The sequence below is a fragment of the Mytilus galloprovincialis genome, chromosome 11, assembly GCF_965363235.1.
Source record: "Mytilus galloprovincialis chromosome 11, xbMytGall1.hap1.1, whole genome shotgun sequence".
In the NCBI taxonomy this organism is placed as follows: Eukaryota; Metazoa; Mollusca; class Bivalvia; order Mytilida; family Mytilidae; genus Mytilus; species Mytilus galloprovincialis.
The window spans coordinates 6,782,067-6,912,802 of NC_134848.1; the positions used below are offsets into that span (position 1 = coordinate 6,782,067).

Consider the following 130,736-nt stretch of genomic DNA (forward strand, 5'->3'; position numbering starts at 1 on the left):
TCGAAAAGAAAAGCCAATGTCCATTAAAATATATATTTAATGCAATAATTTTGTATCAATGGTTCTGATTCGATGACAATAAGCGTTAAATTCTCTATATCCCTGTCTGTGACTAATGAAGCTGAGATTTTAAATACCAGAATGTATTGGCAAGTAATTTCACCAATATGAAGTAAAAAAAAATTAAATAATGACTAAAATTGATTGATTTGTTTATTTTGCATTAGTATAGTGATAACTGTACTGTATTTGAAGCTTTACGGACGTCCATCAGCAGTTTTATTGTCGCACATATCCGTTTACCTGTCTCCGATAGGCGTTGTCAAGTAAACTAAATTTGCTACAGTAAAACTACAGACGGATATCCGCCAAGCTTCAAATATAATAGTTATCTCTAAAGTATAAAGACTACCTATTAATAGATAATCGTTTGAATATATTCTGGAAGGCATTTCTTACATTTGCTTATGGTTTGATCGATGATTTAAATTATCGTAAAATGTGGTGCAGTTTGAGAGATGTCAATACACTTAAACACGAGTAATTGTCTGAAAACTAGAAAAATGCTTGTTTTAGACCCTTTTTGGCCCCAAATTCCTGAACGGTTTGGGTAATCAGAGCAATCAAAATACTTATACACAAGTTATTGTACTGAAACTAGAAAAATGCTTGTTTTGGGCCCCTTTTTAGCCCCTTATTTCTAAACAGTTCAGACCATCACCCTAAAAACAATCCATACCTTCCTTTTGTGGTATTTAAACTTTTGCTTAAATTTCAAAGATATCCATTCACTGAAACTTAAGATATTGTCCGGAAACTAAATGTCTTCTGACGACGCCGACGCAGACATGATAGCATTTTACGATTCCAAAATGTTTTTGCGGGCGTAAAATGAATAAGAACAAGAACATGTATTTAGTTTTGTTTTTACCTTCAAGGAAGGTAGACTGCATTAATAGTTTATACATATATACAAGTAGAAGAAACAACTAAAACACAAATAGTGCTACAATAACCACATCAACAATAAACACAACGGTTTCATAACATATTTAATTTGTAAATTACAAAGTCACTAGGTATTACACAGTTGTGCTAATCCGAACAGTTTGAAGGCAAAATGTATAAGCATTGAAAAAGGTTGGAAATTATAACAAATCAGGCTTAAGATTTTTTTATACACGTATGGAGTGATTCAGTACAAGGACAAAATTATCAAGCATGAAATCGGACTATGATTGTTGCGAAATAATTTCTGACAAAATATAATCAATATTAAATATTATAGAATATATAAACATGTTCACATAAAATCAATGGAAATAGTTAATAATGGAATAAAGGAATAAGTTGAAGACAAACTATGAAACACTGTTCCAGGTTGAGGGCTCATAAATATGTTAAACCCCGCCAGATTATGTATGTGGCTGTCCCAAGTCAGGAGTCTGTAGTTCAGTGGTTGTCGTTGGTTTAAGTCTGTCATGTTTGTTTTTCATAAATTGTTTTGTCATAAATTAGGTTGTAAGTTTTCTCAATTGAATTGTTTCATATTTGTCATGTTGGGGCCTTTTATAGCCGACTTTACGGTATGGGTTTTTCTCATACAGCCCATACAGTTGCCTATACTTGCTTACCTCCACTTTATTTGAACTTTGGTGGATATATATAGTTGTCTCATTTGCAATCATATCCTATCTCCTTATTTTTATATACAAATTTTGATATTGGCGATGAAAGGAAAAGGGGGTTAAAATGAATATTGAAATTCAAATTTTACACACTCGACTCCTTCAAATTAGTAACAGACGTACAACAAAAAAAAAATCATAAAAGATTCCAGGCTTATCATTGTGAGCGTCATTGTATTTTTTGTTTACAAAACAGTAAAATATCAGAAATTCAAGGAAGATTCAAAACGAAAAATTCCCTTATCAAATGGCAAAATCAAAATCTCAAACACATCAAACGAATATGAAATCATATTCCTGAATTGTTTCAGGCATTTCCTTATGCAGAAAATGGTGAAGTAAACCTGGTTTTATAGCTAGCCTAACCTCTCACTTATATGACAGTCGCATAAAATTCCATTATATTGACACAATGTGTGAACAAAACAAACAGAAAAAAAATTAAATGTCAAACATAGAGGTATAGCAGTCAACATTGTGTTATAATCTTAATCTCTATAAAAAAAGACAAATATGTCAACAAGGAAAAACAAAATGACATATAGACCAAAGCACATAGGCAAAAATATACAAGAATACAATAATGACCATAGCACAATAACACAATGGCGGGATGTTTAAGTACTGAGCCACACCAAAAGATCCCAAAAGGGTATTACCAAAAAGAGCTAAACAGTAAAAGTAATTTACAAAGAGAAATAAAAGAACACCACAACACGTAATTAGGGTGATAAACAACGTCAGTGACTAAACTCTATACTTCCAGACCATCATGTATTATTTGTGAAGTTGAATATGTATCAACAAGGTCTTGGTATCTTCTGAAGAACTTTAGCAAAAGACTCATCAGTGACGATAAAAAATATGTTAAAAAGGCAAATCAAGCAGAAAGTTGTATAGCATTGCGCTAAAACACCACCAAACAACACATGGTGCAGATAGCCTGACTTGAAAGAGGCCAAACATTTGCTTGGTAGTAGGTTTTCAAATGTTTTTTGACATTTGATATGTCATGTATGTTCTCAACTATTTGAAAATATAATATAACCAAACAATTATCACTGATCTGTTTGGATTTAAAATCGTTTTTTTCTGATGGATGAAAGATAAGTTCATTTGACAGAACAGATGTCAAAAACTTTCGTTGTGAAATACCATGTTATGTTAGCAACAACTATATTTACATAATAAGAGCATATCGTTGTGAAATACAATGTTATGTTAGCAACAACTATATTTACATAATAAGAGCATATCGTTGTGAAATACCATGTTATGTTAGCAACAACTATATTTACATAATAAGAACATATCGTTGTGAAATACAATGTTGTGTTAGCAAAAACTATATTTACATAATAAGAGCATATCGTTGTGAAATACCATGTTATGTTAGCAACAACTATATTTACATAATGAAAACATATCGTTGTGAAATACCATGTTATGTTAGCAACAACTATATTTACATAATAAGAACATATCGTTGTGAAATACAATGTTGTGTTAGCAAAAACTATATTTACATAATAAGAGCATATCGTTGTGAAATACCATGTTATGTTAGCAACAACTATATTTACATAATAAGAACATATCGTTGTGAAATACAATGTTGTGTTAGCAAAAACTATATTTACATAATAAGAGCATATCGTTGTGAAATACCATGTTATGTTAGCAACAACTATATTTACATAATAAAAACATATCGTTGTGAAATAGCATGTTATGTTAGCAACAACTATATTTACATAATAAGAACATATCGTTGTGAAAAACAATGTTGTGTTAGCAAAAACTATATTTACATAATAAGAGCATATCGTTGTGAAATACCATGTTATGTTAGCAACAACTATATTTACATAATAAGAACATATCGTTGTGAAATACAATGTTGTGTTAGCAAAAACTATATTTACATAATAAGAGCATATCGTTGTGAAATACCATGTTATGTTAGCAACAACTATATTTACATAATAAGAGCATATCGTTGTGTAATACCATGTTATGTTAGCAACAACTATATTTACATTATAAGAGCATATCGTTGTGAAATACTATGTTATTTTAGCAACAACTATATTTACATAATAAGAGCATATCGTTACATTTTTTTCAAAACTATATTTATGAAGAGGCATTTTATTTACAAATGTACATATAAAAGTAGCTGTTTTATAAACACAATATACAACAAGTCAAAAAATTCAGAAACACCTTAAGGACAAGATTCAGTCACTGAATTAGTTATTTCATATGTGCATACTTGACTATTCATTAGACTTATTATGTAGACCTAAATTGACTATTAAGGTAACCTTTAACAGCTTTAAGAGATTAACATACACAATTATGACTGAAATGAAATTTATATAACCTAATTGCAGCTATGTAGGTTATTCAAAATTTATCAAAATAGTACATATAGTATATTGTATCAAGTTATGTCATTTCTTTTAGGTTGCACTTTGTAAATACAGCTGTTTCACAAACCACGCCTCTTTCGGGATATATACTAGTGATATATGTTTTGTTAACCTACTGGTTGCTAGATATGATACTATGTTGCATCTCAAAGAGACACATCTTGGGAACTTTACCAGAATGAACCCACATGGATAGCAGCCAAATTAAATTCTGAGAAGGACCAAATGTTAAATGAGAGGAAATACATAATTTCAGTATACATGTAGGTTTAAATTATTGGAAGTTTGAGGCATATAAATGTTGAAAATATGCAGTGCAGCCATATGTTTTGACCTTTGAAAAAACAGTAGTGCATATGAACTTTCCAATTACTGGTTCCAAATTATTATATTAAAAAACATTAAAATTATGTTATATGAATACAGAATATGTCATGACTGCTTCATAATTATCATATCAGTTATAGAACGAACACTCGTAGATAGCTTTTTCCTTGCCAAGCATGACACTCACACATGACATATGTATAATATTAAAGATTGTTATCAAATATATATTGTGATTCATTCACATTGATGGTTTAAGTGACCAAATCATTGAACATTGGTTTGACAATACCTCCTTGTATTCATTGTCTACAGATTTTTGTCCTAGGTGTCTTTACCTTCACGTGAAAGGTTTTTTCTGAAAGAAATTACATTTATTTTATTTCAAGCATTTACGAAGGATTGATATATCTGTGCTCGTAACTAATGTCTTTTCTATTTGATCTGCTAGATCTGCATAAACATGGTCTTTACGTAGAGCTTTTAGAAATTCAATAAATCCCTGTTCCTTTTTACGTAAAAGCATGTCAATTAACGTCCTATTCTTCTCCTGTGGTGTTTTACCAGATTCTATCTTTTTCCCATCGTCATTTGACATCACTTGTTTTGATATAAGATGATCTACTATGCTTTCAGGTTGTATATCAGTGATGATCTTGAGATAATTCTTCTGTATACGAACTTTCCAGTCTGATAAGCCTACAAAATATGAGGAACTTGTTTTTCTTAAGTGTTATTGACCTTTCGTGATAAAAAACATAAACATTATTAAGTTTTGGGAATATATTACATAGTGTCAAATATCTCGTCCTTTTTCTAAAAAAAAGTTCATCAAAAGATACTAAGACCTTGTTGATAAATATTCCGTATCAACTTCACAAACAATACATGATGGTCTTGATGTAAGGTTCTAGGTACTGAAGTTGTTTATCATCTTAATACGTGTTATAGTTTTTTTTTTGTCTTTGTAAATTATTAACGTTTACTGTTTGGTCCATTTTTGGTAATATCTTTAGGAGTGACTGTACTTGTACATCCAGGGATTTTGTTGTTGTGCTGTGCTGTGTTTGGTAGTATCTTTAGGAGTGACTGTACTTGTACATCCAGGGATTTTGTTGTTGTGCTGTGCTGTGTTTGGTAGTATCTTTAGGAGTGACTGTACTTGTACATCCAGGGATTGTGTTGTTGTGCTGTGTTTGGTAGTATCTTTAGGAGTGACTGTACTTGTACATCCAGGGATTGTGTTGTTGTGCTGTGTTTGGTAGTATATTTAGTTGTGACTGTACTTGTACATCCAGGCATTGTGTTGTTGTGCTGTGTTTGGTAGTATCTTTAGGAGTGACTGTACTTGTACATCCAGGGACTGTGTTGTTGTGCTGTGTTTGGTAGTATCTTTAGGAGTGACTGTACTTGTACATCCAGGGACTGTGTTGTTGTGCTGTGTTTGGTAGTATCTTTAGGAGTGACTGTACTTGTACATCCAGGCATTGTGTTGTTGTGATGTGGTAATTTTTTGTATTCTTGTGTTTCCTATTTTATGTGCTTTATCTATATGTTTTTTTTTACTTTCTTGACATCTTTGTTTGTTTTTATATTGATTGAAATTATATCACAAAGTTGACTGTTGTACCCCCATTTTCTACATTTGTATCTATTATGTCTTGTTTGTTTCGTTTACACATTGTTTTTAGTGTAAACATTTTTATTTATAGTGGATTGGGAAACAGCAACTTATATTAATTCCTTTCCACTTTGCGGGTGCAAGTGCTGCCTTGTAGCGGAATTAGCCTGCTCTTTTTTCGAAATCTACAAGGGTGTCTTTAACGTGAAATATGGCTCTCTCTTAACACGGGTCAGCCATTTATCGTCCCCTTCCGACGGACTATCATCCTTTCATCAAGACCATACTCGCAAATGGTGTAAAGGGAGAGCCGAAAATTCAGTCCCTGAAATTTTCATACCAGACGGGAATCGAACCAGGAACCTTTGTGTTAGTAGTCTGATGCACTAACCACTACACCATGGCTCTTTTATGTGACTGTCATACAAGTGAGAGGTTTAGCTAGCTTTAGAACAAGGTTTAATCCACCATTTTCGGTATAAGGAAATGTCTGTATCAAGTCAGGAATAACACAAATTGTACATATTGCATAATGTAGATTTATAATAAAATTAAGAATGGAAATGGTGAATTTGTCAAAAAGACAACAACATTATAAGTCTGCTTTGAAATTATCAAACACATAACATTTTTAGAGAGATTGTAATCATACATAGACATGAGATTGGAAATGGAGAATGTGCGAAAGAGACAACAACCCGACAAAGAGCAGAAAACAGCTTTATGCTACCAATGGGTTTTCAACAAAAAGATAAAAAAACTAGTTCAGCAAAATCAAAGCCACACTAAAATTCGAAAAACATGAATGCATGAATGAACCAAAATTAGAAAATACACACGACTAGAGGTTCATGACTTAGCACATGTGCATAAATGAGGCAGGGTAACACATTTTTTTGTGATATCTCAACCCTCTCCCTAAACATCTAGCTAACGTGGAATAAACACAGTAAAACTTAGTTTAAATGAAGTCCGAGCCGATCGATCATGGGCTTTTAAATGTGTGGATTTGAACATTCCTGATGAAGAAAAATGCGTCAGTTGCACAAGAGGAATAAAGTGTATTTTCATTACAAAATGAAATAAAAAATATTGAAGAGTATTCTAAAATTGATCATACAAACTTCAAAAATAAAATTGAACAATCTGACCTTTATCAAACTGTTCCCTGAAAGCTGATGAAGGAAAAAATCAAAGCAGACGTAAAGAAAGACACAAGATACTATGGCAAACAGAAATTCAAAATACTTTTAGAAGGCAATGATCAGATAACCAATACCAACTAAAGGAAAACAGTTTAAAGTGATCTCATTTGGACCTTTATACTGGGCCATGAAATTTCTTGACTCTCTTTTTTATGACCACAGATCTGAGTAAGGTAAAACAAATCCATATCAGTTAGGTTCAAATCATATGTGTCGTTTTCTATCAATCATTGGTATACTAGTTTTGTGACTCGCCAAAATAGAAGCGTGGTATCTTTGATGAGCATAACGGTACCAGACAAATACCAGCCAATGTTAGGTACCTATGATCTCAGCCATTGTGACCTCAAATCAATGGAAATTTATCCCTTGTTATATATGACCCCACATCCATGTAAGTTCAGCCAGAAACCACTTTACTATATTTTTAAGTCTAATTATTTTACACACAAATTAATCATGTTAATAGGAATAAAATTGAGAATGGAAATGGGGAATGTGTCAAAGAGACAACAACCCCACCATAGAGCAGACAACAGCAGAAGGTCACCAACAGGTCTTCAATGCAGCGAGAAATTCCCGCACCCGGTGGCGTCCTTCAGCTGGCCCCTAAACAAATATATATACTAGTTCAGTGATAAGGAGTCTTACTTTAATTAGCCGAAATAATGTATCCACGTTTAATTGCAATCCCATATTGAGCAGTTGATTCTTGATAAAGAATGAGCTTCTTTGAAGCACGAGACAAAAAAGAAAGAGAAAAAAACAGTCAACAATACTCCACCCTTAGCACTAGCTTCAACAAAAACTGTATGATGTCTGATATGACAAGGAATATGTTCTAACCAACTTGTTGTGTCAAATGTATCTATGATATCGTAAAAGAGGAATGAAACGGAATTGAAGCTTACAACAGTTGGAACAAATCCTTGGTTACTGATACTTCATTGAAAACAACCAAATTAAAATGATGACTAAAAAGCTCCCTAAGAGATTGTGAATTGCTTCTGGCTCAGTAAACTATATGAATCAAGAACAAAACATTTTAAACATTTGTAACAGTAGAGATGCGGTTTGAGTTTGCCAATTAAACAACTCTCAACCAGAGACCAAATGTCTTAGAAGGTTAACAAGTTGTATTTAAGTTAAATAATATGGCTTTGTTGTTACAAGGCTTTACGACAATAGAGATTATTTCAGCTTCCCAATTGGGAACTTTCCATTTCAATGTAACAACATTCCAGCAGTGTCTGCATATATAAGGAGTATATATCTCCCAGTTAATACGATATTCCAGAGCTTCTGTTTCCTATCATTCTTTCCTTGAAAGAGGGTTGTTGCTCATAAAGAAGCTATTACATCAAGAGTTCCAAATGATGAAGTTGAAATCATGATACTGTCGTAAATTATACGGACACCACCAGATATGCTTTTTGAACTAGATGTCGTGAAGATGTGTTTACCTTAATGTGAAAACAATTCTTATCATGCAGTGATCAGTGGTGATATTTGATATACACATGCTTCAAACAATATAAAAACCAAAAAAAATCCCAAACCAGCTGGGGAACTGTTGCACACCTCTATTTTGAATGACTAAGTTAAAAGAGCATCCAGTTATACCAAAGTATTATAATTTCAGTATCAACATATTTGCTTGTGTTTAATATAAACCCTTCAGCCATACCTTCATTTTCAGCAGATACTAATGTTGTACTTGGACTCGTTTCCTGTAAATCACATTTCAAATCATTAGCGATATCTTCGTATCCATAATTACGTAATCCATCAACAAAAACACTGTAAGCAGGTTCTCTCCGTTTAATCACAATATCCAGCAATGCTTTGTTCTGATCATCTTGATCATCAAAGTTTTCGGCTTTGTATCAATCTGATGTCTATAATTTGTACTTATGTTGTACTGTTCAACTCATATGTGAAACTATTTTCTATTTGATGTATCGTTACAGTTTAGCTATAGCTACCAACCTAAACAGAAATATGAAGCCTTGTTTCTATATCCTCTTGTTTTACGACCATTCTAACATATATTCATGTTATCTGCCTTTCATAGACGCTTTAATCCCAATTGTATATGTATTAAAGAATTCATAGCTCCAGATATCAAATCCTAATGAAGGAGATAGTTTATCACTAAATGTAATTGCTATATAATTATACGATTGTCTACAATACTGTTTTTCCATTACTGTGATCGCCTAGTACAAGTGATTCAAGTGCCATGATATGAGATGCATATCAGGAGACGTTATCATTCCGTCTTTGTCTGAAATTGCTCTGAGGACTGGAGGGCCCTTGGGCATGCCTGTGGTACCGCAGCATTAGCAAGTCCCAAAATAGTTGGCAGATGTCAGTATAAAAATAAGATATAGTATGATTGCCAATGAGACAATTTTCCAGCAAAGTCCAAATGATGAAGAAGTAGCAACAACAGGTCACCGTTCATACTTCAACAATGAGAAAAGTCCATAATGAATAACAAGCTATAAAAGGCAACGACTTGAAAATTTTAAATTAAATTCAAAACCTTTAATCTTATTTTCTATGCTTTACACTACTATTCACATTCATAATTTAAAGAACCACACTGATTCCCACAACAAAAATACCGAAGATAATATTAAAATGCTTGAGTTTTTTATCGACATCATATTTATTGAATTTTTGGTGGATTGATAGTTTAGCATACCGTTGGTATTCCAATGGGTACTAAATGTGCACCACTACTAGCAAACTTGTACTCATATGAAGCAGATCTATACAGAACCATCTTAAAGATAAAACAGTTCTTAAATTTCACTTTAAGATATAAAGATGATATTCTGTCACTCAATAACCCAAATTTCAATGAATGCGGGACAACTCACTTTTGTATGCCCCCGTCATTACAAGCTTTACCCTTGTCCGACTGTACGTCCGTCCGTACGTACGTCCTAAAATTGGTTTCCGCTGTTCAACTTCAGTTTGCCTTTACCAAATGTTATGACACTTATACACAATGCTTATAACCACAAAACACAGATCGAGATTGAATTTTGGTGGCGTCACTTTCACCGTTCTACAGTTATGCCCCTTTACAAATGGAAAAAATGCTGAAGTTTTCGTTTCCGTTCTCTTACTTTAGTTTGCCTCAAACAAATGTTATGAAACTTATACACAATGCCTATTACCACAAAACACAGATAGAGTTTGAATTTAAGTGGCATCACTTTTATTGTTCGAGAGCTATGTACCTTTTCAAAAGGAAAAATTGCTGAATTTTTCGTTTCCGTTCTCTAACTGTAGTTTGCTTTGACCAAATGTTAAGAAACTTATCCACAATGTTTATTACCACAAAACACAGATCAAGTTTGAATTTTGGTGGTGTCACTTTCACCGTTTTAAAGTTATGCCCCTTTTCAAATCTCAAAATTGCTGAAATAATCTGGAAAGCATTTTGTACGTTTGCTTATGTTTTGTTCGATGATTTAAAACATCTGCTATCTGGGCAATTGTTTGATCAGGGACTTGTAAAAAAAACAATGATATTTTGTTGCCGCAAATGAACCTTTATTTTCATCAGGTCTTCATCTTTGAATGAATGTTTGTACTGATAAACTTCGGGTAGCCAAAGTATATTCCTTCCATTGTTTGAAAAAGATCTTCCAGCTACCGGTTTTAAGTGGGCTTTGTGCTGCTCAGTCTAGTTTTTTATGTTGCATTTTGTAAACTGTTGTTTGTTTCTTGGTCGCATAATTTTTTGCCATAGTTGTCAGCTTATGAGTTTGAATATGCCTTTGGTATCTTTCACCTCTGTTCAGATTTTGTGAATGGTTGGACTGTCAGACTCACTGTGTTGATGCTGCTTTGATTTTATTGCACAATGAGTAAGAACAAGAACATGTATGTAATTTTGTTTTTACCTTTAAGTGTATACGTAGTAGATTTTTTTTTATACATATATACAAGTAGAAGATACAACTAAAACACACATAGCGCTACAATAATCACATCAACAACAAACACAACGGTTTCATAACATATTTAATTTGTAAATTACAAAGTCACTAGGTATTTAAAATAAAACAGTTGTGCTAATGCAAACAGTTTGAAGGCAAAATGTATAAGCATTGAAAAAGGTTGACAATTATGACAAATTAGGCTTAGGATTTGCTTATACACTTATGGAGTGATTGAGTACAAGGAGAAAATTATCAAGCATGAAATCGGACTATGATTGTTGCAAAATAATATCTGACAAAATCTAATCAATATTAAATATTATAGAATATATAAACATGTTCACATAAAATCAATAGAAATAGTTAATAATGGAATAAAGGAATAAGTTAAAGACAATAAATTAACTATGAAACACTGTTCCAGGTTAGGGGAGGGTTGAGGGCTCACAAATATTTTTAACCCCGCCACATTCTGTATGTGCCTGTCCCAAGTCAGGATCCTGTAGTTCAGTGGTTGTCGTTGGTTCAAGTCTGTCATATTTGTTTTTCATAAATGTTTATGTCATAAATAAGGCCGTTAGTTTTCTCAATTGAATTGTTTCATATTTGTCATGTTGGGGCCTTTTATAGCCGACTATACGGTATGGGTTTTTCTCATTGTTGAAGCCTGTACAGTTGCCTATAATTGCTTACCTCCTCTTCATTTGAACTTTGGTGGATAGTTATTTAATTGACAATCATGTCATATCTCCTTATTTTTATATACAAATTTTGATATTGGCAATGAAAGGAAAAGGGGTTAAATTTTGTAAAACTGACAATGGATATTGAAATTTTAATTTTACACACTCGACTCCTTCAAATTACTAACAGACGTACAACATAAATAAAAACTCATTAAAGATTCCAGGCTTATCATTTTGAGCGTCATTGTATTTTTCGTTTACAAAAAAGAAAAATATCAGAAATACAAGGAAAATTCAAAACGAAAAATTCCCTTATCAAATGGCAAAATCAAAAGGTCAAACACATCAAACGAATGGGAAGTCATATTCCCGACTTGGTTCAGGCATTTCCTTATGTAGAAAATGGTGAAGTAAACCTGGTTTTATAGCTAGCTTAACCTCTCACTTGTATGACAGTCGCATAAAATTCCATTATATTGACAACAATGTGTGAACAAAACAAACAGACATGATAGATAAAATATTTAAATTTAAAAAATAGGGGTACAGCAGTCAACATTGTGTTATAATCTTAATCACTATAAAAAAAGACAAATATGTCAACAAAGAAAATAAAATGGCATAAAGACCAAAGCGCATAGGCAAAAATATACAAGAATACAAAAATGACCATAGCAAAATAACACAATGGCGGGATGTTTAAGTACTGAGCCACACCAAAAAATCCCAAAAGGGTATTACAAAAAAGGGCTAAACAGTAAAAGTAATTTATGAAGACAAAAAAAGGAACACTACAACACGTAATTAGGATGATAAACAAAACGTCATTGACTAAGATTTATACTTCAAGACCATCATGTATTATTTGTGCAGTCGAATATGTATCAACAAGGTCTTGGTATTTCTGAAGAACTTAAGCAAAAGACTCATCATTGACGATTGAAAAACAAAATGTTAAAAAGGCAAGCAGGAAGTTGTAAAGCATTGCGCTAAAACACCACCAAACAACATATGGTGTAGATAGCTTGACTTGAAAGAGGCCAAACAATTGCTTAGTAGTAGGTTTTCAAATGTTTTTTGACATTTGAAATGTTCTCAACTATTTGAAAATTTAATCATGTTAATATGTTAATATAACCGAACAATTATCACTGATATGTTTGGATTTAAAATCCTTTTTTCTAATGGATAAAAGATCAGTTCATTTGACAGAAAAGTTATGTCAAAAACATTTGTTGTGAAATACCATATTATGTTAGTAATAACTATATTTACATAATAAGAGCATATTGTTGCATTTTTATTTAAAACTATATTGATGAAGAGGCATTTTTATTTACAAATGTACATATAAAAGTAGCTGTTTGATAACACAATATACAACAAGTTAATGTCAAAAATTCTGAAACATCCTTAGGACAAGATTCGGTCACTGAATTAGTTATTTCATATGTACATACTTTATTATTCATTAGACTTTAAATTTATACCTAAATTGACTATAAAGGTAACATTTAACAGCTTAAAGAGATTAACATACACAATTATGACTGAAATGAAATTTAAATAACCTAATGCAGCTATGTAAGTTATTCAAAATTTATCAAAATAGTATATATAGTATATTGTATCAAGTAATGACATTTCCTTTAGGTTGCACTTTGTAAATACAGCTCTTTAACAAACAACGCCTCTTTTGGGATATATACTAGTGATAGATGTTTTGTTTACCTACTGGTTGCTAGATATGATACTATGTTGCATCTCAAAGAGACACATCTTGGGAACTTTACCAGTATGAATTCACATGGATAGCGGCAAAATTAAATTCTGAGAAGGACCAAATGTTAAGTGAGAGGAAATACATAATTTCAGTATACATGTAGGTTTAAATTATTGGAAGTGTGAGGCATATAAATGTTGAAAATATGCCGCACAGCCATATGTTTTGACCTTTGAAAAAACGGTAGTGCATATGAACTTTCCAATTACTGGTTCCAAATAATTATATTAAGATACATTAAAATTATTTTATATGAATATAGAATATGTCATGACTGTTTCATAATTATCATATCTGTTATGGAATGAACACTCGTAGGGGATTTGTATTTAGAAATGAATACTCGGAAAAAGGGGTACATATTTTAGCCTTTTCCTTTCCATTCATGACACTCACACATGACATATGTTTAATATAAAAGATTGTTATCAATAATATATTGTTATTCATTTACATTGATGGTTTAAGTGACCAAATCATTGAACATTAGATTGACAATACCTTGTATTCATTGTTCACAAGTGTTTGTCTTAGTTGTCTTTTACTTGTTGTGTAAAGTTTTTCTTTTGAAAGTAATTACATTTATTTTATTTCAAGCATTTATAAAGGGTTGCCATATCTGTGCTAGTAACTTCTGTCTTTTCTATTTGATCTGCTAGATCTGCATAAATTGAGTCTTTCTGTAGGGCTTTGAGAAATTCATTAAATCCCTGTTCATTTTTACGCAACAGCATGTCCATTAACATCCTGTTCTTTTCCTGTGGGGTTTTACCAGATTCTATCTTCTTCCCATCATCAACCGAAACTACATCTCTTGTTATAAGATGATCTACTATGCTGTCATGTTGTATATCAGTGATGACCTTGAGGTAATTCTTCTGTAGACGAACTTTATACAATGGAACATTCCAGTCTGATAAGCCTACAAAATACAAAAAGTTTCTTTTCTTAAGATAGTGCTATTGACCTTTTACGACTAAAGATGAGGTTAAATCTAGAAAAGCCATTTGGACCACATGAAATTTATAACGTGTTTTCATTTTTTTTACATCACTTGGTCGATACCTCTACTGGTGGATTATACGTCCCCCAGAGTATCATTAGCTCAGTATTCAGTACTCTGCTGGTGGATTATACGTCCCCTAGAGTATCATTAGCTCAGTATTCAGTACTCTGCTGGTGGATTATACGTCCCCTAGAGTATCATTAGCTCAGTATTTAGTACATTGCTACTCACATGATTTAAAACAAACCTTTCTTAAATTTACAGTTTATAAATTTTAAAATTATGCAGAAACTAAGGTTTCAACTCATTTGGGCAAAGTTGGCATTAGATGGATTAAGCCATTTTTTAGTACTTTTCAGGTGTGTAGCCCTTCTACTGTTTTGGTTTTATTCTCTCTTTCCTAAAAACTAATGTCTCATGAATAAGTTGAATACCCACATAAAATGTTGTATCTATAGATCTTATATTTCTTCAAACAAATTGAGATGTATGCTCTGAATTTATCAAACATATATGATAAGCGTTTGACAATTTAAAGAGAGCTGGTAAACATACATATTCACAATTTATAGTTAATTGCCAATTTGTTTGTTATTCTATTTTCTCTCACTTTGATTTTTTATACAGTTGACCAAAACTAATGCTTTTGCATTATATATGTTCACTATTCTTTTCTACAGTTGGATCTAAGAAGCGAAATTCATCTGAGGTCATATTTGCCTGATTCTTAAAAGGTACTTAATGAATTGTGACTTCATTATAACTGTAGAAAAGAATCTTGATCTCAATGTCTGAGATCATAATTACTCAATGTCACAATGTCTAAGATCATAGTTACTTAACATAAACTAAAATTAGTCCTGAAAAATTCATCATATATACCAGTGACCTACTTTGGTATGTAAGAAAAGTAGTATACTTATGATAAATTAAATATGACGCAATGAATCTGGTAGATAGTCTTTAGAATCAAATACACTATATTAATTTTGAATGAATGTATAACAAGATTTAAAAATGATTTCAGTAAAAATCCTTCTTTATTTGTGTTTATAATAAACCCTTCAGACATACCTTTAGTTTCAGCAGATACTGGACTTGGACTGAAATCGCATTTCAAATCATTAGCGATATCTTCGTATCCATAATTACGTAATCCATCAACAAACACACTGTAAGCAGGTTCTCTCATTTTAATCACAATATCCAGCAATGCTTTGTTCTGATCATCTTGTCCAGCATGTTGTTCAATACGGCGTCTGTCATCTACTGATATCACCAAGTTTGTCATCATATGGTCTAAAATTTGGCTGGTTTGTATGTCCTGTATGATTCTGTTTTCGTTTTCTCTGATTCTATCTGTAAATGAGCAGATCGGTTTATTAACCAAAATGAAGTTTAAAGGATCATCAAATTAAAAAAAGCTTACAATTATCTTACATTGTTTTTGTTTATAGTTGCCAAAAACATATTATTTTATATAAGAAAACTGCCATGAAATGTATACAAAGATTAAATCAATTTGAATTTAATTCGAAATTTAAAGTAATTAGGTATATATATGTTACAGTAAATAGGTGAAATTAGGAATTACTCGTAATTACTTAAATTTAGGAATTACATGTAATTACTGATGCACTTAGTAAATACAAGTAATTCCTGAAACTGTCCAGTTATTACCAGTAATCACTAAATTTCAAATGAATTTTTACATTTATTTACTAACTGTTAAAACAATATTGTAGTATGAAAAAGTGACCATTCTATAATATACGTTGATGTGAAACTGTATTAAACATATTTGTTATAAATGGTAGATGAAAAAAACGTATTTACAGAAGAGTTGTTTGTACAATGACAAATGTGAGTGAGTCTTAAAGCCAAAGGAGATGCTGAACATTATAATCAGCAGATTGAGCGTTTTGATTGAAAATAAAAAAAAAGAAAAAAAAAGACAAGAGATGATTATCATTATAATCAAATCTCTGAAAAAGAAGCCTCATTCTAATGCAATTATTTTGTAACAAGTGTTCTGATTGGATGACAGCAAGCGTAAAATTCTCTATCTCCTTGTCTATAACTAAGAAAGCCCACATTTTGAATTTCGGAATGTATTGACATGTTATTTCTACAATAATAAAAAAATAACTCACTTGTTGCGCCTTAAAATCTTCTTTTTATCAAATTTTATTACATTCTGAAGCGGCACAGAAGCCAGAAAACGCCCGGTGTTTATGTTTGACACCGGAGCATACCTATGACGTCACGTAGTGTAGGGACCAAAGAAGATAACATTTTTTCGCGCAATTTTCTTTAATGAAGATTTTACAGTGAAATTATGATTGAAATTTAATTATGAACTTGTTTTGCATTAGAATAGAGATAACTGTATTGTATTTGAAGCTTTGCTCCGCGTCGCCAGGTAAACTAAATTTGCGACAGTAAAACTACCGATGGACGTCCTCAAATACAATACAGTTATCTCTTCATTAGATGAGAACTTGATATACCACAAGCTCAAAGTTACTCCGTATAAGATCACTATCCATATGAGTTTCATAGCTTACATTATGAACACGAAATGTTTTGTATATAATCAGACAGACTCAACATTACAGTTCTGTTGTGACATTTGTATCCGTTCAGAATGCATCAACAGGGATATCATGCAAGTGCCTCAAACTTAACAAAGAAAGCGGAAAAGATGCTTGTCCGGAGCATTAAAATTTTGCGCCCTATTAATGTCAGGAATAACGTAACTTTTTTAGTATTGATAGAGAACGTGGGGATCCAAGAAGTCTTTTCTGTAAATGTCTGTTTAGTTTTGGAACATGAAGAGACAAATGAACTATTTAAGCTTTGCTCAAACGATGGAATTTTAAATGGATCTCTCTCTATGAATTTATTCACGTTCTCAGCAATAGTTTGATTTGCAAGATGAAAATACCCAGGTCGAGTTAAAAGTAAGGATAGCAGCTCATCTATAGTCAGTCGGAGATTGGCGGAGATTTGTGACATGTGCATGCAAAACAGGTGGTGTACGAAAGACATACAAATGTGTCAAGTCTAATGTTTTGTGTAACTCAAGATGTCATGGCCATAAGAAATTTGCAATCATTGTGTAATTAAATGCAACAGTAGTATACTGCTGTTCAAAAATCATAAACGATTAAGCAAATCTGGGGAAAAAACTAAAACCGAGGGAAACACATCAACTAAACAACGAAACAACAGAAACACTGAACTACAACAAAAACAAACGCCAACATACATAAAAGAAAGAGTTCCAATGTCCCCTAAATTACACTTATCTAATATTTCCAAGGGACATAACTCTATTAAAAAAGTTGATGGTCCATCATTTTAGAACTTGTCCGAGGTATTACTGATATTAACCTATAGTATAAGTTTTATAAAATCCGGCAAGAATTGTACCAGTGAGAGCGTTCACAAGACTTGACAGATGGACGGATGCCTGGTATTGCCATGTCCCCTGCAACGTGTTCCTTAACCATAAAGTGAGCTCTACAATCCCTTCCCCTTTTTTCATTTTGTTTCTTGAATTAAGTCTAACATTTTAAAACAAATATTGAATACTTATTGACTGGACAGTAGTGGAATAATTGGTTTATTGTCCCCCAAGTGCAACTATTGTCCTGAGGCGTAGCCAAGGTCAATAGTTTTATCCAAGGAGACAATAAACTTACTATTCCACGAATATCAAGTCAGTCAGGGTTTTATTATACCGAAGGAGACAACAGACAATAAATGTTGGGGCTAAATCAATTATCATAACATAAAAGCAGAAACACAACCATACTGTTTCGCGTTGACTTCATATATATTCTGACTTCTATGGCTAAGTCCAGCACTGACTCCAACCCTATATACAATAGGTAAAACGCGAAGTCATAATTCCGGCAGTATTTCTCAACATCATCCAATTCCGTAGATGCATTTAAAATTATAATATAAAAAATATAATGACGGCTGCGGTCAAATAGTTTCACTGAGGTCCAATAGTTGGAAACTATTGACCGGTCCAATAGTTCAATGCCTGTAATTTGAAAAGTAGTGAAAATATTGTGTATCTATTTTGTATAGAAAATGAAAACTGAGGTATAATAAATCATAGAAAATAGCTGTAGAAATGACAAAAAAAATCCACAATCAGTAAATACATGTAATTACTAAATTGATTGATTAGTAATTACAGGTATTTACTGAATTGTTTAGTAATTACGTGTAATTCCTAATTTTACCTATTTACTGTAACATATATAAATAAGACATTGCATCATTGAAAGTCACATGGTAATTAACTGTTTACCTCTTAACCAATACTTTTGTATAATAATAGGCAAAACTATTTTAGCACTGACTTTTTATATTTCTGTTATAAACCTAGGATATACATATTTCCTCTATTGAATAACTTATTTACATAATACCTTATAGTGTTTTTTTTTATTTACTCACACCCTTCATATAGTATTACCTGTAACAATTTCTACTGCTTTAAGTGTATTGGGATCAACGTCCTTTAAAACCTCCTTTAAACACCTTGCTCCTTTACCAATATTTACAAAAGCTTGCTCAAGTATCCGTATTGTAGGTTTCACTGTTCTATCTTTCCTCCATGTAAATAACACTTCCTTATTCTGTGCTGTCAAATCACGATCCCATTTCTCTTTAATTCTCTCTATCTCTTCTACAGAAAGTCCCAGTTCTATTCCTAGTTGAAGAACTATCTTGCCAACCAGCGGTGCTAATCTATCTAAAATTTCGTCTGAGGGAATACAGTCTAGAATATCGTCAAGAATACCTATATAGAAGAAGAAATAGAATATATCTATCAAAACTAATAAAACACTTACATTTCAAAGGTATTTTGAAAACTTTTTAAAACATTGGAATATTTGTTATCCTCAAAAGATAAATGTGTATGAGAACTGAGGGTTAAACTTTGCATTTATTTTCAACCTGGTACTAACAATCAAATATGGTATTGTATTTAGCATTTGAATGTAATGCATGCTCTCTGGAAATAAAGACCATAGTTGAAACTGAAAGCGGACCTTTTTATTCCTTCATCACTATTCAAGGGCATGTTTGTCTATATTCCCTTTTGTATTCTCATTCTGTATATTTGACTGCCAACTTTTCATTATTTATCATCCAAATTCTCTAGATGGTCTCATAGATAATTATTGAAAGATAATTTACGGCATTTAAAGAGCATCACAGATCGATGGTTATAAGTGTTATTTCATTCACTTGCTGGTTAAAATTGGAAATGAAATTTAAACAATTAACTCGCACAATCATCCAACATATACATTTCAGGATACTAGTATTAGGGAAAAGAATCAAATCACCAAAACTTTTACCAAGAAATCCTGAAAATAGGATTAGGAGCAGACAACTTAACTTAGGATTTATTTGTAAGATCTGTGATATTGACTTCACCAGGAAAACTCATCTTTTATCTTATAAGCATGCACATGAGGCAAGGGTCAGACGAATCAAGCCAGAGTGATATTTGTATTGTTGCAATAATCTTATACACTAGATATAGTTGATGTATGTCTAATAGTATCTTAAAAAATGCCCAATCATAAAAAATAGCATTGCCAATTTAAATGAACAATGAAAACGAGGTTATGTTCAGGCAGACATGTAGACGCTACATTCCTTCCACTCAACAAATGTAGTTGACTTGTTGCTTATAGTAAGTATAGTATTAGAGATACGAACTTGACCATGTTAATATAACCTTGATCATTGATTCATGAATAAAGGTCAAGGTCAGGTGAATCTTGTCCGATTGACAAATAGACATTCAAAGGAACCAGCTATATATCATATTACCCATCATAAGAGAGAAATTCACATTGCTGAAAAATGCAAGTTTTGTTTTTCAGAGATCCGTTGAACCCTGAAAATGAGGCCAAACAGAATGGACATATATATAATATAAACTGCATAACGTAAGGAATCTGCATACAAGGTATAATTAAAGCATCCAAGTCTTCTACCTTCTGAAATCTAAAGCTTCATAAAATAGTTTAACGCCACCAGATTGTCTCACATTTTGCAACTTTTGCCATAAGCGAGATAAAAATGACAAAAGACAAACAACAGAATGCAGAACACAAAAGAAAAACAACAGTATGCAAAACGAAATGTAGAAAAATAGATTGTATGATTCATTGAATTCACAATTCCAAAGTTTATATGTTTGTGTTAAATTTTTTTTTTATAAGCTTTTGATTTCAAATATTTTGGCCACGAGCATCACTGAAGAGACATGCATTGTTGGAATGCGCATCTGGTGCAAGAAAATTGGTACCGTTAATTTTATTATAGTTTTTTCTATCTACCATTATTTAATAAGGCTTTTAGACAAAAGAAATCAGTGTAACCCTAAGAACAACATTTATGCTGCAAACTCTAAAGAATATTCACTCTAAGTTTTGTTGAAACTGGTTCAATAGTTTCTGACGAGGTGAAGATCTTGATAAAAGTAGACGACTGACAAAGTATTTAGTCAATAAACTATTGACACAGATAAAGTAGACGACAGACAAAGTACTTAGTCAATGAACTATTGACACAGATAAAGTAGACGACAGACAAAGTAGTTAGTCAATGAACTATTGACACAGATAAAGTAGACGACTGACAAAAGTGTCAATGAACTAAAAACACAAAAGTGTTTGCGGTTGATCTAAAAGTTTATGTTCACGTTGTTTGGTTTCGACTGTAAAAGAAGATTCTGAAGAAGAGGTAAAACTAGAGGCTCTAAAGAGCCTGAGTCGCTCACCTTGGTCTATGTGAATAATGAACAAAAGAAGCAGATGGATTAATAACAAAATTGTGTTTTGGTGATGGTGATGTGTTTGTACATCTTACTTTACTGAACAGTCTTGCTGCTTACAATTATCTCTATCTATAATGAACTTGGCCCAGTAGTTTCAGTGAAAAATGTTAGTTAAAATTTACAAATTTTATGAAAATTGTTAAAAAATGACTATAAAGGACAATAACTCCTTAGGGGTCAATTGACCATTTCCGTCATGTTGACTTATTTGTAAATTTTACTTTGCTTCTCATTATTGATGTTTACAGTTTATCTCTATCTATAATAATATTCAAGATAATAACCAAAAACAGCAAAATTTCCTTAAAATTACCAATTCAGGGAGAGCAACCCAACAACGGGTTGTCAGATTCATCTGAAAATTTTCCGGCAGATAGATCTTGACCTGATAAACAATTTTACCCCATGTCAGATTTTATCTAAAGGCTGCGGCTTCAGAGTTATAAGCAAAAATCTACATTTCACCCCTATGTTCTATTTTTAGCCATGGCGGCAATCTTGGTTGGTTGGCCGGTCACCGGACACAATTTTTAAACTAGATACCCTAATGATGATTGTGGCCAAGTTTAGTTTAATTTGGCCCAGTAGTTTCAGAGGAGAAGATTTTTGTAAAAGATAACTAGGATTTACGAAAAATGGTTAAAAATTGACTATAAAGGGCAATAACTCCTAAAGGGATCAACAGACCATTTTGGTCTTGTTGACTTATTTGTAGATCTTACTTTGCTTAACATTTTTGCTGTTTACAGTTTATCTCTATCTATAATAATATTCAAGATAATAACCAAAAAAAGCAAAATTTCCTTAAAATTACCATTTCAGGGGCAGGAACCTATCAAGTGGTTGTCCAATTCATCTCAAAATTTCAGGGCAGATAGGTCTTGACCTGATTAACAATTTTATCCCATGTCAGATTTGCTCTAAATGCTTTGGTTTTTGAGTGATAAGCAAAAAACTGCATTTTACCCCTATGTTCTATTTTTAGCCATGGCGGCCATCTTGGCTGGTTGGCCGGGTCACCGGACACAATATTTAAACTAGATAATAATGATTTTGGTCATGTTTAGTTAAATTTGGCCCAGCAGTTTCAGAGGAGAAGATTTTTGTAAAAGTTAACGACGACGAACGACAAAGGAAGCCAAGTGATGAGAAAAGCTCACTTGGCCCTTCGGGCCAGGTGAGCTAAAAAGGAGGGGACTACAAAAGAAAGGTATTTAATTATTGCACTTAGTGCCCTTCTCAAAGTTGGAATATACTAATTGGAATAAATTCAGGGAGGCAGTCATAACTTTTCAATTGTAAACCAAATCATGTATGTAGGGTAAACATCTGTAAAGAAAGTGATTAAATTTTGAAAGAATGCTATAATACTGCTTTGTTATTACACAAACAGCAAAACATATCCAAAGGGATTGATTATAATTTGGAGGTATGTGCTTACTGCTTTGTAATCGTACAAGATACATCAAAATATGATAAATGTCCTTTACCAAGTCAGGAATATGGGAGTTCTGATCTAATAGTTCGTTTCTGTGTATGTTGTTTTGTTGTTTTCCAGTTATAGTTGATGTGTTTCCCTCGGTTTTAGTTTGTAACCCGGATTTGTTTTCTCTCAATCAATTTATGACTTTTGAACAGCGTTATACTACTGTTGCCTTTATTTTTAAAGATAATAACATTATGATTACTGGTCAATCCCATGAAATGTAAAAAATCCAAGTTGCACAGTTATGTAAAAAGAAATCAAGATGACAAATTGTTAAATAATCTACCCTTAATCAGATATTGTACCAAGGTAAGCATAACATTTATGATTTATTTGATACGGAGGCCGTACTTTAACCTATAATGGTTTACTTTTTAAATTGTTATTTGTATGGAGAGTTGTCTCATTGGCACTCACACCACATCTTCCTATATCTATTAAGACACAGGCCTTTTTTATTATGTCATATAAAGGCCTTTAGATATCAAAATACTTACCAGATTTCACTTGTTTTCTCCGACGTACCTGAAAATATAATAATTGTTAGCATCAATTCATTTCAAAGATGTGAGTTAAACCTATCATTGATCCATGTTATCTGAAAACAAGCTCATACAGTTATTACAGAAGTAAAGGGCTCAGACCAGATTCAAAAGAAATGTTCAAAGTATTCATTGTTAAGGGCATTAGCTATGATCAATACCCACATTCAATACTTTAAACTAATTGCTAATTGAATGGTTACACATGTATTAGACGTGTTCAGCTTAAAAAAGAAAAAAAAAGTGGAGAATGTGTCCCCATGGACACAGATGATGCCCCAGCTTGCATACAACATTATAAAGGGACATAACTAAAGAACAAAAAGTGATGCTACCCAAATGTGTACTTTATCTGAGTTTTATGATAATACGTATTGTGTAAAGGTTTCATAATGTTTGGTTGGAGCAAACTTAAGTTAAAAAGCATTGTGTATAAGTTTCAAAACATTTGGTTGAGGCAAACTTTAGTTAGAGAATGGAAACTTAAAATTTGTCATTTTTCCATTGATAAAGGGGCATAACTCTAGAACGGTTAGAGCGACGCTATCAAAGTAAACTTGATCTGTATTTTGTGGTAATAAGCATTGTGTATAAGTTTCATGATATTTGGTTGAGACAAGCTTAAGTTAAATAACAGAAACTAAAAAATTTGCATTTTTTCATTTATAAAGGGGCATAACTCTAGAATGGTTAAAGTGACGCCACTAAAATTCAACCTTGATCTGGTTTGTGGTAATAAGCATTGTGTATAAGTTTCATAACATTTGGTTGAGGCAAACTCAAGTAAGAGAACAGAAACCAATGTGGGACGTACGGACATACGTACAGACGGACAAGGGTAAAAATTAATGCCCCCTAAAAATTGTAAACATTGGAAATGAAACAAGGGTGAACCATTTGGATTGGATCCATAACAAAACATTGTTATACCGTTAATATTTTATAACATTTTTTTTTAAACCTATAATTTGAAATTAAGCAGACCTACAAAAATCCAATTGCACATGGTCAATATCTATTTATATTAATACATAGATATGAAAAGATGTGGTATGAGGGCCAAAGAGACAACTCTCCATCCAAATTTGTAAAAGTAAACAATTATAGGTTAAACTACGGCCTTCAAAGAGGAGCTTTGGCTGACACCCAACAGCAAGCTATAAAGGGCCCCAAAAATGACTAGTGTAAAACCAATCTTATAGGAAAACCAATGGTCTAATCTATATAAAAACGAGAACTGAGAAACAATAATGAACCAAATCAACAAACGACAACCACTGAACATCAGGTTTCTAACTTCGGACAGGTGTAATTAAATGCAGCGGGTTTAAACATTTTAATAGGCACCAACCTTCACCCTAACCTGAAACAATAGTGTAACATCACAACATTGACACACTATAAAATATCAGTTGAAATGGCTTAACCCAATCAAAAGACATCATTAACAAAAACAAGTGAACATACACTGAACGAATATAATCTTTGACACAATGAAATTACACAAAATTAATGTTAGATGTAAAACTATATCAGAAAGACAACAATAACCTTGGACAAAATGCTGCCAAATTAAATAACGTATACAGGTAAATAAAAACAATTTTTTGTTGTAAGGTAAACATGGAGTGACGAAAATATTTTTACAAAATAAATAATTGTATTGTTCATACATTCGTATGTTTATATCTGGTTATATGACCGTCAGCAGTCTTAAGAGGTCATCTCAATAGTTAATTAGACTAGAATATACATGAAAAGCTAATACATATTGTCAAGTCTATGCATTGTTAATTGTTTATTATAAAGAATTTGAGTCAAACTGGTGAACATAAATTTGACAGCTAATGTCCATTTAAAAACTTAACCATCTCATCCTTTCCAAGCATAGTACAACACGCTGAAATGTCTCGCCTGCTTTACTTATCTTGATTGCATTTATGTTGACCATGTTGTGAGTCTGTAATTTGAAAGTTTTCCTCAAAGATTGATATCATATAAGCTTAACCTTATCAAAGATCAATGTAGAAAAGTACCATACTCAAAGACAAATTAAATAAACAGCTCGTTGTCTTGTGTGCGAAGTATTATGTAATAATAATAATAGTTTCTGAGATATGGGGCGACATGTGAAAACCCCCCTTTTTTTTACAAAACTCATTCACTCTAAAATAAAATTTTGAATCATCACCAGAATGTATAAAGATCTTTAGATTAATATAACTAAGAAGTGTGTAAAGTGTTAAGCAATAATCATTAATGGTTTTTGAGATACGGTGCGACATGGATAAACCTCCTATTTTTAACCAAAAAGTATACTGATCGTTTGACCATCATAAGACACAACTATGTTAAGTTTCATGAAATTTGGATATGTGGTTCTCAAGTTACAGTGCAACATGTGGAATCTTGACGGGCGTATAAAAACGGGACGTTCATCAAAATTGACAAATTTAAACAATATCAATCAACTGAAAAAGTGAAAAACAGCGGCCACATTCATGACTCATGTACAGGCAATTTTTCCGAAGACGAATTTGTTATACCATGTATACCCGGTGTATAGCCAGTTAAGTTGATCAAAAGTAGGAAGTTAAATAGAAGTATTTTTGTAGCGTTAAACCAAATTAATGACTAGGAAACATAGAGTGCTTGCGTCGACAAACTTAATTTTTGTGTCAGATATGTAAGATGCCGTAAAAAAGAGTAAGCTAAAATATTTTATTTTCGACGCCTACGATCTTATCCATTTTCAATGAGTTTTTGTCGAAAATCAAAACCATTGCTATTTGTGACGTCATGAACAGAGCGCAAGTACGTTAATTAAAGTAAAAGTTATATTTTCGATATTGTCATTGTATAAGTTATGATTTATTTTTGTATTTGGCAATTAGTCCTGATTTTAAATTTTAGCAAGAAATAGGGGCCATTTAAGGACCTTATCAATTTGCTCTTGATACAATATTTTGGCGTCTGTCCAAATTTAATAAAATTCCAAGAAGATTTTAAAAAGTCTAATGAAACTACAGACTCAACCCAAATGTTGACGCAGCCGACGCCAACACCGGAATTTATGATCGCTATGTTTCGCTTTTGGAGGATCGACAAAAACCTGATGGTAGTATGAAATTATAGAGAATCATATCAAAACTCATAAGATCATAAGAAGCAAATAAAGTGAAAACTGAAGTAAAATTGAAAGATTCACAACTTCAAAACAAACTAGAATCTTTAACCTAATATGATATTGCATATATGTCTCTATTAAGTCTTGGTACTTTCCGATGATATTTTAGGTCAAGGTCAGACGGACACTACAAAACAGACAAGTTCACAATAAAACCACACTCTATGCCAGTTAAAGAAATATATGAAAAGATAAATACAATTGCATCAGTCCATTGCAGTAGTTACTTACCACACATAATTTATGTGTTGTTATTTCCATTTCTCTCAATCCGTTGTCCAATTCTGCGAAACTGATTTCATAATTCTCTTTCAAATGAATAAGTGTCAAAAATTTGACCATCTGTGTATTTGTTGGGTAATTCTCTACCATATCACTCCATACCATATCTTCCATTCCAAGATGGAGAGCCAATTCATGTAGCATATGTGGCTCACAATGATTAGACAGACGAAGCAACTCTGTGTTACTTGGGATCTGAGATAATGCATCTTTACTCAAACCTTAAATGAATTTAAAAACACATACATGTATGATTTGTAAAGAAAGTACGTTAATATACTGAGATAAGATGAGATAACTATTCAACATTGGAAGTTATTGGGTACACAATATTATCAACATATGCAGTAATCTAATTATAATTTCTTCGAACCTATGTTCACAAAATACACCTAAATGTATTATCTTAAATATAGCACATATTTTTATCTGTTGACAGCAATCGTAGACAATTTACTCATAAGACATATAGGATATATTTTAGTAATTTACAGCAATCAATCTTAACCAAAATTGCAAATCATATATTTTAAATTGAAAGTTTCTAATACATATATCTTTTTGTAATTGTATAAGCACAGATGGTTAAAATCCATTACTTGTCCAAAGAAGTTTCAATCTGTAATATGTGAAATATCATTGTATTGTTTGAATCGGCACAAAATTAAAGCACATTAGTAGCATGGTTTATGTCATGAGATTGGAATTAAATTGGATATTTTAATAAGTTAAATGTTAACTCTGGTCAATAAAATGGAAGTGCAGAGAGATTAATGATACATTTACCTTGACACTTAGCATCACACTGCTTTTGTTCCTGTAAAATAGAAAATAACTCTACAATTCCAGTATTTGTATAATTCCATGTAAACAACCTACTTGCTTGTCGGTCCACAAAAAACATTTCATTTTGTAAAATGTGTGAAACTAATGACAAAAGCACACATAGTAAACAAAGACAATATTGACAAATGCTGATAGTTACTACAAGTCATGTAAATATTATAAATGTTAATCCACTCCTCTACCTTACAAAAAAAAACAAGGTTTAAACAAAGAAGTGTCATAGAAAAGTTATCATCCTTTGTCCCTCTGTCTGATACATTCGTCTATTGCTCTTTACTATCATGCCAACATAAAAAGTTTGTACAGATATAAATTTGTCTCTGAATGTATAAACATTTTTATGTAACGACTTTAAGTGATTGATATGTAACATATATTTGACTCATTGTTGAAGATCTTACGGCGACCTAAAGGTTTCTGAATTTCACGTCATTTGGTTTATGGTGGGGAGTTGTCGCGTTGACAATCATATACCATATCTTTTTTTCTTACATAATGTTGAAAGATTGAATGTCTAACATATAATGCAAATAAAGTAACTATCTTATCCAGTAAGGTAACTTGGCCACATATGCGCAGGCTTAGAAATCCTTTCTTAATTTATCTCAATGATGTACCTATAAAAGTTTTACATATACCTTTTTCTTGTTCCAAGTACGCCAGTTATTTTTAATGTTTTCTCCGTGTTTACAAAGACATTCCTCAGTCTCAGAGACCAACTTATTTTCTGAAGTGAAACAGTTTAATTTCGAGCAGGAATACTCGGTGAGGAAGGGTAACTTGTTGCTGGCTTTACAATGGATGGAGGACTGATAAAATTCGGAAATTCTTTCTAAAGTAACAAACAAGCAATCCCGGACACTGGTGGCTATATCAGGTATTATCAAACCCTTGGAGCGCTTGTGGACTAGGTACAGTAAGATCTTGTTGCCTTCTACACAGACAACAATATCATGCTCTTTATCAAATGATAACCCAACAAACCCAGAAAACATAAGTTTCCGTCCTTGGTATTCTTTTAATGTCCACATACTCAGACATGCACATATTAGACGGTTTGGTAAGGCTGGAGGTATGATGGTTCCTTTGAAAACAAAGGCCAAACTTAGAGTCCTCTCTGGTGTACATTCTTGTGTCAAGTAATCTGTATTATTTCTTTGTGTAAGCATACAGGGTACAAAGAAGTTTTCTATTGGTAGACGGCTTCCTGTTTTTGTATCATATCTCCGTTGTTCGGATACGATATCTAGATGTATCAGCATATCAAATATGTACTCTTTAAATGGTAAAATCTGACGGAATTCTTCTTGTTCCCAAATCTGGTAGAGGTCTACTTTTTGTATCATTCCATTTTCAGACATCTTTTTGAAGGTTTTCCTTGTTTTATCTTCTTTGGGCCAAAATGCAACATCTATAAAAATGAAATAAAGAATATGTTATCAGACTTAATATATAGTTTATATTATGAGGTAATACCGGTCTATAAAAGCTACATGATCAAACAATGTGTATCGCTCACTTAGATCATCACTTCAAAAAACAATTTATCCTAAAAACAAAAAGTAAAATCACAAAAATACTGAAATGTATCCTAATAATTCGATTAAATGTCTTTTATATCAGAACACATTATTTTTTTGTTTAGTCATATCAGGATTTGATGATCAAAGTTGAATCATTTCCCATTTGGAAGAAAATAATCTGAAACAAGGCTTGCATGTGCTGTGGGAAAACTGTTAGTTTTCAAATGTTTGCATGATTTCTACATGTTTTCTGTAGAAGAAACACTAAGAATGATGTATGGCAGTCATCCATGATGACATCTTGTCAGTCAATTACTGTCGTTCATATTTTTATTTTCCAGCTTTTAGCACAAAAAGTTTACTCCTCAGTTACTATTTATTCTAAGTACATGAAGTAAACAAATATTTTGAATGTTTATTACCTTGATTACCTTGATTAAATACATTCCTTTTGGGTGGGTAATTTATTAGTTTTGAGGTTAGTTCCCAAGCTGTGATCCTTTTCGGTGGGTAATTTATTAGTTTTGAGGTAAGTTCCCAAGCTGTGATCCTTTTCGATGGGTATTTTACTAGTTTTGAGGTAAGTTCCCAAGCTGTGATCCTTTTGGGTGGGTAATTTATTAGTTTTGAGGTAAGTTCCCAAGCTGTGATCCTTTTCGGTGGGTTATTTACTAGTTTTGAGGTAAGTTTCCAAGCTGTGATCCTTTGGGGTGGGTAATTTATTAGTTTTGAGGTAAGCTCCCAAGCTGTGATCCTTTTTGGTGGGTAATTTATTAGTTTTGAGGTAAGTTCCCAAGCTGTGATCCTTTTCGGCGGGTAATTTATTAGTTTTGAGGTCAGTTCCAAAGCTGTGATCCTTTTGGGTGGGTAATTTATTAGTTTTGAGGTAAGCTCCCAAGCTGTGATCCTTTTGGGTGGGTAATTTATTAGTTTTGAGGTAAGTTCCCAAGCTGTGATCCTTTTCGGTGGGTTATTTACTAGTTTTGAGGTAAGTTTCCAAGCTGTGATCCTTTGGGGTGGGTAATTTATTAGTTTTGAGGTAAGTTCCCAAGCTGTGATCCTTTTCGGTGGGTAATTTATTAATTTTGAGGTAAGCTCCCAAGCTGTGATCCTTTTCGGTGGGTAATTTATTAGTTTTGAGGTACGTTCCCAAGCTGTGATCGTATATATAAAGAAGACTTTGATGTTAAACACACTGAATGTGATTATTTTTCCTTGACAAATACATGAAATATGATATTTATAAAATAGGGGCGAAATATACCAGAGGGACATTCAAACTCATAAACTGACATAGCCAAGGCTAAAAAAGAAAAGACAAACAGACAAATATGATATTATAAAATAGGGGCCAAATATAACAGAGGGACATTCATACTCATAAACTGACATCGCCATGGCTAAAAAAGAAAAGACAAACAGACAAATATGATATTATAAAATAGGAGCGAAATATACTAGAGGGACATTCAAACTCAAAAAACTGACATCGCCATGGCTAAAAAAGAAAAAGACAAACAGACAAATATGATATTATAAAACAGGAGCGAAATATACCACAGGGACATTGAAACTCATAAACTGACATCGCCATGGCTAAAAAAGAAAAAGACAAATATAATATTATAAAATAGGGGCGAAATATACCAGAGGGACATTGAAACTCATAAACTGACATCGCCATGGCTAAAAAAGAAAAAGACAAATATAATATTATAAAATAGGGGCGAAATATACCAGAGGGACATTGAAACTCATAAACTGACATCGCCATGGCTTAAAAAGAAAAAGACAAACAGACAAATATGATATCATAAAATAGGGCAAAATATACTAGAGGAACATTAAAACTCATAAACAGACATCTCCAAGGCTAAAAAAAAAAAAAGACAAACAGACAAATATAATATTATAAAATAGGGGCGAGATATACCAGAGGGACATTAAACTCATAAACTGACATCTCCAAGGCTGAAAAAGAAAAAGACAAACAGACAAATATGATATTATAAAATAGGGGCGAGATATACCAGAGGGACATTAAACTCATAAACTGACATCTCCAAGGCTGAAAAAGAAAAAGACAAACAGACAAATATGATATTATAAAATAGGGGCGAGATATACCAGAGGGACATTAAACTCATAAACTGACATCTCCAAGGCTGAAAAAGAAAAAGACAAACAGACAAATATAATATTATAAAATAGGGGCGAGATATACCAGAGGGACATTAAACTCATAAACTGGCATCTCCAAGGCTGAAAAAGAAAAAGACAAACAGACAAATATGATATTATAAAACAGGAGCGAAATATACCAGAGGGACATTGAAACTCATAAACTGACATTGCCATAGATACGACATAATCCGTTATCATCTGTGAAATTTCATAACAGTCAACCAACTCGTGATGGTGTCCGTAAAAATTACTGTCAACTTCACCGTTTGGAACTATTGGTTTAATTTAGCAGGGATGTCTGCTCTATTGGTGAGGTTCAGATTTCCGGATGAAATTTGTTCCCTAATATCAATAGAAAGTGACGCAGTTACAACATGATGGGAGAACTAAGTATGAATAGTTGATATTTCATGATTATGAAGAATAAATGTCTGTAGACTTTCAGACAAGTGATTAATCCAGGATATCTTCCATCAAAATACAAGTTTCATTTAAATCTGTGTATAAAACTTGTTGTATCTTTTGACAAATATTTCAAAAATGGGAACCAATGAATAATTTGTAACACTAGGCATCAATATGGGCACTTATACCATTTTGCAATTGTGTGCCATTTGTGGTCAAAATGTATTGATCCTGCAACAAAATTGAAAATAAAAACATGGAATGCGCTAAAGAGACAACTACCTGACCAAAATGCAGAAAACAGTCAAAGGCCACCAACACATCGAAAAAATCTCGCAACCCTAGGGGTGCATCAGCTGGGCCCTAAACAATAATGTATATTAGTTTAGTGAAACTTAATGTCACACTAACCACGTCTACCATGTGTTCACCTTCTATAACCAGGTGCTCCGCAGGGCGCAGCTTTATACGACCGCAGAGGTCGAACCCTGAACAGTTGGGGCAAGTATGGACAAAACATTCAAGCATGATACAGCTCTGAATTTGGATTGTGATCAAATTTTTGACATTACATGGTTTTTTTTTACACAAAACAAATGCCAAGATTTTACAAATCAATTAAAGATTTCTTCTTCAAACTTTTTAAATCTAAAATTAAATAGTTGACACAGCATAGGTTTCTGACACAGAATGAATGTGGTCTAATGAACTTAAAAGGTTTTTTTTGCCTTTGAGCAAATCACTATGCTGTTGAATATTAATCCTCTCAAAAAAATGTTTGAAGAAATTTTCTTTTTATTTATGAAATCTGAAATGAGAAAAATTTAACCCCCCCCCCCTTTTTTTCACATCCCCGTTTCCCTTTTTCAAAACTGATATCAATTCAAATTTCTAATGGAGTTTGCAACAATAACTACTCATTTAAATACATCATAAAATATTAAGATGTAAAAAAACTGCTTGTTATCACTGAATGGTAAAGATTATTTAAATTTATCAGTTGGTAGTAAAAAGTGTATATACATTGTATATTGTATATAACAAAGATTTAAGTTGATTCTGGACAAAGAAAGATAACTCCAATTAAAAAAAATTCTTGCTATTGCACAAATAGGATATTTCTTGCTTACTATTCTGGACAAAGAAAGATAACTCTAATTAAAAAAAAATTTGCTATTTCACAATATTGTGCAATTAGATATTTCTTGCCATTGCACAATACTGTGCAATTGAAAAGACTTGCTATTGCACAATACTTAATATAATAATTTTAGATCCTGATTTGGACCAACTTGAAAACTGGGCCCATAATCAAAAATCTAAGTACATGTTTAGATTCAGCATATCAAAGAGGCCCAAGAATTCAATTTTTGTTAAAATCAAACTTAGTTTAATTTTGGACCCTTTGGACTTTAATGTAGAATTTGAAATTTGAAAACAGGACCAAAAATGAAGAATCTACATACACAGTTAGATTTGGCATATCAAAGAACCCCAAGGATTCAATTTTTGATGAAATCAAACAAAGTTTAATTTTGGACCCTTTGGACCTTAATGTAGACCAATTTGAAAACTGGACCAAAAAAACTTCAATAATCAAGAATCTAAGTACATTTTTAGATTCAACATATCAAAGAACCCAACCGATTCATTTTTTGTCAAAATCAAACTAAGTTTAATTTTGGACCCTTTGGACCTTAATGTAGACCAATTTGAAAACGGGACCAAAAGTTGAGAATCTACATATACAGTTAGATTCGGCATATCAAAGAACCCCAATTATTCAATTTTGATGAAATCAAACAAAGTTTAATTTTGGACCCTTTGGGCCCCTTTTTCCTAAACTGTTGGGACCAAAACTCCCAAAATCAATACCAACCTTCCTTTTATGGTCATAAGCCTTGTGTTTAAATTTCATAGATTTGTATTTACTTATACTAACATTATAGTGAGAAAACCAAGAAAAATGCTTATTTGGGTCCCTTTTTGGCCCCTAATTCCTAATCTGTTGGGTCCTAAACTCCCAAAATAAATACCAACCTTCCTTTTGTGGTCATAAACATTGTGTTTAAATTTCATAGATTTCCATTTACTTAACCTAAGGTTATTGTGCAAAAACCAAGAAAAATGCTTATTTGGGCCCTTTATTGGCCCCTTATTCCTAAACTATTGAAACCAAAACTCCCAAAATCAATCCCAATCTTTCTTTTGTGGTCATAAACCTTGTGTCAAAATTTCATAGATTTCTATTAACTTAAACTAAAGTTATGGTGCGAAAACCAAGAAAATGCTTATTTGGGCCCTTTTTGGCCCCTTATTCCTAAAATGTTGGGACCAAAACTCCCAAAATCAATACCAACCTTTCTCTTATGGTCATAAACCTTGTGTTAAAATTTCATAGATTTCTATTCACTTTTACTAAAGTTAGAGTGCGAAAACTAAAAGTATTCGGACGCCGGACGACGACGACAACGACGACGACGACGACGCCAACGTGATAGCAATATACGACGAAAATTTTTTCAAAATTTGCGGTCGTATAAAAAGCCTAGTATAAGACATTCAGTTTAAATATATAAAACTACACATTGTCTCAAAACATAAATGTGTTGGAAATCAACTCATAACGGATAGAACTACTTGCATTCTCAAAGTTTTTTAGCATTGTTCAAATATATCTAATATTTTGAAACCATTTAGTTCTATAGTTATACCGATACCTTAATACTAAATAAATATCAGTTTCAGTTTGAATTGAAAAAAAATATATTATATTTAAGTTTCATAAAATTTTGATGAAGTAAACTTAAGAAAGAGAACAGAAACGAAAAATTCTGCATTGTTTCCATTTCTAAGAAGCATAACTCTAGAATGGTAAAAGGGAAGGCACCACAATTCAAACTTGATTTTTGTTTAGTGGTAATAAGCATTTTGTATAGAATTCATAAAGTTTGGTTGAGGCAGGGACTTTCTATACTAACGGGACTAGTCACTTATAACGATATCTATACACATTATCAGACTGATCTCGGCTGTAGCTGATGTCACTTGACTTTATAGCAAATCATTTCACATTTACAAAGTATTTTACATGACTACAAATAAACTATATATACAGATTTCTTGTCTTTTAAATATTGATCTTTAAACTTTGAGGAATTTGTTCGTTGAATTTTCAGTGGCTGCCATCTTGTGTGATATGGTAACCATTTTACACAACTGGGGTGTTCTTCAAAACGATACGTCTCAGTTAAATATTTCATCATTCTTTCAAAATCTTATATTTTTTGTCATCTTAAATCGCTATAAATAAGATTTTATATATACAACTAATAATAATTATACAATTACAATGTACTGTGAAGTACGCAAATATATACCATGTATACTAGCATTGTATATCAGAACTAAGTTTATTGTTGGGTGGTAGCTTTAAACAGGAGGCTGAGTAATCAGTTAAAATCAATAAAGACGAGTCCCGTTAGTATAGAAAGTCTCTGGTTGAGGCAAACTTAAGTAAGAAAATGGAAACAAAATATTCAGCAATTTTCCCATTTATAAATTAAAGGGACATAACTCTAGTATAATAAAAGTGACGCCACACAATTCAAATTTGATCTAAGTATCTAAGTAAACTCCTCGGTTGCCTGCTGCCGTACATCACCAATTAAAAAACAACATTTTCATTCAGAAATCTGTTAAAAAATTGCATGCATTTCACAATTTTTAACACTGTGGATAAAAAAAGATTAATCTTTTTACTAATCATATGACATAAAAGTTCTCACATACCAACATAAATATTAGTATAGGATATTATAAACAGTCTGTCACGCTCTAATAAAAGGTAGGTAAACACTTTTTGGATATTGGAAAATTTTTACCTGCAATATCTATATTCACTACACAATGAAAATACATACACACCTGTGATAAAAGATCTCATAACTTCCACCATAAGAAGAGGGTTGATCATTACATTATCTCTCAGCTGGGGGGTATCGAAATAAACAATCTTCCCCAGGGAATGATGAAAATGTAGGAAATCAGTCAACTGCTCAGGGGACAGGACAGACACCTCGCTGATAGCATTTAATTCTTTAACTTCAGCCAATGACATTATTTGTTTTCCTTCTGCCACTAGTTCAGCGATCTCTAGCTCTAGTGGAACACAAGCATTGGGCATTCTTTCACCCCAGCATGGGTGGTCGAATGTAAGTTCTGTTATTGTTTTCTTCAGAACTTCTATTTCTGGGTCGGCTTGATCTTTGGCAGTGACAAATATTAGAGGTCTAAGGACTAGATGATGTTTTCCCTCGTGGTCTTCAAACAACTCCTCAATTCCTCTGTAAAGCTCTTCACGTCTGGTCTCAATATTCTCCTGTTAAACATAAAAAATTGACAGAATAATACACTGTAAAGATACTGTATCGCACACCTGGTGATTTAAATGCATCTTCAATGGTGGAATAACAACAACAACAATACTTTAAGAGAGTTCTTTGTCTAATACGTTCTCCTATTTATTTGTATTGTAGTCCTGTAATATTATGTTGTCATTTCAATGTTATATTTAACATTGCCATTAAAGTGCGAGGTTTGGCATGCCACAAAACCAGGTTCAACCCACCATTTTTTCCTTTAAAAATGTCCTGTACCAAGTCAGGAATATGGCCATTGTTATATTATAGTTCGTTTCTGTGTGTGTTACAATTTAACGTTGCGTCGTTTGTTTTCTCTTATTTTTGAGTGTAAATTGACATTGCGATAAGACGTGTCACGGTACTTGTCTATCCCAAATTCTTGTATTTGGTTTTGATGTTATATTTGTTATTTTCGTGGGATTTTGTCTGATGCTTGGTCCGTTTCTGTTTGTGTTATATTGTAGTGTTGTGTCGTTGTTCTCCTCTTATATTTATGTGTTTCCCTCAGTTTTAGTTTGTTACCCCGATTTTGTTTTTTGTCCATGGATTTATGAGTTTGAACAGCGATATACTACTGTTGCCTTTATTTACACAATTAGCTAATCTTCCCTGAGGTCCTCATCATGAAAAATCAAACAAAATGCAAACATATACATTGCATACATTAGTATAAAAAGTCAAGTATGATAATAATGTTCAATACAACTTGATAAAATGTGATGAAAAAATAAACATGATGACATAATCAGTTTTTAATATTATTTATACAGCTAGGTTGATTTCAATAAATGATCTGTTATAAATGTTGTATTTGAAAGAATTAACATTTGTAATATTTCTTCACGGTATTGGCAAAGTATTCCACATGAACGGTCTAGAATACATAACATATTTTTTTAACAATTCTGTTTTTGGTTTAGGGAGTATGAGGTTTCCTTGAACAGCATTTCTCAAGGGGTATGTATTTCTGTCTGAAACATAATGATACTTGTCAGTAAGTTATGATGGGGCATCATTTTTAATGCACTTAAATGTCATCACAAACTTGTGATATTTTATTCTCTGTTCAACTGTCAACCAGTTTAAGTGTTTGAATAAGGGCGAAGAAGGAGCGAAAGGGTCGGTTTCTAGTATTAATCTAGCAGCTCTCTTTTGTAATTTTAATATCCTTTGTAAATCCTCACTGCTACAACTACTCCACACTAAACAACAATAATCAATTAGTGGCAAGATAAAACCATTATAGAATATTTTTCTGCATTTTAGATTTAGAAATTTTTTAATCTTTAATAGTAGATATAGTCTAGAGGATATTTTTGAGCAGATCACATCAATTTGGTTTGTCCATGTGAGGGAAGGGTCAATTTTAATGCCTAAAAGACTTTCGCATGTGGAAGATTGTATCACTTGATTGTTAATAGTTAAACAACTCTCATTGTAATGTGGCATTGCTCTTTGCTTCATTCCAATAATCATATATTTTGTTTTATTTTTATTGATGAACATATTGTCATCATTGCACCATTCCTCTACACCATGTAAATCTTTTTGTACCTTTGACTGTAGAGTTTGATAACAATTACCAGACAGATGTAAAGTTGAATCATCGGCATATAACAGTGAAACAATTTTCCATATAAAAAGGAAGGTCGTTTATATGTAATATAAACAGAAGGGGGCCTAATATGGAGCCTTGGGGGACACCATACTTGATATAAAGTTTTTCAGAATGAGCATTACCAATTTGTACTTGTTGAGTTCTTTCATTCAAATATGATTTTAAAAAAAAAACAGCAGTATCATCAAATCCATAAATTTCAAATTTTTTACAGAGAATATCATGATCTACTACATCAAAAGCTTTCTTAAAATCCGACAGGACTGTTAAGTTGACATCACCATCATTCATAACTCGTTCTACAATTAGATTTATCTCAAATTTTCAAGTGACATACATCTTCTCTCAAAGGTCAATTTCACACTTTTAACCTAGATCTTATACTTTCAAAGATAACAGATTGAAACTGTTATCAGTTGTTAAATCTTACATTCCAAAGGGGAATACAATGAAAAGGGTATTTTGAAAGAAAAACTTGCTACTGATATTTTTGTTTGGTAATTCACTTTACCTACCTAGTAAAGAAACACAAGTAAACAAAATAAGACACAATTAATAAGTTGGCAATAAATCTAAAACAGCTCAAGAGGGTATTTGCATGAACATAAGGATATTGTTTAATTTCAATTTTTTGTTGATAAAAATTGAACTTATTTTAAAACAAATCATGAATCGTCCTCATGCATTCCCTGTCACAATCTTTTATTTCACAAACTCATCAACATTTGTATTAGGTTTTGGAATTTCAAATAGTTTGGCCTCTAACATCACTTAAGAGACATTTATTGTTAAGATGTGCATATGGTGCAGTACCACTAAATTCTAAACTTTCATATTGTCAACATGTTTGTTGAAATAAAACTGACTTAAAAAGAAAATACAAACTTTAACATGTTTAACATTTAAACTGAGCAACTGTTTAAACTCAATAGACCATGCCCGAGAGTGACACTGCAAAGAAAATACAAACTTTTACATTTAAACTGAGCAACTGTTTAAACTCAATAGACCATGACCGAGAGTGACACGGCAAAGAAAATACAAACTTTTACATTTAAACTGAGCAACTGTTTAAACTCAAAAGACCATGACCGAGAGTGACACGGCAAAGAAAATACAAACTTTTACATTTAAACTGAGCAACTGTTTAAACTCAATAGACCATGACCAAGAGTGACACGGCAAAGAAAATACAAACTTTTACATTTAAACTGAGCAACTGTTTAAACTCAATAGACAATGACCGAGAGTGACACGGCAAAGAATCTCCATGACAATGAGATATATCAAATTGAATATTAATACAAATGCTAACCAATATCATACCGAGAGTGTAGCTTTATACGAAGTTTGGTCAAGTTAAGACATATGGGCATATTATCATTATGTAAGCAGTTTTTACACATTTTTCAAGTGTTTCAAATGGCAATAACTTACTACTATATTTCTAACATAAGATCACTCACCATTGGTACTTTGTCCTTGTGAGTGGCAACAAACAAGATTTTTGGTATGCCTGCATATACAACCTTACAATAGGTCAGGATGGAATTGACCCAATATTGCAAGAATACTACAAAATAAAATCAAAATCTGTCATAAAAAAAGTATAAACTAGAGGCTCTAAAGAGCCTGTGTCTCTCACCTTGGTCTATGTGAATATTAAACAAAGGAAGCAGATGGAATACAAATTCATGACCAAATTTAACAAGTAATTCCATTCCCCTACTTACTTTTTTAGGCATAACATATAAGAAAATAAATCTGGATGGTGTATGAAGAAAAAATTCATCAAAACTATAATTTTTAGTCTTTGGGTATATATTTTGAGAAATCAGTATGTAAACATTCTAACATTAAATATGTTTTTTGGTTTACTCATTATAAAACAATCTGACTTTCTATAGGAAAACATTTTTTTAACATTGCTTAATGACTAGGCCATGAATTTGACAATACATTGATTATCTTACTTTTACAACAAATAAACATATTTTGACACAAGTAAGGATAACATTTGTTTTGCTGCTATTTAACACAAAGTTTTAACAAAAATAGAATTAAGGAATAACAACAATAGTGCACACACTGAAATTTCTCGCCTTCTTTACTAACCATTTATATTATGTTGATAGTTCTAAATATAAAGTTTTACTACAACTATCACAAAAACTTAGCATGATCCAAGAAAATGAGGTCAAGGTCAGATAAACTATACAGAAATACATGTACTCCTAACAATCATTCAATTCACTAAATGTAGTTGACCAGTCTGTCTGCAAAGGACTCATCAGTGACGCTTGAATCCAAAAAAGTTAAAAAGGCCAAATAAAGTACGAGGTTGAAGAGCATTGAGGACCAAAATTCCTGAAAGTTTTGCCAAATACATCCATGGTAATCTATTCCTGAGGTAGAAAAGCCTTAGTATTTCAAAAATTCAAAAGTTTTGGAAACAGTTTATTTATAGATATGACCAAGAAAACTTAACATTGACCAATGAACCATGAAAAGGAGGTCAAGGTCAGATGAACCATGCCAGGCAGACATGTACACCGTACAATCAATCTATGCATTAAATATAGTCGAACTATTGCTTATAGTATCTAAGAAACAAACTTAACCATGAAAACTTAACATTGATCAATGATCCATGAAAATAAGGTCAAGGTCAGATGATACATGGAGACTGACATGTACATCATAAAATATTATCATACACCAAATATAGTTGACCTATTACATATAGTATACTGACCGGCTTTAGAAACGCAACACTAGATTATTGTTATGTTGTTTTTGAATGAATGTGTCACCGTCAAAAGAGAAGACTGCCTGTTACAAACGCCAAAATGATTGTCAGAGAGGTCAACAAATACTGTCTGACACGTTTTAGGTTCTGTTTTACACCTTCTGATTTTGCATTTGTTCGACCCATTAATTGCTTTTGGCAATTATGCAGTTGGAACTTGACGGCTTTTAAGGTTTTCCTTCATTCGATTCTTTGGTAATTCAGTTTATGGGAAACATTTATGGCATGAATCTGTACTCAATGACACTCGGCAATTTGATTAGCAGTTGACGTTGCGGCCGTAAACATGTCTGGCAAATGACGTTGCGTATTCAAATTCTGTTGACGTTTCATTGTCACTACACGTTGATCTGTTCATTGATGGCTAGAAACAAATCTGGTCTACTTGTTTCGTTGTCGGAAGGACAGTAGGACGAGTTTCTGAAGTTATAACGTATGGTTGCAGCACGTTTATGTTTTCATGTTTGCAGTATTCTTAAGGGATAATTCAGTTATTTATTTCGCAGTCTTGGCAAAATGGGGATGCAACCTTTTAAACTGAATTAAGTGAGGCAAAGGATTTAAAGAACTGTTTGACAAAGCAAAAAAAAACTGAAACAATCTTTCATGGGTCCAAAATTTTGCTTTAAGAAATTCGTGCGACTTAAATATTCGGTATGTTCAATAACCACAGGTAAGTCAGATTTTGATTTTTTGTAAGAAAAAAGAAGTATGATAAGCATGGACAGAAGTTATAAGAGAATCAAACAAGATTTGGTAAAAACAAATCAACAAAACGAGTGTTGCGTTTCTAAAGCCGTTCAGTATATTAGAAAAATACTAAAACTCAATGAAATGAAAATGAGGTTAAGGTCAGATCACACCTACAATACTGTGCAATTGAAGATTTCTTGCTATTGTGCAATACTGTGCAATTGAAGATTTCTTGCTATAGCGCAATACTGTGCAATTGAAAATTTCTTGCTATTGCACAATACTTAATATAATAATTCACATATCCTGTTTGGTGTGTATCTCCTGCCATATCATTATTATTTGCTTTTATATATATATATATATATCAGAAATAAACAAATTAAAATAAAAAAAAAAAAAAAAAAAAAAAAAACAGAAAAAAAAATCCCCCCCCCCCCAATTTTTTTGAACCCCTTATGATTCATCACCCCAAACTCAATCCCAGCCTTCCCTTTGTGGTATAATACCTTGCAGTACAATTTCAGAGAGATCCATACACCTGAACACAAGTTATTGTCTGGAAACTAGAAAAAAAGCTTTTTTGTGTCCTTTTTTGGTCCCAAATTCCTAAACATTTAGGGCAACTGCCCCAAAACTCAAACCCAGCATTCCCTTTGTGATATGGAACCTTGTAGTATGATTTCAGAAAGATCCATACACTTACACAAAAGTTATTGTCCTGAAACTAGAAAAATGCATGTTTTTTTTTACCCTTTTTGGCCGCTAATTCCAAAAATTTTGAGGCAATTACCTTTAACATCAATCCCAGCATTTCCTTTGTGATATGGAACCTTGTGGTACAATGTCAGAGAGATCCATACACTAACACACAAGTTATTGTCTGGAAGTTACAAAAATGCTTATTTTTGGCCCCTATTTCCTTAAATGTTGGTACCATAACCCCCAAAATCAAACCCAACCTTCCTTTTGTGGTATTGAACCTTATGGTAATATTTCATAGAGATCCATTTCTTAAACTTAATTTATTGTGCAAAAACCAATATGTCTTCGGACGACGACAACGACGCCAACTTCATACCAATATATGACCGCAAAAATATAATGTTGTCTGTCAATAAATGCAACACTCTGTTCATGCTTATGATAAAATCATCAGCTCCTTTTTTGTGAGAATTTACTGATTCAAAAATCTAAAGCACTTTCCGACGTACAAAAATTCAAACCTGGTATCTTTGATAAATATTATTGTCTTACCTCATATCAATGTTTCAAAATGTGAGACATATTTTAAGGTTAATATTGTAGTTTGTGACAAGCTCAAAGTGGCAATGTAAACAAGTTACGTAAACATTTAGATTGGCTTAAATATTTAGACAATTTCAATTGTTTTTTTGAACTATCACCTTGCTGTCATAGAAATGTATCCTGTTTGCATTATCTGAGTGTAAATAACATGCACATTACCTGCTGGCGTTGGTGTCATGTGCTGCCCTGGAAAACACATCACATCAGGGACCTGTTCATGCAAATCTTTGCTCCCATCAAATACTACAAGAAACAATGCCCGGAACGTCATGAAGGTCTGATGTGTTGTTAGATAAACATATTGTCCACCAAAATCCCAGAAGATAAGACGTCCAACTTTCATCTTATATTTTCCACTTTTGAGGAACTTTTCCATTTTCTTTCTTATTTCTTCTTTTGTCATTCTTGTTCTCATTTTCTTTTCCATCTGTTTTACCGTGTGAGGCACATTGGAGGATTTCATAGATGGTAGAGATTGTGCTGCTGCAGACTGTTCTGAGGGCAAAGAGGAAAGTGTAGCTTTGGCATAACCAGTTGGGCTTGTATCTGAAGCTTTTTTGGTTAGTTCACTCTCCTCCTCTTCTTCCAGAGAGGTCATTAAAACCTTACTGTACACAACATCCAGGGCATTAAAAGAGTCTGAAATTATATTTAATACATCAGGCAAATCAAATCAAAATCGGCTGCAGGCTGTCAAAACGAAGTGAAGAATGTAAGAAAAATCAGTAATTAAGATTAGAATGAAATCCTATCAGGTGTAACATAATGCTATTAAGACATTTTAAAGAGTCATATTTTAACTGATTGATTGATGACATTATTGAATATGGAAAATAATGTTAATTCATTGAATAATTTTAACATTTAAATTCAATTTCAAAATATAAAACCTTAACATCTTTCTAATAAGATTAGTAAAATGTCAAGATTTTCATACACAAATCAGATTTGATATTGAATTAATATGGTGCGTGAATAGAAGGCACAAAAAAATGGCTACAATGAGAAACTATTTAAATCAGTACTATAACATGTCTGCTGATAGGGCAGTCCATGCAATAGATTTTTTTAATGTGGTCAGATATTCTACTTGTGCTCTTTCTCACCTGGATCAACAAGAATCCATTCTTTTGTCTGAACATCGAGGCCACAGCGACCTTCTACCAGAGAAATCCCATCAGTCGGGTGTCGACCATCAGGTATAATTTCTCCAGCTAACAGCTTCACAAGAGTCGATTTCCCAACAGAAAATTGGCCGGTTACCATACATCTCATATCAAATGATTCATAGCTGCCCTTCCCATATAAACGATTTAACATGGCAGACTGTTGACCTTTTCCGATGGAATCTAAAAAAAAAAAAAATGGAAAGTTTTGATGTGTTTCTGTTGTGAAAAAAAATGTATCCATACACAAACTCATAGATAATTTTTCCTCATTTGTTGGTTAATATGTTGATATGTCATCTTTTCGATATGACAAAGTGTTAAATATGTCAGAATGTCTTTATGGATATGTGTTGATGTATTAGCCTGTTTATGTATTGAATTATTGGTGTAATGATGTAGAAGTCTGTTAATGTGTTAAATTGTTAGTGTTTTAATATGTTAATGTGTTGAAATTTCAGTGTGTCAATATGTCTATGTGTCGATGTATGAATCTGCATGATAATGTGTTAAAATGTCAGTTTGTCGATATCTCTGTTTGGATGAATATATCTGTTAATGTGTTAATTTATAAGTGTGTTGATATGTCTACATGTTGATGTACGAGTCTGTTAATTTCTTGATCTGTTAGTGTGCCAATATGTCAAGATGTATGTATGAGTCTGAAATTTTAGTAAATATGTCAGTGTGTCAATACGTTTATGTGTCGATGTATGAGTGTTAATGTATTGATATATCAGTGTGTTAATGCGTTGATGTTAGAATCTGTTAATGGGTTGATTTGTCAGTATGTCGTTGTATTAATGTTTATGTTTTAGTATGTAAATGTGTTTATATGTTGATGTGTTGATATGTCATGTGTAGATTTATTAATCTGTTATAGTGTGCATCTGTCATTGTGTCAATATGCCAATGTGTTGCTGTTTGAGTCTGTTAATGTGTCGTAATGTCAACTTGTGGATGTTAGAGACTGTTAGTTAACGTGTTGATTTGTCAGTGTGTCAATATGTTAATGAGTTAATGTATGCGTTTTTCAATATGTTTGTGGTTCAATATGTGAAGAGTGTCTATATGCCTATGTATTGATGTATGATCCTGTCAATGTGTCAATATGTCGACGTGTGAATATTTTAGTCTGTTAATGTGTTGATTTGTCAGTGTGTAAATTTGTCGATATGCAAATGTTTCAGTCTGTTAATGTGTAGATCTGTCAATGTATGAGTCTGTAAATGTGTTCATCTGCCAATGTATTTATGTTCGATTCTGGTAAGATGTTGATACTCAGTGTGTCAATATGTCAATGTGTTGATGTTTGAGTCAGGGAATATGTTGATATGTCAGTGTGTCAATATGTCAATGTATTGATGTTATAGGCTGGTAAGATGATGATCTGTCAGTGTGTCAATGTGTTGATGTTTGAGTCTGGTAAGATGTTGATCTCTCAGTGTGTCAATATGTCAACGTGTTGATGTTTGAGTCTGGTAATATGTTGATATGTCAGTGTGTCAATATTCAATGGTTTGATGCTTGAGTCTGGTTATATGTTGATATGTTAGTGTGTCAATATGTCTATGTGTTGATGTTTGAGTCTGGTTATATGTTGATATGTTAGTGTGTCAATATGTCAATGTGTTGATGTTTGAATCTGGTAATATGTTGATATGTAAGTGTGTCAATAGGTCAATGTGTTGATGTATGAATCTGGTTTTATGTTGATACGTCAGTGTGTCAATATGTCAATGTGTTGATGTATGAATCTGGTTTTATGTTGATACGTCAGTGTGTCAATATGTCAATGTGTTGATGTTTGAGTCTGGTTATATGTTGATATGTTAGTATGTCAATATGTCAATGTGTTGATGTTTGAATCTGGTTATATGTTGATATGTAAGTGTGTCAATATGTCAATGTGTTGATGTTTGAGTCTGGTTATATGTTGATATGTAAGTGTGTCAATATGTCAATGTGTTGATGTATGAGTCTGGTTATATGTTGATATGTTAGTGTGTCAATATGTCAATGTGTTGATGTTTGAGTCTGGTTATATGTTGATATGTTAGTATGTCAATATGTCAATGTGTTGATGTTTGAATCTGGTTATATGTTGATATGTTAGTGTGTCAATATGTCAATGTGTTGATTTATGAGTCTGGTTATATGTTGATATGTAAGTGTGTCAATATGTCAATGTGTTGATGTTTGAGTCTGGTTATATGTTGATATGTAAGTGTGTCAATATGTCAATGTGTTGATGTTTGAGTCTGGTTATATGTTGATATGTTAGTATGTCAATATGTCAATGTGTTGATGTTTGAATCTGGTGATATGTTGATATGTAAGTGTGTCAATATGTCAATGTGTTGATGTATGAGTCTGGTTATATGTTGATATGTAAGTGTGTCAATATGTCAATGTGTTGATGTATGAATCTGGTTATATGCTGATATGTCAGTGTGTCATTATATCAATGTGTTGATGTATGAATCTGGTTATATGTTGATATGTCAGTGTGTCATTATATCAATGTGTTGATGTTTGAGTCTGGTTATATGCTGATATTTAAGTGTGTCAATATGTCAATGTGTTGATATATGAATCTGGTTATATGTTGATATATAAGTGTTTTAATATGTCAATGTGTTGATGTTTGAGTCTGGTAATATGTTGATATATAAGTGTGTCAATATGTCAATGTGTTGATGTTTGAGTCTGGTGATATGTTGATATGTAAGTATGTCAATATGTCAATGTGTTGATGTTTGAATCTGGTTATATGTTGATATGTAAGTGTGTCAATATGTCAATGTGCTGATGTTTGAGTCTGGTTTTATGTTGATATGTAAGTGTGTCAATATGTCAATGTGTTGATGTTTGAGTCTGGTTATATGTTGATATGTTAGTGTGTCAATATGTCAATGTGCTGATGTATGAGTCTGGTTATATGTTGATGTTAGTGTGTCAATATGTCAATGTGTTGATGTTTGAGTCTGGTTTTATGTTGATATGTTAGTGTGTCAATATGTCAATGTGTTGATGTTTGAGTCTGGTTATATGTTGATATGTTAGTGTGTCAATATGTCAATGTGCTGATGTTTGAGTCTGGTTATATGTTGATGTTAGTGTGTCAATATGTCAATGTGTTGATGTTTAAGTCTGGTTATATGTTGATATGTTAGTGTGTCATTATGTCAATGTGTTGATGTTTGAATCTGGTTATATGTTGATATGTAAGTGTGTCAATATGTCAATGTGTTGATGTTTGAGTCTGGTTATATGTTGATATGTAAGTGTGTCAATATGTCAATGTGTTGAAGTTTGAATCTGGTTATATGTTGATATGTAAGTGTGTCAATATGTCAATGTGCTGATGTTTGAGTCTGGTTATATGTTGATGTTAGTGTGTCAATATGTCAATGTGTTGATGTTTGAGTCTGGTTATATGTTGATATGTAAGTGTGTCAATATGTCAATGTGTTGATGTTTGAATCTGGTTATATGTTGATATGTAAGTGTGTCAATATGTCAATGTGTTGATGTTTGAGTCTGGTTATATGTTGATATGTCAGTGTGTCAATATGTCAATGTGTTGATGTTTGAGTCTGGTTATATGTTGATATGTAAGTGTGTCAATATGTCAATGTGTTGATGTTTGAATCTGGTTATATGTTGATATGTAAGTGTGTCAATATGTCAATATGCTGATGTATGAGTCTGGTTATATGTTGATATGTTAGTGTGTCAATATGTCAATGTGTTGATGTATGAGTCTGTTTATATGTTGATATATTAGTGTGTCAATATGTCATGTGTTGATGTTTGAGTCTGGTTATATGTTGATGTTAGTGTGTCAATATGTCAATGTGTTGATGTTTGAGTCTGGTTATATGTTGATATGTCAGTGTGTCAATATGTCAATGTGTTGATGTTTGAGTCTGGTTATATGTTGATATGTAAGTGTGTCAATATGTCAATGTGCTGATGTTTGAGTCTGGTTTTATGTTGATATGCAAGTGTGTCTGTATGTCAATGTGTTGATGTTTGAGTCTGGTTATATGTTGATATGTAAGTGTGTCAATATGTCAATGTGTTGATGTTTGAGTCTGGTTTTATGTTGATATGTAAGTGTGTCAATATGTCAATGTGTTGATGTTTGAGTCTGGTTATATGTTTATACGTCAGTGTGTCAATATGTCAATGTGTTGATGTATGAATCTGGTTTTATGTTGATACGTCTGTGTGTCAATATGTCAATGTGTTGATGTTTGAGTCTGGTTATATGTTGATATGTAAGTGTGTCAATATGTCAATGTGTTGATGTATAAGTCTGGTTATATGTTGATATGTAAGTGTGTCATTATATCAATGTGTTGATGTATGAATCTTGTTATATGTTGATATGTCAGTGTGTCATTATATCAATGTGTTGATGTATGAGTCTGGTTATATGTTGATATGTCAGTGTGTCATTATATCAATGTGTTGATGTATGAATCTGGTTATATGTTGATATGTCAGTGTGTCATTATATCAATGTGTTGATGTATGAATCTGGTTATATGTTGATATGTCAGTGTGTCATTATATCAATGTGTTGATGTTTGAGTCTGGTTATATGCTGATATTTAAGTGTGTCAATATGTCAATGTGTTGATGTATGAATCTGGTTATATGTTGATATATAAGTGTTTCAATATGTCAATGTGTTGATGTTTGAGTCTGGTAATATGTTGATATATAAGTGTGTCAATATGTTAATGTGTTGATGTTTGAGTCTGGTTATATGTTGATATGTAAGTTTGTCAATATGTCAATGTGTTGAAGTTTGAAACTAGTTATATGTTGATATATAAGTGTTTCAATATGTCAATGTGTTGATGTTTGAGTCTGGTAATATGTTGATATATAAGTGTGTCAATATGTCAATTTGTTGATGTTTGAGTCTGGTTATATGTTGATATGTTAGTGTGTCAATATGTCAATGTGTTGATGTATGAGTCTGGTTATATGTTGATATGTGAGTGTGTCAATATGTCAATGTGTTGATGTTTGAGTCTGGTTATATGTTGATATTTAAGTGTGTCAATATGTCAATGTGTTGCTGTTTGAGTCTGGTTATATGTTGATATGTCAGTGTCTGTATGTCAATGTGTTGATGTATGAGTCTGGTTATATGTTGATATTTAAGTGTGTCAATATGTCAATGTGTTGATGTATGAGTCTGGTTTTATGTTGATATGTAAGTGTGTCAATATGTCAATGTGTTGATGTTTGAGTCTGGTTATATGTTGATATGTAAGTGTGTCAATATGTCAATGTGTTGATGTTTGAGTCTGGTTATATGTTGATATGTCAATGTGTTGATGTTTGAGTCTGGTTATATGTTGATATGTCAATGTGTTGATGTTTGAGTCTGGTAATATGTTGATATATAAGTATGTCAATATGTCAATGTGTTGATGTTTGAGTCTGGTTATATGTTGTTATGTAAGTGTGTCAATATGTCAATGTGTTGATGTATGAATCTGGTTATATGTTGATATGTAAGTGTGTCAATATGTCAATGTGTTGATGTATGAGTCTGGTGATATGTTGATATGTAAGTGTGTCAAGAGGTCAATGTGTTGATGTATGAGTCTGGTTATATGTTGATATGTAAGTGTGTCAATATGTCAATGTGTTGATGTTTGAGTCTGGTTATATGTTGATGTTTGAGTCTCGTTATATGTTGATATGTAAGTGTGTCAAGATGTCAATGTGTTGATGTATGAGTCTGGTTATATGTTGATATGTAAGTGTGTCAATATGTTAATGTGTTGATGTATGAATCTGGTTATATGTTGATATGTAAGTGTGTCAATATGTCAATGTGTTGATGTTTGAGTCTGGTTATATGTTGACATGTAAGTGTGTCAATATGTCAATGTGTTGATGTTTGAGTCTGGTGATATGTTGATATGTTAGTGTGTCAATATGTCAATGTGTTGATGTATGAGTCTTGTTATATTTTGATATGTAAGTGTGTCAATATGTCGATGTGTTGATGTTTGAGTCTGGTGATATGTTGATATGTTAGTCTTCTTATTGTAACCATAGTATTCCAGTAGCACTTCAGGGTCATATGGATGCACCTGTGCCAAGCTATGATACTAAACAAAGGTTAGAAATAAGAAACTATACATCAATCCAGCCAGTATATATAAAAATTAACATTAGATGATTGCCTTGTGAGATGAACCAGTAGAAATGATAGAAACGTCATTTTAAGCACACATCGAGGTTTCCATATTTTAGAAACAAGTAATTAATTATTATTATTAGTATCTGAAAAATTATTATTAGATGATTACATCCAACTACTGGTGCTGCAGGTTCCTGTGATTGGGTGTCAGGAGTAACTTCTGGAGGTGTCTTTGACATGACAGTCTACAAAAGAAAAACATGTAATATGGTAATAAACTATCATGCCTCATGTGAAAACTTGTCAAAAAGCTTCATTGAAGGCCGTAGAGTGACCTATCATTGTTAATTTCTGTCTCTTTTGAAGAGTTGTTTCATTGGCAATCGATACCACATTTTCTTTTTTATCATACATATATTTTAAAGGCCCATTTTTGCCACTGAAAATAAATATTGTAAGAACAATTTCAAATTGGCCAATAATTTGCACATTATGTTTGGAAATGCTTATAAGATGAAGAAATACACACGTCAGACACATTATTCTGACAACCAGTCTTTATGGAAAAGGTAAGTTGTTGGTTCGACCAATCTGGTGATACAACCCACACTACCTGGCATTTGAGGCAGGCACCGTACTAAAAGACCACATACATGGTTGTGTTACGGGGATTGGGGTCATTAATCTGAATAACCAAAAACAGAGACGACAAATGAAATTTTACTAAAAGTTTCAAATGATCTGTCCCTTTTTAGATATTTTATATTTCTATTTTATTTTTTTGGTTTTTTTTCAGAAGCAGCTATCTTGGCTATTGCCAAGTTTAAAAACAGTGGTGTTATCAACCATAATCTGATAATGGAGAAAATGCATAATTTTTTAAAGTAGGTGTTACTATATTTGTTTTTATTTCTGCAATTGTTTAATTGCATGAAAAATGCAAAAATTCTGCTTTTTACTACCTGCCAAGTCTAATTCATGTTAAATATCTTGTAGTCAAATACCAACGGCCGAAGGTAAATACTAAACATAGCCCCTGGTTATTCAAGAATTCTTAAATGAATATAGTATGAATATAGTATGAAGGGCATTAATCCTCATTTTTTTTTAATGCAAACTCCATTGAACTCATGAACAAGTAAATTATGTCTAACAAAAATGTGTCCATAGTACATAGATGCCCCATTCCCACTATCATTTGACATGTTCAGTGGACCATGAAATTGGGGTCAATACTTTAATTTGGCATTATAATTATAATGATCATATCATAGGGAACATGTGTACTACTAGAGTTGATTGGACTTCATCAAAAACTACCTTGACCAACAACTTTAACATGAAGCAGGACAAACGAACAGACGAACAGACCAGAAAACATAATGCCCTTCTACTATCGTAGGTGGGGCTTACAAATGGTTTAAATATATTTCTTTTCACCAAAAGTTCCATTTCTGCAAATATTTTTGTTAGTTCATGTAGTTTAAGTAACAATGACATCAAAAGCACTATATACTTTTTAAGGGAAGGACTAGTTTAAACCTTTCACGGATTTGGCTATACTTTTTGGACCTTTTGGATTATATAGGTCTTGGTCTTTTATATAAGCTTTGGTTTTCAAATATTTTGGTCACGAGCATCACTGAAGAGACATGTATTGTCGAAATGCGCATCTGGTGCAAGAAAATTGGTACCGGCGCAGTGTTCTAGGATTCCCATTACCCGTTACCCGGGGTAAGTGGATTAGGACAACAGGTAAGTCATTTTTTAGCCTTTGTCACCCGGTGGTAAGTCAATTTTCAAGTTCGGGGAAGCCGAAAAACCTAGTCCTCTTCAATTTTCCCATATCTGCTTTTAATTTTTATTAAATCACGAGAAAAAACTTTGATAAAAGATCGAAGATTTTGTCGATGTCTATCGGCGCTTTTATTCAAGCACTCGTTTACTAGGTGTAATCAAGCGCAAAAGAGACCACATTCTTCTCCTATCATTCTTAAAGTCGGTCACGGTGTCTGTAAAATCGGAAAATCCGGATTGATAACTGGTGCTTAAATCGGGACATAAACGATTTTTTTTCTTGTCATCGGAGGAAAATAAACTTACAGTTGCATTTATTATAGCTCTTAATAAATGACATAGTAATAACTATAACATATTTGTCAAATTTAGTAAGAAATCGTTTTTTTTTTTAATTTTGTACAAAATTCAATCGTATCCGAATCCAGCTTTGTTCAGTAAATTACAATATTCAAAGTTATTATGGCGGAAAATTCAAACTGAATCTGTAGATCATGAGTTTGCATAAGTTTGGATTTACTTCAAAAAGGCTAAACGATATAAATCAAGCATCACCCCCACCAAAAAAGCCCAAACTTGACAAAAAGCAGAGAGACAAACTGTATGATGTTGAAAAAAGGACCAGGGGGTATGCTTTGCGCCGTCCACATTGGTTGGCGGATTTAACTTTTAGATGTGGGTAAGTAATTTTTTATTGATCTTACCCGTGGTAAGTCAAGGTGCCAAAAAAATCCTAGAACACTGTACCGTTAATTTTATTAATATAGAACTTTACATTCTAAATTGTACTGAATAAATTTGTAGTCTGACATCTTTACCACATGTTTAATCGCTACAGTAATTTTTTTTCCTTCCATGCCATATTGCACGTGAGTAAAATTAACAGCACACTGAATGATGATACAATTGATTTATTTTTGAGAATGGGGAATGTGCCAAAGAGACAACAACCTGACAATAGAGCAGACAACAGCACAAGGTCACCAATGTATGTATTTTAAAAAGGTTGTACAGGAAATTTAATGTTACTGAGTTTACTCATCTCATAGAGGTTTTATCTATGTAGGTTGCTTTGTCTACCCGCTACATACTGAAAGGTTTAAAATCTATACACAGGTTGACAGCATACTAAACATTTTGTAAAGATGTGATTTTTGTTTTAATATATGATTATTATATATTTGCATAAAGATGTAAATCAACTTCTCCGCACAGAGATACATATTATGTTTACATAAAAGATGGTTATGAGATGTATATACTAAGGAGACAGGAAGCTGGTGACACATAAGAGAAGGTGATGAGATGTATATACGAAGGAGACAGGAAGCTGATGACACATAAGCGAAGGTGATAAGATGTATATACTAAGGAGACAGGAAGCTAATGACAAACTAGAGGCTCTACAAAGCCTGTGTCGCTCACCTTGGTCTATGTGAATATTCAACAAAGGACACAGATGGATTCATGACAAAATTGTGTTTTGGTGATGGTGATGTGTTTGTAGATCTTACTTTACTGAACATTCTTGCTGCGTACAATTATCCCTATCTATAAGGATTGGCCCAGTGGAAAATGTTAGTAAAAATTTACAAATTTTATGAAAATTGTTATAAATTTACCATAAAGGGCAATAACTCCTTAGGGGTCAATTGACCATTTTGGTCATGTTGACTTATTTTTAGGTCTTACTTTGCTGTAAATTATTGCTGTTTACAGTTTATCTCTATCTATAATAATATTCAAGATAATAACAAACAAGAATGTGCCCAAAGTACACGGATGCCCCACTCGCACTATCATTTTCCATGTTCAATGGACCGTGAAATTGGGAAAATAATCTAATTTGGCATTAAAATTAGAAAGATCATGTCATAAGCAACATGTGTACTAAGTTTCAATTTGATTGGACTTCAGCTTCATCAAAAACTACTGTGACCAAAAACTTTAACCTGAAACTTCCACTTTCATTTTCTATGTTCCGTGGACCTCGAAATTGGGGTCAAAAGTCAAATTTGGTCTGAAAATCAGAAAGATCATAACATAAGCAACAAGTGTAGTAAGTTTCAAGTTGATTGGACTTCAGCTTCATCAAAAACTACCTTGACCAAAAGCTTTAACCTGAAGCGGGACAGACGGACGAACGAACAGACGGACGGACGGACGAACGAACAGACGGACGAACGGATGCACAGACCAGAAAACATAATGCCCCTTTACTATCGTAGGTGGGGCATAAAAAGGCAAAATTTCCTTAAAATTACCAATTCAGGGGCAGCAACCTACTAACCACCTGTCCAATTCATCTGAAAATTTTAGAGCAGATAGATCTTGACCTGATAAACAATATCAACCCCTATCAGATTTGCTCTAAATGCTTTGGTTTTTGAGTTATGAGCCAAAAACTGCATTTTACTCCTATGTTCTATTTTTAGCCATGGCGGTCATCTTGGTTGATTGGTCGGGTCAACGGACACAAATTTGAAACTAGATACTCCAATGATGATTGTGGCAAAGTTTGATTTTATTTGGCCCAATAGTTTCAGAGAAGAAGATTTTTGTAAAAGATTACATAGATTTAAGAAAAATGGTTAAAAATTGACTATAAAGGGCAATAACTCCTAAAGGGGTCAACTAACCATTTTGGTCCTGTTGACTTATTTGTAAATCTTACTTTGCTGAACATTTTTGCAGTTTACAGTTTATCTCTATCTATAATAATATTTAAGATAATAACCAAAAACAGCAAAATTTCCTTAAAATTACCAATTCAGGGGCAGCAACCCAACAACCAGTTGTCCAACTCATCTAAAAATTTCAGGGCAGGTAGATCTTGACCTGATAAACAATTTAATCCATGTCAGATTTGCTCTAAATGGTTTGGTTTTTGAGTTATAAGCCAAAAACTGCATTTTACCCCTATGTTCTATTTTTAGCTATGGCAGCCATCTTGGTTGATTGGTCGGGTTACCGGACACAATTTTTATACTAGATACCCCAATGATGATTGTGGCCAAGTTTGATTTTATTTGGCCCAGTAGTTTCAGAGGAGAAGGTTTTTGTAAAAGATTACATAGATTTACGAAAAATGGTTAAAAATCGATTATAAAGGGCAATAACTCCTAAAGGGGTCAAATGACCATTTTGGTCCTTCAGACTTATTTGTAAATCTTACTTTGCTGAACATTTTTGCAGTTTACAGTTTATCTCTATCTATAATATTATTTAAGATAATAACCAAAAACAGCAAAATTTCCTTAAAATTACCAATTCAGGGGCAGCAACCCAACAACCAGTTGTCCAATTCATCTAAAAATTTCAGGGCAGGTAGATCTTGACCTGATAAACAATTTAATCTGATGTCAGATTTGCTCTAAACGCTTTGATTTTTGAGTTATAAGCCAAAAACTGCATTTTACCCCTATGTTGTATTTTTAGCTATGGCGGCCATCTTGGTTGATGGTCGGGTCACCGGACACAATTTTTATACAAGAAACCCCAATAATGATTGTGGCCAAGTTTGATTTTATTTGGCCCAGTAGTTTCAGAGGAGAAGATTTTTGTAAAAGATTACATAGATTTACGAAAAAATGGTTAAAGATTGACTATAAAAGGCAACAACTCCTAAAGGAGTCAACTGACCATTTTGGTTCTGTTGACTTATTTGTAAATCTTACATTGGTGAACATTTTTGCAGTTTACAGTTTATCTCTATCTATAATAATATTCAAGATAATAACCAAAAACAGCAAAATTTCCTTAAAATTACCAATTCAGGGGCAGCAACCCAACAACCAGTTGTCCAATTCATCTTAAAATTTCAGGGCAGGTAGATCTTGACCTGATAAACAATTAAATCCCATGACAGATTGCTCTAAACGCTTTGATTTTTGAGTTATAAGCCAAAAACTGCATTTTACCCCAATGTTGTATTTTTAGCCATGGCGGCCATCTTGGTTGATTGGTCGGGTCACCGGACACAATTTTTATACAAGATGCCTCAATGATGATTGTGGTTAAGTTTGATTTTGTTTGGCCCAGTAGTTTCAGAGGAGAAGATTTTTGTATAAGATTACATAGATTTCCGAAAAATGGTTAAAAATTGACTATAAAGGGCAATAACTCCTAAAGGGGTCAACTGACCATTTTGGTCCTGTCGACTTATTTGTAAATCTTACTTTGGTAAACATTTTTGCAGTTTACAGTTTATCTCTATCTATAATAATATTCAAGATAATAACCAAAAACAGCAAAATTTCCTTAAAATTACCAATTCAGGGGCAGCAACCCAACAACCAGTTGTCCAATTCATCTAAAAATTTCAGGGCAAGTAGATCTTGACCTGATAAACAATTTAATCGCTGTCAGATTTGCTCTGAATGCTTTGGTTTTGGAGTTATAAGCCAAAAACTGCATTTTACCCCTATGTTCTATTTTTAGCCATGGCGGCCATCTTGGTTGATTGGTCGGGTCAACGGACACAATTTTTATACAAGATACCCAAATGATGATTGTAGCAAAGTTTGATTTTATTTGGCCCAGTAGTTTCAGAGGAGAAGATTTTTGTAAAAGATTACATAGATTTAAGAAAAATGGTTAAAAATTGACTATAAAGCTCAATAACTCCTAAAGGGGTCAACTAATCATTTTGGTCCTGTTGACTTATTTGTAAATCTTACTTTGCTGAACATTTTTGCAGTTTACAGTTTATCTCTATCTATAATAATATTTAAGATAATAACCAAAAACAGCAAAATTTCCTTAACATTACCAATTCAGGGGCAGCAACCAAACAACCAGTTGTCCAACTCATCTAAAAATTTCAGGGCAGGTAGATCTTGACCTGACAAACAATTTAATATCAGTCAGATTTGCTCTAAATGGTTTGGTTTTTGAGTTATAAGCCAAAAACTGCATTTTACCCCTATGTTCTATTTTTAGCCATGGCGGCCATCTTGGTTGATTGGTCGGGTTACCGGACACAATTTTTATACTAGATACCCCAATGATGATTGTGGCCAAGTTTGATTTTATTTGGCCCTGTAGTTTCAGAGGAGAAGATTTTTGTAAAAGATTACATAGATTTACGAACTATAGGCTCTAAAGAGCCTGTGTCGCTCACCTTGGTCTTTGTGAATATTAAACAAAGGAAGAGGAATTATGTTTTGGTGATGGTGATGTGTTTGTTCATCTTACTTTCCTGATCATTCTTGCTGCTTGAAATTATCTCTATCTATAATGAACTTGGCCCAGTAGTTTCAGTGGAAAATGTTAGAAAAAATTTACAATTTTTTTGAAATTTGTTAAAAATTGACTATAAAGGACAATAACTCCTTAGGGGGTCAATTGAACATTTCAGTCACGTTGACTTATTTGTAAATCTTACTTTGCTGAACATTATTGCTGTTTACAGTTTATCTCTATCTATAATAATATTCAAGATAATAACCAAAAACAGCAAAATTTCCTTAAAACTAATAATTCAGGATCAGCAACCCAACAACGGGTTTTCCGATTCATCGGAAAATTTCAGAGCAGATGAATCCAGACCTGATAAACAACTTTACTCCAGATTTGCTCTAAATGCTTTGGTTTTTATGTTTTAAGCCAAAAACTGCATTTTACCCCTATGTTCTATTTTTAGCCATGGGGGCCATTTTGGTCGAATGGCTGGGTCACCGGACACATTTTTCAAACTACATACCCAAAAGATGGTTGTGGCCAAGTTTGGATTGATTTGGCCAAGTAGTTTCAGAGGAGAAGATGTAAAAGATTACTAAGATTTACGAAAAATGGTTAAAAATTGACTATAAAGGGCAATAACTCCTAAAGGGGTCAACTGACCATTTCGGTCATGTTGACTTATTTGTAAATCTTTTTTTGCTGAACATTATTGCTGTTTACAGTTTATCTCTATCTATAATAATATTGAAGATAATAACCAAAAACAGCAAAATTTCATTAAAATTACTTATTCTGGGGCAGCAACGCAAAACCGGGTTGTCCAATTCATCTGAAAATTTCAGGGCAGGTAGATCTTGACCTGATAAACAAATTTATCTCATATGTCAGATTTACTCTAAATGCTTTGGTTTTTGAGTTATAAGCTAAAAACTGCATTTTACCCAAGGTTCTATTTTTAGCCATGGCGGCCATCTTGATTGGATGGCTGGGTCACTGGACACATTTTTCAAACTACATACCCCAAAGATGGTTGTGGCCAAGTTTGGATTGATTTGGCCATGTAGTTTCAGAGGAGAAGATTTTTGTAAAAGATTACTAAGATTTACGAAAAAATGGTTAAAAATTGACTTATTTGTAGATCTTACTTTGCTGATCATTTTTGCTGTTTACAGTTTATCTTTATCTATAATAATATTCAAGATAATGACCAAAAACTGCAAAATTTCCTTAAAATTACCAATTAAATGGCAGCAACCCAACAATTGGTTGTTTGATTCATCTGAAAATTTCAGGGCTGATAGATATTGACCTAATGAACATTTTTAATCCATGTCAGATTTGCTCTAAATGCTTTCGTTTTTGAAATATAAGCCAAAAACTGCATTTGACCCCTATGTTCTATTTTAAGTAACGGCGGCCATGTTTTTTGACGGATCAAAAATCAAAGCACACACTTTGTGCAGGATAATCTAAGGAACAATCATGCTAAGTTTTAACCAAATCCATTCAGTAGTTTCAGAGAAGAAGATTTTTTAAAGTTAGCAAATATGATGAACAAATTGTGAAAAATTGTCATTAAAGGACAATAACCCCTTAAGGGGTCAATTGACAATTTTGGTCATATTAACTTATTTGTAGATCTTACTTTGCTGATCATTTTTGCTGTTTACAGTTTATCTTTATCTATAATAATATTCAAGATAATGACCAAAAACTGCAAAATTTCCTTAAAATTACCAATTAAGTGGCAGCAACCCAACAACGGTTTGTTTGATTCATCTGAAAATTTCAGGGCTGATAGATCATGACCTAATGAAGATTTTTACCCAATGTCAGATTTGCTCTAAATGCTTTCGTTTTTGAGATATAAGCCAAAAACTGCATTTGACCCCTATGTTCTATTTTAAGTAACGGCGGCCATGTTTTTTGACGGATCAAAAATCGAAGCGCACATTTTGTGCAGGATATACTAAGGAACAATCATGTTAAGTTCAGTAGTTTCAGAGGAGAAGATGTTTGAAAAATTGTTAACGACGACAGACGACGACGTCGACGACGACGGACGCCAAGTGATGAGAAAAGCTCACATGGCCTTTTAGGCCAGGTGAGCTAAAAACAGCAAAATGTCCTTAAAATTACAAATTCAGGGGCAGCAACCCAACAACCAGTTGTCCAATTCATCTTAAAATTTCAGGGCAGGTAGATCTTGACCTGATAAACAATTTAATCTGATGTCAGATTTGCTCTAAACGCTTTGATTTTTGAGTTATAAGCCAAAAACTGCATTTTACCCCTATGTTGTATTTTTAGCTATGGCGGCCATCTTGGTTGATGGTCGGGTCACCGGACACAATTTTTATACAAGAAACCCCAATAATGATTGTGGCCAAGTTTGATTTTATTTGGCCCAGTAGTTTCAGAGGAGAAGATTTTTGTAAAAGATTACATAGATTTACGAAAAATGGTAAAAATTCACTATAAAGGACAATAACTCCTAAAGGGGTCAACTGACCATTTTTGTCCTGTTGACTTATTTGTAAATCTTACTTTGCTGAACATTTTTGCAGTTTACAGTTTATCTCTATCTATAATAATATTCAAGATAATAACCAAAAACAGCAAAATTTCCTTAAAATTACCAATTCAGGGGCAGCAACCCAACAACCAGTTGTCCAATTTATCTGAAAATTTCAGGGCAGGTAGATCTTGACCTGATAAACAATTTAATCACATGTCAGCGTCATAACTACAATCCCCTTCCCTTTCATGAATGTGACCTACCGAATTAGACTATTTACCGGATTTGTAATCACATAAGCAACAAGACGGGTGCCACATGTGGAGCAGGATCTGCTTACCCTTCCGGAGCACCTGAGATCACCCCTAGTTTTTGGTGGGGTTCGTGTTGTTTATTCTTTAGTTTTCTATGTTGTGTCATGTGTACTATTGTTTTTCTGTTTGTCTTTTTCATTTTTAGCCATGGCGTTGTCAGTTTGTTTTAGATTTATGAGTTTGACTGTCCCTTTGGTATCTTTCGTCCCTCTTTTGCTCTGAATGCTTTGGTTTTTGAGTTATAAGCCAAAAACTGCATTTCACCCCTATGTTTTATTTTTAGCCATGGCGGCCATCTTGGTTGATTGGTCGGGTCACCGGACACAATTTTTATACAAGATACCCAAATGATGATTGTGGTTAAGTTTGATTTGGTTTGGCCCAGTAGTTTCAGAGGAGAAGATTTTTGTATAAGATTACATAGACTTCCGAAAAATGGTTAAAAATTGACTATAAAGGGCAATAACTCCTAAAGGGGTCAACTGACCATTTTGGTCCTGTTGACTTATTTGTAAATCTTACTTTGGTAAACATTTTTGCAGTTTACAGTTTATCTCTATCTATTATAATATTCAAGATAATAACCAAAAACAACAAAATTTCCTTAAAATTACCAATTTAGGGGCAGCAACCCAACAACGGGTTGTCCGATTCATCCGAAATTTCAGGGCAGATAAGATTTTGACCTGATAAACGATTCAACCCATGTCAGATTTGCTCTGAATGCTTTGGTTTTTGAGTTATAAGCCAAAAACTGCATTTTACCCCTATGTTCTATTTTTAGCCATGGCGGCCATCTTGGTTGATTGGTCGGGTCACTGGACACAATTTTTATACAAGATACCCCAATGATGATTGTAGCAAAGTTTGATTTTATTTGGCCAAGTAGTTTCAGAGGAGAAGATTTTTGTAAAAGATTACATAGATTTAAGAACTAGAGGCTCTAAAGAGCCTGTGTCGCTCACCTTGGTCTATGTGACTATTAAACAAAGGAAGCAGATGGATTCATGACAAAATTGTATTTTGGTGATGGTGATGTGTTTGTACATCTTACTTTACTGAACATCCTTGCAGCTTACAATTATCTCTATCTATAATGAAGTTGGCCCAGTAGTTTCAGTGGAAAATGTTAGTAAAAATTTACAAATTTTATAAAAATTGTTGAAAATTGACTATAAAGGACAATAACTCCTTAGGGGGTCAATTGACCATTTCGGTCATGTTGACTTATTTGTAAATCTTACTTTGCTGAACATTATTGCTGTTTACAGTTTATTTCTATCTATAATAATTTTCAAGATAATAACCAAAAACAGTAAAATTTCCTTAAAATTACCAATTCAGGGGCAGGAACCCAACAACGGGTTGTCCGATTTATCTGAAAATTTCAGGGCAGATAGATCTTGACCTGATAAACAATTTATCCCCCTGTCAGATTTGCTCTAAAGGCTTTGGTTTTTGAGTTATAAGCCAAAAACTGCATTTTACCCCTATCTTCTATTTTTAGCCATGGCGGCCATCTTGGTTGAATGGCCGGGTCATCGGACACATTTTTTAAACTAGATACCCAAAAGATGATCGTGGATAAGTTTGGATTAATTTGGCCCAGTAGTTTCAGAGGAGAAGATTTTTGTAAAATATTACTAAGATTTACGAAAAATGGTTAAAAATTGACTATCAAGGGCAATAACTCCTATATGGGTCAACTGACCATTTCGGTCATTTGACTTATTTGTAAATCTTACTTTGCTGAACATTATTGCTGTTTACAGTTTATTTCTATCTTTAATAATTTTCAAGATAATAACCAAAAACAGTAAAATTTCCTTAAAATTACCAATTCAGGGGCAGCAACCCAACAACAGGTTGTCAGATTCATCTGAAAATTTCAGGGTAGATAGATCTTGACCTGATAAACAATTTTCTAATAGTCAGATTTGCTCTTAATGCTTTGGTTTTTAAGTTATAAGCCAAAAACTGCATTTTACCCCTATGTTCTATTTTTAGCCATGGCGGCCATCTTGGTTGGTTGGCCGGGTCCCTGGACACATTTTTTAAACTAGATACCCCAAAGATAATTGTGGCCAAGTTTGAATAAATTTGGCCCAGTGGTTTCAGAGGAGAAAATTTTTGTAAAAGATTACTAAGATTTACGAAAAATGGTTAAAAATTGACTATAAAGGGCAATAACTCCTATATGGGTCAACTGACCATTTCGGTCATGTTGACTTATTTGTAGATCTTACTTTGCTGAACATTATTGCTGTTTACAGTTTATCTCTATCTATAATAATATTCAAGATAATAACCATATAACGGCAAAATTTCCTTAAAATTGCCAATTCAGGGGCAGCAACCCAACAACCGGTTGTCCGATTCGTCTGAAAATTTTAGGGCAGATAGATCTTGACTTAAAAACAATTTAACCCCATGTCAGATTTGCTCTAAATGCTTCGGTTTCGGAGTTATAAGCCAAAAACTGCATTTGACCCCTATGTTCTATTTTTAGCCATGGCGGCCATCTTGGTTGGTTGGCCGGGTAACCGAACACATTTTTTAAACTAGATACCCCAATGATGATTGTGGCCAAGTTTGGTTAAATTTGGCCCAGTAGTTTCAGAGGAGAAGATTTTTGTAAAAGTTAACGACGACAGACGACGGACGACGCCGGACGACGCCGGACGACGCCGGACGCCGGACGCCAAGTGATGAGAAAAGTTCACTTGGCCCTTCGGGCCAGGTGAGCTAAAAATGGTTAAAAATTGACTATAAAGGGCAATAACTCCTAAAGGGGTCAACTAACCATTTTGGTCCTGTTGACTTATTTGTAAATCTTACTTTGCTGAACATTTTTGCAGTTTACAGTTTATCTCTATCTATAATAATATTCAAGATAATAACTAAAAACAGCAAAATTTCCTTAAAATTACCAATTCAGGGGCAGCAACCCAACAACCAGTTGTCCAATTGATCTGAAAATTTCAGGGCAGGTAGATCTTGACCTGATAAACAATTTAATCTCTGTCAGATTTGCTCTGAATGCTTTGGTTTTTGAGTTATAAGCCAAAAACTGCATTTCACCACTATGTTCTATTTTTAGCCATGGCGGCCATCTTGGTTGATTGTAAATCGCAAAATGGAATATCCATTTTTTAAATTGTTTCTCATGGTCATTTCTTTATTTTTTAGATTTACGATTGGTGTGTCTACATGATAATGTCTGGAAAGGTCAAACAAGATGGTATTGACATTGGCAAACTAGAGAGACTGCTTTTAGAAGATGAAAAAGATGACAGTTGTAGTACAAATGAGAAAACGTTCTCTATTGATGATAACATTTTGAGAGAAATGTCCAATGTTTATGACTTTTGTTTGGTAGCAAGAATGAGTAAGGAAGGCAAAGAACTTGCTTCATGCACAAGGTCCTATGGAAACACTACATATGGAAACACTGGCAGGAAAATTAATTTTTCACCTTTTTCCAATAACAGATCTTCAAATTCATATGTGTATACTGTAGATGAAAATTCAACAGATTCTTTAGTTGACAGTATAATATTTGGTTCAATTTGTAAGATTTTTGAGCACGTTTGGAGAGGACAAACATACACCTGGGTTTTGCTTGATATATTTGATGATGTAAGATATGAAGATGGATTCTGGAGTGTGTTAGAGCATAAAACCTCACAGAAACCTGTTATGTTGAAAGATGTCAGTGCTCCTCAGATTGTTGGGAGAGAAAATGATAGACTTCATTATGTCCGTACATGTATCTAACTTGTAATTGATCAGTTTTCTTATTTGACAAAGTATATGTATATAGACAATGTTTTAAATTTCTCCAAAACTGCTGTTTAAATTTAACTTTTTTGATACCAATGTGTATGAATGTTAAATAAAAGCTCCTTTTCTTATAAGATACCATAAGAAAATTTATTTCAGACTGCAAAGTCAATATTTTTACATGAAACAGAATATTCTGTTCATATTTACACATATATAACTGTCTGAATACTGTATATTCAGAAATTATTGCGTGCATTTATTACTGATATTTTATCATTTAAGAATAAAATGCTATATTCAGAAATTTCCTATTGATTTAAAGAAAAATTTCAAAATGGGAGTTTTAATTATTGGAATGACTTTTAGCAAAAATAAAATAATTTCATAATATACAGTCCTGACAGTATTCATGATATGTTTATATATGAGTAGTTCTTTATTTATTATATATTGGAATGTAAGGTTAATTAAATAATTAAATCTTAAACTATTAAAGCTATTTAGAAAGATAGGGTTTTCGAGTATTTATCTTCAAAATAATTTAGACCATGTGTATTCTTTCTTACATGTACAAATGATACATGCTTGGTCAGAGAGTTTGACTGTTTCTATACAGATTTTGTGTACATAGATTTTTTTTTTAATTCTTTGTATTAAAGAATTTTAACTATTTGTCAGTACAAACTGTACATACAATATAATATACCTAAATAAATCTATTTTATCTTGAGAGTCACACATCCTTTGAACCTGTACATAATTATAAATAAATTCAAGTGATCTCTTAAGATTGAAATTAATGCCAAGCCAAACAAATTTAAAGGATATATATTAAAGTATAAAAGTTGGCTTATCAGGCTGACTTGTACTTACTTGTATTTTAAGTGAATACTGTTGTAACAGTGTGTATTAAAAAACGTTTTCAAACTCTAGCTCATGTATTTTATACTTATCAACAAAATCACACACTTATAATTTTATATAAAGTTAGTTTTTTTCTGAATTGAAATAAAGATGATAAAAATTTATAGATAGGTTACTAGTTCACATTTTTGACACAATAAATTTTGAAGTTTAACTTATTTGTAAGGGAGAACATGTTTTTTGTTATTGAAAGTTTATAAAAGTGTATCATATGATCATTGATAATTATTATTTCTTAATTTGCAAGGGTAGTTTTACATGTGATAGCTTATATATTTGATCTTGCTGTATTGACTGACTTTCAGATGTGTAATTTGTTACATTGTGTTCATATAGTATGAATAAAAATATTCTTGTACACAAATATGTCCTTCTTCCATATAGCTGAAACGTTTTTAAACAAGTAAGAAGTTATATTGGCATCAGTTACAGGTCAATAATGTTTTCAGTCACTCTTAAGCATACCTGCACACTTATTGAGCGTTAAATTGTTTGTTTTTTTCAAAACCACATGAATAAATATACTCTGGACATGTATAAAAATGACAGAACAAGCCTAACATATGTTTTTATATGAAAGAAAACAGTTAAGGTGGTACCTAACCCAACAGGGAGATAACTCTGTAAAATTTGAGTTATGTTGTGTTGTTAAGGGAAAAATTAGTGTTTGTCAAACTGCTATATATATATAACCAGTGTATTTTTTCTGAAAAAACGGTTGCTTCAAATTCTTTGTATTTTTATACAACCGCAAAAATTGAAAAAAAAATTGTCAATTATTGGTATCACGTTGGCTTCGTCGTCGTCTGAAGACATTTGGTTTTCGCACTATAACTTTAGTATAAGTAAATAAGTATCTTTGAAATCTGAACACAAGGTTTATGACCACAAAAGGAAGGTTCAGATTGATTTTGGAAGTTTTGGTCCCAACAGTTCAGAAATTAGGGTCCAAAAGGGCCTAATTAAGCATTATTCTTGGTTTTCGCACAATAACTTTAGTATAAGTAAATAGAAATCAATGAAATTTAAACACAAGGAGGACTTTCAAATAACCATCTTCAACAAGTTAACTCATACAAATAAGGCAACATCTTTAATTTTTTTCACAAGATTCATTACCATGATGCATCATGAATATGCATGAAAACATTTCCACTGTAAGTAAAGCAAACAACTAATAAGTCAATACGAGATTCACTATCAAATATGGAAGAAATACACATATTTAATATGCACGCAATTCAACACAAATCTCGCATGGTAAAACAGGATGTAAAACAATGAATGAGAGTTGTCTCATTGGCATGCATTCCACATTCCTCTAAATACCAGTAATTTCAGATATTTCCTATTAATGTGGTACCTAACACTACAGGGAGATAGCTCTGTAAAATCAGCTAAACGTTTTAATTACGTTGTTTTGTTAAGGGGAAGTTGTTTTGTTAAGGGGAAATTCAGCTTCTGAATGATCAAAATTACTGTCTGTCAAACTGATATATAACCAGTGTAATTTTTCTGATAAAATGGTTGGTTCAATTTTTTTTATATTTTTGTCAAAAGGTCGAAGTAAATACTTCAAAACTTTGTGAAAATTAAACGAGCCAAATTAATTTTAGTGAAAGTGGTGTGTACCACCTTAAACTTATATTTTATGTGGTGTACTCACATGAAGCAATGAATGGGCAACATTGCCCCTGGTGAAGTAACTGTCGGAACTGTATCCGTAGCTAATGCCTGGATCTGTTTGTGTTGAGATTGTTGCTGTGGCGACTGGTTTCCAACAGCTGCATGGCTCATTATGGGCGATGAGTTTGGCACAACATAAACATCCAATAGTACATATAGCGCGATTATAATGAGCAGGTTGAGAACCGGGTTGGCTGAAGCTAGTATCCATGATTTATGAAATAATCACGTTTGAAAATGATTGTTTATATATGAGGGGGGCTTACATCAGGGAGGCCATACCTCTGTCTGAGTGTACGGCAAGGGGTGCAGGGTATTGTCATAAATTCTCTGGAACTATGGAACACTTACCTGTCAGTAGATGTCAACCCTAATTAATATACTTTGTGTTGTTGTAACTATTACCTTGTGTTTGTGTACACATATTAATCGGACATTCTAAAAAAGAATACTTTTAATAAACTACATTTCATAGTAACAAAGAAAATATATATTTACAATTATTAATACCATGCACTTAGGTTGAAAAAAACTTGATTTAACTTGCATGTAGCTTGCAGGACTGATTTACCTGTAACATTTGTAGGAACTTAGATTATTTTTTGTATATAAGATGACCGATAGTGCTGTCTCAATTCAGAGTTTTAACTTTAAAAACATGATTAAGTGTGTATTAATATAGTACAGAATAGTATAGAATGTCTATCTATAGCTACATCCAACGCTTTACATGTCATGATATAATGATATTCGTCACCGATATCTATTGAGCCGCAGAAATGACAAAGTCTGTCTTGAAAGGGGTTGGTTATAATAACTTTAGGAAATTATACTGAATATTAAAGAGAATTTAAAGTAGGGATTTTGCAAATTGTTGAAGGCCGTACGTGACTATAGTTGTTAATTTCTGTTTCAGTTAAGTTAATCTCGTTTCATGCTTTTGGGGAGTTGTCTCTTTGGCAATAATACCACATCTCGATTTTTTTTGATTTTTTTTATCTTCTTCTTCTTCCAGGTTAAGGAACCGAATTCAAATCTTGAATGTATGAATCCCGCGAAAACTAACGCAATGTCGGACAACACAGAAAGTTTTCTCTTGGCTATTTACAGGATAAAACGTTCTCTATATATATACAATTAAAACTATGTACAGGATGTTACTGTCTAAATTTTAGCAGAGCATGCCTTCAGGGCAGCTCTGAATCCATCAACTGTGTCAGATGATGTTGCGGATGTTGGCAGTTGGTTCCAGTCTCGAATGGTCCTTGGAAAAAATGATTGTCCGAAGGCGTCTGTTGTGGCCCTTTCTTGGAAGAAGCGGTTTTTACCTCTGGTCCGGCTATCGTTTGGCGTTAGATTAAATTTACTTTTCATGAAGTTAATTAGTTTTGTATATAGAGCCCGTTTTTAAGTATAGAAAGCGTACTGACCAAAATAAATTTTTCAAACAATAAAAATCTCATAAAGTTAGATTCTATTTCTCATTTTTATCGGACTTGTCCAGTAATTTAATTCCCGAGTAATACGAATGTTTGAACAAATCCGCATTTAGTAAGATTTTATTTCTCATTAAAGTCGTTCTTGTCCAGTAATACAATCCTTGAACGAATTACGATGTGAAAATAAATTTGCAACCAAACTAATGGACATTGTACATGTACAACTAATCGATTTGAAGCGTTCCCTGTATGGAATGGGAAATTATGAACTTTTCGGTCCGTACAGAAGACATGTCGTATCGTACCAATGTTGGTTTTCGAAAGCACAAGAACAGCGAGAAAGACTATTTCGGAGACTGTTGATCGACACAAAATCCATCCAAACCACGACTAAGTCTTCATGCTCAGATTTTGAAGTCACTTCAGTGCCAAAACCCCAGAAGCTTGCTCGTAAGCCTAACAACAGGAAAAGACCAAGGACAGCACGCACACAGCCAAGATATTATACTTATTTTAAAATTGTAAATATTATTATTGTAAATATTGTACATACATGTACATTATCACTGGACTAGTATATATTTGTTTAGGGGCCAGCTGAAGGACGCCTCCGGGTGTGGGAATTTCTCGCTACATTGAAGACCTGTTGGTGACCCTCTGCTGTTGTTTTTTATTTGGTCGGGTTGTTGTCTCTTTGACACATTCCCCATTTCCATTCTCAATTTTAAATGTCATCTCTTTAACTATGTGTATTGTTTATTGAGAATAAAATTTGATATTTAGTAAACATTGTTTGTGTTTATTATGTTGAAATGGAGAGAAAGAAAAAATAACAAAGAAAAACAAAAATAGAACTTGTTACAGATTTTTTTTATTTTCTTTATTCATAAACTGCAGAATACAAAATATAAATTTAGCCGTCAAAATGAAAAGTAAATTGAAAAAGAACATCGAATGGGTTATCTTATTTTTTTTCCATGAACATACAATTCACTATTTTCACAGTGCATAATTTAAATTTAACTACATTAAACATGTTAAACAATCTCAACTATTTTAAACGCAACATTGTACAAACAACACAATTCATAAACATCAATAAAGATAATCCAATTAATTTTGTTGATTGGATAATTCACGGCTCAGTAGTTGTGTAATCAGTGACACGTGCCCTCATTATTTTAAAAAAGTTAACATATCTATCTAAGTTCGATTTCAAATTCTACCAAAATTTAATTCTTATATAAGCAGCATGTAAGGAATATATACATACATCCTGTGTGCAAATGCGACGACTATAAAGGGTCCTGAGTGCACTTTGTATGTCCTGAGTGCACTCAGGAGGTCCTGAGCGGTGTTTAGACGTATCCGACTACCGCTAGGCCATTTCAACTCAAAATATATAAGATATCGTTGCATCAGTAAAACTTTGAATCTTTTTTGACAAAAACTATTAGAATTTAAGGCTGCCCTGTTTTTACAATAACTGTTTACTTGTTATCATTTCAATGAATATCAAGTAATATTTGTCGATGGACGGTTGTTGAGTTAATGCACGGTATTGTGAATTTTTTTTTCACAATTGAATTTATAGAACCTTTTGTTAAGATTCATTGTCCTATGTATCAAATTAAAATAGCTTTCTATTTCCAGTTCTTTGGCGTTTCAACACCACTGCATGCTCATCCAATGAAAAAAGGAAAGTCATAATATTTATTTTATTAATAATATAATCTTTTATTCCTAAGCAATACAACTTACAAAAAAAATTATTACAAATATTCAGTTACATCAGTGAAATATATTTACATTTAAACAATTAGTCAAATAATCATATAAGTAAGTATACCCATGCATATAACAGTACAGCAGAGTATGATCAAATATAACACATTTTAAAGGAATTTAATTTCGTGCCTTCTCAGTCAGAAATAATAACCTCCCTTGAATTGTTAAGTTGCTTTATATTATGAACAGATACTGGTGAGCACCCAGCCACTTTAAAAGGGGGTCCCATCCCAGCACAAAAAAAAGGGGCGAGTTCCAACTATATGTCCCCATTCAAATACATTATCGTCTAAACAGTTTACGATTCGACGGTTTTCTTCAACAATATGGTTTGATAAATTTCTTTCGAAGTTCATTATACTTTTCACATACTAAAATAAAATGATAATCATCTTCAATTACTCGTTTATCACACATATTACAAAATCTCGGACATCTCTCAATATTATGAAATCGACAAGTTTCTATATTCAAACAGTGAGCAGATATATGCGATATTTACCAATAAATGGTTTTATCAATATAATTTTAAAACAGCTTGATCTAAATAAATTGTTGTTGTCAAATACATCTATGCAACATACATTTAGGCGAGATTTCAAAAAAAATAGTTCATTTCACTATTAAAGCTACCGTTTAATCTATCTTTGAACTCAATTAAAAACAAATTCACATTGTTTACACCCTGATGCATAACCGTACTTGTAAAACGTAGTCATCCGTATCAATAAATTGTTTCATATCAAAATTGAAGTGCATGAGTATTATTAACGTCTGGGATGAGTGTGAGAAATCTCTGTTGATGGAAATAAACAAAATTTAGCTGAATTTGTATTATTCAATTAATGAAAAGGCAAGCTAGTTTGTGTTTAAAATGATATTGTTGGAATGGATTTATAGCATGAAAAATGTGTGTAACCGATTTTACATTGACCAAGGATTTGTATAGTAAGGTCTTACTATACAAATCCTTGCATTGACTTGGACTGCGAATTTGAAAATCATATCTTTGTGAAATCACATTCTACAAGATGACATATTTTGTAAGTACGTTAACCTTTTATTCTTATTCTAGTATCTTTGAAATGCATTTTATAGCTGACTATGCGGCTTGAGATTTGCTCATTGTTGACGGCCGTACGGTGACATGTAGTTGTTAATATCTGTGTCATTTTGGTCTCTTGTAGACAGTGGTCTAATTCGCATTCATACCACATCTTTTCTTTTATATTTATATAGCTATATTTCTTACAACTGCATGTTATGTGTACATTGTCCAGGCTCGTGTCGCTGAAAGAGGTCTCCTTTCAAGTTTGAAAATATGTGAATAGCTCGGGAAAACTATCAGAAATATAGTATGATAAAAAAAATTTAGCAAAGTTCCCACTACTCTTTTTGTAAACTTTCTTGCTATTTCCGGGTGTGTTTTAATCGAAGAATGTTCTCTCTATTGACACTATGGTATATAAACTCATCATATATACCATGATTGACATTTTATATTGACGGAAGACGTGCGTTTCGTCTAAAAAAAAATAAGACTCATTAGTGCGCTCGAATAAAAAAATTAAAAAGGCAAAATAAAGTTCGAAGTTGAAGAGGATTGAGGACCAACATACGTATTCCCAATTACATCCACCGTAAGGTCATCTACAGTGGCGGATCAAGAATTTTTCATAAGTGGGGGCCCACTGACTGACCTAAGAGGGGGCCCGCTCCAGTCACGCTTCAGTGATTCCCTATATAAGCAACCAAATTTTTTCCCAAAAAGGGGGGGGGGGGCGGGCCCCCTGGGCCACCCTCTAAATCCGCCTCTGATCTATTCCTAAGATAGAAAAGCCTCTTGTTCAAAAATAAAAAAAAAATTGTTAACTTTAAATTTATAATTATGAACATATCAATGATAACTCTTCCATCCTTCAATTGCAAACCACATAAAACCTAAACAATTCAAGTGAACTTATAAATTAAATGATGAAAAATCGAATGGCGAACAAAATAGTATAATAGATTTGGTTTGGCAATCTTCGTTTTGAGACCTTATTGGTGGGCTAGCTAGCATAAAGAATTACATGTACTTTAAATGTATAAAATACATATTTTCTACAATGATATATAATTAGGAATGGAAATTAAAAGGCTTATTTAAAAACATAAAAAGGATCTTTATTTGTATATTTGAATATCCTCGAAAATATCTTTGCGTTTGAAAGCTCTTTTAATATATTTTACACGTATATCGAAATGTGTTCATACCAATTGTCCCGCTTTATACCGAACCCGCGTAACCTTAAAATTAGGACATTACACGAACAAAACATTACAATTTTGTTTATTACAGATATTTTATCATATCCACGGTTGAATGCACAATATCCCCACCAAGAAAACCGTCTACTGTTAGAGGAGGGACGACAGCCTAGATGTCGTGTGCAAAAATAATAATTACTTGGTACGGTTTCAGCTTGTGTATTGTAATTTTGAATAGTATAGATCGATTCGTGTTTTAAAATCAAATAAACGCTACTGCTTTCACTGATGACCGAAAAATTACTTTAATATATATATATAAAAAAACAATGTATTTGTTACATGTTTTTGGTATAAAATTATATATTTTGAAGATCATATTCCGTAATGTTATGACCTGAATTCTATTCGATGTCTATAAAGCAATAATATATTAGAAAAAAAGATAAATTAAGGACTTAAATGAAAGTAATAAAATTCTCCTATACAAAAATATTAAGATTAACTTGAAACAAGAATTTTACCTAAAACATAACCATTCTGACTCCAGAAAACTATGAACAAAATTTATTATTAGCGAACTCACTCTTTTAATAGAAAAGGTCAAACATTCCTAGATATCAGAGATATGCAAATTCTGTAATGAGATTGAGGACGAAAAACACTTCTGTCTCAAATGCTCTAAATATAATTTTTACAAAAAAAATTTTTTTGACTCAACGAAAATCAATTCGGAGTGGAAAAACACTGCAAAAGATGATACACTTAAACTTAGGATATTACTAAACGCCACATCTCGCAGTCAAATTAAAAATACAGTTTCCTTAATATGAGTCTTTAGAACTGAGGACGGGAGACCCAAAACAATAATTTCAACTGCTACATTTTGTATTTTAATATTGTACTGTATATTTTTGTATATATGTTATGTTTGTCAGAGATCAGTTTTTTTTAATTTATATGACAATAAAAGTATTTGATTATAAAAATTCAAGGCAAACGTTTTGTTAACATTTCGTTAGAAATCATTGAAATATATAACAATTTTTAAGAATATTATTCATACACACAAAAGTCATTATAATAAAATTGAGAATGGAAATGGAGAATGTGTCAAAGAGACAACAACCCGACCATAGAGAAGACAACAGCAGAAGGTCACCAACAGGTCTTCAATGCAGCGAGAAATAATGTCTGCATCAGTTGATGCATATATATTCTTACGACGCTAAAAACGGCGATTTTCCAGTAAAATTTCAAATGTAATTGTCAAATACGTGACAAAATACGTAACCCTACGACATAAAAACTTTTTTGGGTATTTTGATTTAATTCAAGATATAATAAACATTTGATCATGACAAAATTTTCTTTGAAAATTAGTGTTATTTGTGCATAAGTCGACTTCGTTCTCTAAGACTATTTCTATTTTTTTGTGTAAAGAATGAATACAATATAACCGATTTTTTGTCAAATGCAGTTTGGTACGAAATAATAGCTTAGAACCTTTAAACTATTCTAGTAATTTATCCATGCCGTATGGCGTAGGTTATGATTAGCCCTCGGGGGAAAACATTCAAAATTAATGTAGGGATAATTATGACAAGTACGTGTATTCCCGACAAACAATGACAATTACCAAATTCGTTTATTACGTGTACATGAATGCATTTTGTATAACCATTAAATCTGTGGCACCAAATCTATATATGTATAACTGTATAAATTACCCAAGCAGGAACATATATATAATAGTTAGATTTACTGTAACCAGATTCACCTTTTATATTTCTTGACACGTGTGTTGTGAGGTTGATTTATTTTTAATAACTAAATAGATAAAAAAAAAAATTAACGAATATATGATACATAATTGTAGATAATACAAAACTGGCTGTATGACATTATAAGTAATAACACGGGCCATGCTTGTAAAAACTGTGTGATAGTGGTTAGTTCGTATAATAAGTCAACGTTCGGTATAGTCAGGGCTCGAGAGACTAGTCAGGGATTGTTTTACACCAGGAGCCTTTGAATTTAAAAACATGGAACTATGTTATTGCCAATCAGACAATTATTGTACAACTAAACACTATTTTTGACTCTTTGGCTCTCATACCAGAATGCACATCTTCTTAATCTGTCTTTACGAATACGTCGCTTCTATATATCATAGTCCATATTTAGCAAACGACAGTGTGAATATTTTGTGTATGAGTGTCTGAAATGATTCGATGACATACTAGTGTATAATGCAGGCTGTAATCTTTCAAATTTCTTCCTTTATATGTCATGCATCAAATAAAAAGTAGTATTATACATGTGAAAATTAAGGTGACAAATCTAAGGTAAAGTAGTGACTAAGACCAACGCGTCCGTTGTGTATATACCGCAAAGGATTTCTTAGTGCACTAAGAAGAAAGTTTAAGCACACAGGACTCTAAAAAAAACGACCTTTTAAGGCCCCAAAGAACATGCCAGGATAAAAGAGAATATTAGTATATAACTCATATTAATGGTATCAATAGATATAGTAATTGTGAAGTAAAAAGACTTTTCAATCAGCGTGTGCCACTCGGCACGTCACCAACGGCTTAATGCAAATTCCCAATCATCACAATAAAAAGGGCTTTCAAACTAAATGGTAGACCCGACCCCAACATAGAATGGTTAAAATTTTGAGTTGGAGCCATTAAACTGCTCTATAATTTGACGTAATTTGTCTCGAAAGCAGTACACTGCACTGTGAGTATTTGTTAGATAATCACGCGCGATTTTATTATTTAAAGCTTTAAGGAAATGCTGTACGAAATAACTAAGATCAGTTTATTTGTACTCGTAACAAAAAGGAGAAAAGATTGGGCTGCCTCTCTGCAATTTTGTCTAGTTACTAAAGTAAAATCAAACTTTAATTCTCCGGCAATGCACATGTTGATATATATATTGTATAGGTCATTCCAACACTTACACTTGTTCTTTTATTTGAGTGCCGGGCTATTTAATTACCATTTTAATTCAAAGCTTGGATTTGAATCCTTCATTCTCCAATACGTTTGAATTTCTACATACATCACAGAAAGTAATGAAAGTTGTGTGTTAAACGTCAATGCGAAAGCAAACAATCCATTAAAGAAGACTTTTAGAAGGCACATATTTATCTTTCGTCTGACAGCACGTATACACCACAGTTATAGTAAATTATATTTATATAAACATATAAAAAAAAAATCGAACAAAAAAACAATTTTTTTTTTTAGACAAAAAGAGAAAAGAACTGATAAGTGCGGGTTATCCATGCGCTTTTTAGCTTGCCTCCTTTATTTATGTTTCGATATTTCAAAACTTAATTATTCTTTTTATCTATTATAACACGTGAAAACCACACCGGTGAGACCATATATGTCATAAACTTACAGCTGGTCCTGAATATGCATGAAGTATTTGCCACTGGACTTTAAACAACAATCAATCACACTACAACTTATAGTATACTATAGTTGTGAAATACAAAATGTATATTATAATGATACAATTAGCCAAATAAATAGAATACAAATACACACTACTTTATATAACTGACACACTCTCTAAACTATATAAGTAGAGAAGCGAAAAGTTTCCTGTGAATACTAAACAACCTTTCGAAACAGCACATGTTTTAATGGGTTTCCATGCGGCGCTCAAATATTTTGCATGGTCTTTGGGTACTATAGTGTTTAGACATATATGATATTGTAAGAACCTTTAACGTATAATAGATTCAAATTCGTTATTTTCCTCAATAAAAAAAAACCAAGCATGTATATTAAAACTGACGGCCAGACATCACTAATACGTGTATACACACATTAATTAATTCTTTATTAACGTTTAGCCCTACGGCACCTTTTAATTAAGAATGATGATGAGAGTAATAAAATAGGTATGTACTTTCTTACGTTATGGATCAATGATTTTGTTACCTGTTGACCCGGTTGATTACTAGCACGTGCCATTGAACTCGACCATTTTAACAAAAACAGATTTTGTTTTTTAAATTAACGCCATATATATATATATATTTATATTTATACTAAGTACTGTATATATATTATATAGATTAGAAAATAAATATTAGAAGGAAACATTGTTCGAATGAAAATTTGTATACGGTGATACTTTAACACCGTCCCGACAGAGACTGACTGCAGTATTATGATCAGCTTTCGGAATCCGGAAAGTCTTTTTCGAATTTCCGGATGTCGGGAATATTTTTTTCCAAGTTTAATAGAGTAACTCGCACGAAAAAAAAAATAAACATACGGTAAACTAGGATTAATCAACAGACAACGAATTAAAGCAACTGTCATATACATAAAACAAAAATATGCATGTGTTAATTTGCCTCCGCTGCATTTCTGTGGATTGTCCCATTGGCAATCATACCACATCTCCTGAAGTAACCTTTTTTAGGTTACGTTAAGGATTTTCCGTTACTAATATTCAAATACGAAAAACTATTTCACCGGTGTTCACAACATTTTAAGGTTAAATTTATGGCATACATATTGGAGTGTATACAATTAACATACGCCCTTGCATTTAATTTCTTTTCAATATATATTTATATAAACTAACATTTTATATTAAAAAATAAACAACATGTATAGACGAATAATTTATTTGTTCCTCAACAGAACAAGAAAAGAAATAAAGAATCAACAGAAGATTTAATCTTTTTTATTAAATAATCTGGCAAAATATACTTCAAATTCTAATATTAAAATACATATATACATATTAATCTAAAATTCATTATCGAGTAGAAGGGGCGCAACTCGTGGTATCAAACCGGTATACTGAACGATCTAAACAGGGTCTGAAAATTTTGAACGTAATTTTGTATCCATGGTCTGTTTTGGTCTGACACGCTCTTAACGGATCTAAACAAGCCGCTAGACGATTCAGTCTTTTCCGTCTTGACATGCCTTAACGAACTGATTTACCTGGTGAGGCTATCGATCTGAACGACGACTGAACGACCTTAAATCTCTTGACGAATTTCTCTAGCGGTAAATCCAGTCAATCAAGATGCGATCAGACCAAAATGACCGTTTCAGACTGAAATCGTGCTACTAGTGAGTACTTTGATTAAGTTGGAAGTTTTCAGTTCAAAATCGATTCATGAATTTTTTTGGTTAAAATAAGATTTTTGAAATATCAATTATTGCAACAACAGAAATCGCGTAATTGTCTTCAATAGTTTTAATAAGAACATAACACTTTGTAAATATAGGACCAATTGGCCTATTATTTTCCTTATTACAGTGTATCCAATTTAATGATATACATTGCCTTGTATTGTTTCTTGTGTTCGTCCGGAACCATTCATGAACTATTTGCCACTGGAGTCCAATCAAATCGTTTCCTTTGTTGACTAGTATATATAAATCGATTGAAGCTTGTTTATATCAAGTGACTAATTACATGTAATATTTTTTTTATAAACTGTAGTATCAAAGCTCCTCTATGCACACAAGACGTAATTTATTATTAATTATGGACTTCTTCCAGTAGTTATTTTATATCTATGTTAATCTTTGGTACACCATTCTTACATGTCAGTCCTCTCCCACCATAACACCACTCGATTTTGGTTAATAAGTTGAAAAGTTAAATTTCGTTTATTATAAGTGTAATGTATCAAGAAAACAAAGACGGGTTCAAACAGAAAGGTTTTGAAATCAAAGATAACTGTGCACCTTAAGATCAGCATGGGTTTATTAGTCGTCAATACGTGTACTTAAAGTCCAGTCTAAAAATAAGCATACTAGGTACTTTGATTCAAGGACGAAACCACGATGTCTAGTCTTACTAAAAAATATAATCAATATTCAAACTCTACTTATGAAGATTAAAACAGATTATACCCATGTCATATCTTTTACCACTTAATCATAAAAGAATCGAGTCTTGTCATTGCCAGTGGCGATCTATGATAGGGCGTGTGCAAGATGTTCACCCCCCTCCTTTCATCGAAATAGACAGAAAATAGTATGGTTCTCACAGTTATATGTATCTAAAGGATAAAGTTGTCCTTCACCTAGCTCCTCTCGCCGGTATGAATTGCCTTTTTGCAGTTTTTGGGATTTACACTCCCTTTTCACATTTCATGGATTCTCCCTGATTGTACCAACTATTGTACAGAAATGAGTTAAATCAGTCTAGAAAATACTTAAGGTGGTATGGGAGTCTAAATAAAATTATAGAATTTGTTCGTTACTTTGTTAAAACCTAGTATCTATTGATACATGTCGAAAAATATAATAAAAATGATAAGTCAATGCGCATTTTCTCAAGCTACAGGACGGGACAAAATGACACATTTTGTATGGATTATACAGGAAAAAAACACCATTTTGTGATTAGAAACTAAACAAAATGATAGAATTATTAAATACTTCAGGAAAATATAGTTTTCAGACACTGCTTTGAGAATATCAAAAGAAAAGATAGGGTCACCGTACTAAATACAAAATAGGAAAATTCCATGAATCCTTCAAAAAATGCACTATTTTAGAGATACCTCCCCCTAAAATGCCAATTAAAAAAACCTAAAAACAAGCCAAAATAGTTAACATTTGCAAAAACATTAATATTTATAAGTTCTATTCTTATAAATTGGCTCTTATAAATGAAAATTCACATTAAATATCTGCATTCCTGCATCAAATTTTGCAATCTTGATGGAAAATCTAGATCTTTGGTTCTCTGTTTTTTACAATCCAAGATGGAGGAAGACACTAATACCACCTTAAGACTAGATCATCTTTTATTTAAATTTTCTCAACTTGTAATTTTTTAAGAAAAATATGTATAAGGTTTTCAATCAAATTAGTATTATCACAACTGCATGTGACCATGATGACTTTGTGTACTTTTGAAAATATTACAATTACTGATACACAGTAGCATATCAGATTCCTAACCATTTATATCTATAGATGAAGGCTATTCATTGGGGAACCGTTGTGTAATGCATTAAATTTTTGCTCGCGTAATTAACATAATTTAAAGAAAGATGTGATATTGTAATCAATGAGTCAATTTTTCACAACAGACCAAGTGACACAAAAATTAACAACTTAAGGTCACCGTACGGCCTTCACTAATAAAAAAATACCAAACTGCAAAATCAGTTACAAGGCCTCGAAATGATAGGTCATGTAGGTAAAACAATTCAAACAAGTTAACAAACAGCCTGACTTATGGTTTAATTGGTGAACCACAAAAAATTAATTATACTTCATATGAAAATGCAATATTTTGATTGCTGATACGAGGGTGTTAATTTACTCTATCACATGAGAGTGACAATTTTTTTTTTAATGTTACCTTTTCGTCTAGAAAATCGATAGTTTAAAGGACAATGGGTTGAATATATATCAAGTAAATAAAAACAAGGCTAAAGTTCCGCTACGTTTTGACTCAGATTTTATCATTTGACTGTCAATCCCCCCCCCCAAAAAAAAAAAACAAGACAAGGTTTAACACTAGTAATTTTTAGGACACTTTATAGCTTGTTGTTCGGTGTTAGCTAAGGCTCCGTGTTGAAGGTCGTACCTTAACCTATAATGGTTTACTTTTATAAATTGATACTTGGATAGAGAGTTGTCTCATTGGCACTAGCACATGCCACATCTTCCTATATATATGTTTACTATATAAATAGAAAAACTGATTTAATACATGATCCTGACTTGGGACAGCTTGTTTGTAGTTCTTTTGTGTGATGAATGCAATAGTATTGAAGGTTGACTTGTTACTCATTTTTTTCCTGCAGGAAATATTAATTCTCTACCGTATTATTAGAATAAAATTAAGCAAAAACTCCTAGAAAAGTTTAATAAATTAATTGAACATATGAACAATACTGCGTATGTTAAAAGAAAGATTACAGTACATGTATTGCAATACAATTAAATGTGTCATGTCATGTTCAAACCGACCCGTCAGTTTCGTGCTGGCATAGACATCTTTCGTATGAGTGATATTTTTCGAAGAACTATTAAATTAGCGGATCCAGGGGGAGGGGGTCCGGGTGTTTGAACCCTCCTCTTTTTGGCTGATCAATGCATTTGAATGGGAACATATAGTTGGACCCCCCCCCCTTTTGTCCTGAGTTGGGACCCCCTTTTAATATGGCTAGATCCGCCCCTGTATTATATGTCAGAGGAAAGACTGTGGTGCTCGCGGAGTCATATTAAGTTTTGTTGACTATTTAAATCTACATGTACATTAGCACGTAAACAAAATACAGCGCTGCTTCCCAGTTTAGTTGAATATGCCATAACATTAGTCATATAATTCAAACAAACGCGAGAAGAAACGAGTTCTAGTATTTCACAAGCTTTTAGCATTTATTATTAATTTAATTTAAATTCCAGCAACCTTTCACGCTGAAGTCCGTGAAAGTTAGAACATACGAAAAAAAAAAATCAAAGAATTAAACATTCAAACAAACTCATAAATTTGTTGCGAGTGTTTTTCTATTATATAGACTTTTTCAAATGATTAATTTAGTTTTATTTTATTTTGTGTCGTCGATTAGTTTGTTTTCCTTCAGAAGCATATTAACAATTAAAGTTAAAACAAAAATGATAATTTATAACTAATATCTAAGCTTGTGTATTATGATGCGTTGTCTGTTTTCAAAGTTGGCAATTAATCTCTAAACTTTTATCACAAAATATTATATATTAAAGTGGCAAGTGCAATTTGAGGGATCAGCGTACCAATGTGACCTCTGTTTCTAGCTTAAGAGAAATGTCTAACCTATGAACTATCATTAGTTATAATGAGGTTTCCTGATGCACTTGAGCCAATAAAAATCAAATACCTTGTTACTGTAGCTTACAGTACACAGATGTATTGGTATCGTATTTCACTTCATTGATAAAACACAATATTTTGTAGCTTAGACGATTTATAATTACACAGTTTATATATCTCTGCAGATTATAATGTATTTATAGCACACATATGGAAACAGATACGCATACGTCAATGTGATTGCATCAACAATGTGTCAATAGTTGTATTTATGTCCTGCAATTATACTATCTAATATTTTTCGATAATTAAAATACGAATCGAATATTTCCGCTTAGCTCTCATTTAAAATTCTCCCAAACAGAGGTATGCCATGAACAAGATCAGTTTTCAAAATCTTACACTTTAAGCTAATTTAAGTCATTCCCTCACCATTTATACCGTCAGAGCATATATTTTCATCAGCAGGACTGTTAGTTACAAATAAAGTTGAGAATTAGCCTCATCCCAGGCACAGTTGTCAAGATACTACTTTTAGATCAGACAAATTCAATGCACCTTATGTCAATCCTCAGAAAATTATTAAAGTCATCAGTGATCATAAGTTAGTTCAAACATCACCCCTTTGTTGATTATTTTAAAAATGTGTTTTTTACGGTCCCTTAATACTGTTGTTTGAGTAATAATTTTTCTATAGATATAACTTAATTACTGGATTAGATAATTGTCAGTTTACATAATAAAATAAGAATGTATGTCATGTATTAAATAAGCTTTTAATTATGATTTATATGGTATATAATTCATATTATCTAGTCCATTGTTATAATGTTGAGGGTTTTACGTTTATAAGTCCTTAAATTCTTTATTGAAAAGCACTTTACGCCCATATGAGCCAATGGCTTACAACATTATACATAATATACAGTTTACATATATAAAACAACTTGATGAAAAAGACAACGACCCACAACACATAAAATGGATATAATTTTGTGTTTCCATTTTGTAAATGTTTTAGCGAGCCAGTACTCTTCACCGAGGTAACATCCCTTCATGTTATTATATATTTTTTTCCATTGTATTTAAGAAAACAAAAAATAGATTTCATTTGTCTCCCTTTTTTTTTTAGAGAATCAGTTTCAAAATATAGTTATCTCCCATCTTAAATTTAGCCTGTTAGTCAAAGGGAGACAACTTTAATTTTCCACAAAAATTACGGAATTTCATAATATTATGGAGTTCGCTAAGTGCCCCGACTGTAATAGGGGAAATAGTTGTAATATCGAAATAAAAAAAGAACTAAATTACAGAAATCACTTAAATTTTACAGTTATTTAGTTTATGTACAGCTTTTTCGAAAAAAAACAAAAATAAATATAGGTCACCGATGAGTTAAAAAAGATATTTCAATTTTAATGCCAAAAATGGCATTTTTGCACAAAAGGGAGATAATTTGGAGCTTTTCCAATGATATCTACATTTTAAAAGTCGCCTGAGGCCAACATGAATTGATTTTTTGGAATGATTCTTGTACCATAATGATAAAGTAATAACTACTTAAGGTAATAAATGAAATTTGTATTTAATGAAAAATTATTTATTTTTTTCTGAAAATCTTATACCCGCGAGCCTCCTTAAGAAAACTGTGTTCATTCATTAAGTGTATTAATAAAAAGGTTTGTCCCTCCATGTAAAAGTTAAGCACAAACTGATTTCTTCATATTTAGTTTAACCTGTTTATTATACAGGTATTTCATCATAAACTTAAAAGTTGTACTTTATTATATTTTATCTGCAGCTGTGTACCCTCAACTATGGTATTTGTATTTATATTGTATATGTACTTTCTCTGTTGACTTGTATTTAGTTTTTAGAGAATAAAATATCTATCTATCTAATAAGAATAAAACTGAATGTTACCTCTTTTGTTTTCATCCAAGGACTGCATCCTTTATCTACTAACAATTTTGTTACATCAATCATTCCCAACTCAGCAGCATAATGTAAAGCTGTTCGTCCAAACTATAACAATAGAAAAATATAAACATGTTAATGGTGTGTGATAACAAAATCACGATAGGAGTCAAACAATTTACCAAATGTAAGAAATATAACATCTGTTAAGAACATATCCAATCATATTTGTGTATAAACTATTAAATGGTAGATTAAGACATAAATTCACTTTTTCTGATTCAGTGAAACAAAAAAAGGTAAACAAAAATAATAAACTCTTAATTATATAAGTGTAACAAGTCAAATAATAGCAACCCTCACTTTATATAAGTCTCACAAGTATTTGTTGTCCATTTTTAAAACATGTATGATAAACAACACGATTTTATTTTGATTCAGTAGAACTACCAAAGTTGAAAAAAAAACTTTTTTTGAAGAAACATTAAAACGAGTAGTATTTTCTGATTCAGTGCAAAGAGACGAGAAAAATAAGACCCCACTTTATATAATTCTGTCAAGTATTTGTTATTTTTAAAAGATGTTTTACATTAAATCTGTAGAATTAACATTATCTGACTAAATTAACACAACTCGTTCTCATCAACTTCTCATTAAAATCAGATGTTTACAAAATAATTTTTCGTCAAGAAACAAAATAAAACCTTAACTATCTGATTCAGTTCTGTGTTACGAATAAAATGAGACCCCACTTTAAATAATTCTAACAAATATTTGTTGTCCATTAAACCTGTCTGATTAACAACATGATTTTGTGTAGATTCTGTATAAAGTGATGTTTGGTCAGAGTAAGGTCATTATATCTATCATTACCGTGGTGGATGTGGCTTCTAACTGACTTCCGTGAGTGACTAGGAAAGTCACCACCTCCAGGTGTCCTCCCCAAGCCGCGAACATTAATGGTGTCATTCCATACTGTAATATCAACATATAACAGACATCAAAACTTGTGTCATAAACTGGACAATGTTGTGTAATAAATATAAACAAAATATATATCACATGAATCAGTGGTCAAAACTGAATAAAATGACCAGTCACACTTTTATTTATATTCTACATAAACAACAAATAAACAACATGTTTTATTGTAAGATGTCAGAACTTCCATCAGAACTGTCAGGTTAAAACAAAACTTTTTTCTAGAAACATAAACAATATTTATATCAATGGACTCAGCTGGACAAGACAATTAAAATGAGACCCCACTTTATATAATTCTATCAAATATTTGTTGTCCATTAAATCTGTCTGATTAACAATGATTACGTAGAATCATCAAAAGTTTAAAAAAATTACTTTTTTCAAGAAACATTAAAACGAGTTATATTTTCTGATTCAGTAAGAAGAGACAAGAAAAATAAGACCCCACTTTATATAATTCTGTCAAATATTTGTTATTTTTAAAAGATGTTTTACATTAAATCTGTAGAATTAACTTTATCAGACTAAAGATGTTAACACAACTTGTTCTCTTTAACTTCTGATTAAAATCAGATGTTTACAAAATAATTTTTTGTCAAGAAACAAAATAAAACCTTTACTATCTGATTCAGTTCTGTGTTACGAATAAAATGAGACCCCACTTTATATAATTCTAACAAATATTTGTTGTCTATTAAATCTGTCTGATTAACAACATGATTTTGTGTAGATTCTGTATAAAGTGATGTTTGGTCAGAGTAAGGTCATTATATCTATCATTACCAAGGTATCTGTAACTTCTAACTGACTGCCCTGACTGACTAGGTAAGTCACCACCTCCAGGTATCCTTCCACAGCCGCCCACATTAATGGTGTCCTTCCAGCCTGTAATATCAACATATAACAGACATCAAAACTTGTGTCATAAACTGGACAATGTTGTGTAATAAATATAAACAAAATATATATCACATGAATCAGTGGTCAAAACTGAATAAAATGACCAGTTAATCTTGTATTTATATTCTACATAAAACAACAAATAAACAACATGTTTTATTGTGAGATGTCAGAACTTGCAACAGAACTGTCAGGTTAAAATAAAACTTTTTTCTAGAAACACAAACAATATTTATATCAATGGACTCAGCTGGACAAGACAATTAAAATGAGACCCCACTTTATATAATTCTATCAAGTATTTGTTGTCCATTAAATCTGTCTGATTAACAATGATTAAGAAGAATGACAAAAGTGAAAAAAAAAAAAATTTCAAGAAACATTAAAACGAGTTATATTTTCTGATTCAGTGCTAAGAGACAAGAAAAATAAGACCCCACTTTATATAATTCTGTCAAGTATTTGTTATTTTTAAAAGGCATTTTACATTAGATCTGTAGAATTAACATTATCTAACTAAAGAAGTTAACACAACTTGTTCTCTTTAACTTCTCATTAAAATCAGATGTTTACAAAATAATTTTTTGTCAGGAAACAAAATAAAACCTTAACTATCTGATTCAGTTCTGTGTTACGAATAAAATGAGACCACACTTTATATAATTCTAACAAATATTTGTTGTCCATTAAACCTGTCTGATTAACACCATGATTTTGTGTAGATTCTGTATAAAATGATGTTTGGTCAGAGTAAGGTGATTATATCTATCATTACCACATCTGTAACTTCAAACTGACTTCCCTGAGTGACTAGGTTAGTCACCACCTCCAGGTGTCCTCTCCGAGCCGCCAACATTAATGGTGTCTGTTTATACTGTAATATCAACATATAACAGACATCAAAACTTGTGTCATAAACTGGACAATGTTGTGTAATAAATATAAACAAAATATATATCACATGAATCAGTGGTCAAAACTGAATAAAATGACCAGTTAATCTTGTATTTATATTCTACATAAACAACAAATAAACAACATGTTTTATTGTGAGATGTCAGAACTTCCATCAGAACTGTTAGGTTAAAAAAAAAAATTCAAGAAACATTAAAACGAGTTATATTTTCTGATTCAGTGCGAAGAGACAAGAAAAATAAGACCCCACTTTATATAATTCTGTCAAGTATTTGTTATTTTTAAAAGACATTTTACATTAGATCTGTAGAATAACATTATTTGCCTAAAGATGTTAACACAACTCGTTCTCATCAACTTCTCATTAAAATCAAATGTTTACAAAATAATTTTTCATCAGGAAACAAAATAAAACCTTAACTATCTGATTCAGTTCTGTTACGAATAAAATGAGACCCCACTTTATATAATTCTAACAAATATGTGTTGTCCATTAAACCTGTCTGATTAACAGTATTTTGTGTCTTTTCAAAATAATGATCAAAGCTTAGAAAATATTTAGTGGTATTTCCATGTAAAATGTTGCTTCATATCTTATGACTATAAGAGTGTCCTTGCTATGTCATATGTTGGTGTTGACTATAAGTGTCATTGCTATGTCACATGTTGGTGTTGAGTCTAATAGTGTTGCCGATACGTCACATGTTGGTGTTGAGTATAAGAGTGTCATTGCTATGTCACATGTTGGTGTTGACTATAAGAGTGTCATTGCTATGTCACATGTTGGTGATGAGGTAAAGAGTGTCATTGCTATGTCACAAGTTGGTGTTGAGTATAATAGTGTTGCTGATACGTCACATGTTGGTGTTGAGTATAGGAGTGTCATTGCTATGTCACATGTTGGTGTTGACTATAAGAGTGTCATTGCTATGTCACATGTTGGTGATGAGGTAAAGAGTGTCATTGCTATGTCACATGTTGGTGTTGACTATAAGAGTGTCATTGCTATGTCACATGTTGGTGTTGACTATAAGAGTGTCATTGCTATGTCACATGTTGGTGCTGAGTATACTAGTGTTGCTGCTGTCAAATGTTGGTGTTGAGTATAAGAGTGTCATTGCTACGCCACATGTTCGTGTTGAGGTAAAGAGTGTCATTGATATGCGTCTTGTACCTTTTTGGATCAAAGCTGTTCATCGTTTTAATAAGCTTTGGATTTGCAAATATTTTGTCCTGGAGCATCACTCAAGAGACATTAATTGTCGAAATCCTTATCTGGTGCAGAAAAAATTGGTACTGTTAAAGTTATTTTATGTCACATGTTGGTGTTGGGTATTAGAGTGTCATTGCTATTTCACATATTGGTGTTGGGCATAAAAGTGTCATGGTTATGTCAGAGGTTGGTGTTAGGTATGATAGTAAAGTTATTATGTCAGATGTTGGTTTTGGGTATAAGAGGGACATTGTTATGTCAGAGGTTGGTGTTGGGTACAAGAGGGATATTGTTATGTCAGAGGTTGGTGTTGGGTATAAGAGGGACATTGTTATGTCAGAGGTTGGTGTTGGGTATAAGAGGGACATTGTTATGTCAGAGGTTGGTGTTGGGTATAAGAGGGACATTGTCATGTCACATGTTGGTGTTGGGTATAAGAGGGACATTGTTATGTCAGAGGTTTGTGTTGGGTATAAGAGGGACATTGTTATGTCAGAGGTTGGTGTTGGGTATAAGAGGGACATTGTTATGTCAGAGGTTGGTGTTGGGTATAAGAGGGACATTGTTATGTCAGAGGTTGGTGTTGGGTACAAGAGGGATATTGTTATGTCAGAGGTTGGTGTTGGGTATAAGGACATTGTTATGTCAGAGGTTGGTGTTGGGTATAAGAGGGACATTGTCATGTCAGAGGTTGGTGTTGGGTACAAGAGGGATATTGTTATGTCAGAGGTTGGTGTTGGGTATAAGAGGGACATTGTTATGTCAGAGGTTGGTGTTGGGTATAAGAGGGACATTGTTATGTCAGAGGTTGGTGTTGGGTATAAGAGGGACTTGGTCATGTCACATGTTGGTGTTGGGTATAAGAGGGACATTGTTATGTCAGATGTTGGTGTTGGGTACAAGAGGGATATTGTTATGTCAGAGGTTGGTGTTGGGTATAAGAGGGACATTGTCATTTCAGAGGTTGGTGTCGGGTATAAGAGGGACATTGTTATGTCACATGCTGGTGTTGGGTATAAGAGGGACATTGTTATGTCAGAGGTTGGTGTTGGGTATAAGAGGGACATTGTTATGTCAGAGGTTGGTGTTGGGTATAAGAGGGACATTGTTATGTCAGAGGTTGGTGTTGGGTATATGAAGGACATTGTTATGTCAGAGGTTGGTGTTGGGTACAAGAGGGATATTGTTATGTCAGAGGTTGGTGTTGGGTATAAGAGGGACATTGTTATGTAAGAGGTTGGTGTTGGGTATAAGAGGGATATTGTTATGTAAGAGGTTGGTGTTGGGTATAAGAGGGACTTTGTTATGTCAGAGGTTGGTGTTGGGTACAAGAGGGATATTGTTATGTCAGAGGTTGGTGTCGGGTATAAGAGGGTCATTGTCATGTCAGAGGTTGGTGTCGGGTATAAGAGGGACATTGTTATGTCACATGCTGGTGTTGGGTATAAGAGGGACATTGTTATGTCAGAGGTTGGTGTTGGGTATAAGAGGGACATTGTCATGTCAGAGGTTGGTGTCAGGTATAAGAGGGACATTGCTATGTCACATGCTGGTGTTGGGTATAAGAGTGTCATGGTTATGTCAGAGTTTGGTGTTGGGTATAAGAGGGACATTGTTATGTCAGAGGTCAGGATTGGTAAATTCATATTGTATGATCATGTGTGACATGTCATATTCAGTTCTGGAGTGGTGAATGAATGTTGTATAATCAGGTGTCACATGTCATGTTCAGTACAGGAGTGGTTAATGAATGGTGTATGATCAGGTGTCACATGTCATGTTTAGTACTGGAGTGGTAAATTAAAGTTGTATGATCAGGTGTCACATGTCATGTTCAGTACAAGAGTGGTAAATGCAGGTTGTATGATCAGGTGTCACATGTCATGTTTAGTACTGGAGTGGTAAATGCATGTTGTATAATCAGGTGTTACATGTCATGTTCAGTACAAGAGTGGTAAATGAATGTTGTATAATCAGGTGTTACATGTCATGTTCAGTACAAGAGTGGTAAATGCAGGTTGTATGATCAAGTGTCACATGTTATGTTCAGTACAGAAGTGGTAAATGAATGTTGTATAATCAGGTGTTACATGTCATGTTCAGTACAAGAGTGGTAAATGAATGTTGTATAATCAGGTGTTACATGTCATGTTCAGTACAAGAGTGGTAAATGCAGGTTGTATGATCAAGTGTCACATGTTATGTTCAGTACAGAAGTGGTTAATGAATATTGTAGAATCAGGTGTCACATGGCATGTTTAGAACAGGAGTGGTCAATGAAAGTTGTATGATCAGGTGGTAGTCTCAAGTCATGGTCATGCAAGATTTTTTTTTTAACCAAAGTAATGTTTTTTGTGTAGAATACTATGTTACGTGTAATAAAGTAAATCACAATATTTCCAGTTACGAAGTATCAGACAGCAACTCTTTGACTAACAAGGGCAATGTTAAACTGATCCACATTATTTTATATAATAAATATCTGTAAAAGTGTTAAACATTTTACTTTACTTACAGAATTTCTACATTCCAAGTTAGCTCCGTTCTTTACACATAATTCTACCTCTTTTATATTCCCATCCACTGCAGCTTTAAGAAGTTTCTGTAAGCAAAACAAATCTTTTACATTTTCCTCTAGAACATACAAATGTATTATAAATGTAATAATTGAATTTAACAAGCATTATGCATCAGTTTTGAGATCAGCCTAAGTTTTTGTTGAGGTTTGTGTTGCTCGGTCTTTAGTTTTCTATGTAATGTTTTGAATATAAAAAGAAGACGTGGTATGATTGCCAATGAGACAATTCTACAAAATAGACAAAATGACACAGAAAATAACAACTATAGGTCACTGTACAGCCTTCAACAATGATCAAAGCCCATATGGCATAGTCAGCTATAAACAGTCAGAGCTCAGACATAAATAAGTCTGAATCTGCTTTTGACTCATAGAGGTCTAAATTTGTAAGTTTTAGGATTTGTCTCCCTTTAATGTAAGACAAAATATGACTTGAATAAGTCAAATATTGTTAAGCAAGAAATAATTGACCAGAATCAAAAAGTTCCAAATATCGACTCCTACAAGTCGATAAGTTATCAAAATTGGTTAACTTCAAGACCCACGCATATTTATAAAAAGGTCATGCATCTAAATCTAATAAAGACAACATTGAAAGACAATGCTTTGTCTTCTTAAGAAAAATATGAATGCGAGTCTAAAAAATCAGAGATAATGTTAATTTACCTTACAATGCAACCACCTGGAATCACACTTAATGAGGTAAAACATCTGTGTTTAGTAAGGATGGTCAATTAGATAATTAAATATAGATAACTCAAGTCGTTGTGAACTCTCATACAGGTTTTTGCTGTCATAGGTGGTGTAGTTTGGCCACAAAGTAACATTAAGTTTTTTCACCAACATAAATAGACCTAAACAAGTCTGTCGTTTTCTGACTTAGATAAGTCTAAAATTGAACTACATTTTTATAATAAATACATGTTCCGACTTATTTTTTAGTCAAAAACAAAAATCGACTTGTTTATGTCTGAGCTCTGACTGATAAATTGCACTGAAATGACTAATGTAGACCGTTGAATTTTGATTGTTTTTCATTTTGTTCCATGGCGTTGTCAGATTTTCTTCGACTTAAAGAGTTGTGAATGTCCTACAATATCTTACGTTTCTTTTTTTTTTGTCTCCTGGAATTTTGTATATTGAAATTCTGTTCACTGTAGTCATTTTGATTTCTCCTGTTCTCCCCCTGAGAATACTGCACGCCTGTATCTTTATAACATAGGTCACATGACATAGGTCACATGACACTGACTGACTCTGAGAATATTACACACCTGTATCTTTATGTACATTTTATAGACAACATAAGTCACATGACATATGTCACATGACACTGACTGACTGAGAATACTGCACGCCTGTATCTTTATGTACAGTTTGTAGACAACATAGATCACATGACACATTTTATAGGTCACATGACACTGACTGACTCTGAGAATACTACACACCTGTATCTTTATGTACAGTTTATAGACAATATGGGACACATGACATAGGTCACATGCCAATGACTTTAAAGAAGAAAAACTTACCTCATCCCAACTTGCCATTATATCCTGTAAAAGAAAATGAAATCATTGTATATTTATAAAAATAAGGAGATATGATTACCAATGAGACAACTATGAACTTAAGTTCAAATGAAGTGGATGTAAGCAATTATAGGCATGATAGGCAACGGTACGGCTTCAACAATAAGAACAAGTGACAGCAAACCAGATTTTCCTGCATAGGTCGAACCCTGAACAGTTGAACAAGTATGGACACAACATTTAAGCTTAAAACAGCTCTGAATTTGGATTCTGGTTGAATATTTATAATAGATTATTTTTTAATTAAGAGGGAATGCCACGAACCATCAAGCTTCCTCCCTAAAATTTATTGAAACTACATTTTTAATTAATAATGAAAATGATATTTGCAAATCTGAAACACAAACAGGATCATGTAAAAAAATAAACATTAACACACACAGCAAAAATGAATTACCACATAACAACTGTGACATATACCTTCATAACACACATGACTTTAAAAAAAAGTCAAAAAGAAATGTTGATGTTATCATTATATAATTACTCAGGTCAGGAACACTACCTTATATGGAAATGCATGAATTAGCATACTTATGTTCTCGCACGTGTAATTGTTTATTTACGTGTGACGCAATTTATTGTTACCTGGTTTTTTTACGAATCCACTAAATGAGCAACAATGCATTATGGACTACTACGTGTTTACAATCAACCAAGAACACATGCTACTAACTTAAATACAACACATTTTGTCGTGCAATGCGGGATTAACAATTTCACTTAGTTTTTCATTTTTTGTATCCACATTTATAGTTCATGATATAAAGTATTCGTTCCATGCTCAGATCAATGAAGAGTTCTTTCTATGCAAGAAAGAGTGTTTGATTTACCAGATATATAGCTATTCATGTGTTTGATGATGACATGCAGAATTCATGTATTTGTCCACCAGACAGCAACGAAACAACAGTGAAAAACACAATTGCACATCAGACAAACATACAAGTGTAAAGTTAGCCGTAGATTACAGCCGATGCTAATATTCATGAGTGCAGAAACTTTTGTATAGATAGTTAAAGAGAAATGTGTGATCCATGAATTTTGTGTTCATACAAAAGACGAAGACTAAGAGTTTGTAAAGTATCTGATGGGGTCACTAAACTTTTTGAGTTTAAAAATATATATTGCACCTACTTTTATGTTTAAAAAGTAATTTAAATCGAGGACAAAATGTGTTTATATATTTGTCTTTAAGAGACAATAGCGTATAATCATCAATCGTGGCCATTAATAGCCGACTATACGGTATGGGGTTTTCTCATTGTTGAAGGCTTTACAGTTGCCTATCATTACTTATATCCACTTTATTTGTGCTTAAGTGGATAGTTGTCCCATTTGGCAATCATACCCCATCTCCTTATTTTTGTATATAAACATCCCTCAGAAGTTCGGGTTTCCATTATAAAGTATTTACATACATGCAGGGATGATTCCAGGTGATTTCAAATGGGTCCCTTGAACGTCAAATTGGGAATTTTTTTATCCCAATTGGGAATATTTTATGCATAAAATCTAAGACGAAATCATATCATTTTCCTGTAAAAACGGAAATGTATATTAAGTTTAACCTCTACACTGATTTAAGAAGTTGTAAAATTTTGAATAATTATGAATTGTCTACTGATTATGATATATATGATTCTGATCCCATAGATATGATCACCAGATTACTTGAAAGTTATTGGATTGAGACCAGGGAAGTTGTAGTACGTGAATATCATTGCACATGATGCACTGGTCCAAATAATTATGAAGTCTTGAAAGGCTATTATTTTTTCTTTCTATGACGCCTTACTTCAAAGTAACCTAGGCATATAACATATACATAACAGGGATGATTCCACTATATAGTTTAGGGCCGCTTGGCGGCCCTAAAATCGGCCAGCGGCCCCAAAAAAATATTTGTGAATATAAATTCCCAATTCTTGAAAATAAAACAAAAATCGGTATTTTCGGAGAAGTTTCGGACTTTATTCGTTATAGGTTGAAAAATATAGACAAAGTATAGTTTTTTATGAAGTGTCCTATATTTTAACTTTAGTGGAAGATTTGATCATGTCATAGATATCTATTTTAATGGGCGCTGATCTCGTAAAAGCAGGTCGCCCAGAAGAGCTGCAAGGTTATATAATTTGATGAAAATAAATTATTTTATATTTTGCTCTATTTCATCAAAAGACAAAAGTTTGAGCGTTTTTGATAAATAATGTTGATGATTATCCAGACCATTCAAGAAATACGATATGTCACCATTTAACATGGAACTGTTTCAAAAGTTATGAAAATGATCCTTTCTTCTTCATTAGAATACCATCAACTTTTTGAGAATTACTTTCCGGCGCTTGCATAAATGGTTTTAAGTTAATTTCAAATATTCTTTTATTTATTTATGAAATCTACAATTTTCCAAATAATTTTAAAGTTCACTGGTCAATTGCTTTAAATATCTTATCTATTAAGTATATAAACTTTTGTAATTGTCTTTCTGGATACGACAATGGACCAATTCAATTTAAAATTCATTTTAATCAAGGTAAACTTATAAAGATGACCTGATGAAAAAATACCAAATGGATGATTTTTTTTCATTGGTTTATATGGCAAGCCGTTTTGCTATTTAATTTAATTTCAAGATATCTTATACACTTTATAAGATATCTTGTATAGTTTATAAGATATTATATGAAATATCTTACAGATTATATAAGATATATCTTATAAAGTTTATGAAATTTACAATTTTTAAAATAATTTCATAAAATATAAGAGATACTGTATCTAATAATTTACATAACTATATCTTATATAATATATCTTATAAACTATATGATATATCTTATTAACTATATAAGATATTTTATAAACTATATGTATTGTTTATAAGTTATCTTATATGAAAGATATTCATAAGATATCTTAATAACTTTAGGAGATATCTTATAAAATATATAGTTTATAAGATATCTTATATAATTTTCTTTATAAGATATCCCATAAACTATATAAGATATTTTGAAGATATCTTAAAAGCTATCTTATAAACTATACAAGATATCGTATAAACTATCTTATAAACTTGATAATCTATATTAAATATATCTTATAAACTATATAAGATATTTAATCTGAAATATATTCATAAGATATCTTAATAACTTTAGGAGATATCTTTAAAAGTATATGAGATATCTTATAAGATATATAGTTTATAAGATATCTTATATAATTTTCTTTATAAGATATCCCATTAACTATATAAGATATTTTGAAAAAATCTTAAAAGCTATCTTATAAACTATATAAGATATCTTATAAACTATCTTATAAACTTGATAATATATAATAAATATATCTTATAAACTATATAAGATATTTAATCTGAAATATATTCATAAGATATCTTAATAACTTTAGGAGATATCTTTAAAAGTATATGAGATATCTTATAACATATATAGTTTATAAGACATCATATATAATTTTCTTTATAAGATATCCCATGAACTATATAATATATCTTGAAGATATCTTAAAAGCTATCATATAAACTATACAAGATATGTTATAAACTATCTTATCAACTTGATAAGAGATCTTAAATATATCTTATAAACTATATAAGATATCTAATCTGAAATGTATTCATAAGATATCTTAATCTTATCAAGTATATAAGATATATTAAAAAATATATAGTTTATAAGATATCTAATATAATTTTCTTTATAAGATATCTTATATAATTTTCTTTATAAGATATCTTATATAATTTTCTTTATAAGATATCCCACAAACTATATAAGATATCTTAGAAACTATATGAGATGTCGTATCAACTAGATAAGATATCTTGTAAATGATAAAAGATATCTTGTTAATTATAAAATATATTTATTAGATATCTCATACAATATATAAAACTATATAAATCTTATGTAAATGAAACTATAGAAGATATCTTATATATTAAGTGAGATATCTTATATATTACATGAGATATCTTGACATTTGATTAAATAGTAAAACGGCTTGCCATATATTAATGTTAGCTGGTATATATGTTTATGTATATGTAATAAGCCTAGGTTACTTTGAAGTAAGGCGTCAAAGAAAAAAAAATAAGACGTCATAATTATTTGGAATAGTGCATCATATGCAATGATATTCATGTAATACAACTTCCCTGGTCTCAATCCAATAACTTTCAAGTAATCTGGTAATCATATCTATGAGATCAGAATCATATATATCATAATCAGTAGCCCATCCACAATTATTCAAAATGTTACAACTTCTTAAATCCGTGAAGAGGTTAAACTTAATATACATTTTCCGTTTTTACAGGAAAATGATATGATTTTGCCTTAGATTTTATGCATAAAAGATTCCCAATTGGAATAAAAATTCCCAATTTGATGTTCAAGGGACCCATTCGAAAACACCTGGAATCATCCCTGCATAAACATATATACCAGCTCACATAAATCTATGGCAAGCCGTTTTACTATTTAATCAAATGTCAAGATATCTCATGTAATATATAAAACATCTCATTTAATATATAAGATATCTTCTATAGTTTCATTTACATAAGATGTCTTATATATTATATGAGATATCTTATATATTATATAAAATATCTCATTAGTTTATTAGAGATATCTTATAAATATCTTTTATAATTTACAAGATATCTTATATAGTTGATGAGACATATCATATAGTTTCTAAGAAATCTTATATAGTTTATGCGATATCTTATAGAGAAAATTATATAAGACATCTTATAAACTATATATTTTATAATATATCTTATATACTTGTTAAGATATCTCCTAAAGTTATTAAGATATCTTCTGAATATATTTAAGATTAGATATCGTATATAGGTTATAAGATATATTTAAGATATCTTATCAAGTTTATAAGATAGTTTATACGATATCTTATATAGTTTATAAGATAGCTTTTAAGATATCTTTAAGATATCTTATATAGTTTATGGGATATCTTATAAAGAAAATTATATAAGATATCTTATAAACTATATGTGTTATAAGATATCTTATATACTTGATAAGATATCTCCAAAAGGTTTAAAGATCTCTTATGAATATATTTCAGATTAGATATCTTATAAAGTTTATAAGATATCTTTAAGAGTTTATAAGATAGTTTATAAGATATCTTTAAGAGTTTATAAGATAGTTTATAAGATATCTTTAAGATATATTATATAGTTATAAGATATCTTATATAGTTTATAGGATATCTTATAAAGAAATGTATATAAGATATCTTATAAACTATATAATTTATAAGATATTTCATATACTTTTAAAGATCTTTCATATAAGATATCTTATAAACAATACATGTCGTTTATAAAATATCTTTTATAGTTAATAAGATATCTCATATAGTTTATAAGATATCTTATATAATCTGTAAGATATGTTATATAAATTATTAGATATCTCTTATATTTTATGAAATGATTTTAAAAATTGTAAATTTCATAAACTTTATAAGATATCTTATATTATCTGTAAGATATTTCATATAATATCTTATAAACTATACAAGATATCTTATAAAGTGAATAAGATATCTTGAAATTAAATTTAATAGCAAAATGGCTTGCCATATAAACCAATGAAAAAAAATCATCCATTTGGTATTTTTCAACAGGTCATCTTTATAAGTTTACCTTGATTAAAATGGATTTCAAACTGAACTGGTCCATTGTCGTATTCAGAAAGACAATTACAAAGGTGTATATACTTAATAGATAACATATTTAAAGCAATTGACTTTAAAATTATTTGGAAAAATTGTTGATTTCGAATAAAAGAATATTTGAAATTAACTTAAAACGATTTATGCATGTGCCGGAAAGTAATTCTCAAAAAGTTGATGGTATTCTAAAGAAGAAGAAAGGATAATTTTCATAACTTTTGAAACAGTTCCATATTAAATGGTGACATATCGTATTTCATGAATGGTCTAATCATCAACATTATTTTTCAAAAACGCTCAACCTTTTGTCTTTTGATGAAATAGAGCAAAATATAAAATAATTTATTTTCATCAAATTATATAACCATGCGGCTCTTCTGGGCGATCTGCCTATACGAGATCGGCGCCAATTAAAATGGATTCATCGATATTATATCAAAATTTGAATTTGCTCTTAGCCGAGGTCTGCTTTCACAACAATTTTGACAAACATGTTTCTGATCAACCTGCTAGGCGATCTACTTTTACGAGATCAAATAAATCCATAACAATTTAATTAATTGAATCCGGCTGCTAAAATTGTTTACCACATGTTGACATAATTATAGATATCCATGAAATAATCAAATCGTCCACTAAAGTCAAAATATAGGACACTTCAAATCATAGGTCTGTTCTATGTTCCTTTGGAAATTCAACCAAAGATGAAGAACTGGATCTTCCATCACTGTATTGGATACCTAAACTACATAAGTGTCCTTACAAACAACGGTATATTGCTGGGTCTTCCAAGTGCTCCACGAAACCTCTTTCTAAATTATTAACATCTATTTTATCAGCAATCAAAGACGGGCTTCAAAGTTATTGTGAAACTGCCTATTCTAGAGGTGGCGTGAATCAGATGTGGATACTTAAAAATTCCAAAGATCTTTTAGAGTATATACAATCTAACTCTCTTTCATCTTGTAACAGTATTCAAACATTTGACTTTTCCACTCTTTACACAAGTATTCCACATTCCAAACAAAAAGACAAATTGAAAGAGTTGGTATTACTTTGCTTCATAAAAAAGAATGGCCAATGTAGATACAAGTATCTTGTCTTAGGGAGGGATAAATCCTACTTTGTAAAGAATCACTCTCACTGATTCAAACAAAAAATTCTCTGAAACTGATATTATCAAGATGCTTGATTTCTTGATTGACAACATATTTGTTACGTTCGGAGGACGTGTTTTTCAATAGACTGTCGGCATTCCAATGGGAACAAACTGTGCCCTTTTACTTGCCGACTTGTTTCTTTATTATTATGAGGCTGACTTCATGCAGGAACTTCTTAGGAAGAAAGATAAGAAGTTAGCAATATCCTTTAACTCTACTTTCCGCTATATAGATGATGTTCTTTCACTAAACAATTAAAAATTTGGTGACTATGTGGAACGAATCTATCCCATCGAACTAGAGATAAAGGATACTACAGATACAGTTAAGTCGGCTTCATATCTTGACTTACATCTAGAAATTGACAATGAGGGTCTGTTGAAAACAAACAAAACTTTACGACAAAAGAGATGATTTCAGCTTTCCAATTGTGAACTTTCCATTTCTAAGTAACAACATTCCAGCAGCACCTGCATACAGGGTATATATCTCCAATTGATACGATATTCCCGTGCTTGCATTTCCTATCATGATTTTCTTGATAGAGGGTTGCTGCTTACAAGGAAGCTATGAAACCAAGAGTTCCAAATGGTGAAGTTGAAATCATCCCTTCGTAAATTTTACGGACGCCATCACAAGTTGGTTGACCGTTATGGAATAACCATTTCACAAATGATATCGGATATGTTCCTTATGTCGTAACTACAATCCCCTTCCCTTTCATGAATGTGACCTACCGAATTAAGACTATTTACCGGATTTGTAATCACATAAGCAACACGACGGGTGCCACATGTGGAGCAGGATCTGCTTACCCTTCCGGAGCACCTGAGATCACCCCTAGTTTTTGGAGGGGTTCGTGTTGTTTATTCTTTAGTTTTCTATGTTGTGTCATGTGTACTATTGTTTTTCTGTTTGTCTTTTTCATTTTTAGCCATGGTGTTGTCAGTTTGTTTTAGATTTATGAGTTTGACTATCCCTTTGGTATCTTCCGTCCCTCTTTCATAAAAATATATACTTTGCCTATATTTTTCAACCTATAACGAATAAAGTCCTAAACTTTTCCTGAAATACTGATTTCTATTTTATTTTCATGAATTGGGAATTAATATTTACAAATATTTTTTTGGGGCCGCTGGCCGATTTTAGGGCCGCCAAGCATCCCTAAACTATATAGTGGAATCATGCCTGACATGACAGTGTTTACAAAAAAGTATTGATTTTTGACATATTTCATTATTTGGCACTTTCAAACTGTTCCCTTTGCTCTGACGGTAGTGGAAAACAACTGTTGTTTCATATGGTTTTCGTCTTTGCTAAGATTTTTTTCAAATGGAGATATTAGATTTACTTTTTATTTTTAACGGACTCGTACTCGAACATTTGTCAATCTTAATAAAATCATTAATGATGTTATCCATGTTTATGTTCGACAACGTGGGAAATTTGATACGTTTTGTGAAAATTGCACCTTTACACCTAAACCTACTATATTTCTTTTATGCATTGGATATAAAAATTTCTATTTTTGTATATAAAATAAGGCCAGTTTTTTTTATGTTATTTTACACAAATAATTTTTGGTCACTTTATAGCTTACTTTTCAGCAACGAACCTATGATTGATTACTTTACTAGATTGTGTATTGAATGGAAAGATATCTCAATTGGCACTCATACATCATCGTCGTATTTCTAACTTAATCATGTTAATAGGTAATATTGCACCGACAATGATCCAGAGGATTTATATAATCAGAGATATTGCACAGGACAGCAGCCAAACGATAAAAATACCTATGACGGACTCTGCTGTTGTCTGTTCTATAGTCGGGTTGTTGTCTCTTTGACACATTCCCAATTTCCATTCTCAATTTTATGCATCGAGTGATGAAACTATACAAAATATGTTAAGCTATTTACCGTCCGAGCTTTAATAACACTTATTTTTAGCATACTGAATATTATGATGTTCAGATCCTGATAAAAAGTTTACACATCCAGTACATATAGAAGTGTTTCTGTGCCAGTTTTTGTGTTTTTCGAAGCAGAAATGTTTTTGGAATGACATTATATATGTTTTAAAGAGATTACAAAATTTTCATACTTGACAGTAATCACTCCATATGAAATTTCACGGTTTCACATCGTGAAATTATTGCACAGGTACAATGCATAACAATGGAAAAAAACCTGTTTAATTACTTTTACAAGGCGAGAAAGAAAGTCGAACAGTGAAGCTTGTAAGCAATACTTTTTCAATCTGAGCATGCAAACTGAAAATTATGTGATTTTAAAGAAACGTGTTAAAGTAAAGCAGGGATGATTCCACTATATAGTTTAGGGCCGCTTAGCGGCCCTTAAATCTGCCAGCGGCCCCAAAAAATGTTTGTGAATATAAATTCCCAATTCAGGAAAATAAAATAAAAATCGGTATTTCCGGAAAAGTTTCAGTCACCGATTACGGCAACTATAATTTGTCATAGTTTGTCGTCAAAACGTAGTAAAATCCAGATAAGAATGCTGACTATGATCGCATTTTATTTACAACAATTTAATTATGTCAACATTGAACTTGAGGTAAACAATTTTAGCAGCCGGATTCAATTGAATAAAATGTTATGGGAGTATTTGAATTCGCAAAAGTGGAGCGCACAGCATTGCAAAAATGCTTTTTGTCAAAATTGGTGTCAAAGCAGACCTCGGCAAAGAACAAATTCAAATTTTGATACAACATTGATGAATAAATTTTAATGGGTGCCGATCTTATAAAAGCAGATCGCCCAGCAGAGCCGGTTATGTAACCTGATTAAAACTTGTTTTGTAAAAGAAATTATTTTATATTTTGCTCTATTTCCTCAAAAGTTTGCGCGTTTTTGTCGAGCCTGCAACTTTTGTTGCAGAAAGCTCGACATAGGGATAGTGATCCGGCGGCGGCGGCGGCTACGGCGGCGGCGGTGTTAGCTAACTTCTTAAAAGCTTTATATTTTAAAAGGTGGAAGACCTGGATGCTTCATACTTTGTATATAGATGCCTCATGTTACGAAGTTTCCGTCAGTCACATGTCCAATGTCCTTGACCTCATTTTCATGGTTCAGTGACCACTTGAAAAAAAAGTTCAAATTTTTTGTAATGTTGAATTCTCTCTTATTATAAGTAATAGGATAACTATATTTGATATGTGCGTACCTTGCAAGGTCCTCATGTCTGTCAGATAGTTTTCACTTGACCTCGACCTCATTTCATGGATCAGTGAACAAGGTTAAGTTTTGTTGTGGTCAAGTCCATATCTCAGATACTATAAGCAATAGGGCTAGTATATTCAGTGTATGGAAGGACTGTAAGGTGTACATGTCCAACTGGCAGGTGTCATCTGACCTTGATCTCATTTTCATGGTTCGGTGGTTTTAGTTAAATTTTTGTGTTTTGGTCTGTTTTTCTCATACAATATGCAATAGGTCTACTATATTTGTTGTATGGAACGATTGTAAGGTGTACATGTCTAGTGGACAGATGTCATGTGACCTTGACCTCATTTTCATGGTTCAGTGGTCAAAGTTAAATTTTTGTGTTTTGGTCTGTTTTTCTCATACTATATGCAATAGGTCTACTATATTTGTTGTATGGAACGATTGTAAGGTGTACATGTTTAACAGGCAGATCTCATGTGACCTTGACCTCTTTTTCATGGTTCAGTGGTCAAAGTTAAGTTTTTGAGTTTTGGTCTTTTTATCTAATACTATATGCCTAGGTCAACTATATTTGGTGTATGGAAATATTTTATGATCTTTATGTCAGTCGCACAGGTTTTATTTGACCGTGACCTCAATTTCACAGTTCATTGCACAGTGTTAAGTTTTTGTGTTTTGGTCTATTTATCTTAAACTATAAGTAATAGGTCAACTATATATGTTGTATAGAAGCATTGTTAGCTGTACATGTCTGCCTGGCATGGTTCATCTGACCTTGACCTCATTTTCAAGGTTCATTGGTCTATGTTTAGTTATCTTGGTTAATGTTAAGTTTATGTGACAGTTGTTATAAAGCTTAGCTTTATACTTAGGACTATCAACATAATATCAATGATTTGTATAGAAGGCGAGACATTTCAGCGTGTGCACTCTTATTGAAAATAATGTTGATGATAGACCATTCATGAAATGAGCCCCAGCGGTTTTTTTCAGTGGTTAATACGGCATGCCATTTTGCTATTCAATCTAACTTCAAGATATCTCATAAACTTTACAAGATATCTTATATAATAGTTCATTAGATATCTTATATAGTTTGTAAGATATCTTATATAGTTTGTAAGATATCTTATATAGTTTGTAAGATATCTTATAAAGTTTATAAGATATCTTACATAGTTCATGAGATATGTTATAAAGTTTATGAGATATCTTTTATAGTTTATAAGATATCTCATATAGTTTTCTTTATCATATATCTTATAAACTATATGATATATATTATGAACTATATATAAGATATCTTATATAAAGTATATATTATAAGATATCTTATATACTATATAAGATATCTTATTATTAGCGATATAAGATATCTTCTTTATTATATAAGATATATATTTATATAAGATATCTTATAAAAAAGATTATATAAGATATCTTATATATCATATTAGATATATTATTAGAGACATCGTATAGAAATTATAAGATAATTCATATAATATATCTTATATAATTTTCTTAAGATGATATCCAATAAACTATATAAGATATCTTGTATAAAAAATTTTGATAAGATATTTCATATACTTAATGAGATATCTTATAAACTTTAGAAGAAATCTTATAAAGTATATAAGATATCTTATAAGTATATAAGATATATTATATATTTAATAAGATATCTTATAGTTTTTAAACTTTATAAGATATCTTATTAAATATATAAGATATCTCATATAATATAAGATAGCTTTAAAATATTAAATTATATAAGATATCTCATATATCAAATTAGATATCTTATAAAAATCTTATATGTTATATAAGATATCTCATATATTATGAAATAATTTGAGATAATTTGAAATTCGAATAAATAGCTAAACTGCTTGCCATAGGTTTATGCTAGCTGGTATATATGCCTTGTTTACCAAAGTTAAGATGATAGTGCATAATGGTATTCATGTATTACAAGAGGGACGAAAGATACCAAAGGGACAGTCAAACTTATAAATCTAAAACAAACTGACAACGCTATGGCTAAAAATGAAAAAAGACAAACAGAAAAACAATAGCAAAAATGACACAACATAGAAAACTAAAGAATAAACACGAACCCCACCAAAAACCAGGGGTGATCTCAGGTGCTCCGGAAGGGTAAGCAGATCCTGCTCCACATGTGGCACCCGTCTAGTTGCTTATGTGATTACAAATCCGGTAAATAGTCTAATTCGGTAGGTCACATTCATGAAAAGGAAGGGGATTGTAGTTACGACGTAAGGAACATATCCGATATCATTTGTGAAACGGTTATTCCATAACGGTCAACCAACTCGTGATGGCGTCCGTAAAATTTACGAAGGGATGATTTCAACTTCACCATTTGGAACTCTTGGTTTAATATCTTCCTTGTGAGCAGTAACCCTCTATCAAGAAAATCATGATAGGAAATGCAAGCACGGGAATATCGTATCAATTGGGAGATATATACCCCGTATGCAGGTGCTGCTGGAATGTTGCTACTTAGAAATGGAAAGTTCACAATTGGAAAGCTGAAATCATGTCTTTTGTCGTAAAGTTTTGTTTTCAACCGACCCTCATTGTCAATTTCTAGATGTAAGTCAAGATATGAAGCCGACTTAACTGTATCTGTAGTATCCTTTATCTCCAATTCGATGGGATAGATGCGTTCCACATAGTCACCAAATTTTGAATTGTTTAGTGAAAGAACGTCATCTATATAGCGGAAAGTAGAGTTAAAGGATATTGCTAACTTCTTATCTGTTTTCCTAAGAAGTTCCTGCATGAAGTCAGCCTCATAATAATAAAGAAACAAGTCGGCAAGTAGAGGGGCACAGTTTGTTCCCATTGGGATGCCGACAGTCTGTTGAAAAAACACGTCCTCCGAACGTTACAAATATGTTGTCAATCAAGAAATCAAGCATCTTGATAATATCGGTTTCAGAGAATTTTTTGTTTGCAACTTCCCTGGTCTGAATCCAATAACTTCTTCAATCAGTGTACATGTGAAACTTAAAATACATTTTCCGTTTTTATAGGCCAGGAAAATGATATTATTTCGTTTTTGATTGTATGCATAAAAAATTCCCAATTGGGGTAAAAATTCCCAATTTGATGTAGTCAAGGGACCCATTTGAAAACACCTGGAATCATCCCTGTAAAGTCCCTTCATTATTACAATACAATTAAATACCCAAAGTGAAATCTGTTGGTACGAGTTCTACAACCGTCAATATGGGATTACATGTGGGTCTTCGTCAAACTGTTATTGCAACTTCAGCATGTTATTGTTAAGTCTGTCTGCAAGGCCTTAATGCCACTTTATATTCATACCCCTTCTGCCACCAGTCAATCAGAATCTGAAAAAAAGTTTTAAAATTTAAAACATGTAAACAGATTAAACAGAATAGAGAATGGAAACAAGGAATGTGTCAAAGAGACAACAACCCAACCAGAGAGCAGAGACAGCCAAAGGCCAACAATGGGTCATCAACACAGCGAGAAAATTCCGCACCCAGAGGCACACTTGATCTGGCCCCTAAAGGCTAAACAATAATGATTACTAGTTCAGCAAAGTAAAGGCAAATATGTTTGTTATTTGTAAAATAAATCATAAATATTTTAATTTTTAGTGGCCTCTAGGGAACTCTTGAAACTGTGCGCAGAAACTAAATGCATAGCCATGATAACTAATTTTGAATTAAATTAATTCATTTTTCATTAACCATGGTAAATCAATGAGACGAGGCTTTTAAGGGATGAACTTAGCTGTTATAACAAGGCTTAGTTATTTAAGGCATGTAACTTACTATATATGAGAAACATGGGAATTACTGGGAAGCTTGCACAGAACCTCATTACATGCTCTGATCATATTTCTTACAATAAATTAAAATACATTGTAATTAAGCATGTATATGTCTGAGCAAATGCTTTGGAGTGATGAAGAGAAGCTGTAATAACACCCTTTAGTTATTACAGACATACATGTACTTTTTCTGTAATAACATAGGTGTACTATGCATGATTGGAAACTATGAACTGTTATATCTTTCTATACTTGAGTATACATAAAGACAATAGTAATATCAATAGAACTTGTATACATTTAAACAAAACTAATGATGTATATTGTTACTTTGAAACATGTAACATACATATGTTATCACAGTTCTTTGATTTTTTAGTCCACAATAACAAATGTTTGTTATTTTTCTGTAATAACTCTATAAAGTTATATCCTTGACTCTGACTGAACCATGAAAATGAGGTTAACGTCGGGTGACAGCTGCCAGTTGGACATGTACATGATGTACATCTTATAATGATTCCATATACAAATAAATTGGGAATGTTTCCATGGGACACAGAAGTTGTCCCCGCTTGCATATCATATAAAGTTATAAAGGGACATAACTGAAGAACGGTAAAGGTCACTATCAAAATTTGGTTGAGGTTAACTTAAGTCAGAGAACAGAAACGAAAAATTCAGCACCTTAAAGGCTTTACCATTTGTAAAGGGGCATAACTCTAGAACAGTTTAAGTGAAGCATCAAAATTCAAACTTGATCTGTGCTTTGTGGAAATAAGCATTGTGTATAAGTTTCATAACATTTGGTTGAGGCAAATTAAAGTTAGAGAACGGATACCACCTTTGGGACAGACGGACGCACAGACCGACAAGGGCATAAATATAGTAGACATATTGCTTACAGTATTTGAGATATGATAGATATTCTATTCTCATAAAACCATGAAGTACATAGGTTACAGAGAAGTTAAAAACATGCATATGGACTTGACCCATACAAATTTAACCTTGAATGTTCACTGATCCATGAATAGAAAACTGTCTGATGGGCACTAGGACCCTGCAAGGTACGCACATACCAAATATAGTTATCCAATTACTCATAATAAGAGAGAAATAAAGAATACTAATAATCTTAATTTTTTTCAAGTAGTCACTGAACCATGAAAATGAGGTCAAGGACAATGGACATATGACAGACAGAAACTTTATAACATAAGGCATCTATATCCAAAGCACAAAGTATGAAGGATCCAGGTCTTCTACCTTCTGAAATATTGGGCTTTTAAGAAGTCTGTTACGATGCTGCCAATGCCGCTGGATCACTATCCCTATGTCGAGCTTTCTGCAACAAAAGTCATAGCCTGGACAAAAACTGATTACATGCATGTATTATTTCAGCCATCTTGGTTTCGTGGGCGGGGTCACCGGACACATTTTTTAAACTAGATACCCAAATGATGATTGTGGACAAGTTTGGTTAAATTTGTCTTTGTAGTTTCAGAGGAGAAGATTTTTGTAAAAAAATTACCAAAAATTGTTAAAAATTGACTATCACATGTATAAAGGGCAATAACTCTGTAAGGGGTCAACTGACCATTTTGGTCATGTTGACTTTTTTGTAGATCTTACTTTGCTGAACATTATTGCTGTTTACAGTTTATCTATCTATAATAAATTTCAAGATAATAACCAAAAAACGGCAAAATTTCCTTAAAATTACCAATTCAGGGGCAGCAACCCAACAACGGGTTGTCCGTTTCATCTGAAAATATCAGGGCAGATAGATCTTGACCTAATAAACAATTTTACCCCTATATTTAGCCATGGCGGCCATCTTGGTTGGTTGGCCGGGTCACCGGACATATTTTTTTAAACTAGATACCCCAATGATGATAGTGGCCAATTTTGGTTTATAATCCTGGTAAAATTTTCATACGCAAAGTGATGAGAAAAGCTCACTTGGTCCTTTGGGCCAGGTGAGCTAAAAAGCACTTTACAATGAACTGTACACCTTATTCATTTCATATGCCACCGTCATTGTCTTCTTTAGGATAGTTAGTGGCTCAAATATATGCCAATTGAGACTAAAACTGCATGCACGTTTTCCTTGAAAAGTGAAAAAACTGTGCATCAGACCATGCTGTCTGCAAAAAAAGTTGAATGCAAGAGTTTTTTTGCAATTAGACTTCTTGTATAATAACATCTAAGCATAGAAATGAACAAAAAGTAACAAATTTCCATTTCTCATAGCTTCTGCATGCATTTTTATATATGTAAATATGTGCTACGGCCTAAATCGACGCTAAATAATTTTCAATTTTACATGGCCTAAGACCCTTTTATACTCATGTATGCATGTGATAAGCTTTTTGTAACTTTTCTTGACATTTAAAGTACATTTAACATATATGGAAGAATAATTTATGGTAAAAAAACTTCAAGAACTTGAAATTGGGTGAAAAAATTGCATGTTTATGTAAGGCTTCCCTTAATTTGAAAATCTATTTTTAGGCACAGGCTCATATAAACTTGACTTTTCATGCTTTTAGATAATTGTAATAGATCTGATAAATCAGATGATTGTTAAGTTGTTTTTAATACTTAATATATTATATATAGGAGCATTTAAACGCAAATTTTTGCAATATTTTAATTTGTTTAGCCCAAATTAATCTTGACAGTTGAAATTATTTGATTTAAACGTCAAAATTAAACATCAAAATTTCAATATTAAAATGGCCATAGTTTCTATAAAATATATCATATGGCCATGAAATTTGGCCAACTATCTTATAATTCCCTAAACTTAGGTCATGCAAAGTTTTATTAAAATTGGTCAAGTCCTTCGATCCTATTAGGTCCAAGGACACAGTTATCGTCCTTCGATTTTAGTTGTCGATCCACAAATATAGTCCCTAGTGTGAACAGTGTATAACTTGCCAATTTTTTTCATACCCTTTCCTAATTTATTTCTTGATATTTTATGCATGAAATATTAAGTAAGGGGATGAAATTACATGATAACAAAATTTGGGTGCTGAATCTTTATGTTAAGTAGTGATTTGGTACAGTTAAAAAAGGTCAAAAATTAGTATGTCTGAAGCTGTCAAACTTAATTTTAGACCCCCTTAAAGGCATCCGATGCAGTTTCTCGATGTCATTTTTATAGTATTGAAACATGTTGTAGGCCTTGGCGAGTTATAAAATAAAACACAAGATAAAACATAGGTCATCATGCTCGTTTTCGAGAAAATTGAGGCTGAAAATGGGGGATTTGTGCAATTTTTTAAAAAAGTTAGGCAGTGTTATAAAAATTTTAGAGCAAATATTCTTCGTCATAAATTATTAAGATAGGGTTCAATTTGAAGCTGTGATAAGTGACAATAAGCAGAAGGAAAAAAATAAATCCCTACACGAATGACTATACAATTTTTCAAGCTGTGCTTGAATTTGCGGACCAGATGCTTAAAGTGGTATTTTTGTAATCCAAAAAATATGGAAATAAACTGTTTCTGAAAATGTCATTTTTATAATTTTCCTGCATAAACTGCATTTTGTCATGCTTTCTCCAAATATCAAATAGAAAATATATGTCACCGTGCTGGATTCTATAATAAACGCGATTTATCCTAATAATTGCGTTCCCCCTTTGTAACCTCAACGTTAACGCTAAAGTGCACGACGTCGCTGGCAGACTTTTTCAACGTAATCGCTGCAAATTACCGGCGACATTTTTCATATGTATAAATATTGCTTGTGAAGAGCTAACTAAAAATTAGTAATAATATTGTTTTTCGGAAATAAAATCATGTGAATCATAAATACATCTCTTTGTTTGTGGTCTAAGTGAGAAACATCTCAAGAAAAATGATTATGGACTGTGGATAATTTTACGGCTTTTAAAATTAAAGACTCTGCAATTCAGAACTTGACATACAGGTTCATGTACTGTACAAACTCGTGTATTAATTTATGTATTAATCTATACTATATGTTGACCTTTAGATCCTTTAAATCCCTCTATTCACGTTAAATCACAATTTAGAATTTCACATTTATTCATAAAATTAAACTTTTATTCGGGTCAATGATTACAATTGAATAAAATTGGAAGGCTCCTAAACAGTTTCAATGTTCACACAGTTTTTATAGTTGACAATGCGGTATGGGCTTTGCTCATTGTTGAAGACCGTACGGTGACCTATAGTTGTTAATTTCTGTGTCATGTTTGTCTTTTGTGGAGAGTTGTCTCATTGGCAATTATACCACATCTTCTTTTTTATGTTGTCAGAAAACAAATCAAAATCTTATAAAGGAAAATCTTCAATATGCTAATGGATGCTTTTGTCCAGAGAGAGAGAATCTATACCATACTCTTGAAATTTTTCATTGGCAAAAACGATTGAAATTAAAGCGAGAGGACTTTTTCTTTTCACCAAAGAGCGACGCATTGCGGGGCACATAAAATATCGCACGTTCATTCCTTTGTTTGTCCTATCTGTCCTTATGGTTAATTAGATTTTTTATGTGTACATTTTGTACAATTCTTGCCAAATTTCTTTAAAACTGATAACGTATTGACACGTTCGAAAATCAGTGCATGTTAAAACAGATATGCCATTTGGAAATATTAATTATATTGGAAATTGCATTCTATTTGCTGTCATTCCGTAATTTCTCTAATATACTTGTAAAAACTTAAAGAACAAACTAAACAGCATGATACGCCCGTCATCTTAAGAAAAGAAAAAAACATAATACATATTTTTAAAATAACACGGGGCTTGTACAGGAAGGCATGCTCTCTCTCTCTATATATATATATCCTGACTCATTCCTTATTCTTGGGAGTTTGTATATCACACGTGACATGTTCACATGATGTTTTCTATGATACCAAATTGAAGCTCAATAAAAATTCAAGAACTCAAAAATTAATTAAAGAATCATCACGAAAAAGTATACAGATCTTAAGAATAATTTAACTAACAATTATGTGAAATTGTATGCAATAATTATTGATCATGTTGATAGTTTCTGAGATATGGCGTGACATGTGAAAACCCCCTCTTTTTTCATAAACTCAATAACTCTACAATAAAATTTGAATCATCACAAAAAAGTATACAGATCTTCAGATTCATATAAAGTAAGAAGTGTGTAAATTTTTACTATTATTTATCTAACATAAATAAATTGAATAAAATTGTTCAGTTAGAAAGTTTCCTTCTTCGTGTACCTAAATTTTCGGTATTAGTTTTAAAAGATCATCATGATCATTGTTGGTTTTCTGTGCAGTAAAAAAATGACAGAAAATCAGAGCCGGACTAACTCATTGAAGATGAATGATAATGAAATTGTCCTCTGCTTGAACAGAATATTTTTGTTCTTCAATTTGGGAATGAGAGTATTTTTTTTTAAGACAAATACTACTAGTAGTCCAAATAATTATGACAGTAAGGAAGGGTATATCAATGTTTCGCTTTGGCAACCCAAAAAAATATAATAGCCTTCCAAGACGTTTGGACTAGAAAAATATCATACCCCTCCAGCCTTTTGAAGTGCAAAGATCTTTCCATAAACATTGTTCATCTAAAGTTATTATTTTATTTTAGACAAAAACTATATCATATGTAGGACATACGTCCTGAAAATGCATGAAATATTTGTCACTGGACGTTATTTAAGAAACCAACAATCAATCAATATATAAGACATAGTCTTGGTATAAAGCTGGAATTTGCTACCTTCCTTCTATTAAAAATGATAATTATATTAGTAACACCAAAAGGGTCAGTCATCTTGAGATTACTAATTATACGACATGTACGATATTTTGTTGAAGATCTCACAGAAACAGTAAATGTGTTTAATTTCTTATGATTTTATTAGACTTATCCTGTTAGAATAATATGCACTAATATTAATGGTGTAGAAGTTAGCATGCGGGAGAAACAGAAATTTGAGCATCGAGAAATCCACAAACCGTTTCTTATTACGGAAAAATGGAAAATTACACGCATTACGTCCCGCAAAAAGTAATGTTTTTCGGGAATTCAAACGAGTAACGTCACGCCAAGAGTTAACTCCCTTGAAACTGTATCGGATGCCCTTAACACAAAATTGTCAATATTTTGAGTTAGAGCTGGTAGAAGTTTCTATAATTTTCATATTATTTGTCCCAATAGTCATGATAGTAGTACACTACACTGTAAAAATCTTTTTTGAGATTGAACAGGTCAGCCTAGCCACAATCAGATGTGCATTTTGTGTTTCACATGAAGTCAAAAATGAGTATCACCTCAGGGAAAAACTCTTTTGATATTTTGGTTCAAAAATGGTTTAAATTATGAAAAATTGCCATCGTTAGGCTAACACTGGAAGCATTTATGTAATTACATGCAGTTTTTGAAAGAAATATTTAATATTTTTATTAAATAAATGGTGTTTAAAAACTGTATAATTTTCTTTAATGGTTGCCTTCAAGACATGGTCACCAGTGACAGATTTTTGGTCAATGACAAAGACAACAAAATATGTTTAGAACTATTGAATATCAAACATTTTAATTGAAAAAAAAATAACAAGAACATGTTCAGTGATATTGTTGTCTTTTTTCAAAACTACCTCTACCGTTTTTTATTTGGAAAAATGCATATTTTTTATTGAAATTGGGAAATTTGTATATTTTATTCTAAACACATCTCCAATTTTTTGCTGACCTTTGCTGTCTTTTTTGCACTGTTTTTTCTTGTATATTTTGGTTATCAGACATTTTCAACCTGAAAGGTACTTTTCGGAGAGGGGAAAGAAACAGAAGCAATGATGGTACTTTATGCATTGAAAACTACATGTGTTACAAACACCACAATGATTCTGAACAGAAAACCGGATCTCAAAAGTGCTTTCTAATATCAAAATAATAACATGAATACGATATTTACAAACATTACTACCAATGCCATCACTGTTTGGGGAAAATGTGAAACTTTATGGGAGGAATTTTAAGCCATTTTTTTTAGTAATTGGGAATTTTCTCTAGGGGAAAAGGCCGAATTTCGGCTGTAATTTGAGGCAAACAATATCACTGCAATGTTTGACTCACAGTTATTTCAAACAACAGTACAGGGATGATTCCAGGTGTTTTCAAATGGGTCCCTTTAACATCAAATTGGGAATTTTATCTCATTGGGAATTTTTTATGCATAAAATCTAACATTGTCTAAGACGAAATCATATCATTTTCCTGTAAAAACGGAAAATTTATATCAAGTTTAACCTCTACACTGATTTAAGAAGTTGTAACATTTTGAATAATTATGGATGGGCTACTGATAATGATATTTATGATTCTGATCTCATAGATATGATCACCAAATTACTTGAAAGTTATTGGATTGAGACCAGGGAAGTTGTATTACATGAATATTATTGCACATGCTGCACTAGTCCAAATAATTATGACGTCTTGAAAGGCTATTTTATTTATTTTTCTTTGACGCCTTACTTCGAAGTAACCTAGGCATATATTACATATACATAAACATATATATATATCAGCTAACATAAATCTATGGCAAGCCGTTTTACTATTTAATCAAATGTCAAGATATCTCATGTAATATATAAGATATATCTCATTTAATATATAAGATATCTTCTATAATTTCATTTACATAAAATGTCTTATATATTATATGAGACATCTTATATATTATATAAAATATCTAATAAGTTTATTAGAGATCTCATAAAGTATATGAGATATCTTATAAATATCTTTTATAATTTACAAGATATCTTATATAGTTGATAAGACATCTCATATAGTTTCTAAGATATCTTATATAGTTTATGGGATATCTTAAATAGTTTATAAGATATCTTATATAGTTTATGGGATATCTTATAAACTACATATTTTATACGATATCTCATATACTTTTAAAGATATCTCCTAAAGTTATTAAGATAACTTATGAATATCTTTCAAATAATACTAGTTTATAAGATATATTTAAGATATCTTCTGTGAAAACAATATTAGATATCTTATAAACAATATAAGATATCTTATAACTAAGACATATAGTTTATAAAATATCTTATATAGTTAATAAGATATCTTATAAATAATACTTACATGACTTATAGTTTATAAAACATCTTATATAGTTAATAAGATATCTTATAAACAATACATATAGTTTATAGAATATCTTATATAGTTAATAAGATATCTCATGTAGTTTTATAAGATATCTTATATAATCTGTAAGATATGTTATATAAATTATTAGATATCTCTTATATTCTATGAAATTATTTTAAAAATTGTAAATTTCATAAACTTTATAAATATCTTATATAACCTATAAGATATTTCATATAATATCTTTTAAACTATACAAGATATCTAATAAAGTGTATAAGATATCTTGAAATTAAATAGCAAAATGGCTTGCCATATAAATTAATGAAAAAAAAATCATCCATTTGGTATTTTTTCAACAAGTCATCTTTATAAATTTACCTTGATTTAAATAGATTTCAAATTGAATTTGTTGATTGTCGTATTCAGAAAGACAATTACAAAAGTTTATATACTTAATAGATAAGATATTTAAAGCAATTGACCAGTGAACTTTAAAATTATTTGGAAAATTGTAAATTTCATGAATAAATAAAAGAACATTTGAAATTAACTTAAAACGATTTATGCATGCACCAGAAAGTAATTCTCAAATAGTTGATGGTATTCTAAAGAAGAAGAAAGGATCATTTTCTTAACTTTTGAAACAGTTCTATATTAAATGGTGACATATCGTATTTCAAGAATGGTCTAATCATCAACATTATTTTTCAAAAACGCTCAAACTTTTGATGAAATAGAGCAAAATATAAAATAATTTATTTTCATCAAATTATATAACCATGCAGCTCTTCTGGGCGATCTGCTTTGATGATATTGGCGCCCATTAAAATGGATTCATCAATATTAAATTTGAATTTGCTCTTAGCCGAGGTCTGCTTTCACACCAATTTTGAAAGTATTGAATGTTGAAAAAAGTGGATTATCCAGACTCAGAAAGGTCTTTGATCATAGTAAGGCACACGAAAATGTAGAAAAACCGTTTATCTATTAGTGTATTCATGTGCGGATGTCTGAAAAGTGCACAAAAGGCGACAATATGAGCGCAAACAAATTGTCCGCGATCTCCTGTTTTGAATCAGGGATGATTCCACTATATAGTTTAGGGCCGTTGGCGGCCCTGAAATGGGCTAGCGGCCCCAAAAAAAGATTTGTGAATATAAATTCCCAATTTATGAAAATAAAATAAAAATCGGTATTTCCGAAAAAGTTTAGGACTTTATTCGTTATAGGTTGAAAAATATATGCAAAGTATAAATGTTTATGAAGTGTCCTATATTTTGACTTCAGTGGACGATTTGATTATGTCATAGATATCTATGATTATGTCAACATGTGGTAAACAATTTAAGCAGCCGGATTCAATTGATTAAAATGTTATGGGATTATTTATTTGATCTCGTAAAAGTAGATTGCCCAGCAGGTTGATCAAAATCATTTTCAAAGTTGGGGTGTGAGGAGATCTCGGCTAAGAGCAAATTCAAATTTTGATATAATATTGATAAATCCATTCTAATGAGCGCCGATCTCGTAAAAGCAGATCGCCCAGAAGAGCTGCATGGTTATATAATTTGATGAAAATAAATTATTTTATATTTTGCTCTACTTCATCAAAAGACAAAAGTTAGAGCGTTTTGGAATAATAATGTTGATGATTAGACCATTCATGAAATACAATATGTCACCAGTTAATATTGAACTGTTTCTAAAGTTATGAAATGATCCTTTCTTTTTTAGAATACCATCAACTTTTTGAGAATTACTTTCCGGTGCATGCATAAATCGTTTCAAGTTAATTCCAAATATTCTTTTATTTATTTATGAAATCTACAATTTTTCCAAATACTGTTAAAGTTCACTGGTCAATTGCTTTAAATATCTTATCTATTAAGTATATACACTTTTGGAATTGTCTTCCTTAATACGACAATGGACCAGTTCAATTGTAAATCCATTTTAATCAAGGTAAACTTATATAGATGACCTGCTGAAAAAATACCAAATGGATGATTTTTTTTTCATTGGTTTATATGGCAAGCTATTTTTCTATTTAATTTAATTTCAAGATATCTTATACACTTTATAAGATATCTTGTATAGTTTATAAGATATTATATGAAATATCTTACAGATTAAATTAGATATCTAAGGCCTAAAATAAAATATTGTTTGTTTCCCCAATCCCGACCGACCCTGCAAAAATGGTGCTACTCATAAAATTTTATTGTCAAAACTAAGTCAAATATTATTTTATTCATTTCTGATTTTCAAGCTTGCTGGATCGTCCCATAATGTTCAAGCTTTTTGGAAAAATAAAATTATTTCCCTACCTACCTACCCACACCTGGCTGGGCAGGGTCGGGATTGGGGAAACAAACACTATATTAATCTAGGCCTTATAAAGTTTATGAAATTTAAAAATATTAAAATAATTTCATAAAATATAAGAGATATCTAATAATTTATATAACATATCTTATAGATTATATAAGATATCTTATAAACTATATGAGATATCTTATTAACTATATAAGATATTTTATAAACTACATGAACTATATGTATTGTTTATAAGATATCTTATATGAAATATATCTTTATAACTTTAGGAGATATCTTTAAAAGTATATGATATATCTTATAAAATTTAGGATACAAGATATCTTATATAATTTTCTTTATATGATATCCCATAAACTATATAAGATATCTTATAAACTATATGAGATGTCTTATCAACTATATAAGACATCTGGTAAATTATAAAAGATATCTTGTCAATTATAAAAGATATCTTGTAAATTAGATATTTATAAGATATATCCATGATCTCATATACTTTCAGAGATCTCTAATAAACTTATGAGATATTTTATATAATATTTAAGATATCTCATATAATATATAAGACATCTTATGTAAATGGAAACTATAGAAGATATCTTATATATTAAATGGGATATCTTATATATTAAATGGGATATCTTATATATATATTACACGAGATATCTTGACAATTAAATAGTAAAACGGCTTACCATAGATCTATGTTAGCTGGTATATATGATTATGTATATGTAATATGCTTAGGTTACTTCGAAGTAAGGCGTCACAGAAAAACAAATATAATAGCCTTTCAGGACGTCATAATTATTTGGACTAGTGCATCATGTGCAATGATATTCATGTAATACCACTTCCCTGGTCCCAATCCAATAACTTTCAAGTAATCTGGTGATCATATCTATGAGGTCAGAATCATATATATCATAATCAGTAGCCCATCCATAATTATTTAAAATGTTATAACTTCTTAAATCAGTGTAGTCTAAGAGGTTAAACTTAATATACATTTTCCGTTTTAACAAGAAAATGATATGATTTCGTCTTAGATTTTATGCATAAAAAAATCCCAATTGGGATTAAAATTCCCAATTTGATGTTCAAGGGACCCATTTGAAAACACCTGGAATCATCCCTGTTATATGCGACGTCATCAGGCATGGTCGCCTGTTTTCATGACGTCACAATAGGAAAATTCAGAAGAAAACAAAACATTTAGACGTCATAATCAAATTTCGACTAATCATTTGCCGAGAACAGATTTTTCACTAGTGAGGAGAAATATTTTTCTCACACCGGTCAGGAAATGTGAAAATAGCACAAAAATTAGAGAAATTATGTTACTTGAATCAGTGATTTAGAAAATCACTTGTTTAAGTAAGTCCCCTGACTGGTTACTGGAACCATATATATTTTTATTTGGCCTTACATGTATTTGGACTAATTTCTGACCCTTTTTACATTGTAAGCACAATTTTAATTCTAAATGCATTTATAAAAGTCTTACTGAAAGGTTCAGGACAAGCTTTTTATAAAAAAAAAAATACTTGTCACAAAAAAATTGACAAACATCAGCGCCGCCTAGAGGCTAAAAACTTTTCAACTGTTCAAATGCAACGCACTAAGTTTTACTGTCTTTTAACTTTCAAATTTGGTTTCATAATTACTTCAACCTTAAAGAAAATAAAAATACTCAGTTAATTTCTTCTCAGTCATTAGAAAGTTTCGTCCAAATGCAAAGAAGAAGAGATATATATGGAAACCCGGAAATCGACCTGTTACTAGGTTACTGTGTTCAAAATGTAAATAAATATTTTTTAAATGAGATAAAATGAGTAGGGCCTATGTCATTTCTTCACGTGCGTCAGATATAACAGAAATATTCAAAACTTACCCTTTAAAGTCATTGAAATGACATCTTATTGGTTAAAAATAACTGTTGTTTGTCGATCCGAGAACAGGAAGCTTTGTCAAAACGAGACTCTGAATGACGGGATTGGAACAAATCGGACCAGGAAAACTCGGACCAGTTTTAAAGAAACTCGGATTAGATTGAACTGATTGGGCCCATTTAAGGTCAATACAATTTCAATGACACCTCGGAACAATGTGAAACACTGATTGGGCCAATTTAAGAACGCTTCTCAGTGGTTGATTCTTAGGGGGGAAAGCGGGCGTAGAGGACGTAAGACTCGGCCTCCCGTTTGATCGCCAAATAAATAACAAGTTGCTTTCTTTAAAAAAAGAAATGCAATCGTAAACCCAAATGCTTGTTTGGCATTATATATATATTAGATAATTGTTTAATAAAGATGTATTGTTTTATATTACTTTTGTTGTGCATAAGAATTAGAAACTGACATTGCCTGTTTACCTTATGTAATACCGGCTTCACACATCAACGTATAGATCCGACGTACGTCGGCCGTGCTAAAAAAAATCATGCACGCTACCAATACGCTAGTAAATTTGTAGTCCAGATAATCATGCCGTCTGCTGTGGGTATTTTTCGATTTTGACTTTTTTTGATCCCACGTCGCAGGAAGGCGTCCCAGAAAAAAATTAAAATAGCCTTGCCAGACGTCATAATTATTTGGACTAGTAAATTTGATGCATTCAACCTGTCAATCATATCTGTATCGTGTGCACAACGACCTAAAACGTGTATTGGGTGTGCGTAAAGCGTACATATGCGTTTCTCCTAGTCTTTCTACATTCCCGACTGCAGGTCTGTCTATATGTGAATGTTTGTCAATAAGTCTGTCACATTCGCCCGTCTGTTTACATGTTTACCAGTCCGACTATGCCCACTGGTTCGTCTACATGTTCACTAGCTTTGAAATAGCTTTCGGTAAGTGCGATTATTTCAGTGATTTGTGTCTATTGTTTTTATGTAAGTGATTATTGTGCACCTTACCCATATTTTTAGGGACGCGAATTGCAACTGATATTTTACAGTTTTTTTCTTGCGATGTGTTGTCCTTATGGTTTGGTTCATTAGGGAGGGTTGGGTTTATGGCCACCACATTGTTTATGTACCAATGTCCATTCTAAAGCCAGGAACATGTAGTACAGTGGTTGTTGTTCATAATTCATGTCGGTCAAGTTTTTTTCGTAAATTATTTTGTTATCAATAAGGCTATATTTAGTTTTGTTTGATTTTTGTTTTTAAATCTTAATGGTCGGGGCATTTAATAGCCGACTAAATAGAGTTTTTTTTTCATTTTTGGAGGCCGCTCGGTGGCCTTTATAGACTTACTACCACGTCATTGTAACTCTGGTTGATACTTGTATCATTAGTGCTGAACCATGGTCGATCCTATGCACCTTTGAGGCAGGCGGGATATTTTTGTAGATCTTGTACAGCTCAAACTAATGGGAGTAGTTCCTGTACTTCTATGTCTTGTCCCATGTTGCATGGTTGGAGAGGGTGTAATATCTTCTGTAGGTTTGATGAAGTTTCACCCGTATCGGACTTCTTCTCCTAAATGAAAGCTTTAAGGCGACGAGTATTTTTGTATGCAATGTGCCCTTAACGTGTCTCAAACTTATCTGTAGCGTTTTCAACGCTCGCACAGAGTGTATATTATGTACGTGCAGTTTACAGTTATACGCTTGACAAACGCTTGAGCTGAATGAAATTTTTTATGTTCCATTAAAATTTTCCTGAAGGAAAAGCGTTCACCAAGCGTATACCTTTGCTTTTCGACGTACTTCAGACTTATGGAACGCGAGTTTGTGATGGTTTTTTTTTTTTTTTTGTGGTGGGTTTAAATGCTTGCGTAGCGTTCCTCTGGTGAGCAACTAAGTTACGCATACGATGATACGGACTTTGTTAATTTTCTTTTTTGACTGATTATTTTACATTGTCTTTTCGGGGCCTTTTATAGCCGACTATGCGGTACGTGCTTTGTCTGTTGTTGAAGGCCGTACGGAGACCCATAGTTTGTACTTCTGTGTTATTTTGGTTTCTTGTAGATAGTTGTCTCATTGACACCAAACCATATCTTCTTTTTTATATTCGATATCTTATCGGCGACCTGGTTAAGTCTGCTAAAAATGCATGCATGATTCATTTTTAGGTTATCAGTCGTAATGAAAGTGGCACATTTAATTCGTAGTTTCATTGCTTGAAGTATTATTTCTTACATCTGCATGGTCAAATGTGTATTTTTTTTAAACAAATTTTAGATTTAGATTTCAGTCACGGTTATTTCCCCCCTTTTCATATTGAATATCTATACTTATCAGTCGCATTTTAATGACGAAAAGGATTCAGAGGTTATTATGTGACCTCCTTGTTTAAAAAAAATCCTCGTTTTTACACCTATTTGAGGCACGTATTTATGATTCCCATGTCCTTGGTCTATCCTAGACGTAAAATTTCAAAAAGTGCTAATACTTTTTTTTAAAGATTTTATTTTTAATTGTTCTCGTTCAAAATATTTTATTTTTTCATTTTTAATATCTATTTAATTTTATTTTTAATAACCATTTTTTTTTTATTAAAGTTGCAACATTTAACAAAAAAAACAACTGTAATTTAATCATATGCAAGAAAGACTTCCCTTTAATTTCAGTATAAAAAACATGTACATCTTCACTTAACGTAAAATCTAAAATAAAATGCTACTAAAACTCTTTCTAAAGATTTTATTTTTAATTATTCTCGTTCAGAATATAAAGCGCATTGTTTACATGAAATCTTATCTCATATCTAGCACAGCTGGTAACATCGTTTGACTAATTAAAATACTACGCATGTAGGTTAATATTAGCAGCTTGTAATCGTGTGCAAGAAAGTGTTATATAAATTTCAGATCATACGTAAAATATCTCTATAGCAACTTAAGATGCTAATGCATATTCAACAGATTAGTAAGCTATTGCGCATGCATTTGAAAAGTGGTCATAGCTATTGCGCATGTATTTGAAAGGTGGTCATGGAAAGAACAGAAGGCCCAAGACCACAATTAATGACCCCGCTTTTCGTTGTTCTTAATGACCCCGCTTTTCGTTGTTCTTCGTTGTTCACGAATATAGTTCCCTTTAATTTAAGTGTATTTCTTCTTAAATTTTTTTCTTTCCTTTTCTCAAACATTTCTTAGCTTTTATAAGGTGGAAATGAAAGAAGAGAGGTGAAATAATTTTTTAGATGTTTTATTTTAACTGATTTTGATATGGAAAGAGTGATTAGGTCAGGTGCAAAAAGGTGATATTTACAGTTTTCGGAACATCTCTTGACTTGTCCATAGGGGTATGGATGTGTATTGGCTAAATTTGTAAGTTGTAAACATGCAATGTTTCTGAAACTTGGACATATTTTTGGACTTGTACTGTACATTACACACACAAAAGATCTGCCAAAAAGAACAGTTCAATTTTTTTTTATGAGACAAAACGTTATAAAGAACTAATAGAGGAATTAATTGTGGTCTCGGGCCAGAAGTGTTCCGAATAACATCCGGTGTTCCGAAAGACTACATCACTCGTCCAATATATACTGCGTAAACCCTCAGGGGTTTACGCAATAAATATTTTTTCCCGGTATATATATATATAGATTTTTTTATATAAAAACGTCCAAACATTTTTTTTTATTTAACTGTCTTAAAAACTGGTCCGAGTTGTCTTAGAATGATATTGACAAAATTTCATTGTTTTATTCATGAATGAGTCTATAAAAAAATTAAGTCACCGGTAAATCTGCAAATGGAGCCACTGATTCACATAAATTTGCCAATGAATATTGACTGAACGCTAACATTTCCCCAACAGGGGGATCTTTTCCATTGTCACCTCAGTGAGGGTCTGGAATTGGGGGAGGGGTGTCGTATCTACAAACTGATTCACCTTTGTGACACATGCAACCGAGTTACGGATCCAGCCCCCCTTTTTTTGAACGATCAATGAATTTAAATGGAGACATATAGTTGGACCCCCCCCCCTTTATCCTGGGTTGGGACCTCCTTTTAAAAATGACTGGCTCCGCCCCTGCATGCATGCATGTAATTCAGTACAAAGAGTCACATTTTCCTTAGTCAACTTTGTGACACATATATAATTTCAGAAAGTCAATTGGCAATGTGTTTTGGTAGAATAGTACATTTGTTTTGTACAAGTTCAACTTGTATGTGAACCACGTGATGCGAACACAGTCGTGTGAACTTGTATGCGAACACAGGCATGTGAACTTGTATGCGAACACAGTCGTGTGAACTTGTATGCGAACACAGGCATGTGAACTTGTATGCGAACACAGGCATGTGAACTTTTTTTGTATGCGAACACAGTCATGTGAACTTTTGTTGTATGCGAACACAGTCATGTGAACTTTTGTTGGTGGCTTTATTTCAAGAAATAATAACTAACCTGTTCCCTTGGGAAATGCAGAAATTTTCACTTCCGCATACAAAAGTCTTAACACTTTCTGATACGTCAAATCCTCTGTTTGCTAAGAAATTATCTCCCGGTAAAGGCTTCGATAATTTTCAGTTATTTTCTTGTTACTTGATCGTCCACCCTCGCGTGCACCCAACCATTAGACAGTATATTTAACCGCAGAGGGTCACCGACTGATATTAATAGAGAAAAATTACATGTAATAACATCTGGACTTGATTTATTAATAATTTTATATGTCTCTAATGCCATGTTTCTTAATCTTCTGATTTTTAGTGCTGGTAGCTTAAACTGTTCAAGAAGTGTATCGTAAGAATTTGTGTAGTCGTCATAAATAAATCTGAGTTCTCTTTCTTGAATTTTTTCTATTTTCTTTGTGTTTTGTTCACTGCAGAAGTGCCATGTAAGAGGACAGTAGCTGAGGTTTGACATGATAAATGAGTGGTATATTGTAAGTTTAGAAAGTCTGGTGAGATGAGTGCCAATTCTTTTTAGAACGTTTAGTTGTCGTGCAGCTTTTTTTTTTGCAAATATTTGAAATGTGAGTGTTGAAATCCAGTCTAAAGTCTATTGTTACACTGAGAAGTTTCACTTCGTCGTCACATTTTATATTGAATCCATTTAGGTTGAAAACAATATTTTGAGTGTGTGTGGTTTTTTTTTTTACCTATGGCAATTGCCTGGAATTTTTCTGGGTTTTCCTGCATTTTGTTGAAAAAAACATGATATTAAGGAATTACTATCTCCCTCTAAGGGTTTAAAAATTGATTCCAAAGTAGTACCTGTTTTTGAGAGGTTGATATCATCAGCATAGTTATATAAATCACAGTGTTTGACAAAAAGACAAATATCATTTATGAATACATTAAATAATACAGGGCCTAGTATAGATCCCTGAGGAACACCTTTATATATATCTTGCATTTGACTGATACTCTGGCCTATTTTTACACACTGTTTTCTTGCAGTCAGATAGCTTTTGAGTAATTCCAGAGCAGATGGACTAAGGCCATATTTTTCCAATTTAAAAAGTCATGTTATTACATGTATGTTTTGTTTATTAGTATTAGTCGGTTTAAAGAGCTCTTAAGGGCTCATCATGTTCATTGTTATTGTGTATATATGCAATCCGACTTTAAATAAAGATTACTTTACTTTACTTTTACTTTTTACAGTGTGGATGGGGTATATAGAATATAGAATAATTGGGGGAGCAACATTGTGTCCGATACAGAGTCACGTATGTATGGTTTGAACAAATCAATACTAATCTGAACACAATCTTATATCTATATAAAAATCAGATAAATAGTGAACAGAACTGGATTCAGTGCTATATTAAACTTATAGAAACGGGGGCTACAGGCGGTGACACAAGTGGACACAATATTATTTCTATATAAAACGTATAGAAACTTGTGGCTACAGGCAGACACAGCTGGACCCAGTGATATATATAAAACTTAAAAAAAACAGGGGGCTACAGGCGGACACAAGTGAACACAGTGCAATTTCTATATAAAAACTGAATTCAGAACTTGTGACTGTTACAGGGGGCTTCAGGCGGACACAATTAAGTGGACACAACGTTATTTATATATAAAACTTATAAAAACCGGTGGTTAAAAGCTGGACACGCTGGACACAGTCGGACAAAATGCTATTTCTATAAAAAAAAAAAAAAAAAAAAACACTTAAAGAAACAGGGGGCTACAGGCGGACACAGCTGAACAGTCTTATTAAAATGTAGATCTCTGATTTCGTTATACTACATCTAATTAAAATATAGATCTCTGATTTCGTTAACTAAATATCTTAACTTAAATGCATTTGAGAAAAATGTCAGGCGGTGACGAAATTCCGTTATATGCCCAATCGTAATAATTTTGCCAACCCGAGCGCTGAAAATTTGCCAATAAACGTCTCGCAGTAAATGATTAATTATAAAAACTGTTTCAGAAAAAGCTGTTATTTTGTTTGTCTGAATAGGACTATAGGACTTATCCTCCAGCTAGTAAAATTGTATAAGATACCGTGAAAAAATCTAACAAGTGTTATTAGGGAGCTACCATTTGATTTTTAGGGGGGGTGGGGGGTGGCTAGAATGATATTTGAAAAAAGGCAGGACAGGAGTTTTGAATTAAAAAAAAGCAGGCTGAGCAACTTGGTAAAAAAAAAAGACAGGATGACAATTCGTGTAAAAAAAAGTCAGGATAAATTAATAAAAAAAAGCAGGACCGAATAGGGTGAAAAATAAAAAGGCAGGACAGAGATTGCAACTAAACAAAAATGCAGAACAAAAGTTTTCATCCTACCTCTCTAAAAATCAAATGGTAGCTCCCTTAGGTGGCAGAAACCAGTTATTTTACAATAAATCTTTAAAATTTCATTGATTTATGATTTATTTTCTTGAAAATTCATTCAAGCTTATATACAAATAAAATGTATGGTTTCAAGGAACTAAGATGTGTGCGTGCTTATGTAAATATATAGAAAACCTTTAAATTTGGGTGTCTGTCCAGCATGGAGATTTTAAAATTTATAAATGCATTGCAAATAAGGCAAAAAATGTGATGCTCTGATACCAATCTAATTCTCACTTGCAGAATCCTGCTAAAAGCCGACAAGAATTTTAGGCAAATTTCAAGAGATAAAGGATATTCAGTGAATTAGAGCCTTATCCGATTCTATCCTTACCATCAAAATCTCAAGATATTTTTGCTTGCATTAAAATGAATTTTTTCCCCCACTTTGATTGGATGCCGTCAAGTGAGGAGACCACCATTTTAACTTCTGATTGGACCCAAGGAAATCCCCAAACTGTGTATGCAACTTCTTACTTGTGTAGTTCAATAGCCTAGAATTTACATTCATTTAGTTTTTCAGTCTACATGATGCAATTATATACTCAATGCTTAACTATAACAAAATCTCTGCATGTGACACAATTGTTCTGGTACACCAAAACTGGTACCTGCCACCTTTAACCACTTATTGAAAACAATATATTTCCATTTTTTTAGTCTGATTGAGTTCTATAGTCATTTACCATTAAAAATACATGCATTTCATATGGTTACAGCACAAAAAAAAAATATTAAATAGACTTTGTAAGACCATTTATTACAGCAATATTTGCGTCTTTTGCCGTCAAACTGTTTTGAATGCAAACAAATTAGAAAAAAAAATATGGTTGTGTTCATATTTAATAACTTTTATTGTGCGAGTTTTCTGGTACAGTGTATGAATTATCCAACAGTGTTGAAAACTACTTTAGTTTATTGTTTCATGCATGATATAAAACCACTTACAACTGATCTCAAGAAGTATTTTCTACGGAAGCCGGTTAGTGTCAGGGTAGAGTTTTATTTTTAAGTCGTTTTAACGACTTAGCTAACTTGTTTAAACGACTTAGCTAAGTTGTTATAACGACTTAGCATATTTATCTTGTTATAACAACTTAGCTAACTTGTTAAAACGACTTAGCTAACTTGTTTAAACAACTTAGCGAGCTTGTTACAACTACTTAGCTAATTTAACTCGTTATAACAACTTAGCTTACTCGTTATCACGACTTAGCTAAGTCGTTTTAACAACTTAGCTATCTCGTTTAAACGACTTAGCTAACTCGTTTAAACAACTTAGCTTACTTGTTTAAACAACTTAGCTTACTCGTTTAAACAACTTAGCTAACTTGTTATAACGACTTAGCATATTTATCTTGTTATAACAACTTAGCTAACTTGTTTTAACGAATTAACTTATTTGTTTAAACAACTTAGCTAACTCGTTTAAACAACTTAGCTAACTTGTTTAAACAACTTAGCTTACTCGTTTAAACAACTTAGCTAACTTGTTATCACGACTTAGCATATTTATCTTGTTATAACAACTTAGCTAACTTGTTTCAACGACTTAGCTTATTTGTTTAAACAACTTAGCTAACTCGTTTAAACAACTTAGCTAACTTGTTAAAACGACTTAAGCTAACTTGTTTAAACAACTTAGCTAACTTATTATAACGACTTAGCTAACTTGTTTAAACAACTAAGCTAACTTGTTATAACGACTTAGGGTAATCTTTCAAAAGGCCCACACGTGCACAAGGACGTGGTATTACCGGAGGTTATGTTTTCGTAAGATATGAAGCACATTAGCAACAAGTAAACAGAGAACAGAGACAAGGTAAGCTTAATACTAAGTCCAAATACTTTATGTTTCTTTCTATAATCATATTTTTGTTTTGTGTGAATGGATGCATGGCATGTATATAGTATTTGTATTTGTTTATTAATAGTCATTGCGTTTATATGCACACTCATTGCGTCCAGCATGTCAGGTTTAAATGCAAAATATGCAAGGAACGCGATTAACTGCAAAAATGATCGAGTTTAGTCGCAATGAAATAACGTTTAAAGGTTTCAAGTTGCTCGAATTAGCTTTCGTACAAAAACTAAAGGGTTATTTCATGAACCTATTTGTTTTTATATAAATGAACTTATTTAGAGAATAAACAGATTTTTAAATTTATGTGGCTGTCATTTATCTTTTTTTTAATAACATAAATAAATATTTATTTCAAATATTGGCTTGTTACAATATTATTCAGGAGTCCAAGCTCCTCCTGATGTTCCCTGTTACAATCCACTAATCACTCAGGGTAGTGATTAGTTGTAAAATACATATTACATTTTTACATCTTATATATGTCGTGTACATGTTATTATTTTGTACAGGTTATTACTTGTACAAAATTTTCATACAAGTAATTACTTGTATGATGCCATCATACAGGTTATAACTTGTATAAATATAATTGTACAAGTAATAACCTGTACAAATTTTGTGGAGAAAAAGATAATAACTTGTACAAATCATTATTTTACCTTGGCCTATTTGAAGTTCACAACAAATTGTTTCCCTTTTAACATATAATTCATTACTTTGCCTAAAGGTATAAACTCTCAATATGTGAGTACATTCAATATATCAAATATATGAACAAAACTGTTCATTTAAGTAGTCAAAACTAAAGTGTTAAGATGGAAAACAGTATAGAAAAGAAATTTCATGATGAAATAATTAAATTGTGTGATGACAATAAATCTTCTAATAGTTCAATATTTACACGTGAAAGATATAGAGAGACTATTGGGAATGTAAAGGAAGCAAAATTAAATTCCAAAAAGACTGCTCTTTAAAGATATTTCTTAAGGCAATATGATGTTTTGAGTGTAGCAGGCATTGAAAAACTCATTCGCAAAGGTGACGAATTTTTTTACTATTGTACAGTAGATGAACTTTATCCGTTGATTAGAACTGCACATTCTAGAGTTGGCCATGGGGGCATCCACAAGACATATAAGGAGTTAAAAAAACAATTTGCCAATATCAGCAGAGAAATTATCAGAATTTTCATTCAGATGTGTGAACAGTGTATTTTGAAGAAAAGTCGTACTGAAACCACAAAATTAGTTGTTCGTTCTATCACTTCTACAGACTTTAATTCCCGTTGTCAAGTAGACCTTGTTGACTATCAGTCATGTCCAGATGGAGAATACAAGTGGATCATGCACTACCAGGACCACTTAACCAAATTCAGTGTACTGCGCCCTTTAAAGACAAAAAGAGCAGCTGAAGTGGCTTACCAACTCACTGACATTTTTCTGCTTTTGGGAGCTCCACATATACTGCAAAGTGATAATGAAAGGGAATTTACGGCTAATGTAATTACAGAACTTAAACTCCTTTGGCCAGAGCTTAAATTAGTGCATGGTAGACCACGTCACCCTCAAAGTCAGGGGTCTGTCGAAAGAGCAAACGCTGGCATAAAGAGTATAATAATTTCTTGGACACTCGAAAACAACAGCACACACTGGTCTGAGGGATTAAGATTTGTTCAATTTCATAAAAAACAGGTATATATTTTTTAAAAGAAATGATTAAAAAAAATCAAAGTTAAATTTTTGTTTAATCGTGTAAAATAAAAAGAGCAAAAAAAAAAACAACCCCAAAAAACAAAATTAAGAAAGGGAATCTGATGGACAGCATCATTGCTTATTAATACATGTACAATGTTGCTAGACAATAATTTCGTTGACAGCGGCTTGAAATTATCTGAGATGTTCTGATTGTATTGCAACTCCATACACAATATCACTGATCGGTAATTACAAGTAGTACATATCAAAGTAACTTAAGCAGTAAAGTCAACATTGAAATTTACTAATAAATTCAAAGTCACTGGCTCATACAGGGTCTCAAAATAGTCGTCAAATAGATATGTAATGATGTTAAGGCAACTTAATACTGATAAACACTTGAAAATAAGAACAGAAAAACAAACACAATATAAATTTCAAAAAATACGAAAGATAGTGAGTTGTACAAGTTATTATTTTTTTCTCCACAAAATTTGTACAGGTTATTACTTGTACAATTATATTTATACAAGTAATAACCTGTATGATGGCATCATACGAGTAATTACTTGTATGAAAATTTTGTACAAGTAATAACCTGTAAAAAATAATAAAATGTACACGACATATATATCAAATAATATCACTTAATCACTTAATATGACTATTCATATGTTTTCTAAAAGTTGCTAAAACATTACTTTTAATTTTCAAACATACTCTTCTATTGAACTCATTGAGAAAAATTGAGAAAACGTTGACATTTTTTGTCTTTTGATCAGATATGTAGCTGTCATCTATCTTAGATAGTTAGTAGATAAAAAAAAATGTTATTTATATTTTAGGTTTAAAAGAAGGATCGAGATATTATTTGTCGTTTTTATTTTAGTTTGGGATTAAGTTATGCAGAAATCTTGGAATTCCTAGCCCGTATTCACGGTGTTATTATAAGCATGGCAACTTTGAAAAGGATATTTCGAAAGGAGGGATTATTTAGACATAAATCGCATAAATTATATATAAATACTAGAACACACCCGTATAATGCGGGTCCGCGACTGAATTAAAGTATATAACTATGCGCAAGATTTATTTTAGTATTAGTATTGTCATCTGATAAAGTCATGCTGATTATAAGATACACAGTTTTCTCTGCTTTCAAATCTTTCTGTTTGAACCCGTCGAACTGGAACTTATCAATTATTGATAATATTAATTATTTGGAAAACAAAAGGTCCTGGAATGGAGTATTTTTTAATCAACAGCATTGTCCTATATTAGTTATAAATATTGAATTCTTTGATTCGCTGTTTTACGTCATGCCCGCTAACAAATTGAAAACTGTACCTATACGCCTTCTTTTAGTCCAGATTTTTAGTATTCGTAGTGTTATCTTAGAAAGTATAACTGATTAAAATACTACAATAGGTAACAATTTGACAATTAAGTAGTGTCAACCCTGTGATTATGACCCGTGTAATACTATATAGCATATTGATCCTGAATACACCGTTTGGTGGTGCGCCTGTCAGATGCGGAACGTACAGATAAGGTAATCGGTAACAGGTGAATATACTATTGGTGTCGGTATCGGACTCGACCCGGAACTTCTTAATTATTGGCAATATTAATTACGTGGAAAACAAAAGGGCCTGGAGTGGTGTAATTTTTAATCTACACCTTTGTACTATATTAGTTATATATAAAGTTGAATTCTTTGATTCGTCGTTTTTACGTGATGACGGCTGACAAATTGGACCTCGTAATTTTAGTATTATAGATACTAAATAAATAAATGATTTGGAAAATACGTTGAAGGTATAAAAAGTCAAGAGAATTCTGAATGCAATTAGGTTATATCCGGGCACTCTGGTTCTAAACCTTGGTTCCATCTGGGTTTTTTGGTTCTGAACCTTGGTTCTTTGGTTCGAAACCATGGTAACTGGTTCAACATCCGGGTTGTTTGGTTATAGCAACCCAACTTCTTGGTTCCATCTGGGTTCTATTCTAGATCATTCTAATTTTCCCGTTGACCTTGGAGAAGATAACCGCAAGTATCCGAATAAAACATTAAACATTTCAGCATTGGCGGCAACGGAAGCTAGCTGTAAGGTATTTATCTTCTCTTTTAATTATGAAACTAGATAAAAATAAAGCATCGTTTAGATTTTAAAAATAAATCGAAATATACAGTATATATCGAACATCCTTTTATTTAATTCAGTCGTTCTGTTTTCATTTATTTTTCTTTACTCATCCCTTATTTCCGTTAATATTTTTAGAAGTTTTAAAACGATATGTCGTTCAATTTGCCTACGATATGTGCATCTAGCCACTTGACCAGTTAACGACTTGCATATATATTTGAATGATTGCATATTTATTTTCAAGTTCGACTGAATTTTATTTAATTGGCTTTGTAATAATGCCAGATTTGATGGAAATACATGTGAAGTATATGTAGCAAATCGTTTTGTTCAAAACAAAATGTTAAAAGACATACACAATGTATAAAAAGAAAGAGATGATCAATTTAATTAAGTTTGTAAGCTTTAATTAGTTGGAAAATAAGCTATAAAATATTACAAAAATGTATATGTACAATAAATTTGTCAAAGAGACTCCTTGTGAAGGGGATGCATATAATCATTCGGCCCCCCAAAAAAAAAGAAATCAAAATTAAGATTAAATATTTTTATAATAAAATTGTGTGTGTGTGTGTGTGTGTTAACGAAAGTGCCAGTGGGATGAGTATTACCAGCACAATAGTCAGAACTTCTGTGTTGGTGCCATAGTAGAGAGGCATAAGGTGTTACCCTTGTCCGTCCTTTCCGAACATCCCAAAAATGAGTCCCGTTCTCCTAAATTTGGTTTGACTCAACCAATATTGGGAAGTACTACAAAACTTATACACAATATAAAAAAGAAAATGTGGCATGAGTGCCAATGAGAACTCTCCACAAGAGACCAAATGACTCAGAAATTAACAACTATAGGTCACCATTCTGCCTTAAACAATGAGCAAAACCCATACACAATAGTCAGTTATAAAAGGCTACGAAATGACAATGTAAAACAATTCAAACGAGAAATAACGGCCTAATTTATGTACAAAAAACAAATATGTAACACACAAACA

General features: G+C 32.1%; 1 protein-coding gene and 2 long non-coding RNA genes across 3 annotated transcripts; all 3 read right to left on the bottom strand.

Annotated features, from left to right (window-relative positions):
• Positions 1-4,818: 4,818 nt before the first annotated feature.
• Positions 4,819-9,132, bottom strand: LOC143050961 (uncharacterized). The gene is made up of 2 exons (XR_012970512.1): positions 8,964-9,132; positions 4,819-5,149 (listed from the first exon to the last, which is right to left on the bottom strand). It is a non-coding gene; the product is annotated as an uncharacterized LOC143050961 (long non-coding RNA).
• A 4,182-nt stretch (positions 9,133-13,314) lies between these two features.
• Positions 13,315-50,488, bottom strand: LOC143051537 (uncharacterized). The gene is made up of 12 exons (XM_076224430.1): positions 50,417-50,488; positions 44,010-44,252; positions 43,063-43,542; positions 39,560-39,666; positions 35,979-36,432; positions 28,578-29,350; positions 27,880-27,910; positions 27,043-27,314; positions 23,580-23,607; positions 19,212-19,538; positions 15,788-16,072; positions 13,315-14,629 (listed from the first exon to the last, which is right to left on the bottom strand). Exons 1-12 carry the CDS (start codon positions 50,484-50,486, stop codon positions 14,295-14,297), a joined length of 3,405 nt encoding a protein of 1,134 aa, XP_076080545.1. The 5' UTR covers positions 50,487-50,488; the 3' UTR covers positions 13,315-14,294.
• A 40,297-nt stretch (positions 50,489-90,785) lies between these two features.
• LOC143051561 (uncharacterized) lies at positions 90,786-117,256 on the bottom strand. Its single transcript, XR_012970831.1, has 3 exons — positions 117,169-117,256; positions 104,159-104,324; positions 90,786-90,810 (listed from the first exon to the last, which is right to left on the bottom strand). It is a non-coding gene; the product is annotated as an uncharacterized LOC143051561 (long non-coding RNA).
• Between the last annotated feature and the right edge of the window lie 13,480 nt (positions 117,257-130,736).

Excerpts from the sequence above, each read along its gene's own strand:
- LOC143051537 (XM_076224430.1), bottom strand. The coding sequence starts at position 50,486 with ATGTCAAAGACACCTCCAGAAGTTACTCCTGACACCCAATCACAGGAA. Across the intron at positions 29,351-35,978 it reads TATGAGATCTTTTATCACAG|ATGTTGCATTTTGGCCCAAA; the intron begins GTGTGTATGTAT and ends TCATTTTTATAG. Across the intron at positions 16,073-19,211 it reads AGCAGTAGAAATTGTTACAG|ATAGAATCAGAGAAAACGAA; the intron begins GTAATACTATAT and ends GCTCATTTACAG.